The sequence below is a fragment of the Ptychodera flava genome, chromosome 10 (assembly GCF_041260155.1).
Source record: "Ptychodera flava strain L36383 chromosome 10, AS_Pfla_20210202, whole genome shotgun sequence".
Lineage (NCBI taxonomy): Eukaryota > Metazoa > Hemichordata > Enteropneusta > Ptychoderidae > Ptychodera > Ptychodera flava.
In genome coordinates, this window is record NC_091937.1 from 25,752,784 (window position 1) to 25,896,962 (window position 144,179).

At 38.4% G+C, this 144,179-nt stretch overlaps 1 protein-coding gene and 1 long non-coding RNA gene across 6 annotated transcripts; both read right to left on the reverse strand.

Annotated features, from left to right (window-relative positions):
- Positions 1–8,731: 8,731 nt before the first annotated feature.
- On the reverse strand, positions 8,732–88,550 carry LOC139142336 (D(2) dopamine receptor-like). 5 transcript variants are annotated; one of them, XM_070712247.1, is made up of 2 exons: positions 88,250–88,526; positions 8,732–12,545 (listed from the first exon to the last, which is right to left on the reverse strand). In XM_070712247.1, the coding sequence occupies exon 2, from the start codon at positions 12,279–12,281 to the stop codon at positions 10,746–10,748; it is 1,536 nt and encodes a 511-aa protein (XP_070568348.1). In that variant the 5' UTR covers positions 12,282–12,545; positions 88,250–88,526; the 3' UTR covers positions 8,732–10,745. The 5 variants fall into 5 exon arrangements, with proteins under 5 accessions (XP_070568348.1, XP_070568350.1, XP_070568349.1 ...); XM_070712249.1 differs by lacking the exon at positions 8,732–12,545 and adding an exon at positions 33,646–37,321 and having other exon boundaries at positions 88,250–88,550; XM_070712248.1 differs by lacking the exons at positions 8,732–12,545; positions 88,250–88,526 and adding exons at positions 33,646–37,321; positions 39,445–39,569.
- On the reverse strand, positions 65,556–69,673 carry LOC139142335 (uncharacterized). The gene is made up of 3 exons (XR_011554361.1): positions 69,337–69,673; positions 68,637–68,840; positions 65,556–67,395 (listed from the first exon to the last, which is right to left on the reverse strand). It is a non-coding gene; the product is annotated as an uncharacterized lncRNA (long non-coding RNA).
- Positions 88,551–144,179: the final 55,629 nt, after the last annotated feature.

Here is a 144,179-nt window from a genome sequence, read left to right on the forward strand (position 1 = left end):
AAAGTTGAAAAATTATTATCAGTTTTGAACGGTTGTAGCGGGTGGGACAGAATGATACACTCTAATAACGCTTCGAGTATGAATTTGCGAGGGCGACCTCAAACGACAAAAACAGACTGCCTTTTGTTTATTGCAGGGGGAGGGGTGTCTCTTTCGAAATTAGGTCAGTGACTTTACTGATATGGCTGAAGAACATTGGCCTATATTCAGAAGTTTCATATCAGTAAATTAAACTAGAACATTAAGCTAACTAGTTATCATCTATTGACATTCCAAGCGAAGTCGAGTCGCCGTGTTATGATGGGAACCGCTTTCATATCTTCCCAAGTGGCTCTTTCGACGATAAGGGTTGCCACTTCCGACTCTGGATAACTGGTCCCTGGACCGGCTCAGACATGGGATAGACAGCATGAACGTTCGCAGTACTATTGAATTATGTATAAACGAATCTCCTGAAATGAAAAAAAACCGCTATTTCTGCAAAGCGGAATTTCAATCTGCAATCCTGTGATTTGTTTTGAATTTTGTGTGATGATATGTATCAAAATATTGTTCTTTATATTTTCGAGGTAGACGCATATTTGTATATGTTTCGCATGTTATCTTTATTTCTCCTTGGCACTTTGTTGAACAATGAAATCTTTACAGTTTATATGGAATGGGGTCAGGGTGTTTGTTTGATAATATTTACATTACTCTCGGACTTTCATATGAAACAATATGCTGATCATTTTAATGAGAACTACTTCCATTCCCACAAAGCTTGTTGACACTGTTCACGATCATTTGACATCTCAATGGACCGATCGCGTATGTTGAGGAACTGTAGATTAAACCAATCGGCGCTCAGATGGCTAAAAAACAAATCACAAGGTATTTTACCGCGATATATCACGGTTAAATCGTTCTGGGCTGCCGGCACTGTTGTCTGTGAACCCCGGGTCGCCACACGTCTTCGCTCGCGTAATCTCCCAAACGACATGAAGAACTTCGTCAAAACAGTAAACAGATAAACCTGCTGTCATATTCTGTTCCTCTATACCTATTATGTAAAAAGTAAGAGACGAAAACACTTTGTTTTGATGTGCTTAGAGCCAGTATTGGAATACATGTCTGATTTAGCTGCAACAATCGTAGCTTGTGGGCCGTGCGTGGGTATTCACAAATGGCATATCCAGCGGGCCGGATAAAAACCACCGACGCACGGCCCACGAGCTAATTACTGCAGCAGGCAGATAAGGGTGCCTTTACAAACTATTGGCAAGCGACGGACATTTCCCTTAGCTGATAACATTATGAAGTGACCCTTTCGAACTTAAAAAATTCGAGCCCGCCCAGTTTTGTAACAGACAATGGAGGTGATGACGCTCACACGGCAAGTTGCCAGAAGAGAATTTTCATGAAATCAGACATTTTTGTGGCGTACACGTATTTACTTTGTCAGAATGTAAAACATTTTCATAGTAACAAACGGAATACGCGCTGCGGCTGAAACAAGTATGTTCACAGAATGGCAATTGCCACGGAATTGCTTGACAACACATTTAAGGTAGCACGAGTCTCAAAATTGAAAGACTTACTAAAGTTTGCGCAAACTCTCTGTAAGGAAACTTTAAACCATTCCACGACGAGATCAAGGATGGAAATTATGGATCATCGTGGAAAATTTGGTACTTAAGAAAAAAAATTACCCAGTATTTCTCGGCACTTGATGTTCAAGGTGGCCGCCATCGGCGTTATCCCTATGATGCACGTGGGAAATACAGTATTTTCGATTTTCACAAAACTGGAGCTTCAAATGAACCCCCATATGTGGTAGACAAAACAAAGTATTGTATGAATTTGAGAGTCCGAATATATGAGGCTGTCCTTAAGGTGCATTCTACCTTAAGGGGAATTTATCCTCACTTTTCAGGTCGTCGAATCCGGAGTTTCCCAAAATGTTATTCGTACGGACCTTAGTGGTTGTTGAGTTGAATAACTTAGATGCCGACAGGCGTGAGGAAAGTACATGCCAAAATAAAAAATACAAAACCTGTGGTCGAGCTAACTGGAAAAGTTGTAATTTGCTTTTTGCAAGTTAACCCTGAAAATTGTCAACAGATATTTAAGAAGTTTGCAAGAAGACATTAATAGTTTATATGGTAACAAAGACTTAAAGACACTCATAACTAGCATTGAAAAGTTTGAGGTTTTTTAAAGACGACGATGATGATGATGAAATGATGATGGTGGTGGTGGTGGTGGTGGTGGTTATATAATTGTTGTTGTTGCTGTTATTGTTGTTGTTGTGGTTGTTGTTGTTGTTGTTGTTGTTGTGTTAATGGATTTGTAATTTGAAGAGGCAAGCTCCTCCAGCAGTGGCTTCATATCAATATAAAATGATTAAGTGAGAGTCTGTCGGTGAATATTTTCTTCTAGAAATATGGCATTGTACGTCATGCAAAAATAGAGAAATGAAAATATTCACTTCACATTATAAGAATAGCAGGGCTGTAGAACCGATAAAAGGTGTGAAAAGCACAGCTTGCTCAAAGCATTTAGAGTGACATTATTCATAGTATCATGAATGCGGTCAATACTGATTCTATATTTCTGTAGAATATTCGCTAACATTGCAACTGTTGCACCGTTATGCCCGCCGCACACGAGAGAAATTAGCTGAGCAAAGTTTCATTCGAGGCTGTTTGCTCAGCTAGTTTACCCTCGTCTGCGGTCGATTTTTCGTGAGTTTTTGTCCTCGCGAGGCGTTGAGCAAAATATCCAACCTGTTTGATATTTTTTGCCTCGCGAGGCAAAGTGCTCACCGTGTGCGCCGCGCGCCGGACAACGTCATTTTACTCACGCCTTACACTTAAGCGCATGCGTTAAAATCACATGACCATACAAAAATGGCCGGTGGTGGCACTGAGTCTCGGAGCAGCCGGGTACGCACGCTCGTTAGAAATTTCGCGGAAAAGGGGGTGATTTTAGTCGGACATCACGGAGACATCTAGGTCCGTGAAATCGAGAAAAAAGGGTACTTTTCAGATCACCCTCCGAGAATAGGTCTGGTTCTTCTCCCAAGACGCTTTCTCACTCGAGAGAGTAAAACCCAGCAGCGGTCCCTCCAAGCCATCAAGCCATGATCCAGAACCGTCCCGGAGAACCGTACATCACATCGTGAAGGTGATTGTAACTACGTGCCCACCCCTCAAATCAGTTCGATGAAAATTTAGTATGTTCTGGCTGTTTAGAAATCTAGTGACCGTCCCTGTGATGGTTAACTTTGTTCTTGTGTTTTATGAATTGATACGCTGTATTACCGGGGGGGGGGGAGATAGCTAATCAACATCCAACAACAACTTCCTGTATGACTAGTAATATGGCGGTCGATGGTAGAGGTGTTCTTCGCGGGAGATGCAAAACCTGTGCAGAAATTGCATGGAATTGTCAGTGAAAATGACAGTTTGAGATGCGTTATTGTGGATGTGTACCTGGAGTACACACAGTGATTCCAGAAGTGATTCAAATGTTGGAAAGTGAGTTCTCCGAGTCAAGTAAGTCTTTTCAAAAACTTAGCGAAACGCATAAATTAATAAATGTACAGCTTGTTGCGGATCCGTAGCCCTACCACTCTCTTTGCTGGTTGTGTTGGGGGAATCCAGGACCGTCCCGGGAGAACCGTACATCACATCGTGAAGGTGATTGTAACTACTCTTTGCTGGTTGTAACTAACTCTTTGCTGGTTGTGTTGGGGGGACTCCCCCAACACAACCAGCAAAGGGTGGTAGGGCTACGGATCCGCAGCAAAAATGTAGCTAGCTGTGCTGTTTGGTCCATAGTGGCTGTGATATCGCAGCGGTGCTGTGGCGTCTATCGAATGCGCTCGGGCCAAGGTCTGTGGCGATGACCCTTGACCCGAGCGCGTTCGATAGACGCCACAACACCACTGCGATATCACAGCTTGGTCCATAGCTACTAGCTTACAAGTTGTAAGGCATCACTGGTCAACTCAAGTCAGCGAATCAACATGAGAATGCTACCGTTATTTCTAGTTGAATCAGTTGTCATTTTATAGATTGTACTAACACTGCTTGAGGTGTTTTGTAGTTGTAGTATTTCTCTTGGGTTGGTTGTCATTTATTTGGTAGATTATCCGTTCAGGTTATTGTACTTGGGCCTCAGCCCAAGTACATTTGTTTTCATTCCGTGGGAAAAAACTGTAAGGTATAACCATTTCTGGCTGAGACCAGGGAGGGCAAAATGTTTTGGCTTCATCTTTCTTGGCATAATAAATGGCGTAATGATGTTAACTGAATGGAAGTGCTGCTCTCAGCCAGTCTTGAATAAGTGAGATGTGAATATAAATGCTTCTCTATCTGAGTTTTTGCCACAAAATCTTCTGAATATAATCAAAATGTGCATCGAAATGCAACAATTAATGCACCCTCCGTTTCCTAGGCGATGGCACGACCCTTGCTACACCCACTGGACGAGCCAAAGTGGGAGGGGTAATTTCGGTTTGGTCGAACAGGAGGGCTCGAGACCAGAATTTAACATTTAAACTTGAAACATGTTTAATCACTGACAAGATGTGGATTAGTGTTAATCAAAGAGAAAGTTTGAAAAGGAAAGGTTTTATATCCCGGACACAATGAAAAACATTACGACTGGAAACTGTACCCCCGGTTGAGAATAGTAATGCCCACAGCGATGGAGAACACTTATCCTTGAGCTGAGAAAACCAGACCATCATTTCGAAATAGAGCTGCAGATTCGAGAAGCTCGTTAAAAATAGCTAGGTACACCCCAAAGGGGTGGTTTCGCGTCTTGAGGGCAAATTTCGCCTCCTTCATTTAGAAATCGTACGTTTGTTTTTCCAGGGGAACACATCATTTGACACAAAATTTGCATGAAAAGGGGTCGCCAGTAAGCACGTGGTCAAATCTGGCATAAGAAACAATATGAAATGTTGGGTAAAGCCAGTCCAAAATAAACTGATTTGAACTTTTGTGTTTTGTAATTTATACCACTGCAGTAACATGACTTTTTTTTGACAACATCACACAATGTAATACGTTTTGAAACTGAATACTCCGACGTATTCTGTGTCCCCTTTGCTAAAAAATACGGTATGCCGATTACCATGTAAGGAGATGATGACGTCAAGACAGATTTGTAGTGCGTTTGGTCTTGGATGGTGCACGAAGTTTTGTCGAGGTAGCTTGTGTATTTATTTCCTAAATGGGAGATATTAGGGTCGATCTAAAAGAAGGCCGAATAAATGTTATGATACTCTAAGCGAGCTGAACTCCAATGCGAATGGTTGGATAATTTGGAGGATGTCTAGACTGATCTCGTCTCATTAAGATTATTTGGCGGTCAGTATTGAATTTCAACTGCGTCACAAGTTTGCGTCGAACGGTCAACGAACGATATTTTAGAAATCTGGAGACATGGCACATCGCAGTTTTATTTTAGTATTTTATTTTACAAAAGATGTAAGAAGCAATGATTTTGTTGAAAATTCTGAAAAAAATATAGGAAGATTTGATCGCGAACACATTTTCACTTGGGGGTCAACTAGCCCTGCGTACGATGCTGTGTGTTCCGCTACAGCTAACCGCCCCGCTCACCACAGCCCTGCAAAGACCCGTACGTTGGGTCGGTGACTTCAAATCCATTTTGGAACTTGACGTAAAAAGCCAAATTACTGCCGAAATTCAGCGTTCTTGGGCCCAAGTCGTATCCCAGCCTACCTCAGCTACTCGATCGCTTCCAAAAATGACAGTCTTTTATTCACTTCTCGTAAATAACCGTCGATGTCGGCAGCTCTCTCGCTTATGGCCCTGCGTACGATGCTGTGTGTTAGCTGTAGCACATAGCATCGTACGCAGGGCTAGGGGTCAACATGGGGTCGCAGCCATGTTGCCTCAAAACTTATTTCTGTCTGCACTCAAAACTCAAAAATGTCGCATATGAACCTGAAAAATCGATGTAATTTTGTCAAACTTCGGCGAAATTTCAGCCTATAGACAAAATTTCATCTAGGTAAGGTAAATTTATTGAAATTTGATCGACAAAGTAATCCTGAGCTTGAACGTGACAGCTCGCCTTCTCCGGGAAGTCATGCATCCGGCCAGCTGCCCATATGGGCGGGTGCATGAGATTGTTTTCAAGCGACGGCGGCAGACCGTACGGGGCTCTGGATATGAACCTACCGCCGGTGTAGCTGTAATAACTGTTGCGTTGTTTTTAATCACCACGGACGAAGTCCGAGGGGACTTATAGGTTTGGTCATGTCCGTGCGTCCGTCCGTCCGTTCACGCCTAGTACCCAACCCCATACAGATGCACGTCGATTTGTTTCACAATGCTATCAAATTTGGCCGTGTTAGAGGACTTTTTAGTTTACACCTCCATAGACTCCCATGTATAAGGCAGTTCTCCATAGACTCGCATGTATGATGCCAAGAAAAATAAAAATTTAGTTTCTCATTGTATTCATATTGCCTAAAGGATGCAGTGACACAGTTGTTTTGTCCCCACGGATAAAGTCCAGGGGGCTTATAGATTGGCTCATATCCGTCCGTGAGTCCATCAGTGAGTCCATCGGTTCACGCAGATATCTCAGACATTTGACAAAATATCATGTGACCTTGGTGACCTTTGACCTGAAATATACATTATTGTCCATAACTCAGTAACCACAAGTGCTAAACCTTCATATTTGGTATGATGGGACACCTTATGACGCCACATATTGTACCTCATTAATTATGCGCATATCTTATTTTGAGCGAGCCAATAGAACTAGAGGTCTGATTTCTGGTACAAGTATATAGGCATAATTTAACAATATAATTTGTTTGACAAAACTTCACGTGACCTCAATGACCTTTGACCTCAAATATACATATTTGTCCACAACTCAGTAACCACAAGTGCTACACCCTTCATATTTGGTATGAAAGGACACCTTATGACACCATATATTGAACCTCATTAATTATGTGCATATCTTATTTTGAGCGAGCCAATAGAACTAGAGGTCTGATTTTTGGTATATAGGAATAACTTAGCAATACAATTATTATGACAAAATGTGACGTGACCTCAATGACCTTTGACCTCAAATATATATATTTGTCCACAACTCAGTAACCACAAGTGCTACATCCTTCATATTTGGTATGATAAGACACCTTATGACACCACATATTGTACCTCATTAATTATGCGCATATATAATTTTGAGCGCGCCAATAGAGCTGGAGGTCTGATTTTTGGTATATAGGAATAACTTAGCAATACAATTATTTTGACAAAATGTCACGTGACCTCGATGACCTTTGACCTCAAATATATATATTTGTCCACAACTCAGTAACCACAAGTGCTACACCCTTCATATTTGGTATGATGGGACCTTATGATGCCACATATTGTACCTCATTAATTATGCGCATATCTAATTCCGAGCAAGCCAATAGAGCTGGATGTCCGATTTTGGTATATAGGGATAACTATAGGGTAGAAATCTAAATATGCCCATCTAAATATTAGACATCTACCATCGAGAACAAAAGAAATTTGCTGTAATTTGAATATTTAAGGAGTTTAGCAATTCCCGCTATAAATAAAGAACCCCTGCCTCAACTCCACAAAAGTTGCTAGACATATTTTGCCGTTGTCATGCCATTGCTTCGTTTAATAACCAGTTAATCAAATGCCTCATTGACAGGAGGAAATTCAAGACCATATTTGAATAGTAGTATATATTGTCCTCAAAATTACTCTATCACGGCCCAAGTACTCATTGCCTTCAGCAATACTGCCTTGTTGTAATAAAAGTTGCATGTGGTGTTTTTGTACTAAGAAGTATTTCTAGTTGAATTAACTGTTATTCAGTAGATTGTACCCGGTTTATTGTACTGACATTTACATGTAGTGTTTTGTAGTACATATAGTTGTATTAACAGTTGAGATTGTAGTATTAGATAGATAGATACCTGAAAGCAGGAGAGTACTATTTATCCAATCTTTGCTGAAATTCAGTGAAAGAAATGGTTGTAGCTGGTAGGCAAAATTTCCCTTCAGCTACAAGTGATTTTTCTACAAAAGGATTTTTTTTTTGTTTTTGCAGCTACAGATGACGGATGATGTCTAATAACTCAAGAGCCATCAACTAATACAAGATCAAAATGGATCAGAAAAGTGATTGTATATGAGTGTGACTGATGAACATATGGTGAAGACAAAACATTGAACGATCACTGTTTAAATGCCAGCATTTGGATCTTTCTGTCAGATCAAGTGTGGACACTGATGAAGGACAAGAGATTTGTTCGAAACATGTCTGTTTTGCTAATTCACAGTGGAAGAAGAGAACTGTTCTGTGTTTCACTGTATTCTAGTTTTCATTATGTTACTAAGCATACATTGAACAAGGCAGTCTGTTACTGTGCACATCAAACACAAAGTCAACCCATGCTAAGCTAGTGTATTATGTGTTCCTTTTTCACCAAGAGTCAGCACACTTGCTTTGAAATTGGTAATAATGGTATTCAAATGTCTTGGCAAACATTTAGGTAAAATCTCCCAGATATCGGAAAAAAGGGGGTGTGTTTTCGCAGTGATTTTCTCCCAGATTTTCCCAAAAAGGGGGTGTTTTTTCTGGGAAAAGGGGTACATTTCAAACTCTGCTAACGAGCGTGGGTACCCACCGTCCAGAGACTGCCACCGCCGGGCGCGGCCGCCCCAGTGATATCGTCTAGTAGGACAAATTGGTGGAACTTTGGTGCATAATTATCCTGCGCTATATGATGTAAGGTCTGTTGACTTTAAAAACAGAGACATAAAGTTCTCATCGAAGTGAAGCACAGCAGATAATAAAGTTCCAGAGGACAGCAAGCAAAGGTCCGCTCAGAGAAAAAATCTTGCGACGGTACTGTCGACATTAGCTGTGGAAACGCAGCTATCAGTGGCGTGCGTTGCTATACGGGTCATCAAAAGGTCAACCCCGCCACGGAAACGGGATACGCATGCGCTTTAGTGTAAAGGCGTGAGTAAAATGGCTTTGTCCGGCGCACACACACGGTGGGCATTTTGCCTCGCGAGGCAAAAAATATCAAACAGGTTGGATATTTTGCTCAACGCCTCGCGAGGACAAAAACTCACGAAAAATCGACCGCACACGAGGGTAAACTAGCTGAGCAAACAGCCTCGAATGAAACTTTGCTCAGCTAATTTCTCTCGTGTGCGGCGGGCATTAGGATGAGTATATGGTCTGTAAAATGAAGTGCTTTCGAAACTGACCGTCTAGTGCTGTGTTTCACATTTTGCTGATAAAGAAAGGGCTTCTACAAATTGTACCACAAAAGTTTAACGGCAGGGCAGATTTACTCCAAGAGCAGTTGTGACTTACTATGGTGTAGCTGCCTGCAAGTTCTGCCCACGCGGACATGTAAAATGTTTGCAAGTCTAAAAGTCCCCGGATGGTATCTACAGTACCTTCGGACGATTGGGCTAAATGATTTATACCCTCCATGAATCAATAATGAGTTTCAGTGTCCGCAAACACACGGTTATTTTTCCAAGTCCCTTCCGTGAACTTGAATTGCCCCACAGCCAGTGTGCGAAATTAAGAGAAAATAGCTTCAGACATTTTGGAGTGCCAATTACAAATCCTATATGATCTGTTGTACTACCCTGTGACGTCCTACAGAAACTTTTTGTACAATAATGAAAACAAATTGCAACACATTTTTCCTGGATGTCACGTGTGCATACGGTTAGGCGCTTTGAATAAAATTCTTTATTTGCCGTCCTCGTGCTGGTAGGTTTTCAGAGAAAATTAGGAAAACAAACAAAATGCTAGCACTGTTACAGCTTATGTTAATACACTTGTGTTTAGGCCTACTGCCTGTTTTTTGTTTGTTTGTTTTTTGGTTTGTTTGTTTGTTTGTTTGTTTTTTGTCCCTGGCTGGCTGGTAGGTTTTTCAAAAATCCAAGGACGGCAAACAAATAATTTTCTTTAAGTGGCCGTACACACGTAATGAAAATCTAACTATGCTGGCAAAAATACGCAGGAAAGATTAGATACTGATAGTAAACAGTGATATTTGAAGTATATCATATCATATCAAATATCTGTTTTCGGTGGACCTTCCATGTCCTCGTTCAAATTTTCAGGCCGTCATTATTTTTCAGCATGCAAACCAAACTTTACGAAGTAGAGGGGGATTTGCCAATAAAACTCCCCCCGCCAATCTTTCCTATTACGTAGAAGCTTTATCACGGGAAACACGCTTTTTTTGCCGGAATTTCACGACAATTGTTATCCCGTTCAATCTCTACGTAACACATCCGCTTTCGATAAAGTGACATTTTGTGGCATTGTCACTTGTTCATCTTTTGCATGCTCTTCTGTTTGTATTTATTATGTCTGATAGAATAACAACTAAAATTATCTCAAAAAATCAGCCACCATTTAGAATCATTGCGTTTCCAATGCGTTAATCGAAAGTAGCTTCAATTCTAAATGCTGTCTTCAAAATTGATGTAACACATTTTCTTTTGGATTTCACCCCTCGCTTCGTTTATGCGAAGGGGCTGTGGAAGCATGGTTTCGTTCGGCCTGATAAATGCGTGCTGTTTACAACAAAACGTCTCTCCCACCTAGTCGTTCGAATATCGAACTGTACAAACCATAGTTCGTGACAGAGATTCCGGAATGTGCCTTCGGTCACCTTTAGTAGTTAGTTATTGTATTTTAGGGGGTGGCGTCAGTTTACGCAGGCAGTCGTTGCATCTGAAAGACTTCAAGACGGCCACCACATCGCGGCGAAATTTCTTGTTGACAAAGCTATAAATGAAAGGGTTCAGGAAATTATTGACGAAGTAGAGAAAAGTTAGATATTTGACCGGAGACGGGTAAGTGTCATAGTGACGCCAGTTCAGTTTGGGGATGAAACTGAACACGAAGAGGGGCATCCAAGAAAACACAAATACCACGGTGACGAGCATAAGCATCAGCACGGTTCGATCGATTCCGGTGCGTTTGGAGAGCATCGGCGTCTTTCGTTGGCGAGGCGCTCTCATAGTGGGTCCCAGTCTCCCTTGCCGCGACCCGCCGCTGGTTGTCGACGTCGATGTCAGAGAGCCCCTCCTCGCTAGCGATGGTACGCCCTCGTTCCCGGCGACAGTTTTACTTTGCTCGTTGTTTCCGTCCTTTTCCTGTGCAGAATCAAATTTCAGATTTCTCCTCTGTCCGTCACCGTTGGCAATGAAATTCGTTTCTCGCGCGACATGGTCGTCGATGTTTCCTCCACTGCTCATGCGATTTAGATTACCTATAGGTGTCGATACTTCAGATTCGTCAGCTCGGTTCATACTTGTGCTATCACTGCTGCCTGAGTCGTGACCTTGGACGCTGTTCACCTTGCTCGATGAACTTGCAAATGTGTGCCTCTCAAATCTTTGAGGTAAATCTTTTCTGTTGCTTAACACGCTCATATTCATGGTCGACAGCCCGCTCAATTTTTTATCGGTCCTCTGCAGTCCCAGGGTACGATTCCGTATTCTGATCTGTGTTCGCACAGTCATGATTATTTTAGAGTACAAAACCAGTGTACTCACAACGAGAACACAGTAGAGAGCGAAGAGCACGCGGTAAAAGACCAGGTCCAATTTCGGGTCGCAGACGTAACCGCACATGTAAACAAAGGCTCCGTGATGACGCTCACGATAACTTAATATCCCAAGCATGAAGAACACGGGTAAAGCAAAAATCAAGGAAAACACGTAACATGCAACGACTACGACTTTAGCTTTCTTCAGCATGTTCAGCGTGGAGGAGAAATAGAGCGGTCGGCATATAGCGTTGTAGCGGTCAACCGCGATGACCTCTGTGATCAGAAGAGAATTCCCTATGCTGACGAACCATGTGTACGTGAAAGTCTTACAGGCGGCGGCGTTCGTGAAATTGTCCACCATGTGGCTGTACAAGATATACGGAAAAATCACCGAGCAAATGAACAAATCGTTGGCAGCCAGAGTCATGATGAAATAGTGCGGGCACGTCTTCCGCCGCCTCTTGCCGTACACCACAAGCACGAGACCGTTCCCGACGATTCCGATCAAGGCCAAGGCGACCAATGGTATCACTTGTCTCACTCCGAGGGTAAAATTGTCGCCGACAGCACCGTTGAAATTACTGTAGTTCTCGGGACTCGGAGGCATATCGAGATCGGATGGCTCAGAGGTGTTAAAAATTGCAGGGTAAGTGTGCGACACCATAGTGTCCCCACCAGCATCAGTTTGAAGCCAGTATACAAAGCGATATTCTTTGCAGCAGCACTCTTCTGACAGTTGCGTCGAGTGATATTGCCAATCCTGCTGTCACGAGGGCGTTGTTTGATTAACGACCAGGCAGATCCTGTTCGAAGTTATTTCTAGACAGTGCAGGTGCACAATGCTGAAATGTGTCCATTAAATCGTAGAGCAGTTTGGTGAAACAAGATCCTTACATTTCCAAGAAAGGAATAGGTTACAGCGTCATGTCTGTAAAGTGAAATCGGAGAGAATATGTCGTGTTAATACCGGAACCACATCGCGCAACTTTGGCTCGAGCTCATTGGAAGTGCTACAGAGATGTGAAAGCCAAAATATATTAAAGGATATCCTTGTTCCAATAAACAGTCTGCCAACATGAACGTTCTTTAAACTCAGTATCCGTTTGGTGAGCCACTGTGAAATGCACGGTTTTGTTTGAAAAACGCTCGGCCCACAGAACACTAATAACAACATATCTACCACTAGACGTAGTGGTTCCAGAATGCAGGGGGATACCGGTGGGATTTAGTAATCTTATTTTGTTCACAAACAACCGTTGAAATCTTTGAACGTCCTTTTGAGAAAACTTAACGTTCTGGAGGGCTAAGAACAAGAAAAAAAAAACGTCTTAGAGTAGAGAAGTTATAGGAGTAAAGTAAGTTATAGGTATAAAGTAAGGTCGAAAGGTAAATAAATAAATAAATAAATTGTGCTGTTCCGACAACATGGTTTTCAAAAACAGGGTAGGTAGGTCGGCAGAAACTTTTTTCAAAAATATTTTTATTTTTAAATATGCATTTTTCAGGGATTCACGGCGATCAAACACTGGGCACCACATTTCCAGAAATGTATCATACATATAAAAGGGAAAAAAAACATAAAAGACATCCTCGTTCAATCAAAAACCAAATGCAAAGTAACGAACGAGTGATTGTTTTCTTTCTTTTTTTACTTCTGTGTTTACGTAGCTCTAAAAGATTTTATTTTATTTTATTTTATTTTATTAAACCTTGTTTAACGAGGGTAGCCTGGTAAGCTTCAGTAAAGATGCTTATCTTCCCCAGGGCCCTCAATGAACATACAAACTGCTACAAAGCAGAACAACATGAAACATGACTAACAAAGCTAGAACAATACAATGCACAGAAAAAAGTGACCAGGAGTCACCACCTGCACACAGGAGAAAAAAATGCACAGTCACACTAGATAACAAAAACAAATTTAACAAGAAAACTAAAACTCACAAACACAAAAAATTATACCCAATAAGCTTTCAGGTAAGCTGTTTTAAAACTGTCTAATGAGTTACTAGATCTTATATTTAAATCGACATTATTCCACTGATTAGCACTATTTACAGTAAAGCCTTTTCGATAAAAATCCTTATTTGTTGCAGGAACCATTAACAATTTTTGCATCCTGGATCTTGTAACTCTTTTATGATCAATTTCGGTAAAAAGACTTGTCATATATTGCGGTGCAAGATTATTTAAACATTTAAAAACCATACAAACATTCTTATAAACTATTCTATCTGGTAATGGCATTATATGCATTGTTTTAAATAAATGCTCGGTCGAAGCATTATACCTTGCATCACACATCACTCTTATAGCACGTTTCTGAATCTTATGCAACCTTTTCATAAACGGTGATGCTCCCCATAAATGACAATTTTGGGTCGACAGGTAAAAAAGGGTAAGTCGGGTTATCGAAACGGCACAATTTTTTTTTCGTTCGACCTAACCATAAAGAGCAATTCCATTTTTTTTCTGAGCCTCCCTCTCTGTCCAGTAAATGTGACGACGTCGCACATTTCCCGTGATCTTTGAAACTTTAGAACCATTTCACTTTGACGTTCACATGGATGAAATCAAACGTCAAAATTACGCCCACAATATCGCTGATGCTGGTAAAAAAGTAGGCGTGTTGTTTACCGTTACGTTCAAGGACGCATGGCCTCTGCGCAACGGTTGAGCTCAACACCGTGACCAGCGCAGAGCCTGCAGAGTCAAATCCCCTTCTAAGGGACCGTTCAGTTTTTACGGCCGGGGGGAGCGGCAAAATCCAGGGGGGGTCATCATAATTTTGGAATCCGAGAAGGGGGGGTCATCACTTTTTCTTTGGTAGGAAAGGGGGGTCACCACATTTTCAAAAACATAATACCTACAATAAAGTTCACTTTTATGCCATGGCTATGATCGACCCTCTTGACCCTCTTTAATAATGCTTTCACAGAAGGATCTCAAAGTATCAAATTACTAATTTTGTCATGATTGATTGAACAAATATTTGAGTGAGGTCGTTGATCCGTAAACGGTATCTGCATGTGAAAACAAACCTGTTGTAGCATTGATTAATGAAGAAAGATTAAAATTGACTGACATCGACATGGACTAAACCGATCTGAAAGTTCCTCCTCGCCGATTTTTGATGTCAGACAGGGCGTGAAATAGAGTAACCGACGGGAAGATACGATATTTCCACCACCGAATCCCCAAAACTTAAGACTCGGTCGTTGCCTATTCAGAATGAATTCAGACGCTAAATACGTTATAAAATATCAGACAGCATTAGATTTTAAGATCTTGTGTTATAATTCTACACAACGCACCTGTGACGCAATGTTTATTTCCGTATCTTCGACTCAAGCACAGGCCTACAGTCTATTATCTCTACAGCGAGATCTTTGTTTATTTTTATCGTGTTGTGTAAACTTCTACAGTAATCAACTGTGTCAACACTCGAGCAGTAATGGATGGTGTAAAACCTTTGGTATATTTTGCACTTGACACATCAATAAACAATATTTTATCTTTCTGGGATAAAATCACTTAAGATATCAACAAATTTGTTTTCATTTTCATTTGTTTGCTGTGGACGAGTATGTTGGTCAATATTCGTTGGCGTGATGCCATTTAGTTGGGGTGGTAACATTTCAAGCTATACAATGCATAATGTTAATGTCACTGTGAAAAACAAATATTGGAAATTAACATTACTTATTCAGTCCTATGCTATGGTAGATATTGGTGTGTAATATTTTCAGTGAAATGAACAGATGGAATGCCACGTTGAAGTTGATAGGGTCAAAGGTCAGGCTCTCTTGAGCATGGGCGTCTATCAATCTCTTCAAATGACAGATTCCGGACTTTTTCGTTTTCTCTACTTACGTGTAAGTTACCAACATTCCCGCCATCTAAGCTTCACAATCTACAGATAAACGATTAAACTGCTGGACCCCAATATTTACAAGACATGACTTTCTGACTTTGAAATGAACCGATACCCGAGAGGTTTCTCTCAAGTGGTGTCGTATTGACAGCCACGCCCTTCAGAAGTGTGCTACTGACCGTAAGTGGGGATCCAATCGGTATGTATTTTAATAAAGCCTGGTGGTTTCTTCCAAAGAAAACTGTGAGATATTTGTAAGCCGAACATATCAATTAAGGATGATTTAAATGGGGTCGGAGTACAGGGTGAATAAATGTTTGCCAAGGAAATATCGCTGTCTGCAACTTAGATAATTTCCAGATTAAAGTAGAGTGAGAGACACTGAAATGCATGATCGCACTCAAAGTCAAAGGAAAAAACGAACACTTAAGGTAGTACGGGCCCCATACTGAGAGACTTAAAATTTTCGTCAAGCCTTCTTTAAGGAAACTCAGATAATAAAACTCAGTTTAAAAACAGAACGATTTTCATCATCGAACGGCGCACTGATATATTCAAATGCAGTTTATCGAATTTAAAACACGTAATTTAATCATTTTGAAATTCCTAGTTGCCGAGGTGATAAATGCTAGTTCCTGGTCACTTTAACTGAAATGAGATGACTGTGCGGCCTGCCGCGTCGTTAACAAGTTACCATTGGGTGCGCGACGTTCTATATATATGGCTCGTAATAAAAATACATGCATACAACATGTCAAATACTTATGACCCACATGTTGACGAATTTGTTTCCGGGAACAGCAACGTGACGTACTACTTGCGGAGAAAACACTGTTGTAATTATTTCATATACCAATGTGTAGACCTTCCATTTTGAGGGTCTATGACCAATGGGAAAGTCCGCACGGTCATAAAATATCATCACAGAAATCGACCAAACATGTTAACCTCACTCCATAGCACCCTCGTTCCAGAACTCACTGCGGCATTTTAGCCAAGGGGAATTCTCTAGTCTTCGGTTGGAGCCGGGGATCGGACCATTTAAGGCCATCGTCTGGGCTAATGTCGGTCAAAATGCTCAAAAAATCAAATTTTATTTTTTTCCTTCATTGTCACCCTCGACATGTATACTTTCAAATAATGCTATATCATTCTTCAAAAAATATTAACTAAAATCGAGAAAAATCGCGTTTTTTTCCCACTGACCCCTGGTCAATTTTATTTAGTCTAATTATATATTCAAAACAGGTAAATCGCTATTTTTGGTTGCCTAAAAACTTTGTTGAGTTATGGCATCATGTATGAAGTAGTGACCATTTGCTTGCTTATTGAAGCAGCTTTTTCAGAGGTAAAAATATGGCGTTGTGGAAATTGTGAGTTTGAGACTAATTGCAGTCTAAAAAAGCCAGATCAATGAGTAATCGGGAAGAAATTTGCAACAAATGATTCTGTTTTATATTTTGTGTGGATATTACTGTAAGGCATATGAAGATTTTCATTCAGGTATAGCAATTAAACCAGAAAACAAACCATATTAGACGTTATGGTGTCCATATACATAACAAGTAAAGAATCTCACATGAATTTCATTATCATGCTGATTATAAAATCAATGTTTTTTTGATAATTAACAGTTCATTTTTCACTTAGAAGCAATTACAACCAGGCTTTTGTAAATAGAATTCTAACTGACAATTTAAACTTGTCGAATACCCTATTTTGAGGTCGTAAACTTTGCATGAAGTATGAGTATCACCTTTATGTTGTAAACATTTCAATCCAATAGTCCTAACAATTGTCTTTTGTACTGCATTCGTTTCTTGTGGCAGTAATAACTCTTGAAAGAATGGTTGGAATGCAATGAAAATCAGCCAACATATGTGAAATTAAATACTTTACAAAATAAACCTCAAAAAACAAGGTCATCCAATCATGTCATAGTAGAAACTTGACGGAAAGTTGTGAAATTTATTAATTTTTCAATCTTACCGAGATGACTATGATTTAATTTATATTGACGTCTTATACAGTCATAGATTTAGGTTCATATTGTAATACACATACATCTGAATGCTACAGAAAAAATTCGGTTGTTGTATGACTTTTCGTTCAATAGATATCTTTGCCACAAATTTCCTCATATTTTTAACCCTGAAATTGTCGCCATGCCAACCGAATATCCGGTTTTCCCCCTGCACTGCATTTTACCATCTACTGCAACAAAAAGATGACAAAATCTGAAAACAAGGTACTACACGGTTAGTGTTTAAAATAGCCCAGACAATAGCCTTAAGGAACTAGTAGACTCTGACAGAGAAGTGCGTTATCATCTCAACTGAAATTGAGGTTTACCGCCGTCGTTACGTCCACTGAATCGTGGAGAAGTGTTATCACAAATTTCAATGGCAGCCCGATCATAACCTCATTCCGCAAGGAACAAAACTGGGGCACAGAGACATCGATAACAATATCGAGAAATTGAAATGTTCATCGTGCAATTACCATTCCTTCAACACTTACTTTTAAAAAGTCAAACGGTCTTGTCTCTTTAATTGCCCATGACCAACTGTCTCTTATTTGCTCAGTCGTAACTATGGCGCTCCAAAAGTGTTGTGATACAGTCGTGTTCGGCTCTCGTCTTATCTGGGAAAGTCAGTAGGAGAAATTAATCGGTTTCCAACAGTAAAAAGTCGGGATTTACAAGATCGTAAATGATGATTTACGCGCGAGAGCAAAGAGCCATGAATGTTTCATGTTTGATGTGAAACACACATCCTAGTGAGAATATCTGCAGTACAGTAAGTACAGGGCGACAATATAATGATGCAATACGCGGCAATTTGTATGCCCCACCGAAACATAACTAAATATCACATCACATTACAACAATGAATGGCAGCGCAACATCCAAACAAACTGCACACCCCCAAAAAATACGGCAACACCTAGTAAGATGTTTTTATTCCTATTTTGAGTTGAAAAAGTAACAAAATTCTTCTATCAAAGGCAATACATACAAGAAATACAGTCATAATATTAATAGTACTCTCTCCTCGACCAATCATAAACCATATCGCATCATGTGACGAGAAAGACAATAGCCCTATATATAATTAACAAGGCAAGTCAAAATCGATATTTCATCTTTCCAATATATTACAGTGCCATCCATAATTGATGTAATTAGCTAATCGGAATTCAATCGGTACTGTTGCACTTGGCACAATGAATCTCATCGAGCACCAAAACAACTTCAATGCTGAACTGGAAGCTGTTCCATTTCAAATTCTATTATGAAGCTGTTAAAATCGAACATAAACGAGCCAGTTGCGTACGCACCGTGGAGAAGACGCCATTGAAGATCTCCTTCTTTTTTGGGAATTGGACTGAGATAACAAGAAGTGAATCAAGGTTTGATATTTTCAGAAAGTGAAATCAGATCTCTCCAAACTTTATCTTGACGTTTGTTGTTCCAATGAAAATTGGATATAATCAAGAATTCATATATGCTACCCTTTTCAAGTTTATAAAAGGGACAATTCAAAATAATATGGTCATCATTGCCTTTACAAATAAGTTCGAAAGAGTACGAAGGACGATGACAAGAATGAACGTCATCCAAATCAACTTCCTCTTCAAAATAACTGTGGATTTTGTTTTTCCAATCACAGGGAATAGAATCAACCAACGTCTTGACAGTATTTGTTAAAATTCTATCCGAATGAATAGAAACAATGTTTTTAAACTGGCTTGGGGAGCGCCAAGTTTTTTGGAAAGGGTCAAAAAGATCTCGAACTTTTGTAATGCCAGCACTGATAAAGTGATTAACAAGAGTACTATCAAGAGGGTTTGTAAAACTAACACAATCGTTGAAAAAAGGGCTTCATGGAAGATATCTTTGATTGAAAGGGGTCCACCTTTTCTCAGGAAAATACATGACTTCCAGACTCTCAAAAGCTAAAGATAAAAATTAGGAAGAAATTCTGGAACAGACTGAAAATTCACTGTAAATAGTTGAGAGGTGTACTTGAGATTGTCAACACTTCGAAAATAAAAATCAGCAAACAAAAATGAAGGATGATCCAGACCTGAATACAAGTATCTTTGAAGATAATTTAACCTGAAAGCTTTCACACGTGAAGAGAGATCGATAAGATTTTGCCCTCCTAACTTCAATGGAGCAAAAACTGTACGACTTGGCAACCAATGTTTTCCTTGCCAGAAGAAATTAAGAAATTTGTGCTGAATTTCATCAATGATAAAAGCAGGAGGACAGAGGCAAATTAAACGATGAAAGAGTTTAGTTGCAGCAAGTTCTATACGATAACACGGCCTCGGAATGACATAGCAAGAGCATATCTATTCCACCAAGATAACTTATTGTCAATCTTTGTAACACACTCACTCCAGTTTTTTGAAAAATACTCGTTACTGTTGCCCAAATAAGTACCAAGGAGTTTGAGACCAATACTATTCCAAGGAATTTCAAGCGGACGATCAGCACGCCCACGCCCCCGGCCCACGCCATGAGCCGACCCAAAGACCTTGGGACTTACGACAGTTAAGTTTTGCATTACTGGCATGCTCATAGACAGAAAACCAATATTTAAACCTCAAAAAATCAGTATCACAAGTTACAAGAGTATTAACGTCATCAGCATAAGCTGAAAGTTTACATTTACGATCACTTGAATTTGGAATCATAACACCTTGAATACTGTCATCTTGTCTTATTCTGTGTAAAAGAGGTTCAATAACAATTGCATACAGCTGCCCTGATAATGAGCAACCTTGCCTTATACCACGTGAAAACTGAACTGGAGCAGTTAGAGAACTGTTAACACGAACAAGACTATCAGTTTGTGTATACAGAAGTTTGATAAAATTGATGAAATTTTCACCAAACCCGAACGCATGCAGAGTTTGAAAAAGATAATGATGACTGACACGATCAAAAACCTTTTCCTGATCTAAAGAAAGAATACCAAGAGGAAGATTCATGTCATTATGAAAATGAATGCAATCTCTAATTAAATGAATATTGTCAAAAATCTGTCTGCCTGGAATAGTATAACTTTGATCTACACGAATGATATCTTGCAAAACTTGCTTCAAACGAAGTGATAAAGCTTTAGTGAAAATTTTATAATCAGAGCAAAGCAAACTGATAGGTCTCCAGTTCTTAAGGAGGGAGTTATCACCTTGTTTAGGAAGGAGTGTGATAACAGCTCTACGACAGGACATTGGAAGAAGGCCATCGGAGATTGACTTTTGAAAAACCTGGTGAAAATCGTTCCCCAATAGAGACCAGAATTTTTTATAAAATTCACAAGGAATGCCATCAACACCAGGTGTTTTACCATTCGCAATGTTCTTGAGTGCAAAGGTGTACTCGTCAAGACTAATGGGTTCATCAAGTTGCGTAACTTTGTCAGCAGGTAATTGAGGGAGATCATGAAGCAAAGTATTTTGTGCTTCAGGTGAAACAGGCTCAGCAGTAAACAGGTTTTGATAAAACTGGCGAGTGAGTTGACGAATTTCTCTCTGATTTTCAGTAATTGTATGATCTTCACGTTGGAGATGAGTAATGGATTTACGACAGCCTTTGTATTTTTCAAGAGAAAAAGACTGTGAATTAGTGTCAGAATCATTGAGCTGTTGAAAACGAGAACGAATAACTGCACCTCTGGTATCAAGTTTCTGAAAACTATCTAACAGGTCTTTTTGCTGATGGTATCTTGTTTTCAGAGAAGGGTGAGTATGAATCAATGTTTCCAAAGTACGAATTTCCTCAATAAGCTTTTGTTTTGATCGTTAAAGTGTTGAACTCGTTCAGCGCTGTACTGCTGACTTAATTCTTTAATCTTTTGTTTTCCTATATCCCACCAAGACTGAAGAGAAGAAAACCTATCCTTCTCATTACGCCAACGTTAACCTTTCCAGAATTCCTTAATTAAAGTACAGTAATTTTCATTATTAAGAAGACTAGTATTGAGACACCAAACTGGATTTTTGTTGACACTCGCATTCATAGTTAAAACAAGAGAAACAAGAGAGTGATCAGATAAATCAGTAGGAGAGTCAATAGACACAGATTTAATTTTCGAAGTCAACCTCTTGTTGATGAAGAAAGTATCAATGCGACTTTTTTGCTCTCCTCTCTGCCACGTAAAATTTTGAGCCTGCTTATGAAAATAACGCCAGGCATCAGAAAGCTTACAGCGATGAACAAGAGAAGAAAAAACTTGCGAAGACTTTAAGTGTGATTCAATATGAGACGACCTATCTAAATCAGGAATAAGTTAAAGTCGCCCCCTATGACAATACTTTCATTATCAAGATCAAAATCAAGGAGAAATTTACGAAGACTTTCAAAGAAAATACAACGATCATCTCCACTTGAAGGAGCATAAATATTGAGCAAATGAAAGGAAGTGTCATCCATTTTAATATGCAAATGAAGTAGACGACACTGGACGACACTTTTTACAGAAACAACATCAACATTTTTGTTTCGCGGAAACAGCAATGCAACCCCAGCAAAATTACTAGTACCATGTGAGAAATTAATAGGGCGCACGCCAAACTACTTGCCACTGAGCCTGATTAGCCACTGTAAAATGGGTTTCTTGTAAAAAATAAAAATCAGCATAATGATTGGACTTCAACGAAGACAAAATGTTATACCGTTTCAAAGAATCATGGCAACCATTTACGTTCCAAGAAATGAAACTTGCCATCACTAGACAAGCAAAAACAAGAACGATTTTACTTCCCATGTTTAGTAATAGCCAAGCTTTTACATTGACTAGTGACAATATCTGACCTGCGCAAGTTAGCAAATGACTTTATGAGAACTTTATAATCTGAGCAGTAATCTTTACATTTTCTATCATATTTTTAGAGCCTTTAATGTCTCCTAAAAACTCAAGCAAATAAGATAGCTTTTCTTGAAATTCTGATAAGTCAGAAATTTCAGACGCAACAGACTCATTGTCATGATCAGACATTTCGCTGAGAACATCAAAGGAGTTTGATGTTTTCACTCCTGACCAAATAAGCTGATTTTGAGAAACTTTTCTTGGAGACTCTGACTGAGATATAAACAAATCCTGAGACTCATTTACATTGATATCTGAAAAAGGAGTCTCAGGAAACTCAAGTGACTGGGACTGAATAAGTGAAGATGATGACGATGAAGGGGGTCGAATGATAAAACGGGAGTAGAGGGGAGCGGAGAATACGAAGGCGAAGCAGGGGTTCGTACCCTGTCTTCATCGGCATGGACGTTAACACCTTTTTCTTTCTCTTGAGCGTCAGTGGGTTGACTGTTTTTACTGGTGAGAGGTCTTTGATCAACATAATTTTCATCAACATCCATTAAACCTAAGTTTTCATCCACACAATTATTGTCTTTTTAAATATTTTCATTGTCATTATCGTTGTTTTCTGACGATCTATAATCATGATAGTTAGGACAACGTTTACGGATATGACCTTCTAGACCACAATGAAAACAACGCAGTTCATCAATAGATACGTGAACAGAATAAAAACGATTATCATATTTTATCTGAATTACACCAGTGATGTTCTCGTTGTGTAACAAAACATGAACTTGTCGTCTAAACGACTTCACATGCTTCAGTTAAGCATTTTTACAACCAAGAGGGATTGCTCTTAGGTGTCCAACAACTATACCAAGTTTCCATAAATGTTCCTCCAAAACTTCATCAGGAATGACAGAATTTGACAGAATTAATTTTGAGGCCAGTTTCACCATGTGTTCCACATCGACTAATTCATCAAACAAAGCAAACTTCGATTCAACAATGCTTTCAACATTACCGAGTGTTGCTAAGAACACAACAACGGACTTATTCATTCTAGATGCAGCAATAACATTTTCACTTCCGACTTTCTTTGCAATCTGTTCAACATAGCTTTCAACAGGAACACCTTCAATATTAGTACACCTGACAGCATACTTGTGTGTCAGATTCTGAAATGGCCATATTGCCGGCCACGGGTTAACAAATGACAAAAAATAAAATCGAAGAAAATCCACCAAGTCGAAGATGAAACCGGACCGGACACGAGACCAAAAAGAACAAAACACAAACGCAAACTGATGGCAATTGACAAAGGATGGCAATTCTCACTGGTAGAAAATCAAAACAAGTAGGAGCCCTTCTTCTGTACGTCTATCCAATATGGCGGAAGAAGAAGAAGAAAAAATAATAATGATAATAAAAAACAGAACGATTACTAGAGGGTTTCGGACCCATGGTCTCGAAACCCTAATTACGGAAGTAAACTTTAGCAGATGGTCTCACTAGTGGTTGGCCGTTGTGTAACTCGTGGGGTGAACGCGATGGCTTGGCCAGCCGGTATAAACAGCTGCCAAGACGAAAAGCCAAGCGACTGGGGCCAGTGTAGGCGTTCTCGTGAAATACATAATCCCCCATAGAGTGAAGTTCAATGACATTTTATTCCGCCTAGTTTTATTTCTCTTTCGAACCCGCAGATTTCTCTGACATCGTGCCTATCACTGCACATTTGAATAGTATCCACTTTCCTGCTTTTCCTGTTATGAGAGTGAACATGATATGGAAAACCTAATTTTCCTGAAAGATCACAGCATATCCATATCTCAATTGGGGAACAATATTTACGTTCATAAAATTACACTGTATTTTAGCAACTTAAAAAGTCCGTGGTGTGTTTTTCGAAAAGGGAAGGGGTTTCAAGGTTATAAAAATTTATTATGTAAATGAGTACTCCAATGAAACACATTGCTTGTAAGTCTTACAGATGTTTTAAGTAAAAGTCGTAAATTGCTAGCGTGCGAGGAATTGGTATCAGGAAGATAAGCATAAAAAATGTTAATAATTCCGCTGATATCATCCGACACGGTTCCCTCGCAGATAATATGTTACCCCCAGCGTCGACGTCCTGGTAAGTCTAGTTCTTACAAATCAGCTTGGCGTAATTGAATTCATCTGCCCTGCAATTTCATGCTTCTTGCTTTGATCGATAGCCAAGCTGTGTAGTTCCTCTGAGTGTTAAACACCTCTTTAAGGTAGAACGCGCCTGGGGGACAGATGTTAGGACTCTCAAACTTTTCCAATTCTTTTCTGATTTACCACTTGTGGGGGCTCATTTTGAAGCGCTGGGTGTAAGAAAACATTTCACCGTCTTAGTTTTGCGAAAAGCGAAATTCAATTTTTCCTCGTAGACTTAACACAGGATGGCGGCCATTTTGAATTTCAATATCGCTATTGCAGACTAGAACAAAGGCGGTTGGGATTGCCAAAAGGGCCTTTAAGTTTTCATTAAATTTGACATTTTCGTACCCAATAACATCTTCCTTAGTGTAAATGTATTCGATCATGAAAAGACGAATAAGTTCAATTATCCCTCTACGTTTTCTAACCAGAATATGAATATATTAAATTCTCTGTAGCATCTTTTACCTTTTCCGCGACGTGAAAATTTTGTTCCACATGAATGTTATTAATCCTATAGCAACAATTACTTTCATACTCTGTTACCTTTTCAAAGATACTTGCATTTGCTTTGTGTCTGTTTAACCAACTCAATCGATGACTTGTGTGCCTCGAGGACAGATATTCGGATATCAAACATTTACAATATTCTTTAAGCAATATTGATTAGGCATACACCTTGTAAGGGTTCATTTTGAACCTTATAGAAATCAGTAGAGTTTTCTCTGGCTTAGTTTTGTGAAAATCGGAAATTTTATTTCCTTCCCATAGAGGTAACCCAGGGATGGCGGCTGTTTTGAAATTCAAATATCGATAAATATAAGGAACCTAGTACCAAAATGTACAGGTGACTCCAAATTTTCAATCTATAGTTTGAAAGAGAATTTTCAACATTTGCTTGTTGAAAGTTTGAGCACGAGTTTCATGCTTTCATTTTCGAGCCGTAAACTACCTTAAAATCACTGAGTATAGAGACCATTGAAATTTTACATTTCACTCACTTGGTATATTTTGAACTAGGCACATTTTTTCGGCATCTCTTCGGGAGTGGCTTTAAATCTATAACAGCCTTTGTCAAAACCTGCTCCTGACGAAGGTCGATCGAGTTGCTGTATGTCACGTGATATACATTTTTGTTAAAAATATCTAATATCGAATGCGTCCGCAATACCAAGGGACCAACGTAAAAAATATCCTAAAGTTTCCATTATGTGCTCTTCTCTTATGCGGTTCATATCAGAGGTCGGTTTACTCTATGAAATTGCCCATCAATGATTTTGTAAGTGCCACTACATCTACAGCGTGCACGGCATCAAGTTCAAGGTGTCAACACCCAGCACAGACGCAGTTATTCTGTTGACAACACTATTGTTGGCTAATTGCTGGATGCAAGGTGATGATTTTGTCAGAGAATTATTCAATATTAAAGGTGAAATCCGTTAGATCCATCGCTTACTTCAAATGAGGGCGTCCCTTACACTCCTTGCGTCTGAAGCCTGCACATGCTCCATTTCAGGTTCTGCCTGAAAGCAAAATTTTGTAGTAATGATAAGATTTTGCCAACGAGTAAAAAGTGACCATCTTACAGCCTCCAACACTTCGCTACGAAGATTGCTACATTCACTACACCCCCTTCTCCAATTGGGCCGGCAAATTCTTCCTGCGCATCAGTCAAAATAAGTGAACCCCTATCCATTGTACAAAAAAATTGATGACCCCCCTTTCAAGATGACAAAAATTTCATGATCCCCCCCCCCCCATTGCTTGAGTAGAGCTTCATACACAAACACCTCGGGGGAGGGGGACATGGAGCGATAGAATCCAAAAAATAGAGCTTAGATGTTTTCAAATGACCTTCCTTACAAACTCACAAGGTGTTAATGCTCAGATTTCCCTTCTTGACTTGCTATAATTTTGAAATTACCCCTCAAAGGGGTTGGACAGAAAGTACTGGTGGATCGCAATATTTTTTGCGCAAGCGTGTGTGTACAAAATTTTAATATTTGGATTTCATTAAAATCAGCTGTTGATAATGTTGATTCACTATACACGGTATACATATATTTTCTCATACATGTATGAGAAAACTATGTAATACTTTTCAATGCAAAACTATATCTATGCAATTATAGATATTTGATAATTTACATAAATGTACTTAAATGAAATTGGGTTGTTACAGCTGGCATGTGGACAAAACGTTTGACCTTAGAATTTCACGAACAATGTTCATCCACTATACATGGGAGTCTATGATAAAATTGTGACAAGCCTCAGAGTTGTCAAGTCAAGATGTTCATGTGACAGATAATTATACTTTTGTTCAGATTTACAGTTGAATGACTTCAGAGAATGAAATCATACAAAGAATCATTTTTATCTCCCAAATATTTCTGAACACTGAAATTGCTTTTTGACGGACGGATACTTCTGAAAATTAAGTGACCCCCCTCTGAGCTGTATGAAAAATACATGACCCCCCCCCCTTGCAGTTTTCAAATTTGAGGTGTCCCCCCCCCTGGAATTTGCCGGCCCACCCCCGGCCATAATAACTGAACGCTCCCTAACTTACCCTGGATATAGCGTTTACATCGCCAGTAGGGGTCCCTGGCAACCTTTAAACAAAATTCCAGCGACCCTCTCCCTTTTACTTCTCTTCGACTTTCTTTCCCTTATTGTTTACGATACATCAATCGATGGAAAAATCACGTGGTTGCATACGATCGTAAAAGACGCTACACATAGAAATAGTCCCGACTTAAACACGCTGCGCATTGATATATTTCGTTGTAATTACACTTCTTTTCCCAGCCTTCGCTACACTCGCAACACTTCGATACGTAGCGAGGGGGTAGACTATAAAAAGTTTGCACCTCGGATCTTGCAGTGTATACAGTAGTCTGCACGTCAACAATGATATCGAAACTCTAGTTTCTAACATACGTCTGCAAGTTTATCCGTGCGACTGTGTTGGTTAAGCATCCTAAGTAATCAATATATGTGAGGTTTTCTGTTTTCGAAGAAAGAGGAATTTTAGGTATTTTACTAAATGTTGTTTACTTTAGAAGGATACGCGTATTGCGAAATGTGGCCATTTTTGTAACCACATGGTACTCGGTGATTGAAACGCGGGTGATATCTCTCGACCTTCACTGCGCTTTTGTATTTAGTTTAGTAAACTTGTTGCTCCCATACCATGCAAGTGGAACCTGGACTGTAGTGTGAATTATCAAAGGTGTACAGAGATGCAGCGGAAAAAAATCCTTAGATGAGCTTGAACAATTGGCCAATGGGGATTTGTTAAATCTCTGTGTCATGTCTTAAAATGCTCAATACAATAAGCAATGTACAAGAAAAGGTATTGACTGAAATAAGTTTTCAGTTTGCATACATGACTTGTGACACCAATGTATTGTTATGCTAGTTCCGCTAGTTAAAGGGAGGTGTTGTGACAGAAGATAAAAGGGCTTGGTAGTTCGGCTGAAAAGTCTTGGCAATATTATGATATAAGAATTACAGGCGTATCAAAACAAAAGTGATTTGCTCGTCCACCAGAGATGACGCTATACACGAAGTGGAGTGAGTGACCGTGCTGTGCATCAACGTGTCTCACTGTCACAGAGCCATTAAGCCGGAAAACATTCAATTACCTTTCCTACAAATATCTGCTCACATGCTATTATCCAAAGTGTTGTCATAGGATTGTAAGATACTAGGACCAATACTATTGTATTAAATCGAGATATAGTGAACATCGAAGTAAATTAATATTCTACCCGGAACTCTTTACCTTCTATATGCTACTGAATACACAATTGTTAGTAAATTTTGTATAAATGGGGAATAAACAGTGGTACTTCGAGCTTTAGTTGTATGGAATGACGACAGCAGACATTATTTCACCCTTAATTATAGTCAGACCGCAACCAATGTTCTATCTCCGACAAGATATATATATATATATATATAATATATATATATATATATATATATATATATATATATATATATATATATATCATATACTATATTTCATATACTATATATATATATATATATATATATATATATATATATATATATATATATATATATTTCATATACTATAGGCCACCGGCCCGTAAGTATACATATCACAAAATATAGTTACATCTCTTAAGATGCTGCAAATACAAATGTAGACTGTGCTCTACAAAAATTCATTTCAGGTATACAGAACTTGTTACATTTGAAATTGCACTAGAACGTTTCTTTGAGGCATAAAATATAAATTTTGATAGATTACGTATAATAAACACATTTTCAGATTGCAATAATTTCACTGTGCGCCTATGTTTGAACACAATGTACCCAATTTGTAGTATTCAGGACGGCGGTTATTGACACACCGCGCCGTACGCCACAACAATAACAAACATACGTGTAGGTCAGTGACTAAGGCCAAAGTTCACGTTTGCGGGATGAAACAAATGTCTGTTCTTACGAGGAACGCATACTGGTCTTCCTGAAAACATGCAGCGGCCCGGGAGCCTCCGAGTACATGGAGAAAGCATGCTCTTTTGTTTGTTTGTTTATTACTTATGCGTCAAGGACCTCGTTTTAAATCCAATATGGCCGCTACCTGATAAGGGCGAATTGTCTTCTATCCTTTAGTGAGCTCGAAACACGACGGAAAACATTTTCAAATTTCCGAAAAAGTTAGATTTCATGATAGTTTTACAGAAAAATTAATGTGTAACAGGTCTGACCTGAGAGCGAGCGCAGCGTAGGGTATATCGTCATTGATATTTTCAGGCAATAGCATGCTAATTTCTGTGTTTGATGCATGATGCATATCTTGGCCATTGTGACGTAAGAAAGTGCAAGAAATGTTTACCAACTTGAGAAGAAAGTAAATGACTAGTTAGTATTTGATTCCAGAGTACAGCTTAATTTCTCATAAATTGACACTTTATAGAGTGGAAAAAAGAAGAGAATCTAAAGTTCTTTCACATTTTGCACACTGACCTTCAGTTTTCAATTAATGAAAACAAGAATAGCCATTGAGCACTAGTTTTGTCATGTATAAAAAAAATAAGTCACAATACTGGTTGCATGTTGTATTTGACTGCAATTTTCCCAAATTGCAAGTCAGTAATTATGCTAATTTTGATTGCTTTATCACTTCCTTGTACACTGTACCCTAGTACAAATAAGAGAGATTGTTGCATGTTTTAAAAGGCAAAAATTAATCATTTTATTACACACAAAAACAAATGCAATAATTGTTTTCAAAGATGTATGACAGATTAAGTAGATATTAAATTTTCAGGAAAATATAATTAGCAAGCATTTTTACTTAGAGACAATCTTTAATGGTTGGAAATATTTCATTGTTTGCCGCATTTTCTGTCACTCAATGTAACCCAGCCAGCTGTGCTGTAAAGTTTATTCTCAATGACAGACATTGCTAATGTAACGAAGTAACCCGCATATCAACGGGGTTGTATCTCAAAATGCCGTTGGTTTACTTATAATTACGGCGTGCATACTGTTTTACAAACTTGAGTTAGGTCTCAAAATTAATATTTTATGTGAAATTGTCAATGAAAATTAAAATCACGTCGCATAATTTTGGCTGCGTGCAGAATGGTTACGCCAATTCATCGCCTGATCTGCTATTGTGAAGTTCAGATGAGTGAAAACATACCGGGGCATTCGAAGTTTTGTTGGTTTTTTTTTTGGGGGGGGGCATAAAAAGGGCTTTGAGTCATGTAATATTCTTCAAACTGGAGAAGTAATATGAAAATTTGATTTGGGATCAGGAAATCGTAAAAACTAAGGGCATGTAAAGAAGAGAACTTAAAGGGTGTGAAACGGAGGGACGAAAGTAACTGTACGAATTTTTGATAAACAGTGATAAAAATTTTAGCAAAAGTGACTTAAATAAATCTTTAAGCCACCATTGAATGCACCATATACTTTTTATCGAGGAAAAAATGTGATTTTATTCCATATGATGACTCTTAATTTTGATTGTCAACGGTAATTCGTACAGATTGACCACCCCTACTATTACAATCGACGAACCATTGTCCAAGAAGGCGCACAACTTTGCGCAGTGGATTTGTGCAGCGTCTGACTCAGATTACGCTTCGAGTATGAATTTGCAACAGCGACCTCAAACGACTAAAACTGACAGCCTTTTGTTTATTGCGAGGTGTCTCTTTCGAAATTAGGTCAGCGACTTTACTGATATGGCTGAAGAACATTGGCCTATATTCTGAAGTTTCATATCAGTAAATTAAACTAGAACATTAAGCTAACTAGTTATCATCTATTGACATTCCAAGCGAAGTCGAGTCGCCGTGTTATGATGGGAACCGCTTTCATATCTTCCCAAGTGGCTCTTTCGACGATAAGGGTTGCCACTTCCGACTCTGGATAACTGGTCCCTGGACCGGCTCAGACATGGGATAGACAGCAGGAACGTTCACAGTACTATTGCATTATGTATAAACGAATCTCCTGAAATGAAAAAACCGCTATTTCTGCAAAGCGGAATTTCAATCTGCAATCCTGTGATTTGTTTTGAATTTTGTGTGATGATATGTATCAAAATATTGTTCTTTATATTTGCGAGGTAGACACATATTTGTATATGTTTTGCATGTTATCTTTATTTCTCCTTGGCACTTTGTTGAACAATGAAATCTTTACAGTCTATATGGAATGGGGTCAGGGTGTTTGTTTGATAACATTTACATTACTCTCGGACTTTCATATGAGACAATATGCTGATCATTTTAATGAGAACTACTTCCATTCCCACAAAGCTTGTTGACACTGTTCACGATCATTTGACATCTCAATGGACCGATCGCGTATGTTGAGGAACTGTAGATTAAACCAATCGGCGCTCAGATGGCTAAAAAACAAATAACAAGGTATTTTACCGCGATATATCACGGTTAAATCGTTCTGGGCTGCCGGCACTGTTGTCTGTGAACCCCGGGTCGCCACACGTCTTCGCTCGCGTAATCTCCCAAACGACATGAAGAACTTCGTCAAAACAGTAAACAGATAAACCTGCTGTCATATTCTGTTCCTCTATACCTATTATGTAAAAAGTAAGAGACGAAAACACTTTGTTTTGATGTGCTTAGAGCCAGTATTGGAATACATGTCTGATTTAGCTGCAACAATCGTAGCCTGTGGGCCGTGCGTGGGTATTCACAAATGGCATATCCAGCAGGCCAGATAAAAACCACCGACGCACGGCCCACGAGCTAATTACTGCAGCAGGCAGATAAGGGTGCCTTGACAAACTATTGGCAAGCGACGGACGTTTCCCTTAGCTGATAACATTATGTAGTGACCATTTCGAAATTAAAAAAATTCGAGCCCGCCCAGTTTTGTAACAGACAATGGAGGTGATGACGTTCACATGGCTAGTTAGCAAAAGAGAATTATCATGAAATCAGACACTTTTGTGGCGTACACGTATTTACTTTGTCAGAATGTAAAATATTTTCATAGTAACAAACGGAATACGCGCTGCGGCTGAAACAAGTATGTTCACAGAATGGCAATTGCCACGGAATTGCTTGACAACACATTTAAGGTAGCACGAGTCTCAAAATTGAAAGATTTACTAAAGTTTGCGCAAACTCTCTATAAGGAAACTTTAAACCATTCCACGACGAGATCAAGGATGAAAATTATGGATCATCGTGGAAAATTTGGTACTTAAGAAAAAGAATTACCCAGTATTCCTCGGCATTTGATATTCAAGGTGGCCGACATCGGTGTTATCCCTATGATGCATGTGGGAAATACAGTATTTTCGATTTTTACAAAAAAATAGCCGGTTGAAACTTCATTTACTCCACCGAGCTTCAACTGAACACTCATATATGTTGTAGACAAAACAAAGTATTGTATGAATTTGAGAGTCCGAATATATGAGGCTGTCCCTACGGCGCATTCTACCTTAAGGGAAGTTATTTTAATTTTCAGGTCGTCGAATCCGGAGTTTCCAAAAATGTTATTCGTACTGCCCCAAGTGGTTGTTGAGTTGAATGACTTAGATGCCGACAAACGTGGGAAACTACATGCCAAAATAAAAAAATACAAAACCAGTGGTCGAGCTAACTGGAAAAGTTATGATTTGCTTTTTGCAAGTTAACCCTGAAAATTGTCAACAAATATTTAAGAAGTTTGCAAGAAGACATTAATAGTTTATATGGTAATAAAGACTTAAAGACACTCATAACTAGCATTGAAAAGTTTGAGGTTTTTTTAAGATGATGATGATGGTGATGATGATGATGATGATGATGATGATGGTGGTGGTGGTGGTGGTGGTGGTTATATAATTGTTGTTGTTGATGTTATTGTTGTTGTTGATGTTGTTGTTGTTGTTGTTGTTGTTGTTGTTGTTGTTGTTGTGTTTATGGGTTTGTAATTTGAAGAGACAAGCTCCTCCAGTAGTGGCTTCATATCAATATAAAATGATTAAGTGAGAGTCTGTCGGTGAATATTTTCTTCTAGAAATATGGCATTGTACGTCATGCAAAAATAGAGAAATGAAAATATTCACTTCACATTATAAGAATATCAGGGCGGTAGAACCGATAAAAGTTGTGAAAAGCACAGCTTGCTCAAAGCATTTAGAGTGACATTATTCATAGTATCATGAATGCGGTCAATACTGATTCTATATTTCTGTAGAATATACGCTAACATTGCAACTGTTGCACCGTTATGCCCGCCGCACACGAGAGAAATTAGCTGAGCAAAGTTTCATTCGAGGCTGTTTGCTCAGCTAGTTTACCCTCGTCTGCGGTCGATTTTTCGTGAGTTTTTGTCCTCGCGAGGCGTTGAGCAAAATATCCAACCTGTTTTATATTTTTTGCCTCGCGAGGCAAAATGCTCACCGTGTGCGCCGGACAACGTCATTTTACTCACGCCTTTACACTAAAGCGCATGCGTTAAAATCACATGACGATACAAAAATGGCCGGCCGGCCGGCCGCGGCCGCCCCAGTGATGTCGTCTAATAGTACAAATTGGTGGAACTTTGGTGCAATTATCCTGCGCTATATGATGTAAGGTCTGTTGACTTTAAAAACAGAGACATAAAGTTCTCATCGAAATGAAGCACAGCAGATAATAAAGTTCCAGAGGACAGCAAGCCAAGGTCCGCTCAGAGAAAAAATCTTGCGACGGTACTGTCGACATTAGCTGTGGAAACGCAGCTATCAGTAGCGTGCGTTGCTATACGGGTCATCAAAAGGTCAACCCCGCCACGGAAACTGGATACGCATGCGCTTTAGTGTAAAGGCGTGAGTAAAATGACTTTGTCCGGCGCACACACACGGTGAGCATTTTGCCTCACGAGGCAAAAAATATCAAACAGGTTGGATATTTTGCTCAACGCCTCGCGAGGACAAAAACTCACGAAAAATCGACCGCAGACGAGGGTAAACTAGCTGAGCAAACAGCCTCGAATGAAACTTTGCTCAGCTAATTTCTCTCATGTGCGGCGGGCATTAGGATGAGTATATATGGTCTTTAAAATGAAGTGCTTTCGAAACTGACCGTCTGGTGCTGTGTTTCACATTTTGCTGATAAAGAAATGGCTTCTACAAATTGTACCACAAAAGTTTAACGGCAGGGCAGATTTACTCCAAGAGCAGTTGTGACTTACTATGGTGTAGCTGCCTGCAAGTTCTGCCCACGCGGACATGTAAAATGTTTGCAAGTCTAAAAATCCCCGGATGGTATCTACAGTACCTTCGGACGATTGGGCTAAATGATTTATACCCTCCATGAATCAATAATGAGTTTCAGTGTCCGCAAACACACGGTTATTTTTCAAAGTCCCTTCCGTGAACTTGAATTGCCCCCACAGCCAGTGTGCGAAATTAGCTTCAGACATTTTGGAGTGCCAATTACAAATCCTATATGATCTGGTGTACTACCCGGTGACGTCCTACAGAAACGTTTTGTACAATAATGAAAACAGATTGCAACACATTTTCCTGGATGTCACGTGTGCATACGGTTAGGCGCTTTAACTAAAATTCTTTATTTGCCGTCCTCGTGCTGGTAGGTTTTAAGAGAAAATTAGGAAAACAAACACAATGTTAGCACTGTTACAGCTTATGTTCATACACTTGTGTTTAGGCCTACTGCCTGTTTTTTGTTTGTTTTTTTTGGTTTGTTTGTTTGTTTGTTTGTTTGTTTTTTTGGTCCCTGGCTGGCTGGTAGGTTTTTCAAAAATCCAAGGACGGCAAACAAATAATTTTCTTTAAGTGGCCTTACACACGTAATGAAAATCTAACTATGCTGGCAAAAATACGCAGGAAAGATTAGATACTGATAGTAAACAGTGGTATTTGAAGTATATCATATCATATCAAATATCTGTTTTCGGTGGACCTTCCATGTCCTCGTTCAAATTTTCAGGCCGTCATTATTTTTCAGCATGCAAACCAAACTTTACGAAGTAGAGGGGGATTTGCCAATAAAACTCCCCCCGCCAATCTTTCCTATTACGTAGAAGCTTTATCACGGGAAACACGCTTTTTTTGCCGGAATTTCACGACAATTGTTATCCCGTTCAATCTCTACGTAACACATCCGCTTTCGATAAAGCGGCGTTTTGTGGCATTGTCACTTGTTCATCTTTTGCATGCTCTTCTGTTTGTATTTAATATGTCTGATAGAATAACAACTAAAATTATCTCAAAAAATCAGCCACCATTTAGAATCATTGCGTTTCCAATGCGTTAATCGAAAGTAGCTTCAATTCTAAATGCTGTCTTCAAAATTGATGTAACACATTTTCTTTTGGATTTCACCCCTCGCTTCGTTTATGCGAAGGGGCTGTGGAAGCATGGTTTCGTTCGGCCTGATAAATGCGTGCTGTTTACAACAAAACGTCTCTCCCACCTAGTCGTTCGAATATCGAACTGTACAAACCATAGTTCGTGACAGAGATTCCGGAATGTGCCTTCGGTCACCTTTATAGAGTTAGTTATTGTATTTGAGGGGGTGGCGTCAGTTTACGCAGGCAGTCGTTGCATCTGAAAGACTTCAAGACGGCCACCACATCGCGACGAAATTTCTTGTTGACAAAGCTATAAATGAAAGGGTTCAGGAAATTATTGACGAAGTAGAGAAAAGTTAGATATTTGACCGGAGACGGGTAAGTGTCATAGTGACGCCAGTTCAGTTTGGGGATAAAACTGAACACGAAGAGGGGCATCCAAGAAAACACAAATACCACGGTGACGAGCATAAGCATCAGCACGGTTCGATCGATTCCGGTGCGTTTGGAGAGCATCGGCGTCTTTCGTTGGCGAGGCGCTCTCATAGTGGGTCCCAGTCTCCCTTGCCGCGACCCGCCGCTGGTTGTCGACGTCGATGTCAGAGAGCCCCTCCTCGCTAGCGATGGTACGCCCTCGTTCCCGGCGACAGTTTTACTTTGCTCGTTGTTTCCGTCCTTTTCCTGTGCAGAATCAAATTTCAGATTTCTCCTCTGTCCGTCACTGTTGGCAATGAAATTCGTTTCTCGCGCGACATGGTCGTCGATGTTTCCTCCACTGCTCATGCGATTCAGATTACCTATAGGTGTCGATACTTCAGATTCGTCAGCTCGGTTCATACTTGTGCTATCACTGCTGCCTGAGTCGTGACCTTGGACGCTGTTCACCTTGCTCGATGAACTTGCAAATGTGTGCCTCTCAAATCTTTGAGGTAAATCTTTTCTGTTGCTTAACACGCTCATATTCATGGTAGACAGCCCGCTCAATTTTTTATCGGTCCTCTGCAGTCCCAGGGTACGATTCCGTATTCTGATCTGTGTTCGCACAGTCATGATTATTTTAGAGTACAAAACCAGTGTACTCACAACGAGAACACAGTAGAGAGCGAAGAGCACGCGGTAAAAGACCAGGTCCAATTTAGGGTCGCAGACGTAACCGCACATGTAAACAAAGGCTCCGTGATGACGCTCACGATAACTTAATATCCCAAGCATGAAGAACACGGGTAAAGCAAAAATCAAGGAAAACACGTAACATGCAACGACTACGACTTTAGCTTTCTTCAGCATGTTCAGCGTGGAGGAGAAATAGAGCGGTCGGCATATAGCGTTGTAGCGGTCAACGGCGATGACCTCTGTGATCAGAAGAGAATTCCCTATGCTGACGAACCATGTGTACGTGAAAGTCTTACAGGCGGCGGCGTTCGTGAAATTGTCCACCATGTGGCTGTACAAGATATACGGAAAAATCACCGAGCAAATGAACAAATCGTTGGCAGCCAAAGTCATGATGAAATAGTGCGGGCACGTCTTCCGCCGCCTCTTGCCGTACACCACAAGCACGAGACCGTTCCCGACGATTCCGATCAAGGCCAAGGCGACCAATGGTATCACTTGTCTCACTCCGAGGGTAAAATTGTCGCCGACAGCGCCGGTGAAATTACTGTAGTTCTCGGGACTCGGAGGCATATCGAGATCGGATGGCTCAGAGGTGTTAAAAATTGCAGGGTAAGTGTGCGACACCATAGTGTCCCCACTAGCATCAGTTTGAAGCCAGTATACAAAGCGATATTCTTTGCAGCAGCACTCTTCTGACAGTTGCGTCGAGTGATATTGCCAATCCTGCTGTCACGAGGGCGTTGTTTGATTAACGACCAGGCAGATCCTGTTCGAAGTTATTTCTAGACAGTGCAGGTGAACAATTCTGAAATGTGTCCACTAAAACGTAGAGCAGTTTGGTGAAACAAGATCCTTACATTTCCAAGAAAGGAATAGGTTACAGCGTCACGTCTGTAAAGTGAAATCGGAGAGAATATGTCGTGTTAATACCGGAACCACATCGCGCAACTTTGGCTCGAGCTCATTGGAAGTGCTACAGAGATGTGAAAGCCAAAATATATTAAAGGATGTCCTTGTTCCAATAAACAGTCTGCCAACATGAACGTTCTTTAAACTCAGTATCCGTTTGGTGAGCCACTGTGAAATGCACGGTTTTGTTTGAAAAACGCTCGGCCCACAGAACACTAATAACAACATATCTACCACTAGACGTAGTGGTGCCAGAATGCAGGGGGATACCGGTGGGATTTTGTTCACAAACAACCGTTGAAATCTTTGAACGTCCTTTTGAGAAAACTTGACGTTCTGGAGGGCTAAGAACAAGAAAAAAAACGTCTTAGAGTAGAGAAGTTATAGGAGTAAAGTAAGTTATAGGTATAAAGTAAGGTCGAAAGGTAAATAAATAAATAAATAAATAAATTGTGCTGTTCCGACAACATGGTTTTCAAAAACAGGGTAGGTAGGTCGGCAGAAACTTTTTTCAAAAATATTTTTATTTTTAAATATGCATTTTTCAGGGATTCACGGCGATCAAACACTGGGCACCACATTTCCAGAAATGTATCATACATATAAAAGGGAAAAAAAACATAAAAGACATCTTCGTTCAATCAAAAACCAAATGCAAAGTAACGAACGAGTGATTGTTTTCTTTCTTTTTTTACTTCTGTGTTTACGTAGCTCTAAAAGATTTTATTTTATTTTATTTTATTTTATTAAACCTTGTTTAACGAGGGTAGCCTGGTAAGCTTCAGTAAAGATGCTTATCTTCCCCAGGGCCCTCAGATGAACATACAAACTGCTACAAAGCAGAACAACATGAAACATGACTAACAAAGCTAGAACAATACAATGCACAGAAAAAAGTGGCCAGGAGTCACCACCTGCACACAGGAGAAAAAAATGCACAGTCACACTAGATAACAAAAACAAATTTAACAAGAAAACTAAAACTCACAAACACAAAAAATTATACCCAATAAGCTTTCAGGTAAGCTGTTTTAAAACTGTCTAATGAGTTACTAGATCTTATATTTAAATCGACATTATTCCACTGATTAGCACTATTTACAGTAAAGCCTTTTCGATAAAAATCCTTATTTGTTGCAGGAACCATTAACAATTTTTGCATCCTGGATCTTGTAACTCTTTTATGATCAATTTCGGTAAAAAGACTTGTCATATATTGCGGTGCAAGATTATTTAAACATTTAAAAACCATACAAACATTCTTATAAACTATTCTATCTGGTAATGGCATTATATGCATTGTTTTAAATAAATGCTCGGTCGAAGCATTATACCTTGCATCACACATCACTCTTATAGCACGTTTCTGAATCTTATGCAACCTTTTCATAAACGGTGATGCTCCCCATAAATGACAATTTTGGGTCGACAGGTAAAAAAGGGTAAGTCGGGTTATCGAAACGGCACAATTTTTTTTTTCGTTCGACCTAACCATAAAGAGCAATTCCATTTTTTTTCTGAGCCTCCCTCTCTGTCCAGTAAATGTGACGACGTCGCACATTTCCCGTGATCTTTGAAACTTTAGAACCATTTCACTTTGACGTTCACATGGATGAAATCAAATGGCAAAATTACGCCCACAAATCGCTATTATAGGTTAAAAAAAGGTAGATGTGTTGTTTACCAGAACGTTCAAGGACGCGTGGCCTCTGCGCAACTGCTGAGCTCAACACCGTGGCCAGCGCAGAGCCTGCAGTGAGTCAAGGCCCCTTCTAAGTACGACTGCAAATCACGACAGCGTCGTTCGTTGTAAGCTTCAACTCACGATCGATAAAGAAATTGAACATTAAAGAAACTGCTTTTGTGTCAACTTCATCACCAGTACGACGTGTAATATTTTTGTGGCATCAAAACGATCTAGTACTTCCTCGTGGCAGTGGCGGGGACGGTGTACGTTTTCAGGTTGACCGCCTTTCGATGAATACTGTAAAAATCTCAGATATAATCACAAAGCGGCGAGATGATCTCCGAATGAATGGCGTTCGTCAGCCGTGCCCTTCAGTCAGACATGCGAGTATCTAAAGCGATATAAAATGTACACTTACACTTGCGGAACTGTTGTAAAATCTTGGCGATTTCTTCGCCAGGTAAATTCACTTCGTTCAAGGTTTGATGCTAAAGTCCCTCTTGATCATTCAGTAAACACTTGAGAGATTACGCGAGAATATTTAGTCGGGTCGGAAGGTAGGGTTCCCATGCACCCAATGGATGTATTTTTAACCTACATTTTTTGTAATCCTTAGGGTCTATATTTAATGAATTTTGATGTTCCCAAAATCAAATCGTGTCCCATGGGGTTCATTTGGCGCCATCTTTGCCGCCATCTTGGCCGCCATCTTGGATTTCAACAATGGGGTAGGGGTCACGTATTTACCGCTCGACGGAAACAGAAACAATAAAATACTATAAACATTACATTTGTAGAAAGCCAAGATCATGGCCTTTCCATTGATATATAACTTAATAGGGATAAGTTAATATTCAAACCTCGATTAGACTTTATATCGGTCATTGACCTTAAATCGTAAAATTTGCTAAATTTCACATCCAATAATTAAGTTTCCGTTCCTCCAAACAATTTTTCATAAGGTATTTATATATTTTTTGAAAGAACTCAGTGCAATAAACAAGAAAAACAACATTAAAAGTATGTGTCTTGAGATTTAGTGGGTGCATGAGCTTGTTTTCTTATTACGCGGTATGCCATATATCCGTGTGTAACATAAGGGGTAGGGGTAATGTTTCCCTTTCTGTTTCGAATCATGAATGATGAAACCATAAAAATGTTACATTTTTTGAAAGTGCAGCATCAGACCTTTTTTAAAATATAGATTTATGGGAAAAAATTGCATATGTAAAAGTTACAAAGCTTAAACCTTTCAGTTTGTGTCGATTTTAAGTGACTTTTTAAGAACGAAATTACAACATATGGGGTAGGGGTAATGTTTCCCTTTCTGCCTCGAACCATGAATTATGAAACCATAAAGATGTTATACTGTTTGAAAGCTCTGAAAAAGGCCTTGCCAAACATGTATAGTTTTATTGGGAAAAGTCGCAAATTTAAAAGTTACAAAGCTTATGCCTTTCAGTTTGTGTCAATTTTAAGTGATATCTTTAAACAAAATTATAATATAAGGGGTAGGGGTAATGTTTCCCGTTCTGCCTTGAACCATGAATTATGAAACCACATAAATGTTATACTTTTTAAAAGCTCTGAAATAGGCCTTTCCAAACATGTATAGTTTTATTGGGAAAAATTGCATATTTGAAAGTTACAAAGCTTAAGCCTTTCAGTTTGTGTCAATTTTAAGTGATTTTTTTGAACAATATGCACAAAACAGTTAGTCCTTTGTCCAGGTATCGAAATCATCCCCTCTAAGTCATTTTACCCACTATGATTTTCTGTTAGCTAGTATTTTCAGCTGTCATAATCTGCTTATTTGCCATTTAACTGATGGTGTGTAAGAGTGTAACGACTTGTTTGTGAAGGGCTGTCACGCCCTCAGTAGTAAAGTAGGAATGGGTTAGGGGTAACATATTTACCGCTGGTCGGAAACAAAAACAAAAAAGTACCATAAACAATACATTCTTAGAAAGCCCAGATAATTTTCTTACTTTTGGTATACAACTTAATGGGGATAAATCGTTATTCAAACATCGATTAGATTTTATATCGGACATGAAATGTAAATTGTAAAATTTGCTTAATTTCAAACCCAATAATTAAGTTCATGTTCCTGCAAACAATTTTACAAGGTATTTATATATTATTTGAAAGAACTTAATGCAATAGAGAAGTAAAAAAACCATTAAAAGTGTGTATCTTGAGATTTATGGGGTGCGTCCATTGTTTCCCAAATATATGGTATGCCGTACATCCCTCTTTAATATACATTTAAGGGACAGGGGTATGGGTAATGTTTCCTCTCCTACCAAACGCAGCGAATAAGGAAGCCACATAAATATCATATCTCTGAAAAACTAACGCAGTTGTTTTTCCAACAGCTATGGCTTGATGGGGTAAACTCAAAAATTATGCAGTGACAATGCCTAAACTCAAAAGTTTGTGTTACTTAACTGACATTTACTTGTTAAGAGGAACATAGAAAAATACTCTATAGGGCATTAAATAGCACTAAAAAGTTTGCTCATTTCAATAATTAAATTAGGGAAAGAAAGTTAACAGCTATAATATGTCAAAAATTATATATTTCAAACCCACAAACACTAAGTTGGATGTCATAGTCGTCATGCTAAGTTGATATGACAGCAGCAACAATCAATCCCTTTTCTTTAATTGTATCGCGAGAGATATATAAGCAATAAAGCACCACTTGGAAAGGATACCACACGGTTTAGACCGGTAAACAACATATACGCACGAACTTCACTCGTATGTATAAGGAGTGAAATGGTCAAAACCGAGCTAGAGTGGTGTACCCAACTTATAGGGGTTGTTTATCGCTATATTATATCAGTATATTGAAACTTGTGATGAAAATAAAAACAATGTGAAAGAAACCCACTTTGGAGATAGGAATGGCCAACTTTATAGTATATCGTAAATATATGCACAGTCAAGTGACCGTCTGGGCAAATCAGAGCTCACTATTAATAGTGTTACTTTTAATACCACTCGGGAACACGAGAGAATCTTTTATCGCTCAAAACCAATCACCATTAATCCACAATATAGCTTCTCCATACTAAGATAAGATGGATCGACAACACTTTACCTTCGTTACCAGAAAACAAGAGATCACAACCAATTTTTCGAAATTATTCACAACGCAGAACACTATATACTCACAATGAGGATTACATTTTCGACTGGGTACTAAAATTTAAAAGCAAAATAATTCTGGAACTAAAACCCGAAAAGCCAAATGTCACAGAACGCATTCAAATTACACAACTAAATAGTAAACAGAAGGCGAACAAACACTCTCTACACCAAGAAATAAGAAGGCGAGGCAAACCTCAGAAAATGACTAAAAAGGCTTATATTCCCATTGACACTTCAATGTTTAAAATGCCTTGTGAGTGAATCTATCTCCAAAGCTGCCATTTTAAAGTGTAGACCATTTTGGAGATATTTTCATTCGAAAGACACCGAATATCTGTCAACTGCGGTTAAAAAACCAGCCGAAAGTTGCCAATGGGTTCGTTCCCGCAAAATCGTACGTTCACTTCCGCTTTTACAAATTTAAATATTCATGAGAAATTCCCTTCTGCCATTGGCCAATACAAAAGGTCATGACTTCAGCAAATGTCTCCTATTTTAGAGTGTACACGAACTGTAAAACTTGCCTCAATCGTTGGTAAAATGACACATACATACAACTATGATTGTATAAATATTTTGTCCTCATAAGAATCTCTCTACTGATAAACCGCGATTGTGTAAAGTATACTATTTCTCTTGCGATCGTTGACTCGGAGAAGCCTACGTGCAAATCGAACCGAACTAACCATGTGGTCTCAAAGGGATTTTCAGTCCCAAAATATCAAATCCACATTAAAATATATGCATGTAAAATCGTATGAATTCTTAAGTTGAACCAGTGAAAGAGATATGTATGTATGTATGTATGTATGTATGTATGTATGTATGTATGTATGTATGTAGGTAGGTAGGTAGGTAGGTAGGTAGGTAGGTAGGTAGGTAGGTATAAGTGCGTATCTATCAATCTGCCTGTCTGCGCATACATCAAAGTCGTTTAAAGTTAAAAAAATAGCGATTTTTGACAATATATAAAGTGTCTCTTATGGAACACAATGGTGACAATGGGTGGCGATAAAAATGTGACCTATTGTCGAAACTCTAGTATTTAACAATGGTTGGGAAATACAGGCGGGACAGTTATTGTGTTTGTTTTTTTCCTTTTAGGAATAAACGCACTGTCATTTGTATAAAAATTTCCGTCTTAAGTCACGATTTACCGGAATTATGCGAAATGATCAGGCAAAGGGCAGAAGTCATATAAAGACCAGAAATTAACACCCGGATCAGAGCGCCGTGTCTTTATTACTAACATTGCGACCGCTCTTGTTTTTAGTCCGAATAATGCTTTCACAGAAGGATCTCAAAGTATCAAATTACTAATTTTGTCATGATTGATTGAACAAATATTTGAGTGAGGTCGTTGATCCGTAAACGGTATCTGCATGTGAAAACAAACCTGTTGTAGCATTGATTAATGAAGAAAGATTAGATCTTGGGAGGGGGTGGTCAAAAACAGAAAAAAAATTTTCAGAGCAGAAAGTTAGGGAAAAAAAAATCTTCAAACTAGTCTGCAAAATAAAAAAAAAATAAACAAGAAGACAAAGGCGTAAAAAAAAATCTGCAAAAGTCTTTAAAATTTTGAATTTTTTTAGATTTTACCGACAGAAAGCAACTTTCTGTATTTTTAGTACATCCTCCCGGCACATTTTTAATTTTAATTCATACATTTAGAGTGACTGTATCCCTTATACTGGAAGTTGTGATTATCTTATCTTTTCAGGACTTTTGTATTCTGATCACTTGAAAATTATGAAATTATAGAACCTGTTTTCTATTTGTTTCCTGCGTACAAACCAAGCAGGTACACTAGGTAAAACATTGAAACTATGGTATGGTTGTCAAGACAGAAAGTTGTATTTGCCTTTTAAGATCAAGGTAAACAGATGCAGGCCACATCAGGTCCATTTTTTTCACAGCATTTTATTGCAATGAACTCCCTTTCACAGATTTTTTGACCATGAATGGCATAAATTGCCCTAAAAAGACAAATATTGAAATTTCAACACATCTATACACATCCAATCAATTTGGACATGCTGCTACAGAGAAATAGATGTTTTGATCAAAAAAGGGCAACAATTGCTCTAAAAACACAAATATGCAAATTTAACTATATTATTTAGCTTATTTTAGCTTCTCAGCTTGTCAAATCAATTGTGAATCATGAGATGCATGATGTTTGGTGAGGTGCATGTAGCCATTTCACCACGCAGTAGAAAGGGAAGCCAGGAAACAAAAATAGTCAATTTTCAAAACTATAGGAAGCTACTGAGGAGCAAGAAGACCATGTTTCAGAGGAAGATGTGTAATCCGAAAAAAATGCTCCCAAAGTGCCACAAATAACACCATTTTTATCTCTATTTTTCAAAAGCTCCAACAGCAGGAGGGGGGACACCCCCCTCCTGACCTCCCCCGCAAAAATACTCCCAAAGTGCCACCAAATAACACCATTTTAATCTCTATTTTTCAAAAGCTCCAACGGCACACCCCCCTCCTGACCTCCCCCCGCAAAAATACTCCCCAAGTGCCACCAAATAACACCATTTTAATCTCTATTTTTCAAAAGCTCCAACGGCAGGAGGGGGGACACCCCCTCCTGACCTCCCCCCGCAAAAATACTCCCAAGTGCCACCAAATAACACCATTTTAATCTCTATTTTTCAAAAGCTCCAACGGCAGGAGGGGGACACCCCTCCTGACCAACACCCCCTCCTGACCACCCCCCGCAAAAATACTCCCAAAGTGCCATCAAATAACACCATTTTTATCTCTATTTTTCAAAAGCTCCAATGGCACACCCCCTCCTGACCTTCCCCCCGCAAAAATACTCCCCAAGTGCCACCAACCCCCCTCCTGACCTCCCCCCGCAAAAATACTCCCCAAGTGCCACCAAATAACACCATTTTAATCTCCATTTTTCAAAAGCTCCAACAGCAGCAGGGGGACACCCCTCTCCTGACCTCCTCCCCCCCCCCCCGTGACCGCTTGCGTGGCCGCTTGTGGTGCTTGGCACCACATCTTTGCCCTCTTTATCTTCAGACAGCGACGAACTAAAAAAAAATTATAAATCTGAAAATTTACTCTGAAAAAAAAAAAATTTGCACAGCTAATCTCAATTGGAAAAAAAAAATTCAGAAATTTACAATAGTAAAAAAAAAATTTTCACAATTTCATTGTGACCACCCCCCCCTCCCAAGGTCTAATGGTCCATCCCTAATGAAGAAAGATTAAAATTTACTGACATCGACATGGACTAAACCGATCTGAAAGTTCCTCCTCGCCGATTTTTGATGTCAGACAGGGCGTGAAATAGAGTAACCGACGGGAAGATACGATATTTCCACCACCGAATCCCAAAAACTTAAGACTCGGTCGTTGCCTATTCAGAATGAATTCAGACGCTAAATACGTTATAAAATATCAGACAGCATTAGATTTTAAGATCTTGTGTTATAATTCTACACAACGCACCTGTGACGCAATGTTTATTTCCGTATCTTCGACTCAAGCACAGGCCTACAGTCTATTATCTCTACAGCGAGATCTTTGTTTATTTTTATCGTGTTGTGTAAACTTCTACAGTAATCAACTGTGTCAACACTCGAGCAGTAATGGATGGTGTAAAACCTTTGGTATATTTTGCACTTGACACATCAATAAACAATATTTTATCTTTCTGGGATAAAATCACTTAAGATATCAACAAAATTTGTTTTCATTTTCATTTGTTTGCTGTGGACGAGTATGTAGGTCAATATTCGTTGGCGTGATGCCATTTAGTTGGGGTGGTAACATTTCAAGCTATACAATGCATAATGTTAATGTCACTGTGAAAAACAAATATTGGAAATTAACATTACTTATTCAGTCCTATGCTATGGTAGATATTGGTGTGTAATATTTTCAGTGAAATGAACAGATGGAATGCCACGTTGAAGTTGATAGGGTCAAAGGTCAGGCTCTCTTGAGCATGGGCGTCTATCAATCTCTTCAAATGACAGATTCCGGACTTTTTCGTTTTCTCTACTTACGTGTAAGTTACCAACATTCCCGCCATCTAAGCTTCACAATCTACAGATAAACGATTAAACTGCTGGACCCCAATATTTACAAGACATGACTTTCTGACTTTGAAATGAACCGATACCCGAGAGGTTTCTCTCAAGTGGTGTCGTATTGACAGCCACGCCCTTCAGAAGTGTGCTACTGACCGTAAGTGGGGATCCAATCGGTATGTATTTTAATAAAGCCTGGTGGTTTCTTCCAAAGAAAACTGTGAGACATTTTTAAGCCGAACATATCAATTAAGGATGATTTAAATGGGGTCGGAGTACAGGGTGAATAAATGTTTGCCAAGGAAATATCGCTGTCTGCAACTTTTTGCAGATTTGCAGATTAAAGTAGAGTGAGAGACACTGAAATGCATGATCGTACTCAAAGTCAAAGGAAAAAACGAACACTTAAGGTAGTACGGGCCCCCATACTGAGAGACTTAAAATTTTCGTCAAGCCTTCTTTAAGGAAACTCAGATAATAAAACTCAGTTTAAAAACAGAACGATTTTCATCATCGAACGGCGCACTGATATATATATTTAAATGAAGTTTATCGAATTTAAAACACGCAATTTAATCATTTTGAAATTCCAAGTTGCCGAGATGATAAAAATGCTAGTTCCTGGTCACTTTAACTGAAATGAGATGACTGTGCGGCCTGCCGCGTCGTTAACAAGTTACCATTGGGTGCGCGACGTTCTATATATATGGCTCGTAATAAAAATACATGCATACAACATGTCAAATACTTATGACCCACATGTTGACGAATTCGTTTCCGGGAACAGCAACGTGACGTACTACTTGCAGAGAAAACACTGTTGTAATTATTTCATATACCAATGTGTAGACCTTCCATTTTGAGGGTCTATGACCAATGGGAAAGTCCGCAAGGTCATAAAATATCATCACAGAAATCGACCAAACATGTTAACCTCACTCCATAGCACCCTCGTTCCAGAACTCACTGCGGCATTTTAGCCAAGGGGAATTCTCTAGTCTTCGGTTGGAGCCGGGGATCGGACCATTTAAGGAGCTAGTAGACTCTGACAGAGAAGTGCGTTATCATCTCAACTGAAATTGAGGTTTACCGCCGTCGTTACGTCCACTGAATCGTGGAGAAGTGTTATCACAAATTTCAATGGCAGCCCGATCATAACCTCATTCCGCAAGGAACAAAACTGGGGCACAGAGACATCGATAACAATATCGAGAAATTGAAATGTTCATCGTGCAATTACCATTCCTTCAACACTTAGTTTAAAAAGTCAAACGGTCTTGTCTCTTTAATTGCCCATGACCAACTGTCTCTTATTTGCTCAGTCGTAACTATGGCGCTCCAAAAGTGTTGTGATACAGTCGTGTTCGGCTCTCGTCTTATCTGGGAAAGTCAGTAGGAGAAATTATAATCGGTTTCCAACAGTAAAAAGTCGGGATTTACAAGATCGTAAATGATGATTTACGCGCGAGAGCAAAGAGCCATGAATGTTTCATGTTTGATGTGAAACACAATCCGTGGCACAATTCGGCCAACCAATAAACCAATTTGCATTTTCAAAAAAGAAAATCGAAGTGGAGCTAATTTTCAATTTTCAAATGGTTTTATCATCTTGATTATTAACTTTTAGGCCTATTTCTAAATGTAAATTCTTTGGGCTGAGATTGAAATATAGGAAACAGGTTGTATACTGCTGTGAGGATGGCACTTTACGGCCATTCAAATTTCCTCTGACAAACTCTATTTCCCACAATTCGTATTTCCGTTTTTTTCAATTTCCAGTATACCAAATGTCCGATTTTCCCATTTCATTTGGGGCGTGGCCCAGTATCTGTTCATACTATGGCGGAAATAATTGTATCGAATTTGAATTAAGGTGTAACATTTATCTCAGTGTGACCAAATGTACTGGGGCGGGGCTTACGATAATTAGAACAAGATACTTTTAAAAATTAGCGGGAATGAGGGACTGGTCAGTTTCTTCGGCCTTGGAGGCCGGTGGATTCATGGGGGTCACCCTGTTTTTCACTTTGGTGATGGGGTCACCTATTTTGTAATGCCCAATTAGGGGGTCAGTGTGTTTTTAAATTTCGGGCTCATACTTGCCTAGTATGCATCGTGCTAGCCATGGATATCATCATTCAGTTTAATTTTTCGGCGCGTCTTTCGGGCGCGTAACTTTACTAATATGACGTTATTACGAAAATACCGCAAAGGATGCACGAGGACATTAGCGTAGCGTATCGCTCGACGCGAAGCGGAGGGTGATGCACGGCGCCGATGTCATAGTGCATTCTTTGCGGTATTTCGTGATAATCTTATTATTATACATCTTAGGGACCGTTCAGTTTTTACGGCCGGGGGCCCGGCAAAATCCAGGGGGGGGGTCATCATAATTTTGGAATCCGTGAAGGGGGGTCATCACTTTTTCACTGGTAGGAAAGGGGGGTCACCACATTTTCAAAAACATAATACCTACAATAAAGTTCACTTTATGCCATGGCCATGATCGACCCTCTTTACTGGCGGGCCGCCTTCGGCGGCCCACTACAATAAATATACTTTAAGTATTACCCATGACCCTCTTAACGGGCAGACGCCTTTGGCAGCCAACTCCAATTAGGTTTACTTCATGCAATGGCCATGGTCGACCCTCTTTACCGGCGGGCCGCCTGCGGCGGCCCACTACAATAAATTGACTTTATTGTAATACCCCATGACCATCTTTACGGCCGGACGCCTTCAGCGGCCCTGTTCAGTAAAGTTTACTTCGTGCAATGGCCATGATCGACCCTCTTTTTACCAGCGGGCCACCTTTGGTTACCCACTAGAATAAAGTTGACATTACGTAATGGCCCATGACCCTCTTAACCGAGGGCTGCCTATGGCGAACCACTCCAATAAAGTTTACTTTTACAATGTCCATGGACATAAGTTGTCTATGGAAATGAAGTTAAAAATTGCCTTACAGTCGTCCTAATTAAAAGACGTTTGCATGGATGTGGCTGAGAAGTTTGTGCACTGGCATCTCTGCTACATGAATAAAGTGCGCCGCGTACCGGAGTTCAAATGCAAACCGTACAGGTAAATTGACATATGGGTTTTGGTTATTTTTCGCGGGGGAGGGGGGGGGTCATCAAATTTTTTCGTCTGACAAAGGGGGGGGTCATCATTTTTTCGCGAAAAATGCAGGGGGGTCTATATTTTTTTGAACACCGGTGACAAGATTTTGCCGGCCCCCCCCCCCCCGGCCGTAAAAACTGAACGGTCCCTTACATGCTTCACTGGGACATCAAATTGTCAGCTGTGCAGCTATCTGTTGGTGGGATAGGGTGCGTGGCTATGCAGGTCATCAAAAGGTCAACCCCGCCTTTTGATGACCCGCATAGCTGCGCACGCTACCATGCCAACAATAACTGCTTTTCCACAGCTACAAATTGTCAGAGTAGTGACCGTTTTAGTGCAATATCAACATTTTTCTTCCGATTTATAGTGCAAATATAGAACGCTATCTCAGACGGCTTCTGCAAGCTCTGGAGTGTGTGTACTACACACGTACGTACAGAGCGCGCGAGGCTGAACAAACTGGCCAGTCCCTAACATCGTCTCACATACTGGAAGACAAGAAAAAAACTGTTCTTTGGATGGTAGACTGCGCGTGCACTTCAGCCGCAAGAAATTCAAGAAATGGGTGAAAAAGGAAGAAGTCACCGCGAAATAGGTGTTCATCTCCAAAATGTTTTGCCCAGGGCAAGTGGTATCTCTGAACGAACTGTTAGACGATGATGTCTCAAACATGATATCAAACGCCTTTAAGGTCAAGATTTTGATCGGGTTGGAACAGGTGCAATTTATAAAGTGAGCCGGCATACGGATTAAAACTATGATTGGTTACTTAGATCATTATGAGGAGAACATCATTGCGTACAAAGATTGACAGCTGAATAAGTTGATCAGATAAAATCAAATGTGGATGCCGCGCTCTGATTGGGCTGATGACTGTCACAATTTACACAATGTTCCAGTTTGCAATGTTGACGGGAAGCGCGCAGAACTTCAGCAGGTCAGGTCAAACTGATTATACTAGTGTCGGACTTTCCTTTCCGGCGGCCGCAACACTATTGTTCTTTGTATGTTCGTTACTATATCAGTTGAACGACTTGCCCGCGCAAACAATTGTCACAATTTGATGCATTCCTAGACCAAAGATAGATACTATCAGCTGCCACGCCCCAAATGAAATTGAAAAATCGGACATTTGGTATATTGGAAATTTAAAAAAACGGAAATACGAATTGTGGGAAATAGAGTTTGTCAGAGGGAAATTTGAATGGCCGTAAAGTACCATCCTCACAGCAGTCTACACCTGTTTCCTATATTTCAATCTCAGCCCAAAGAGTTTAAATTTAGAAATAGGCCTAAAAGTTAATAATCAAGATGATAAAACCATTTGAAAATTGAAAATTAGCTCCATTTCGATTTTCTTTTTTGAAAATGCAAATTGGTTTATTGGTTGGCCGAATTGTGCCACGGATTGAAACACACATCCTAGTGAGAATATCTGCAGTACAGTAAGTACAGGGCGACAATATAATGATGCAATACGCGGCAATTTGTATGCCCCACCGAAACATAACTAAATATCACATCACATTACAACAATGAATGGCAGCGCAACATCCAAACAAACTGCACACCCCCAAAAAATACGGCAACACCTAGTAAGATGTTTTTATTCCTATTTTGAGTTGAAAAAGTAACAAAATTCTTCTATCAAAGGCAATACATACAAGAAATACAGTCATAATATTAATAGTACTCTCTCCTCGACCAATCATAAACCATATCGCAGCATGTGACGAGAAAGACAATAGCCCTATATATAATTAACAAGGCAAGTCAAAATCGATATTTCATCTTTCCAATATATTACAGTGCCATCCATAATTGATGTAATTAGCTAATCGGAATTCAATCGGTACTGTTGCACTTGGCACAATGAATCTCATCGAGCACCAAAACAACTTCAATGCTGAACTGGAAGCTGTTCCATTTCAAATTCTATTATGAAGCTGTTAAAATCGAACATAAACGAACATAAACGAGCCAGTTGCGTACGCACCGTGGAGAAGACGCCATTGAAGATCTCCTTCTTTTTTGGGAATTGGACTGAGGTAACAAGAAGTGAACAAAGGTTTGATATTTTCAGGAAGTGAAAGCAGATCTCTCCAAACTGTATCTTCACGTTTATTGTTCCCATGAAAATTTGACATAATCAAGAATTCATATATGCTACCCTTTTCAAGTTTATAAAAGGGAAAATTCAAAATAATATGGTCATCATTGCCTTTACAAATAAGTTCGAAAGAGTACGAAGGACGATGACAAGAATGAACGTCATCCAAATCAACTTCATCTTCAAAATAACTTTGGATTTTCTTTTTCCAATCACAGAGAATAGAATCAACCATCGTCTTGACAGTATTTGTTAAAATTCTATCCGAATGAATAGAAACAATGTTTTTAAACTGGCTTAGGGAGCGCCAAGTTTTTTGGAAAGGGTCAAAAAGATCTCCAACTTTTGTAATGCCAGCACTGATAAAGAGATTAACAAGAGTACTATCAAGAGGGTTTGTAAAACTAACACAATCGTTGAAAAAAGGGATTGATTGAAAGGGGTCCACCTTTTCTCAGGAAAATACATGACTTCCAGACTCTCAAAAGCTAAAGATAAAATGTAGGAAAAAATTCTGGAACAGACTGAAAATTCACTGTAAATAGTTGAGAGGTGTACTTGAGATTGTCAACACTTCGAAAATAAAAATCAGCAAACAAAAATGAAGGATGATCCAGACCTGAATACAAGTATCTTTGAAGATAATTTAACCTGAAAGGTTTCACACGTGAAGAGAGATCGATAAGATTTTGCCCTCCTAACTTCAATGGAGCAAAAACTGTACGACTTAGCAACCAATGTTTTCCTTGCCAGAAGAAATTAAGAAATTTGTGCTGAATTTCATCAATGATAAAAGCAGGAGGACAGAGGCAAATTAAACGATGAAAGAGTTAGTTGCAGCAAGTTCTATACGATAACACGGCCTTGGAATGACATAGCAAGAGCATATCTATTCCACTAAGATAACTTATTGTCAATCTTTGTAACACACTCACTCCAGTTTTTTGAAAAATACTCGTTACTGTTGCCACCAAGGAGTTTGAGACCAATACTGTTCCAAGGAATTTCAAGCGGGCGATCAGCACGCCCACGCCATGAGCCGACCCAAAGACCTTGGGACTTACGATAGTTAATTTTTGCATTACTGGCATGCTCATAGACAGAAAACCAATATTTAAACCTCAAAAAATCAGTATCACAAGTTACAAGAGTATTAACGTCATCAGCACAAGCTGAAAGTTTACATTTACGATCACTTGAATTTGGAATCATAACACCTTGAATACTGTCATCTTGTCTTATTCTGTGTAAAGGAGGTTCAATAACATTATTGCAAACAGCTGCCCTGATAATGAGCAACCTTGCCTTATACCACGTGAAAACTGAACTGGAGCAGTTAGAGAACTGTTAACACGAACAAGACTATCAGTTTGTGTATACAGAAGTTTGATAAAATTGATGAAATTTTCACCAAACCCGAACGCATGCAGAGTTTGAAAAAGATAATGATGACTGACACGATCAAAAACTTTTTCCTGATCTAAAGAAAGAATACCAAGAGGAAGATTCATGTCATTATGAAAATGAATGCAATCTCTAATTAAATGAATATTATCAAAAATCTGTCTGCCTGGAATAGTATAACTTTGATCTACACGAATGATATCTTGCAAAACTTGCTTTAAGCGAAGCGATAAAGCTTTAGTGAAAATTTTATAATCAGAGCAAAGCAAACTGATAGGTCTCCAGTTCTTAAGGAGGGAGTTATCACCTTGTTTAGGAAGGAGTGTGATAACAGCTCTATACGACAGGACGTTGGAAGAAGGCCATCGGAGATTGACTTTTGAAAAACCTGGTGAAAATCGTTCCCCAATAGAGACCAGAATTTTTTATAAAATTCACAAGGAATGCCATCAACACCAGGTGTTTTACCATTCGCAATGTTCTTGAGTGCAAAGGTGTACTCGTCAAGACTAATGGGTTCATCAAGTTGCGTAACTTTGTCAGCAGGTAATTGAGGGAGATCATAAAGCAAAGTATTTTGTGCTTCAGGTGAAACAGGCTCAGCAGTAAACAGGTTTTGATAAAACCGGCGAGAGAGTTGACGAATTTCTCTCTGATTTTCAGTAATTGTATGATCTTCACGTTGGAGATGAGTAATGGATTTACGACAGCCTTTGTATTTTTCAAGAGAAAAGAAAAACTGTGAATTATTTAGTATCAGAATCATTGAACTGTTGAAAACGAGAACGAATAACTGCACCTCTGGTATCAAGTTTCTGAAAACTGTCTAACAGGTCTTTTTGCTGATGGTATCTTGTTTTCAGAGAAGGGTGAGTATGAATCAATATTTCCAAAGTACGAATTTCCTCAATAAGCTTTTGTTTTGATCGTTAAAGTGTTGAACTTGTTCAGCGCTGTACTGCTGACTTAATTCTTTAATCTTTTGTTTTCCTATATCCCTCCAAGACTGAAGAGAAGAAAACCTATCCTTCTCATTACGCCAACGTTAACCTTTCCAGAATTCCTTAATTAAAGTACAGTAATTTTCATCATTAAAAAGACTAGTATTGAGACACCAAACTGGATTTTTGTTGACACTCGCATTCATAGTTAAAACAAGAGAAACAAGAGAGTGATCAGATAAATCAGTAGGAGAGTCAATAGACACAGATTTAATTTTCGAAGTCAACCACTTGTCGATGAAGAAAGTATCAATGCGACGTTTTTGCTCTCCTCTCTGCCACGTAAAATTTTGAGCCTGCTTATGGAAATAACGCCAGGCATCAGAAAGCTTACAGCGATGAACAAGAGAAGAAAAACTTGAGAAGACTTTAAGTGTGGTTCAATATGAGACGACCTATCTAAATCAGTACAATTAAAGTACAATTAAAGTCGCCTCCTATGACAATATTTTCATTATCAAGATCAAAATCAAGGAGAAATTTACGAAGACTTTCAAAGAAAATACAACGATCATCTCCACTTGAAGGAGCATAAATATTGAGCAAATGAAAGGAAGTGTCATCCATTTTAATATGCAAATGAAGTAGACGACCCTGGACGACACTTTTTACAGAAACAACAGCAGAATTACTAGTACCATGTGAGAAATAAATGGGCGACACGCCAAACTACTTGCCACTGAGCCTGATTAGCCACTGTAGAATGGGTTTCTTGTAAAAAATAAAAATCAGCATAGTGATTGGACTTCAACGAAGACAAAATGTTATACCGTTTCAAAGAATCATGGCAACCATTTACGTTCCAAGAAATGAAACTTGCCATCACTAGACAAGCAAAAACAAGAACGATTTTACTTCCCATGTTTAGTAATAGCCAAGCTTTTACATTGTCTAACATGTTGTTGTAACTTTGCCACAAGTTTATAGATACGAACTTTTTGTTGACTAGTGACAATATCTGACCTGCGTAAGTTAGCAAATGACTTTATGAGAACTTTAAAATCTGAGCAGTAATCTTTACATTTTTCTATCATATTTTTAGAGCCTTTAATGTCTTCTAAAAACTCAAGCAAATTAGATGGCTTGATTTGTAGCTTTTCTTGAAATTCTGATAAGTCAGAAATTTCAGACGCAACAGACTCATTGTCATGATCAGACATTTCGCTGAGAACATCAAAGGAGTTTGATGTTTTCACTCCTGACCAAATAAGCTGATTTTGAAAAACTTTTCTTGGAGACTCTGACTGAGATATAAACAAATTCTGAGACTCATTTACATTGATATCTGAAAAAGGAGTCTCAGGAAACTCAAGTGACTGGGACTGAATAAGTGAAGATGATGACGATGAAGGGGGGTCGAATGATAAAACGGGAGTAGAGGGGAGCGGAGAATACGAAGGCGAAGCAGGGGTTCGTACCCTGTCTTCATCGGCATGGACGTTAACACCTTTTTCTTTCTCTTGAGCGTCAGTGGGTTAACTGTTTTTACTGGTGAGAGGTCTTTGATCAACATAATTTTCATCAACATCCATTAAACCTAAGTTTTCATCCACACAATTATTGTCTTTTTGAACATTTCCAGTGTCATTATCGTTGTTTTCTGACGATCTATAATCATGATAGTTAGGACAACGTTTACGGATATGACCTTTTAGTCCACAATGAAAACAACGCAGTTCATCAATAGATACATAAACGGAATAAAAACGGTCATCATATTTGATCTGAATTACACCACTGATGTTCTCGTTGTGTAACAAAACATGAACTTGTCGTCTAAACGACTTCACATGCTTCAGTGAAGCATTTTTACAACCAAGAGGGATTGCTCTTAGGTATCCAACAACTATACCAAGTTTCCATAAATGTTCCTCCAAAACTTCATCAGGAATGAAACGAGGAACATTTGACAGAATTAATTTAGAGGCCGGTTTCACCATGTGTTCCACATCGACTAATTCATCAAACAAAGCAAACTTGGCTTCAACAATACTTTCAACATTACCAAGTGTTGCTAAAAACACAACAACGGACTTGTTCATTCTAGATGCAGCAATAACATTTTCACTTCCGACTTTCTTTGCAATCTCTTCAACATAGCTTTGAACCGGAACATCTTCAATATTAGTACACCTGACAGCATGCTTGCGTGTCAGATTCCGAAATGGCTTGTCCTCCCGGGCGGCCATATTGCCGACCACGGTTTAACAAATGACCAAAAATAAAATTGAAGGAAATCCACCAAGTCGAAGATGAAACCGGACCGGACACAAGACCAAAAAGAACTAAACACTACTCACAACGCAAACTGATGGTAATTGAAGAAGGATGGCACTTCTCACTGGTAGAAAATCAAAACAAGTAGGAGCCCTTCTTCTGTACGTCTATCCAGTATGGCGGAAGAAGAAGAAGAAAATAATAATAATGATAATAAAAAACAGAACGATTACTAGAGGGTTTCGGACCCATGGTCTCGAAACCCTAATTACGGAAGTAAACTTAAGTAGATGGTCTCACTAGTGGTTGGCTGTTGTGAAACTCGTGGGGTTAACACGATGGCTTGGCCAGCCGGTATAAACAGCTGCCAAGACGAAAAGCCAAGTGACTGGGGCCAGTGTAGGCGTTCTCGTGAAATGCATAATCCCCCATAGAGTGAAGTTCAATGACATTTTATTCCGCCTAGTTTTATTTCTCTTTCGAACCCGCAGATTTCTCTGACATCGTGCCTATCACTGCACATTTGAATAGTATCCACTTTCCTGCTATTCCTGTTATGAGTGTGAACATGATATGGAAAACCTAATTTTCCTGAAAGATCACAGCATATCCATATCTCAATTGGGGAACAATATTTACGTTCATAAAATTACACTGTATTTTAGCAACTTAAAAAGTCCGTGGTGTGTTTTTCGAAAAGGGAAGGGGTTTCAAGGTTATAAAAATTTATTATGTAAATGAGTACTCCAATGAAACACATTGCTTGTAACTCTTGTAGATGTTTTAAGTAAAAGTCGTAAATTGCTAGCGTGCGAGGAATTGGCATCAGGAAGATAAGCATAAAAAATGTTGATAATTCTGCTGATATCATCCGACACGGTTCCCTCGCAAATAATATGTTACCCCCAGCGTCGACGTCCTTGTAAGACTAGTTCTTACAAATCAGCTTGGCGTAATTGAATTCATCTGCCCTGCAATTTTATGCTTCTTACTTTGATCGATAGCCAAGCTGTGTAGTTCCTCTGAGTGTTAAACACCTCTTTAAGGTAGAACGCGCCTTGGGGACAGATGTTAGGACTCTCAAACTTTTCCAATTCTTTTCTGATTTACCACTTGTGGGGGCTCATTTTGAAGCGCTGGGTGTAAGAAAACATTTCACCGTCTTAGTTTTGCGAAAAGCGAAATTTAATTTTTCCTCGTAGACTTAACACAGGATGGCAGCCATTTTGAATTTCAATATCACTATCACCATGATCACATCTCCATATTCCTCTTACAGACTAGAACAAAGGCGGTCCCAGGGATTGCCAAAAGGGCCTTTAAGTTTTCATTAAATTTGACATTTTCGTACCCAATAACATCTTCCTTGGTGTAAATGTATTCGATCATGAAAAGACAAATAAGTTCAATTATCCCTCTACGTTTTCTAACCAGAATATGAATATATTAAATTCTCTGTAGCATCTTTTACCTTTTCCGCGACGTGAAAATTTTGTTCCACATGAATGTTATTAATCCTAAAGCAACAATTACTTTCATACTCTGTTACCTTTTCAAAGATACTTGCATTTGCTTTGTGTCTGTTTAACCAATTCAATCGATGACTTGTGTGCCTCGAGGACAGATATTCGGACATCAAACATTTACAATATTCTTTAAGCAATATTGATTTGGCATACACCTTGTAAGGGTTCATTTTGAACCTTATAGAAATCAGTAGAGTTTTCTCTGGCTTAGTTTTGTGAAAATCGGAAATTTTATTTCCTTCCCATAGAGGTAACCCAGGGATGGCGGCTGTTTTGAAATTCAAATATCGATAAATATAAGGAACCTAGTACCAAAATGTACAGGTGACTCCAAATTTTCAATCTATAGTTTGAAAGAGAATTTTCAACATTTGCTTGTTGAAAGTTTGAGCACGAGTTTCATGCTTTCATTTTCGAGCCGTGAACTACCTTAAAATCACTGAGTATAGAGACCATTGAAATTTTACATTTCACTCACTTGGTATATTTTGAACTAGGCACATTTTTTCGGCATCTCTTCGGGAGTGGCTTTAAATCTATAACAGCCTTTGTCAAAACCTGCTCCTGACGAAGGTCGATCGAGTTGCTGTATGTCACGTGATATACATTTTTGTTCAAAATATCTAATATCGAATGCGTCCGCAATACCAAGGGACCAACGTAAAAAATATCCTAAAGTTTCCATTATGTGCTCTTCTCTTATGCGGTTCATATCAGAGGTCGGTTTACTCTATGAAATTGCCCATCAATGATTTCGTAAGTGCCACTACATCTACAGCGTGCACGGCATCAAGTTCAAGGTGTCAACACCCAGCACAGACGCAGTTATTCTGTTGACAACACTATTGTTGGCTAATTGCTGGATGCAAGGTGATGATTTTGTCAGAGAATTATTCAATATTAAAGGTGAAATCCGTTAGATCCATCGCTTACTTCAAATGAGGGCGTCCCTTACACTCCTTGCGTCTGAAGCCTGCACATGCTCCATTTCAGGTTCTGCCTGAAAGCAAAATTTTGTAGTAATGATAAGATTTTGCCAACGAGTAAAAAGTGACCATCTTACAGCCTCCAACACTTCGCTACGAAGATTGCTACATTCACTACACCCCCTTCTCCAATTGGGCCGGCAAATTCTTCCTGCGCATCAGTCAAAATAAGTGAACCCCCTATCCATTGTACCAAAAAATTGATGACCCCCCTTTCAAGATGACAAAAATTTCATGATCCCCCCCCCCATTGCTTGAGTAGAGCTTCATACACAAACACCTCGGGGGAGGGGGACATGGAGCGATAGAATCCAAAAAATAGAGCTTAGATGTTTTCAAATGACCTTCCTTACAAACTCACAAGGTGTTAATGCTCAGATTTCCCCTTCTGACTTGCTATAATTTTGAAATTACCCCTCAAAGGGGTTGGACAGAAAGTACTGGTGGATCGCAATATTTTTTGCGCAAGCGTGTGTGTACAAAATTTTAATATTTGGATTTCATTAAAAATCAGCTGTTGATAATGTTGATTCACTATACATGGTATACATATATTTTCTCATACATGTATGAGAAAACTATGTAATACTTTTTCAATGCAAAACTATATCTATGCAATTATAGATATTTGATAATTTACATAAATGTACTTAAATGAAATTGGGTTGTTACAGCTGGCATGTGGACAAAACGTTTGACCTTAGAATTTCACGAACAATGTTCATCCACTATACATGGGAGTCTATGATAAAATTGTGACAAGCCTCAGAGTTGTCAAGTCAAGATGTTCATGTGACAGATAATTATACTTTTGTTCAGATTTACAGTTGAATGACTTCAGAGAATGAAATCATACAAAGAATCATTTTTATCTCCCAAAATATTTCTGAACACTGAAATTGCTTTTTGACGGGACGGATACTTCTGAAAATTAAGTGACCCCCCTCTGAGCTGTATGAAAAATACATGACCCCCCCCCCTGCAGTTTTCAAATTTAAGGTGTCCCCCCCTGGATTTTGCCGGCCCACCCCCGGCCATAATAACTGAACGCTCCCTAACTTACCCTGGATATAGCGTTTACATCGCCAGTAGGGATCCCTGGCAACCTTTAAGCAAAATTCCAGCGACCCTCTCCCTTTTACTTCTCTTCGACTTTCTTTCCCTTATTGTTTACGATACATCAATCGATGGAAAAATCGCATGGTTGCATACGATCGTAAAGGACGCTATACGTAAAAATAGTCCCGACTTAAACACGCTGCGCATTGATATATTTCGTTGTAATTACACTTCTTTTCCCAGCCTTCGCTACACTCGCAACACTTCGATACGTAGCGAGGGGGTAGACTATAAAAAGTTTGCACCTCGGATCTTGCAGTGTATACAGTAGTCTGCACGTCAATAATGATATCGAAACTCTAGTTTCTAACATACGTCTGCAAGTTTATCCGTCAGATTGTGTTGGTTAAGCATCCTAAGTAACCAATATATGTGAGGTTTTCGGTTTTCGACGAAAGAGGAATTTTAGGTATTTTACTTAATGTTGTTTATTTTAGAAGGATACGCGTATTGCGAAATGTGGCCATTTTTGTAACCACATGGTACTCGGTGATTGAAACGCGGGTGATATCTCTCGACCTTCACTGCGCTTTTGTATTTAGTTTAGTAAACTTGTTGCTCCCATACCATGCAAGTGGAACCTGGACTGTAGTGTGAATTATCAAAGGTGTACAGAGATGTAGCGGAAAAAATCCTTAGATGAGCTTGAATAATTGGCCAACGGTGATTTGTTAAATCTCTGTGTCATGTCTTAAAATGCTCAATACAATAAGCAATGTACAAGAAAAGGTATTGACTGAAATAAGTTTTCAGTTTGCGTACATGACTTGTGACACCAATGTATTGTTATGTTAGTTCCGCTAGGTAAAGCGAGATGTTGTGACAGAAGATAAAAGGGCTTGGTAGTTCGGCTGATTTGCATACGTTAAGCCAGCCAAAAGTCTTGGCAATATTATGATATAAGAATTACAGGCGTATCAAAACAAAACTGTTTTGCTCGTCCACCAGAGATGACGCTATACACGAAGTGGAGTGAGTGACCGTGCTGTGCATCAACGTGTCTCACTGTCACAGAGCCATTAAACCGGAAAACATTCAATTACCTTTCCTACAAATATCTGCTCACATGCTATTATCCAAAGTGTTGTCATAGGATTGTAAGATACTAGGACCAATACTATGATATTAAATCGAGATATAGTGCACACCGAGGTAAGTTTATATTCTGCTCCGAACTCTTTACCTCCTATATGCTACTGAATACTCACTTGTTAGTAAATTTTGTATAAATGGGGAATAAACAGTGGTACTTCGAGCTTTAGTTGTATGGTATGACGAGAGCAGATATTTATGAGATAAATGTTTTCTAGAATTTAAATGATATCGTGCATAGTAATGGAACATAACTTAAACACGTCGTTCAGGTCTGCTTTGTACAGCATGATGTTATTTTGTTATTGCTCAAAATTCTATTCTACTGACTTTGTCGTTTGCACAGTTCTATGGCCAAGTACAAGAAGGGCGTAACTCATGTGTTGGTCAAAATTGAGTTTTTGATATATTTTGCTCAGGAATGTTAAATTCATCTTTTGTGAAAATTTTGAGTAAAGAAAGTCAATGTAACACATGTTGCCATAGAGACGCAAGTTGAGTTACGCCCCCTGAACAACATCAAAATGTAAAAGCATCTTATAATGAGGATGCTATTTATGAATATTTCATCAAAAACAGAAAATCGACCTGTGCATAAAGGAAGTAACATATGATGGGGTACGAGTGCATGTACTGTATGTATGCATGAATGCATGTATACGTGCATGCATGCATGCATGTATGTATGTATGTATGCATGAATGCATACATGCATGCATGCATGCATGTATGTATGTATATATGTATATGATGACCAGGCCAGAATTAAATAGACATCTTTAAATATCTTGATCACCACAAAGGCTATCATTTAATAGTCGCGCCAGCGGCTTACTGACTACGTATGCGCGTATTCATAATATACTATGCGAGTAACCGGAAGTGTACCCTTTTTTCGTGGGCGCCGCCATGTTCTTTTGAGTGCTCGTAAATAAACAAATTCGAAACGTGCTCTCTATTATTTTATAACATGCCATTAATAAAATATATCTTTTCTATTAGCGAGTAATTATTATTATCCACCCTGTCGCTTATACAAAATTTCTTATCACGCCTAAAAATTAAAAGAAGAGAGAAAACTGTCGTGCATATGAACGAGAACATTCACAAAGAATGCTGGGATTGAATCTTAGAAAGGCGCCCTCTGTGTCAATAACTATATGCAAAATTTACCCGTTTTTAGAAGTAACGCTGGTTTTCTGCTTACAGTATCCGAAGTTTGGCGGTACAGTTACTATTGCAAAGTTAATGATGGCACATAACGTCCCTTGTTAAACACAATAGATAGTAATCATGGTAAAAATTGCAAATTTATGTCAAACTTTTTTACACATGACAGAAAATCTATAGGCCTACCTACAGGGTCTGACATCGTGTGCGTGAACTGTCATCAGAGGGTAAACCGGTCATACTTGTACAAACGTATATAGAAAGTAACTATTAATTCTATTTTATCCTTTATGATTACTAATCATGAATTGATACAAATAACATTTTTAATCTCAACGCCTATCGCGACACCAAGGGCTGAGCCCTATATAATATTAAATTTGACTATTATCGCCACAGACATTGTCCCAAAAAGGTGACCACATTACATAATGCTATTTGTATATTTTGGCGTAAATTGGAATATGTCAACGCCATTTGGCTTTCGTAGGAATCTGACTTATTGTATGTTCTGTATATTGGGGTTATCAATACGGAACAGGGTCACGTAAATCGCGTATTAATTGATATTTCTGATCCTCACAGTTGGTACGTGATTCGCCGTTATCAGGTAGCGGCCATATTGGATTTAAAACGAGGTCCTTGACGCATAAGTAATAAACAAACAAACAAAAGAGCATTCAAAATAATGGGAATTTGGACTCGCTGCTTGTTTCGACTTACAGAATTGTCGTACGGAGAAGTTGAAACATTTGTAAAACGTGAGGCAAAAACACCAAGACGGACACTCCAAAGGGCTCATAAATTCTTCTTTGAAGAATATATCCACAAATGCGAAGGTAAGTACACAACGTCTGCATCCGCGTGAAAATCGCAATCAAGCTACATTCTGTTTACGGGGACTACAAATCACTAGAATGCTTTCGGATTTCTGAAGGAGGTCTACGTCGGACACAGTCGACATGAATTTTTAGCACCCGTCCATGCCCCGATGGTCTTCTGTTCTTTGTTTACATCTCTCAAGGTTCATGTGAGGACAAGTACCGGAGACCGCCGTCAAAATTGCCTACAATGTTTCCGAATTTTTTTTATGCGACGGCGTCTATTTTTAGACTAACAGATGTATATGACCCCTTTCATGACTCAAAATTTGTACATAGTGTTTCTTCTTTGCAGTGTACGTGTTCCTAAATGTAGTATGAGGAAACCACAAACATTGGCGGTTTTGAAATTTGTACAAAATATATATATATCTCTGTGATGATTTTTTTTCAGGTTCGGGAATAGAATTGGCCACATAGTTTGAAAGTATGGTTGGATCTGATAAATAGATTACACAGTTTGGAATAATATATACCAAAACAAACTCATGCTGGTGAAATACAACTTCACATATAAAAGCAATAGTAAAATAATTTCAATTCTACCCTTTTTGCACCATTACAAGTATTTCATAAATTTAATTTGTTTATTACTTTTCTTTTATATTAATATAGTTCAAGTATTTGATAATGGTGTGAAGATTCGCGCCAAATGCTATAGGTCACTGAAGAAAAATGAAAGTCCTCATTCTATTTTGGTAGGTAGACATAAAACATTAGTTAAATAATGGATATACGTTATTAATTATCCTTTTTAAATGTTATACTAGCCATGCAATTATCCTGACATTATACAAAATTCATTGATTATAAGTTGACAATTCTGCCTTGATTGAAATGTGCAGCTTCAAATTTCAAATTGTGTTGTTTCAAGTTATAATTTGTGACCACTCTATTTACTGGGATACACTGATTTGTCAACATCTGGCCAAATAACAAAACTACAAGTAGTAAACTCCTGAATGAAATATAAAACTATGTACTAAATAACAAGATACCAGTATTTGTCAATATATTACACATTTTATTACTGGTGCAGTAAAGTTAATGGCAAATGGGCTACCAGTGTCTTAGGAAGTCTTTAATTATATTTGTATAAACTGATAGCAAATTAAATTATCAAGAACAAAACTACTGGTACATGAAGTTTAGTGAGCCTATACACAGTCGCTGCGAAACTTGCTTGTAAAGTCTATGGTGTCCCATATCATATAAGTTTCAGTATCTACTGGTATTTAATATTATAATAACTTCTGTTTCATATCAAAGTTTAATTGCTAAAACGTTGTATACCAAAATGTTATGAGATTGCCCATGGCTGTGCAAATGAAATAGACTATCAACACTTATGCTCCAGTAAACAGATGTGGAGGCATTGACAATATTTTTATTTCCTATGCTTTCCCTGCATGTGACTCTGTCTGGTACATCATCATGTGCCATATCTCATTGGCAGTGTTCTTGTGCAGCTTGTATGGGCCTGTGCAATCATGTGGTCGCAATTTTGCTACAAACTGCACAGTTCAAGGCAAGGAAACTGAAGTACGTTCCACCACCAGTGTCCAAGACTTTTTATCCTCAGAAATGGCATATTCCATCACGCCGTTTTGGGATATCAGCAAGGCCAATCCACAAAGTTGTAGTGAAGAAGTCAGAACACGCACAGTCAAGGAAAAATAGTCAGAAGAGAACTGTTGGTGCTGTGTATAGTAAACTGTACAATCCCATCAGAAATTACCCAGATTATGACGGACTTGTAGCCCTGCATCATTCTTTTTCTAATTCCGATGTATTGATTTCTAAAGCTCTCCTCCCCAACTATGATAACATTGATAAAGTAGATACTCAATTAGGCCACGCCCGTGTTGGAAGTGTTTTATCTTATCAGCATTGCCCCAGCAGATACTATGCTAAAAATTGAAAATGCACCCGAGTTGCCCTGTTACCCCTTGAAAATTATATAATCCCTTCCCAGTATTCATTTGTGTTTTCTGAAAACGAATTAGAATATTACAATGGAATAGCCATCAACAGAGAAGAGAGTATAATTATTGAACAGAGCTCCAGAAAATAAAGTGAATGTAACGAGTGGTTCCAATTTAGACAACCAAGATTGACTGCATCCATATTTAAAAATATTTGTTCGAGAAAGGGTAATTTTGAAACTTTGGCCCACCGTTTGAAGAATGCCAAACCAATCCAAACACCAGCTATGAAATATGGTTTAGATCATGAGAACGATGTAGTCAATGCGTATGTGAACGAGAGAAATGTTAATGTTTACAAATGTGGCCTAATAATAAATCCAAGCTGCCCTCATCTTGGTGCGACACCTGATGAAAGAGTCTAAGACCCTGATGAAGATCCACCATTTGGCCTTATTGAACAGAAATGCCCTGTGGCTGAATCGGTTCACAATTGTCAATATCTCAAAATGAATAATGGGGCTCTGAAGTTAAAAACAAGCCACCAATACTACTATCAAATTATGGGTCAAATGGGCATCAGCGGTCTCTCATGGTGTGACTTTGTCGTGTGGACTCCAAATGACATGCATATTGAAAGAATCAGATTCAATCCACAGGAGTTCTCAGAGATGGAAATGAAACTTGATAAATTTTACTTTGAGAATTATCTTCCTTTATTTTTGATAAAAAATTAATATTAATGATCACATTTCAACAGATTTTTGAAGCAAATATAATTTATTGTAATAAAACAGGTTCTACCAAAGACTATACAGTTTTCTGTGTTTATATGTGTAATTTAAAGAAAGTTGTTGAATGATGATGTCAAATAGCCAACTGTGAAGAGCAAAACAGACTCACAAATTGAAGAAGACATGTCTTTACATATAGCGTTTTGGCAAGTATTGTAAATATACTCCTGGCATGGATTTAGAATAAAACTGATATCAGAACAGAAGTGAAAGATTCAGTTCTATGTGAATACCACAACTTAGATGGTTACAATGTGAATCCAAATAAACACACTAACAGGTAACGCCATGGTAACAAGGCGTATCAGGCAAAACCAAGAAGCATCATAATACCAATGAAAGAGTTGTAGTGCATGTATTTGGCTAGAGACAACAGCACACAGTAGAATTTGGTGTGGCCAAGTATTTGGAGCATGAAATATACTGAACTTTCATTCGGTAATATATAAAGAATGCAATTTGGTTGAATTTCTATCTCAGAACTCTTGAGTCTATTATGAATATACATATCAAATTATATTTGAACTTCTCTAAAAAACAAGAAATTTCTGATCATAATTTGACATTGCACTAGCAAAGTGAGTGACGGCTTTCGATAACACTAAAAATCATGTAGAAAGCCTTTGCAGGTGCAGTTTGAATTTTAATTTCAGATGTTTCTTGGTATATCATCTAAAAACTATTTTTCTTTAAATGCTAGAACAAAGGTCCCCTAAAATTAGAAAGTAATGCACAAACAGTCCATATTTGATTAATTGTTCCTGATAAAGAAAGAGGTATACTTGAATCAAAGATATGATATTCCCTAACCCACCTTATTGCCCGTTCAATGTGAATTCTTAAATGTGCAATTTGTTGTGTTTCCTCCACTTCTTCTTTTGTGAATTGCCCCCTACTATATCTGAATGGTGGAATATTAACCCAACCCCATGTTTAGTAAGAATACCTGATATAATGAAACCCTTGTTAGCCATAACAGAATCCCCCCTTCCAAGATTTGGAATTAAGCCAGATTGAATAACAATTTCTTTATCAGAGATACTGCCAGAAAAGAGAGAAGAAACAAAAGACACTAACCCACATGGAGTGATTCCCAACAAACCATTTAATGTAGTAGTACCCTTATAATGAGAATAAAATTCAGAGTGTAAGACAAGAGATGACGGAGTTTGGATTTTGAGTTCAGTACAGTCAAGAATTACCCTGGTTGATGGATAAGCCTGCTAAAAGCATTCTGGCATGTCTCTATGAATGATATCCCTTGAAACCCACACTTTAATTGAACCAAGGAAAAAACAAAGGTAATTTGCCCAGGTAATAATAATCCTGCTAACGGTTGAAACTGAAACATTAAATCTGCAGGCAAGATCTTGTTCAAACAAACGTAATCTAAATTTACACATGAACAAAAATAACTGATCTATCAAACATAAAGATGACTGACGAAAAACCTTCTGATTAACTGAAATTATCTGCCCTCCCTGCTGTTCTACAATACTGCCAATAACGGTTTGCACTTTTGACCACCTCACCATATTTACAGCAGTTGGCTGAACTGAATTAAAATACATAACAAAATTAGTATAAGAACAAAAAACCAGTGTGAAAATTTATCATACTATCATCATTGGAAAAACGATCTAAACCAAATCTCTGATTTCTAAGTGATTGATTAATAAATTCTAACTTATAAATATAAGATTGTGCTTCCTCTAATTGCTCCTGGACTGTAAACTTGGCTGGACGTGCAACATAGTCATGGTTTTGATATGGAGGTGGAGTGGTCACTGTCTGCTTTGCATCTGACCTATAATTTGCATAAAAACAAAACAAATTCAAAATAATGCAGCTTTTTCAATCTGCTATATATGTTAAGAAGTATTTATCAAAACATTTAAATGGACTCAAAATTTTCAGTTTAGGGCAGTTGACAGTTGATGATTAAATATAGCAAATGTCTACCACTTTCAACAACAAAAGTTTCAATCGAAAGTATAATACACCTCTTATGTAATGAGGACAATTATCACTAAACAGGGCTTACTAGAAAAGCTGAATCAACCCTCGACAAGTTTCTGACAACCTGAACCCCTAGGTCAACATTTGGAAATCTAATTTCGACACATGATGCCATGCCACTCCCTGTTAATAGAGCAAGGGTAATGTCAGAGTACAGCAGAAGACATTCTCAGCAAAATATAGAACAACTTAATATTGCTACATGAAGAAAGTTGTTGAACATTTCTTTTGGTGGTATTCAGAGTTCCTGTTGTACTTGTCTCCTAGCATTATCTCAATAACATTATCTTTCTTGACACTGACCACATTGTGAAGGGTCTTTAACACTATTTTTGTGGGGATGTCTATGTCGCCTACTTTTGCTGAAACCCCAACAACTTTTTCTGAGCTAAACTTGGCGGAATTTATACACCTTAGCATCTATACTAGCTGGTAGTCCCTTTTGCTTGCAATTTCATGTGAACCAAAGAAAATATAACTCAAGCACAGTCTACTGCTAAACAAGAGCCAAAATTTACCATCCACTTCTACGATTCAAACCTAATCAGACACACACAGCTCAATCTCTATGCAATAAACACACCACAGACTGAGAGTACAATGCATTACTCAACATATGCAAGTAGTTTCTTGCTAAGCTCTTCAAGATGCACCATTCGTTTGATACAATCTCTTGAACATGTTATGTCATATTGATAGTGCAATGGACTAAATGCCTTTTCTGCATGTTTTCTGAATGTGGCACTAGAGGGAGCAAAGGTCAATTTTCAGATCATTAGCATTCAGTTGTCTCGCCGCAGACTAAACAAACAGAGAGTACTGAAACAAGAATGATGCAATATTCATGTGTTACGTTCATACTTAAAAATATTTAAAATTCTATTTTGTTTTGGATGGAAAATAAAAGTATTTTTGTAATATCCATTATCCTATGATACTCAATTTCATGTCTCCAATGCAAGGACAGATTTCAAGAGATATGTTTTGATAGAGGGCCATTAGAAATTTTAAATATATTGATATACTTACTTGAAACTGTACACATTGGTAGAGGTTGGGTCACTCTCACTTTAGCATATTGATTTCCTCGGTGTTGGAGGCTTCCTTGGTTGAGTTATTTTCATCAATGGAAATACTGAGGGTACTGCATTTTTCTTGAGAATGATCCCTGTCAGTGACTTCACATAATCATCTTTTTTAAAGTGTGCCTCACATACTTTAGTTGAAGGTGATCTGTAAATATACATCAATAAATCTCAAAACTGATTGACATCATCAATTCGCCCTTTAGTATCAACACATAATTTTTTATTTTTTTTTTCATTTTACGCCCCACCCCCTTATGCTATGCGGCTCTATGTAATTATTTATACTAGCAGTGGTGACATTACTATAATTTCCTTCAAATGTGTTTACGTATGTGGTACATTCTGCAGTGTTGCAGAGAGTATAAATGATAAATCCCATGACTTAACTTACAGTGAAATTTGGACCCTCATCACGGCGTATCTTGATAAGCCATTCTGTCTGCAGTCGCGGGTCTACCGGAAACTATGGAATGAAAGCTTTTTGTACCTCCTGTCGTTTTTGCAAAGCGGAACACAGCAGTGGTGAGCAGCCATTTTACAGAAATTTGGGGGTTCAAATATTTGGCGCAAATAGTTACGGTACATTACATTTTGAACCAATGAAGACTTGAACTAGGAGGAAAGAAAATGTAACAACTTACCTTTCGCGCTAGCTTCGACCATTCACTGTGCACCTATATTTGAACACAATGTACCCAATTTGTAGTATTCAAAACAGCGGTTATTGACACACCGCGCCGTACGCCACAACAATAACAAACATACGTGTAGGTCAGTGACTAAGGCCAAAGTTCACGTTTGCGGGATGAAACAAATGTCTGTTCTTACGAGGAACGCATACTGGTCTTCCTAAAAACATGCAGCGGCCCGGGAGCCTCCGAGTACATGGAGAAAGCATGCTCTTTTGTTTGTTTGTTTATTACTTATGCGTCAAGGACCTCGTTTTAAATCCAATATGGCCGCTACCTGATAAGGGCGAATTGTCTTCTATCCTTTAGTGAGCTCGAAACACGACGGAAAACATTTTCAAATTTCCGAAAAAGTTAGATTTCATGATAGTTTTACAGAAAAATTAATATGTAACGGGTCTGACATGAGAGCGAGCGCAGCGTAGGGTACATCGTCATTGATGTTTTCAGGCAATAGCATGCTAATTTCTGTGTTTGATGCATGATGCATATCTTGGCCATTGTGACGTAAGAAAGTGCAAGAAATGTTTACCAACTTGTGAGAAGAAAGTAAATGACTCCAGACTTCAGATGTTTTTCTAGTTAGTATTTGATTCCAGAGTACAACTCAATTTCTCATAAATTGATACTTTATACAGTGGAAAAAAAGAAGAGAATCTAAAGTTCTTTCACATTTTGCACACTGACCTTCAGTTTTCAATGAAAACAAGAATAGCCATTGAGCACTAGTTTTGTCATGTATAAGTCACAATACTGGTTTCATGTTGTATTTGACTGCAATTTTCCCAAATTGCAAGTCAGTAATTATGCTAATTTTGATTGCTTTATCACTTCCTTGTACACTTTACCTTAGTACAAATAAGAGAGATTATTGCATGTTTTAAAAGGCAAAAATTAATCATTTTATTACACACAAAAACAAATGCAATAATTGTTTTCAAAGATGTTGCAACACTGGAAAATCATCACAGCTATTTTTTAACACTGGAAAAGTTATCAAGAGGCAATCTCCATGACATAATGCTGTACTCCAGCATATACTTGTGTAACTCAATAAAATTACACTTTTGTTAATACAGTGTCATGAAAATAAATTTTCATGACAGATTAAGTAGATATTAAATTTTCAGGAAAATATAATTAGCAAGCATTTTTACTTAGAGACAATCTTTAATGGTTGGAAATATTTCATTGTTTGCCGCATTTTCTGTCACTCAATGTAACCCAGCCAGCTGTGCTGTAAAGTTTATTCTCAATGACAGACATTGCTAATGATACTGTAGCTCTGCATGGCAGGGCTGTGTGTTACCGGCGTTACAGGCCTCTTTTTCCTGTGGTGGGAGGCCGTACAACGCCGGTAACACACTCAGGCTGCCCTGCCATGCAGAGCTAATGATACTGATATTGATACTGACAGTGGATGCATTGCCTTCATAAGTGATCTTGCTCTTATGGTACTTGCTGAATCATTGAAAGTTCAAACATGATGAGAGAGAGAGAGAGAGAGAGAGAGAGAGAGAGAGAGAGAGAGAGAGAGAGAGAGAGAGAGAGAGAGAGAGAGGGGGGGGAGGGAGGGACCCGCCGCGCCGTTGCTAATGACGCCGATGGTTTTTTAGATTTCGCGCCGTTAACCTCACTAATTGTTATGTAAATTACTGCAGCAAACGTGCCCGGCAAACGTGGTACTTTCGCGGACGAGAAACTTCCCCCAACTGTATTTACCCGATGATGCCCTATTGAAATTTCTACGGTTATACTGTGTCATATGCATTGAAAATGTATCCATTTGTGGACGTTTCCATCTAAAAAACAATGCATATTCAATGCACATTCGCCCCTTGAAATAGGGTTTAAAGGGGTATGGAGCTCCTAATTAAAGTTATTTGCCGTCTCGTAAGCTGTTTGAAATATGTGATTAGAGATAGCGATTAAAGGTATGAAAATCGATCCCAGGGCCTAGGAGTGGCACATGTAAAACAGTGTGTATCTTTGCGTCAGAGGCGGAATAAACGATGAGTGTATCTATTTATCCAGGAAATCTTAATCCCGACTGCTATGTTTGTACGCACATAGAGCCAGTCGACGTTGGGGACACAAAAAACAACACGAGGAACAAACAGGCGGTGGTTTTGAACAAAATCAGTGTACCCGGTACTTCACCAATGTCTATAACTCCATACATGAAAACATTTGTAGCTTGACGCACTTTGAACATAGCTCGTAAAAAAGGGACAGTGGAAAGCTCATGGAACTACGTGTACAACTATAACAGCCACTAATGTAGTTGGTGTACAGTGAAGATTTATCCGATCAAAAACTTTGACGGATGGTGGACTGACCTTTCCTACCGCATTTGTTATCTCCCTCGATTCAACACAAAATTTTCGAATGGACTGTTGATGCGGTGTTTACAGTTGTTACGTGGTGGTAAATCCACAGGGGACTGTCTAAATGTCCGTCCCCAGGGGTGGGTAGGTGTTTCGTTGTATCGCTAATAAAGATATATTCTACCAACCCTTGGTGTTTCGTTCTTAACTTAGCACTGCCCTTGACAATCTTGCGTATACGTTTTATCAACATGCTGCGTCTATTATTTGATGAGTTTGAGTGCCTAATTAGCCAAAGTAATCAAGGGTAAATTACTAATCTGTAGACGCTCTCACCAGATTATCACCGGATTAAATATGACAAAGTCAATAACGAACGCACCAGCAAGGTATAACTGAAGAATATATCTTTATTAGCGATACAACGAAACACCTACCCACCCCTGGGGACGGACATTTAGACAGTCCCCTGTGGTAAATCCTAGTCGTATTTAAAACTGCTGCGTAAGTAGTCACTGAATAAACTTTGCACGCATTTACGAACACTGGATATTTTTCCCGTTTTTAATCGAAAACCGTCCGTATACGCGTATGACGGTGACAAAAACAACACATACTTTGTTACTGAATTACTTTGACCCCCAAAAAAATTCCCCCAATTGCCGAACGGTGATCATAGAGAACTCTGCAGATTTCTGGTCTAAACGACCCCAAACCGACCAGATCTCAGTCAACTGTGCCGGGCTTGACGGCTACTCTATCAGCGTCAACTCAAACTTTCACTCCAGACAACTTTACCCCACAAACTGGGAATATACTAAATTTACCTTGAAAAAATTCAAACTGTGTATCGTATTAAGAAAATCTTACCGAGGCCACGGGGCAAATTAAAAAAACCCAACAAACCCTAACATAAACAGTGGAATGATCATTAGTGTGCAAGGTCGCTGTATTATATGTCATGGTAAAAATTCTAGCTTTGAAATTTCTGGACGGTACAAAAGGCGGGGCAGAATTAGACAAGATTACGACCAATGTGTTATCGCCGATGGTACATAACGTACTGTTGATAGCAGGTAGTTTGGTGTCCAGTGAGAACACGATTCCCAATATACCACGGCCGTTGATTTGAGCTGCCTCCAATTGAATTTTTTCAATACAAAGACATGATATCAATAATTTCGCGAGATTATAAGTACTCGCTGTCTTCTCGCCAAATAGCTGCGACCATGATCATTATGGTAGAAGCAATTGACCGCCGAACACCTGCTTGCTCTTCTTATACACAACGTGTAAAAATTTATTATTCCTGCTGAGAAATACGACAGCAAATATTGCAACGTGAATTTCTTACTATCTTCCTCGCAATGGTTTTACATCTGTGTCTATTTTATCACGGTCACTCGACCATTTCTGACGATTTTTACAAACAAAGAATCAGTTCACACTCATCGTGGGAACACATTGCAAAGACGTTCGCAAAATTTTCATCACAGGAAAGATTACCGTAATCCCCGTTTCAAAGATGTAGGAAATGTATAATGGGTTGTTCATCTTGAAAAATCCCGAACTGCAGCCTCTAAATACAAAATGATTTTTCTTCTGAACAACTTCCCGACAACTTTACAATTACACTCCTGTCATCATGTGACGGTTGTAACAGTATGTACTGCCGCCAATGGAGAGTCAAAAGACTTCTAATCAAAAGTCAAAAAGTGTAGAAAAAATATCAATATCCGAGCAATGTAAGAACAGAGTAATTTTGAAAGGGTCAATTTATTGTATATTATATAAAATCTCCAGGCCACTCGGAACAGCGTAAGATTATGATCTCACTCGTTCGAATACTGCACTCACACGGTAAGATAAAAATGGAACTCAGATCGTTATATACTGCTTCCGCCAAGCGAGTCCGCTTAGCTAAAGACGGTAAATGACCATAATTATTATTGCTAGTCTCTGTAAATTTTGCCGACTACTCGTTAGTATAGTTGTCGAATTTCTTGCGTTCGTCCGAAAACTATTTCAGTGAATAACGTGAGTTTCAAGTCACCTGAGTGCGAACGCAATATCGATATTGGTATAGCAAAATCAGTCACAGATCATCAAGGAAGAACATAAGCGTATATTAATCTGCGAATTAATGAATCCTAGGTTACTATGAAAGTAAAAAAGGTAATGTTTTGCCCTGGTTGGGAAAGAAAGGTTGATTAAGATTTCAAAAAAATTCAGATAATATTAGAGCAATTTAGAAAAAGAACAAGCTCAGAAAACGCATAGAGAAGAACGACATCACGGCGCGATCTTCAGACCTTTCATCATTTTGCAGTCTGAGCGGTCAACATTTGATGCTATAATCTATATCAAGTGTCTCTTTTTGGTCAAATCCGACAGAGACGAATCAATCGCGACTTAGTTTAATCGCCCCGACCCGACAGGAAATAATGCAGCTCATGGATACCTGTATGATCGTGGCGTGAATGTATCCAATGGCCGTCCACTGCATGGGCCATTGACCATGCATCGCCAGCAAACAACGGTTTTGGACGTCACGAGAGCATTTTTCGCAGTCTGTGAGCGGTTCAGTGATTTGGGTAGTTGCATAGATCGGAATCGAGTTGATTTCGGCCGAAAACAGTTAGAAAAGTAGTTTTTCGTGCTCCATCCAATTTAATCCGCATGTTGCCGGTTTTGTCCATGGCAATCAGCAGAGCAGTGGTGGGAGGTCATACAACGCCGGGAACACATGACATCGTACGCAGGGCTAGGCCACAACATACTTCCAAAAGAGATCTATCGTAAAATATCGTACTGCAGGTCCAACATACACATAAGACACATCACTCATTCATAGGCCTACAGGTACACAGATCAACAAACAAGAGGCAATCTGCTTGGAACCATGAAGTAGTCCGTTTGTGTCTGAACTCATCTCAGACTCGTGTTCAGTAACCGTTGCTCAAGTATTTTGCTAAGCAGTAAGAATCGTTTATTCATTGTTGACATCGTAATCGATCCAATATACACAACAAATGTTTGATCGTTTGCACCTTTGCGCGTCCCGTCGTGATTGGCAGCTGTTTGAATGCTTTCATCTATTGTTTGTTGGACGCTTCGAACACAGCATCGAAGCAGTTTTGGCATAAAAAATCAACTTAAAATGGCAAAAATGAGAGAATTTCGCCACAAGGTGATGCGACAAGTATTCACAAAACGTAATATATTGTAACAGTGCTTTAATTTACACCATGGTTGTTGAAAGCTCCAGATTTTCGGGAGCATTCGTTGACGCTGTTACCATGTGGCACTCATGTTTGGATTATGAATGCCCAGGGAGATAGGGGGTATTTATAGGCTCCCCCTGCCTTTAAGTGGGTGTACAGGGAAGACATATCTGCCTTACACACTTCACTCGTACAGATAATCGTTCGCCTAGAACTTCTTTGAACATTGTACCCTAATTTTCACAGAATAGGACCTATAAATATACTACAAGCCATATGTTAGTTCAAATTAATAAAAGTAGGAACAAATTCCGATGTCCTGAAATGATAATACTGTTGTCAAGGTTTACACGAGACTGAGTTTGTGCCGCTTCACTGTACAATACCTTGGCATAAAGTAGTACCGGCCAAGCTATTGGTATCTGAAGTTGTTGACTAAGCGTTATGTAATGTCTGATTATATCTGATATAACTACTTTAGATTGCATATTATCAGTGCAGAAAGAGCCCAAAAAAGTGCACTGTTTTTTAGATGCAAGCATCCCGTCATGCATATTTTGGAATAACCTTCCCGCATAGGCAACTACGTTCATGACCTTCAGTGTTTATCGAACGTAGGCTGATGCGACAACCCGCAATGTGACCCCGATAATCTGAGGTCAGCCCATACCAACGAAGTAACCCGCATATCAACGGGGTTGTATCTCAAAATGCCGTTGGTGTACTTATAATTACGGCGTGCATGCTGTTTTAAAAACTTGAGTTAGGTCTCAAAATTAATATTTTATGTGAAATTGTCAATGAAAATTAAAATCACGTCGCATAATTTTGGCTGCGTGCAGAATGGTTACGCCAAATCATCGCCTGATCTGCTATTGTGAAGTTCAGATGAGTGAAAACATACCGGGGCATTCGAAGTTTTAGGGGGCATAAAAAGGGGCTTTGAGTCATGTAATATTCTTCAAATTGAAGAAGTAATATGATCAGGACATTTGATTTGGGATCAGGAAATCGTAAAAACTAAGGGCATGTAAAGAAGAGAACATTAGGGTGTAAAAAGGAGGGACGAAAGTAACTGTACGAATTTTTGATAAACAGTGATAGAAATTTTAGCAAAAATGACTTAAATAAATCTTTAAGCCACCATTGAATGCACCATATACTTTTTATCGAGGAAAAAATGTGATTTATTCCATATGATGACTCTTAATTTTGATTGTCAACGGTAATTCGTACAGATTGACCACCCCTACTATTACAATCGACGAACCATTGTCCAAGAAGGCGCACAACTTTGCGCAGTGGATTTGTGCAGCGTCTGACTCAGATTACGCTTCGAGTATGAATTTGCAATAGCGACCGCAAACGACAAAAACAGACTGCTATTTGTTTATTGTAGGGGATGTCTCTTTCGAAATTAGGTCAGCGACTTTACTGATATGGCTGAAGAACATTGGCCTATATTCTGAAGTTTCATATCAGTAAATTAAACTAGAACATTAAGCTAACTAGTTATCATCTCTTGACACTCCAAGCGAAGTCGAGTCGCTGTGTTATGATGGGAACCGCTTTCATATCTTTCGACGATAAGGGTTGCCACTTCCGACTCTGGATAACTGGTACCTGGACGGCTCAGAAATGGGATAGACATCAGGAACGTTCTCAGTACTATTGAATTATATATAAACGAATCTCCTGAAATGAAAAAAAAAAACGCTATTTCTGCAAAGCGGAATTTCAATCTGCAATCCTGTGATTTGTTTTGAATTTTGTGTGATGATATGTATCAAAATATTGTTCTTTATATTTTCGAGGTAGACGCATATTTGTATATGTTTCGCATGTTATCTTTATTTCTCCTTGGCACTTTGTTGAACAATGAAATCTTTACAGTTTATATGGAATGGGGTCAGGGTGTTTGTTTGATAATATTTACATTACTCTCGGACTTTCATATGAGACAATATGCTGATCATTTTAATGAGAACTACTTCCATTCCCACAAAGCTTGTTGACACTGTTCACGATCATTTGACATCTCAATGGACCGATCGCGTATGTTGAGGAACTGTAGATTAAACCAATCGGCGCTCAGATGGCTAAAAAACACATCACAAGGTATTTTACCGCGATATATCACGGTTAAATCGTTCTGCGCTGCCGGCACGGTTGTCTGTGAACCCCGGGTCGCCACACGTCTTCGCTCGCGTAATCTCCCAAACGATGAAGAACCGTCAAAACAGTGAACAGATAAACCTGCTGTCAATATTCTGTTCCTCCATACCTATTATGTAAAAAGTAAGAGACGAAAACACTTTGTTTTGATGTGCTTAGAGCCAGTATTGGAATACATGTCTGATTTAGCTGCAACAATCGTAGCATGTGGGCCGTGCGTGGGTATTACAAATGGCATATCCAGCGGGCCGGATAAAACCACCGACGCACGGCCCACGAGCTAATTACTGCAGCAGGCAGATAAGGGTGCCTTCACAAACTATTGGCAAGCGACGGACGTTTCCCTTAGCAGATAACATTATGTAGTGACCCATTCGGACTTTTAAAAAATCGAGCCCGCCCAGTTTTGTAACAGACAATGGAGGTGATGACGCTCACACGGCAAGTTACCAGAAGAGAATTTTCATGAAATCAGACATTTTTGTGGCGTACACGTATTTACTTTGTCAGAATGTAAAACATTTTCATACGCGTTGCGGCTGAAACAAGTATGTTCACTTAGATTGGCAATTGCCTGGTTATTGCTTGACATCGCACTTAAGGTAGTACGCGCCTCAAAATTAAAAGACTTACTAAAGTTTGCGCAAACTCACTAAAACGAAAATATAAACTATTGCCTGACGAAATCAAGGATGAAAATTATGGATCATAGTGCAAAATTTGGTACTTAAGAAAAAAATTAACCCATTTGATATTCAAGGTGGCCGCCATGCGTGTTATCTCTATAATGGGAAATATAATATTTTCGATTTTCAAAAAAAATAAGCCGGTTGAAACTTCATTTACTCCATCGAGCTTCAAATGAACCCTATATTTGGTAGACAAAATATTGTATGAGTTTTAGAGTCCGAATATATGAGGCTGTCCCTACGGCGCACTCTACCTGTCGGGGAATTTATCCTCATTTTCATTTAATCATGCCGTCAACTCCAGAGTTTACCAAAATGTTATTCCTATCGACCGTAATGGTTGTAGAGTTAAATGAATAAAACCTACAAACGTGAGGAAAGTACACGCGAAAATAACAAATAGAAAACCTGTGGTCGAGCTAACTGGAAAAGTTATGATTTGCTTTTTGCGATTTAACCCTGAAAATTGTCAACAAATCTTTAAGAAGTTTGCCAGAATTAAAGACATTAATAGTTAATATTTAATAAAGACTTTAAGATGCTCATAACTAGAATTGAAAAGTTTGCGGTTTTCTAATGACGATGATGATGATGATGATGATGCTGATGATCATGATAATCACGACGACGATGATGATGATGATGGTTGTATAATTGTTGTTGTTTTGTTGCTCTTGTTGTTGTTGTTGTTGTTGTTGTTGTTGTTGTTGTTGTTGTGTTAATGGGTTTGTAATTTGAAGAGGCAAGCTCCTCCAGCAGTGGCTTCATATCAATATAAAATGATTAAGTGAGAGTCTGTCGGTGAATATTTTCATCTAGAAATCTGGCATTGTACGTCATGCAAAAATAGAGAAATGAAAATATTCACTTCACATTTATAAGAATAGCAAGGCTGTAGAACCGATAAAAGGTGTGAAAAGCACAGCTTGCTCAAAGCATTTAGAGTGACATTATTCTCAGTATCATGAATGCGGTCAATACTGATTCTATATTTCTGTAGAATATACGCCAACATTGCAACTGTTGCACCGTTAGGATGAGTATATGGTCTGTAAAATGAAGTGCTTTCGAAACTGACCGTCTAGTGCTGTTTCACATTTTGCCGATAAAGAATGGGCTTCTGCAAATTGTACCATAAAAGTTTAACAGCAGGGCAGACTTGCTCCAAGAGCAGTTGTGACTTACTAAGGTGTAGCTGCCTGCAAGTTCTGCCCACGCGGAGAAGTAAAATGTTTGCAAGTCTAAAAGTCCCCGGATGGTATCTAAAGTACTTTCGGACGAGTGGCCAGCATTGGGTTAAATGATTCATACCCTCCATGAATCAATAATAAGTTTCAGTGTCCGCAAACACACGGTTATTTTTCCAAGTCCCTTCCGTGAACTTGAATTGCCCCTTCCTGTGGTTAAACAACTGACAAAGGCGCTAACCAAACCTGACAGAACATATAAACATAGAATTGTCTCTTAGTACAGTGTTGATCAAAATGGTGACAATATATTTATGTGGTCGAGACACCCATGGGTCGGTAAATGACTGTCACTGGACGGATAAAACGACAATGAAAGTGGCAGTAACACTGCCAATTTTGTCAGAAATATCAGTATAATATACTCTCAGTTGGTCTAGATTTTCACTGTCGAAGAGACAACGTCCGCCAGATTAGTTAAAGGTCCAAGGGTCATGTTGACATTGATAAGTGCTGAAGTAATCCTTTCCAGTTGGTTGGGTGTAGTCAACTTCGGACTGTTGTTCGCATAGCTTTTTATTGCGAAGGGATCTTTCCAACACTCTGTGTTTATTACGCCCACATATTTCACTTGTATTGAAGGGTTTGTTGGTGAGTTCGGTTGCACGTGTTGAGCTGGGGTTTTTTCCACGAATACAGGAAACATACGAGAAACTCGCTTTCTTCGTGAGTAGTCACGAGAACACCGGAAATGTTAAATGGATTTTACGGAAGGATGACAGTAAAACGCGAAATCGTGCCCGTGTGCGTCGGCTGTACGGCAAAACATTCCATAAAAAAATTGATAAGAAATATGGTGGAAATCTAACAAGACCGAAATACCGTGATGATAATGGGCTGAGGCCATTACATTTCGATATGTGGCTGAGAAACTAAAAGCCTTTTTATCTAAAACACTGACGCCAGATGATGGCCGGGTCGAATGGGAAAGAAAGCTTTCTGATAGATTACCGGCTCATGAAAAAATGTAGCTACTCTTCTGTTCGGCCACAAACACGACTGTGGGGGTGTGCGTTGATCCGTGGCTCGCGTGTTAACCAGCGGTTGTTATTCTAAGGCAGTCGACGCTGATCACCATTGACCTTGGCACTGTCCCTCCATAAACCGTGACCCGGGTCAGGGGGCGATGTTGTATCACCATTAGTTCTGGTTCATAAGCTGCAACCTCTTGCACTGCTTTCACGATTTCATTTTAAAACTAAAACCACCGCAGTTCTCGTAAAATTCACTGACTGTATAAGATGTGTATATAAAAGTATTTTAACCATTGACTGGGACTGTATTTGTAGATTTGGACAAGAAAATTTGACAAAAGTTTTCTTGATTTTCCATCAGAGAAAATACTTCACTTTCACGTGCATAGAGAGTGGATATCAAATGGTTGTTACAAATACTTTATATGGTATGCTTAGAAATAAGATTTGATCCTGGCGAAAGTCAATCCCTTTCAAATTCATTTTCCTGTCGTTTCTCCAAAGTTATGTCATCAAATAACACAGACAATTTACTAACTTGCGATAGTCATGTATCTTGACCTTCATTTATTGACAAATGGGAAAAACTTAGGCAAGGAAAATGATATGCAAAACAAAGAAAGGTCGTATATGATATGGAACAACCGCGCTGCAGCATGTAAAACAACAACTTTAATCAAGGTAGGTGACTACACAAAATCAAGAATAGTCATTTTCTTTTGCAGATATTCAAGTTGTAGATAGCGGTGAGTGGAAAAGATAAACGGAGGGAAAAATAGTGTTCCCGCCTTACTGTTTGAGATAAATCGTATAGTACATCGTAACATTTAATTATACTGCTTAATTGCTCTGCCTACCACTGCCCATTTGTAGTCACCTACCTTAACTACAATTTTAAAAAAAATTACATTTTACCCGTCATTTCGAACGTTCCCTGTACCAAGAATTTCATTCATGCTCGATCACTAATACATTAGGTTCAGGTACCCGCCTGGCCGAATATTTCCTTGACCGTGACCGAGCATGTTACCCAAATTCACTGCAATTCACATTTCTGCAGTGGAAGGTTTAACCCATAAAATTGAAAATAATGTATAGTTTGTGCATTTTCTCAAAGCTCTCTATAAATATTCCAAATTAGCGGCGACGTCACGTGACCGATTACACAGGAAGTGAAAGCGCCAATTTTAATTAAAATTTGATATACCACTTTTGCACTTAATCTGTAATCCATATTTGATATTTTTTAAAATTTTGTTTGTTTGTTTGCTTGTAGATAATTTTAAATTATATAAATGTCTGCTTGAATGAAGTCGATGCCCTTTAAACGTCTATTTCAAACGTTTTGGAGTGCCAATTACAAATCCTATATGATCTGTTGTACTACTCTGTGACGTCGTACAGAAACTGTTTTCGTGCAACAATGAAAACAAATTGCAACATATTTTTCCTGGATGTCACGTGTGCATACGGTTAGGCGCTTTAAATAAAATTCTTTATTTGCCGTCCTCGTGCTGGTAGGTTTTCAGAGAAAATTAGGAAAACAAACACAATGTTAGCACTGTTACAAATGAAAATGTTATTTTCCCCAAGAAACCGAATGAAAAATGAGCTTATGTATATACACTTGTGTTTAGGCCTACTGCCCGTTTTTGTTGTTTTTGTTGTTGGTGTTGTTGTTTTTTATCCCTGGCTGGCTGGCTGGCTGGTAGGTTTTTCAAAAATCCAAGGACGGCAAACAAGTAATTTCCTTTAAGTGGCCTTACACATGTAATCAAAATCTAACTATGCTGGCAAAATACGCAGGAAAGATTATATGCTAATAGTAGACATTGATATCACATCATATCAAATATCTGTTTTCGGTGGGCCTTCCATGTCCTCGTTCAAATTTTCAGGCCGTCATTATTTTTCAGCATGCAAACCAAGCTTTACGAAGTAGAGGAAGATTTGCCAATGAAACTCCCCCGCCAATCTCTCCTATTACGTAGAAGCTTTATCACGGGAAACACACTTTTTTTGCCGGAATTTCACGACAATTGTTATCCCGTTCAATCTCTACGTAACACACCCGCTTTCGATAAAGTGGGTTTTGTGGCATTGTCACTTGTTCATCTTTTGAATTGCATGCTCTTCTGTTTGTATTCATTATGTCTGATGAGCATAACAACTAAAATTATCTCAAAAAATCAGCCACCATTTAGTATAATTGCGTTTCCAATGCATTAATCGAAAGTAGCTTCAATTCTAAAATGCTGTCTTCAAAATTGATATAACACATTTTTTGGATTTCACGCCTCGCTTCGTTTACGCAAAGGGACTGTGGAGGTATGGTTTCGTTCGGCCTGATAAATGCGTGCTGTTACAACAAACCGTCTCTCCCACCAAGTCGTTCGAAAATCGAACCATACAAACCATAGTTCGTGACAGAGATTCCGGAATGTGCCTTCGATCACCTTTATAGAGTTAGTTATTGTATTTAGGGCGTGGCGTCAGTTTACGCAGGCAGTCGTTGCATCTGAAAGACTTCAAGACGGCCACCACATCGCGGCGAAATTTCTTGTTGACAAAGCTGTAAATGAAAGGGTTCAGGAAATTATTGACGAAGTAGAGAAAAACTAGATGTTTGACCGGAGACGGGTAAGTGTCATAGTGACGCCAGTTCAGTTTGGGGATGAAACTGAACACGAAGAGGGGCATCCAAGAAATCACAAATACCACGGTGACGAGCATGAGCATCAGTACGGTTCGATCGATTCCGGTGCGTTTGGAGAGCATCGGCGTCTTCCGTTGGCGAGGCGCTCTCATAGTTGGTCCCAGTCTCCCTTGCCGCGACCCGCCGCTGGTTGTCGACGTCGATGTCGGAGAGCCCCTCCTCGCTAGCGATGCTACGCCCTCGTTCCCGACGACAGTTTTACTTTGCTCGTTGTTTCCGTCCTTTTCCTGTGCAGAATCAAATTTCAGATTTCTCCTCTGTCCGTCATTGTTGGCAATGAATTTCGTTTCTCGCGCGACATGGTCGTCGATGTTTCCTCCACTGCTCATGCGATTTAGAGAACCTGTAGGTGTCGATACTTCAGATTCGTCAGCTCGGTTCATATTTGTGCTACCACTGCTGCCTGAGTCGTGACCTTGCACGCTACTCACCTTGCTCGATGAACTTGCAAATGTGTGCCTCTCAAATCTTTGAGGTAAATCTTTTCCGTTGCTTAACACGGTCATATTCATGCTCGACAGCCCACTCAGTTTTCTTTCGGTCTTCTGCAGTCCCAGGGTACGATTCCGTACTCTGATCTGTGTTCGCACCGTCATGATTATTTTAGAGTACAAAACCAGTGTACTCGCAACTAGGACACAGTAGAGAGCGAAGAACACGCGGAAAAAGACCAGGTCCACTTTCGGGTTGCACACGTAGTCACACATGTAAACAAAGGCTCCCTGACGCTCACGATAACTTATCCCATACATGAAGAACACGGGTAAAGCCAAAATCAAGGAAACCAAGAAACACGCAACGACTACGACTTTAGCTTTCTTCAGCGTGAAGGAGAAATTGAGCGGTCGGCATATAGCGTTGTAGCGGTCAACCGCGATGGCCCCCGTGATCAGAAGAGAATTCCCTATGCTGACGAACCATGTGTATGTGAAAGTCTTACAGGCGGCGGCGTTCGTGAACTTGTCCACCGTGTGGCTGTACACGAAATACGGCAAAATCACCGAGCAAATGAACAAATCGTTGGCAGCCAGGGTCATGATGAAATAGTGCGGGCACGTCTTCCGCCGCCTCTTGCCGTACACCACAAGCACGAGACCGTTCCCGACAATTCCGATCAAGGCCAAGGCGACCATTGGTATCACTTGTTTCACTCCGAAGGTAAAATTGTCGCCGACAGCGCCAGTGAAATTACTGTAGTTCTGGGGATTCAGAGGCATTTCGAGAGCGGATGGCTCAGAGGTGTTGAAAATTGCAGTGTGAGTGTGTGACATCATTGTGTCCCCACCAGTATCAATTTGAAGTCTGTATGCAAAGCGACATTCTTTGCAGCAGCACTATTCTGACAGTTCGGTCGAGTGTAAATCCTGTTGTCATGCGAGGGGCGTTGTTTGATTAACGACCAGGCACATCCTGCTTGAAGTTATTTCTAGACAGTGGAGGTGTACAATTCTGAAAGGTGTCCATTAAAACGTAGAGCAGTTTGGTGAAACAAGATCCTTACATTTCCAAGAAAGGAACAGGTTATAGCGTCATGTCTGTAAAGGGAAATCGGAGAGAATATGTCGTGTTAATACCGGAACCACATCGCGCAACTTGGGCTCGAGCTTATTGGAAGTGTTACAGAGATGTGAAAGCCAAAAAGGATATCCTTGTTCCAATAAACAGTCTGCCAACATGAACGTTCTTTAAAATCAGTATCCGTTTGGTGAGCCACCGTGAACACAGGGGACACGTGCTCCTTGTTTATTTGTGTCTGTGTTTGTTTGTGTGTATGTGTTTGTGTTTATTTGTCATTTTTAATAAAATAACAACGAAAAGCCGTTTTGTTAATATTTGTCAATAAAGAGAAGTTTATTTATTTATTTATTTATTTGTTTGTTTGTTTGTTTGTTTGTTGATATGTATTTCCGATGGTTAGGGTTAGGGTTAGGCTTAAGTTAGGCTTAGGCTTAGGCTTAGGCTTAGGGTTAGGGTTAGACTCAGTTACCTAAACCTAACCCTAACCCTAACTTAAGCCTAACCCTAACCCTAACCATCGGAAATACACATCAACAAACAAACAAACAAACAAACAAACAAACAAACAAACAAATAAATAAATTAATAAACTGCTCTTTATTGACAAATATTAACAAAACAGCTTTTCGCTGCTATTTTATTAAAAATAACAAACAAACACAACCACATACACACAAACAATTCATGCTTGATTCATGCTTTTGTGACATCACGCATTGATTCATGTAATTCGCTTCTTTATGGTCTTCCGAAATATTAATTTGATCGCCTTCAACGTATCCAGAATGTAGCTGCCAGAATTGTAACTCGCTCAAGAGTCACTGAGCATATCACCCCGATTTTGTTTCAGTTGCATTGGCTGCCTGTGTCTCAACGTATTGTTTTTAAGATTCTTATATTCACCTTTAAATGTATCCATTCACTCGGTCCAACTTATCTTTCTAGCATGGTTAATTTGTACGTCCCAACCCGTAATCTAAGGTCCGCTGACCAATTTAAACTGTGTCAAAGCAGGTCGCGCACAAGAAATATGGGGATCGTGCGTTCAGTATTGCCGCCCCTTTTATGGAACAATCTTCCAATTGAGGTTCGTCGCTCCCCAAGCCTGACAAGTTTTAAATCAAGTCTTAAAACATTTCTTTTTAATTCTGCTTTTAACTGAACTCATTCATTGTATTTTTTTGTTTTTGTTTTGTTTTTAATTCTTGTACCTTTTTAAAATTGATTGTATTTTACCCAGCGTCTCTGATCACACTATTTGTGTGGATTTAGTCGCTTTATAAATGAATAAATTATTAATATATTAATTATTAAACAAACAAACACAGACACAAATAAACAAGGAGAACGTGTCCCCTGTGCTGTGAAATGCACGGTTTTGTTTGAAAAACGCTCGGTCCACAGAACACTAATAATAACAACATATCTACCACTAGACGTAGTGGATCCAGAGTGCAGGGGGATACCGGTAGCATTCAGTAATCTTATTTTGTTCACAAACAACCGTTGAAATCTTTGAACGTCCTTTTGAGAAAACTCAACGTTCCGGAGGGCTAAGAACAAGTCTTAGAGTAGAGGAGTTATAGGAGTAAAGTAAGTTAGGGACTGGTCAGTTTCTTCGGCCTGGGGGCCGGTGGATTACTTTTTCAACTTGCCGACGTCAAAAAGTGGCTGACCCCCCTATTCCAAATTTTGAAAACACGGTGACCCCCCTATCCCAAATTTCGAAAACAGGGTGACCCCCCCCCCCGCACGCGAGTACTGTAAAACAAAAGGTGGACATAATATATATATATATATATATATATATATATATATATATATATATATATATATATATATATATATATATATTTATATATATATATATATATATATGTATATATATATTTATATATTAATATATTTTATATTTTACATACAGTTATATTTTAACAGTCATTCTATGTTTTAATGAAATTGTTGACATGTCAGTTGTAAGATAGGAATTTCAAAGTGTCAATCTTGAAGTTTGAATACAGTACATTTTGAATGTGTTGTGAATGTATTTCACATTTTCTATGCTTAACCAGATGTCCTGAACAGAAATGGATGTCAATCATTAATATCAAAGAGGAAAAAGCAGTAAATCAAAAATTTTGATGGGTGTTAACACTTACCAGCCATCCAATTAAATCTCCTGAGGAGCCATAGAGAGGCATTTTAGCTAAATCTGATGTGTGCAGTGTCTGAGATGACCTTTTCTTGTAACATTGAAACTATAAAAGCATAGCAAATAATGACAAAAACTGCCTTTTTAACTGTTATTTTGGTCATAAAAAGCATCATTCTACAGAAAACCTGAGACACAAAGGAAAACAGTTGCATCAATGACAACAAAAGATATCTTGACATTTTTCTATCTCTAAAATAAGTCACTTTATCAAATATATATTGTGAAATATTTGTGCATGTTGCTTTCTCATACTGAATTCTCATAGAACAGAAAAGTATCAGGAATTTGTCTTGCTTATCATATGAAATGCAGATTTCATAACGGTACACTTTCACTTAGCAAACATCAAGATATCTCTGGCATATATCTCTGATTTATTAAAGTATGGCGCCCTAAGGGCGCGGAGAAAAATATGAAACATCCTGATACCTCTGATATATATTTCTTGTATATTAAAGTCATACACAGGAAGGGCGTGCTGGAAAATGTCTGAAATATTAAAGTAATGTGCTCGAAGAGCACGCTGAAAAATATTGAACATACAGATATCTCTGATATATGTATGCCTGATATGTTAAAGTTGGGCGTGCTGAAAATATGTCTGATTACTAAAGTTACGCGCCCGAAGGGCGCGCCCAAAAAATGCAACTGAATGATGAAATTTGTGGCTGAGGCAATGATGAGCATGTGTCGAAATTCAAAAACACACTGACCCCCCCCCCCCTATTGGGCATTTCAAAAACATGGTGACCCCCTATCACCAAAGTCAAAAGCAGGGTGACCCGCCATGAATCCACCGCCCCCCCCCCGGCCGAAGAAACTGACCAGTCCCTTATAGGTGTAAAGTAAGGCCGAAAGGTAAATAAATAAATAAATAAATAAATTGTGCTGTTCCGACAACTTGAACATGGTTTTCAAAAACAGGGTAGGTAGGTCGGCAGGAACTTTTTTCAAAAATATTTTTATTTTTAAAAATGCATTTCTCAGGGATTCACGGCGATCAAACACTGGCCATCACATTTCAAGAAATGTATCATACATATAAAAGGGAAAAAACACATAAAAGACATCCTCGTTCAATCAAAAACCAAATGCAAAGTAACGAACGAGTGTTTTACGGGTTTTTTCTTTCTTTTTTTTACTTCCGTGTTTACGTAGCTCTAAAAGGTTTTGGGTCGGCAGGTAAAAAAAGGGTAAGTCGGGTTATCGGAACAGCACAATTTTTTTGTTCGACCTAACCATAAAGAGCAATTCCATTTTTTCTGAGCCTCCCTCCGTTCAGTAAATGTGACGTTGTCGCATATTTCCCGTGATCTTTGAAACCTTAGAACCATTTCACTTTGATGCTCACATGGATGAAATCAAACGGCAAAATTACGCTCACAATATCGCTGTTACTGGTAAAAAAAGTACGCGTGTTGTTTACCATAACGTTCAAGGACGCGTGGCCTCTGCGCAACTGCTGAGCTCAACACCGTGACCAGCGCAGAGCCTGAGTCGATAAAGAAATTGCACATTACCGAAATTTCTTTTGTGTCAACCTCATCACCAGTACGACGTGTAATATTTTTGTGGCATCAAAACGATCTAGTGCTTCCTCGTGGCAGTGGCGGGGACAGTGTCAATTTACGTTGTCAGGTTGACCGCCTTTCGATGAACACTGTAAATATCTCAGATATAATCACAAGCGGCGAGATGATCTCCGAATGAATAGCGTCCGTCAGCCGTGCCCTTCAGTCAGACATGCGAGTATCTATAGTGATATAAAATGTACACTTACACTTGCGGAACGGTTGTAAAATCTTGGCGATTTCTTCGCAAGGTAAATTCACTTCGTTCAAGGGTTGATGCTAAAGTCCCTCTTGATCATTCAGTAAACACTTGAGAGATAACGCGAGAATATTTGTCTTGCTCTTGAAACATTTCGGGCGAAGTGATCGACAGTGCAACCCGAGCTGCGAATTTTATCGGGGAAACTAGTTGAAACCGTGTCACTCTGTGACAGGCCGTCTCACGTACCACTGGGCGTGACACCCCCGTGCAGTGCCCATATGAATTTAGAAGTCACGAGACGCAGAGGCAAGGCAAGGCAAATCAAATTCACGTCAGAAGCAATGTACGGGACTTAACGCAAGTACAATGTAAGAATTCCACGACCTGGTGAACGATCGTATTACCGTGGACCAATATTTATGGCGGGGAAAGAGAAAAAGTAGTTCCCTTCGATAACCTTTGACCGCAGGAGATAAATTTTCAGAAATAACAGACTGCACAATGGCACAAAACGGGAGGAAAACTGGTCATAAAACTTGTCTCAATCTTTGGTAAAATGACACCTACATACAACTATGATTGTATAAATGTTTTGCCAACATAAGAATCTCTCTACTGATAAACCGCGATTGTAAAGTATACTATTTCTCTTGCGATCGTTGACTCGGAGAAGCCTACGTGCAAATCAATCCGAACTTACCATGTGGTCTCAAAGGGTTTTTCAGTCCCAAAATATCAAATCCACATTAAAATATATGCATGTAAAATCGTATGAATTCTTAAACTGAATCAGTGAAAGGGGTATGTATGTATGTATGTATGTATGTATGTATGTATGTATGTATGTATGTATGTATGTGTGTATGTGTGTGTGTGCGTGCGTGCGTGCGTGCGTGCGTGCGTGCGTGCGTGCGTGCGTGCATGCATGCATGCATGTATGTATGTATGTATGTATGTATGTATGTATGTATGTATGTATGTATGTATGTATGTATGCATGCATGCATATGTATGTATGTGTGTATGTATGTATGTATGTATGTATGTATGTATGTATGTATGTATAAGTGCGTATCTATCAATCTACCTGTCTGTGCATACATCAAAGTTCGTTTAAGGTAAAAAATTGCGATTTTTGACAATATGTAAAGTGTGTCTCTTATGGAACACAATATATAATGGTGACAATGTGTGCCGATAAAAATGTGACCTGTATTGTCGAAACTCTAGTTTTTAACAATGATTGGCAACATTCACGCGGGACTGTTATTGTGTTTGTTTGTTTTTTTCTTTTTTGAAGAATCGCACTATCATTTGTAAAAAAACTTCCGTCTTAAGTCACGATTTACTGGAATTATGCGAAATGAGGGCAAAGGGCAGAGGTCAAATAAAGACCAGCAATTGACACCGATAGATCACAGCGCCGTGCCTTTATTACTAATATTGCGACCGCCCTTGTTTTGAGTGCTAATAATGCTTTCACAGAAAGATCTCAAAGATATTAAATTACTAATTTTGTCATGATTGATTGAACAAGTATTTGAGTGAGGTCGTTGATCCGTAAAGGGGGTCTGCATGTATTACGTAAACAACCTTGTTGTAGCATTGATTATGAAGAAATATTGAAATTGACTGACATCGACATGGACTCAACCGATCTGAAAGTTCCTTCTCGCTGATTTTTGATGTCAGACAGGGCGTGAAATAGAGTAACCCACGGGAAGATATCTGATATTTCCACCATCGAATCCCCAAAACTTAAGACTCGGTCGTTGTCTAACCAGAATGAGTTCAGACGCTAAATACGTTATAAAATATCAGACAGCCTTACATTTTAAGATCTTGTGTTATAATTCTACACAACGCACCCGTGACGCAATGTTTATTCCCGTATCATCGACTCAAGCACAGGGCCTATGTGTTTTTTACAGTCTATTATCTCTACAACGAGATCTTTGTTTATTTTCATCGTGTTGTGTAAACTTCTAAAGTAATCAACTGTGTCAACACTCGAGCAATAACAAATGGTGCAAAACCTTAGGTATATTTTGCACTTGACACAACAAACAATATTTTATCTTTTTGGGATAAAATCACTTAAGACATCAAGAAATTTGTTTTTGTTTTCATTTGTTTGCTGTGGACGAGTATGTAGGTCAATATTCGTTGGCGTGATGCCATTTAGTTGGGGTGGTAACATTTCAAGCTATACAATGCATAATGTTAATGTCACTGTGAAAAATAAATATTGGAAATTAACATTCATCATTCAGTCCTATGCTATGGTAGATATTGGTGTGTAATATTTTCAATGAAATGAACAGATGGAATGCCACGTTGAAGTTGATAGGGTCAAAGGTCAGGCTCTCTTGAGCATGGGCGTCTATCAATCTCTTCAAATGACAGATTCCGGACTTTTTCGTTTTCTCTACTTACGTGTAAGTTACCAACATTCCCGCCATCTAAGCTTCATAATCTACAGATAAACGATTAAACTGCTGGACCCCAAGATTTACAAGACATGACTTTCTGACTTTGAAATGAACCGGGACCCGAGAGGTTTCTCTCAAGTGGTGTCGTATTGACAGCCACGCCCTTCAGAAGTGTGCTACTGACGGTAAGTGGGGGTCCACTCGGTATGTATTTTAATAAAGCCTGGTGGTTTCTTCCAAAGAAAACTGTGAGATATTTGTAAGCCGAACATATCAATTAAGGATGATTTAAATGGGGTCGGAGTACAGGGTGAATAAATGTTTGCCAAGGAAATATCGCTGTCTGCAACTTAGATAATTTCCAGATTAAAGTAGAGTGAGAGACACTGAAATGCATGATCGCACTCAAAGTCAAAGGAAAAAAACCAACACTTAAGGTAGTACGGGCCTCCATACTGAGAGACTTAAAATTTTCGTCAAGCCTTCTTTAAGGAAACTCAGATAATAAAACTCAGTTTAAAAACAGAACGATTTTCATCATCGAACGGCGCACTGATATATTCAAATGCAGTTTATCGAATTTTCTGCATAATTTTCTAGAAACCGACTCTCCTATTTAAAACACGTAATTTAATCATTTTGAAATTCCGAAGTTGCCGAGGTGATAAATGCTAGTTCCTGGTCACTTTAACTGAAATGATGACTGTGCGGCCTGCCGCGTCGTCAACAAGTTACCATTGGGTGCGCGACGTTCTATATATATGGCTCGTAATAAAAATACATGTATACAACACGTCAAATACTTATGACCCACATGTTGACGAATTCGTTTCCGGGAACAGAAACGTGACGTACTACTAGCTGAGAAAACACTGTTGTAATTATTTTATATACCAATGCTTAGACCTTCTATTTTGAGGGTCTATGACCAATGGTAAAAGTCCGCAAGGTCATAAAATATCATCACAGAAATCGACCAAACATATTAACCTCACTCCATAGCACCCTCGTTCCAGAACTCACTGCGGCATTTTAGCCAAGGGGAATTCTCTAGTCTTCGGTTGGAGCCGGGGTTCGGACCATTTAAGGAGCTAGTAGACTCTGACAGAGAAGTGCGTTATCATCTTGACTGAAGTTGAGGTTTACCGCCGTCGTTACGTCCACTGAATCGTGGAGAAGTGTTATCGCAAATTTCAGTTGCAGCCGGACAATTACTTCATTCTGCGAGGGACAAAACTGGGGCGCAGAGACATCGATAACAATATCGAGAAATTGAAATGTTCATCGTGTAATTACCATTCCTTCAACACTTTGTTTGAAAAAGTCAAACGGTCTTGTCTCTTTAATTGCCCATGACCAACAGTCTCTTATTTGCTCAGTCGTAAGTGTGGCGCTCCAAAAGTGTTGTGATATAATCGTGTTCGGCTCTCGTCTTATCTGGGAAAGTCAGTAGGAGAAATTAATCGGTTTCCCAACAGTAAAAAGTCAGGATTTACAAGGCCATAAATGATGATTTACGCGCGAGAGCAAAGAGTCATGTATGTTTCATGTTTGATGTGAAACACACATTCGAGTGAGAATATCTGCAGTACAGACAGTGCAGGGCGACAACATGATGCAATGCAATACGCGGCACGTTGCAGCAACGCAGAACAGAAGTATGCCACACCAAAACATAACGAAACATTACACCACATTACAACAATGAACGGCAGCGCAACATCCAAACAAACTGCACATCTCCAAAAAATACGGCCACACCTAGTTAGATTTTTTTTATTTCTATTTTGAGTTGAAAAAGTGACAAAATTCTTCTATCAAAGGCAATACATACAAGAAATACAATCATCGTATTAATCGTACTCTCTCCTCGACCAATCATAAACCATATCGCAGCATGTGACGAGGAAGACAATAGCCCTATATATAATTAACAAGGCAAGTCAAAATTGATATTTCATCTTTCCAATAAATTACAGTGCCATCCATAATTGATGTAATGAGCTAATCGGAAATTCTCTTCAATCGGTACCGTTGCACTTGGCACAATGAATCTCATCGAGCACCAAAACAACTTCAATGCTGAAGCTGTTCCATTTCAAATTCTATTATGAAGCTGTTAAAGTCGATCGCCATGTGACAATGACCCACAATGGATTGATTTAAGACTTCCGGCTCTTCACAGAGTTCCAATCTTCGCTCCTAGGGCAACAATTTTCTATTTGTCGGGTCTCGAAAATGAATAGTCACGACCGGAAAACAATTTTGATTTCACTCGCAACTGTTGATAATCCTCGCTCAAGTCATGACGTCATCATCTATTTTCTGCCTCTGCATCGCAGGGTATACTTCCGTAAACATCGTCACCTAACATTAGTTGTTTACAATCGACTTGTCGTGGACAAAATATCACCAATCGAACGTCTACCTAAAGGGAGAATTAAAAATTACAATTTAAACATGTAAGTTTTCTTTCAGACTGAGACTCCATAGACACAGCAAGTCAAAATTGATATGTCATCTTTCCAATATATTACAGTGCCATCCATAATTGATGTAATGAGCTAATCACTAATCAACGCAAAGGTTGGTTGATGATTTTTGCCACCAATTATTAAGTCATAAATAACATGCTTGCTTAAGACCTCATTGACAGCTATTTCAATATCGTCTTACACAGACCCCACTCATCATCATAATCTTTATTACAATTAATCCATCACACACAATAGGCGAAGGATAAAGTTACGGATGAGGTGCCAATTTTCCTTTTTAATACCGACTGATGCTACACACATGCAATAAAGTCTAAGTGCTTTCCTCAATGTCACAGCGTTTTGTTCGACTCTCCATCTTGCCACCTTTCGGTCGAGTCCGCGTTCTGTGCCACGATGGCCTTTCCCTAGTTGTATGCCAGATTAACACCCTTACCATCGTCATGATTCACCACCGAATGTTGTAGAGCAATTAATCCCACGACTTTAAATTATATGATACAACTTAAATGATTTTTCCACTACTTTCATTGTCTATGTCAAATGCAAGCCCTCGGTCTACACCAAAACCAGGTTAAACGCCTACTACAGTAACGTGCCAACCCATCGTTTATTCATGTAGGATGCACTGTTGTTGTTTACATTTGAATTCAGGTCCGGACTAGAATTTATTTGCCAAAGATAACAATGCAGTCTACACAGTATTCCGGCTTAGTTGTCAATCTTAATTCTGCAAAGAAAAGTGGTCAAAAAATCATCAAAAGTTAGAGTCACTTGCCCTCTAAACTCCACCGTCGTTACATACAATGTCTCTCAGAATATCATACGTGGCTTTCTTGCTACGGGAAAACCAAAAAAACGAAAGAATACGACCTAATTCAGCAATTTTCCCTGTGATTTTAACAGAAGCGGAGATGATCAGATCAAGGTCAGAATCATGAAAAGCTACAGTTTAAATGCAAAAATGGAGATTAATGATCCAAAATGTATCTACCAAAAATTAAATTACGTTGTTTATCCGCTCTGTGTCAAAACAAAGTAACTTGTTCGAACTTTCAAATGAAATTTTAAAAAAAAACTGGCAACTGGTAAACAGTTAATGTAAACTACAACAATTGAGAGAACCGGGGATTTAGGTATGTTACTTAAAGTGTACATTATTTCTGTTATTCCATAACAACGATAACCGCAATACGACATCGATGACATCGTAATATGTCATTTTAAGACAGTTCCTCTGTGTAGAAGAACTACTGCCATTTCAACTGCAGCCTCAAACCCAAAGCAAGCTGAATACCATGTCTATAGGCGTCCTCTAGACTTGTGTGTAGAGGAACTGTGCTTGCTCCAAGACTGTCTGCATATAAACATCAAAATTGAAGGAATTGCGGAAGTAAACTTTAGCAGATGGTCTCACTAGTGGTTGGCCGTTGTGTAACTCGTGGGGTACGGTGAACGCGATGGCTTGGCCAGCCGGTACATATAAACTGCTGCCAAGACGAAAAGCCAAGCGACTGGGGCCATAGAGCGACGTTCAATGACATTTTATTCCGCCTAGTTTTATTTTTCCTTTCGAACCCGCAGATTTTCTAACCCGCAGATTTCTCTGACATCGTGCCTATCACTGCACATTTGAATAGTGTCCACTTTCCCGCTTTTCCTGTTATGAGAGTGAACATGATATGGAAAACCTAATTTTCCTGAAAGATCACAGCATATCCATATCTCAATTGGGGAACAATATTTACGTTCATAAAATTACACTGGATTTTAGCAACTTAACAGTCCGTGGTGTGTTTTTCGAAAAGGAAAGGGGTTTCAAGGTTATAAAATTTATTATGTAAATGAGTACTCCAATGAAACACATTGCTTGTAACTCTTGCAGATGTTTTAAGTAAAAGTCGTAAATTGTTAGCGTGCGAGGAATTGGTATCAGGAAGATAAGCATAAAAAATGTTGATAATTCCGCTGATATCAGCCGACACGGTTCCCGCGCAGATAATATGTTACCCCCAGCGTCGACGTCCTTGTAAGACTAGTTCTTACAAATCAGCGTGGAGTAATTGAATTCATCTGCCCTGCAATTTGATGCTTCTTGCTTTGAGCGATAGCCAAGCTGTAGTTCCTCTAAGTGTTAAAAACACCTCTTTAAGGTAGAACGCGCCTTGGGGACAGAAATATGGACTCTCAAACTTTTCCAATTTTTTTTCTGATTTACCACTCCTGGGGGCTCATTTTAAAGCTCTTGGTGTAAGAAAACATTTCACCGTCTTAGTTTTGCGAAAAGCGAAATTTAATTTTTCCTCGTAGACTTAACACAGGATGGCGGCCATTTTGAATTTCAATATCGCTATCACCATGATCACATCTCCATATTCCTCTTACAGACTAGAACAAAGGCGGTCCCAGGGATTGCCAAAAGGGCCTTTAAGTTTTCATTAAATTTGACATTTTCGTACCCAATAACATCTTCCTTAGTGTAAATGTATTCGATCATGAAAAGACGAATAAGTTCAATTATCCCTCTACGTTTTCTAACCAGAATATGAATATATTAAATTCTCTGTAGCATCTTTTACCTTTTCCGCGACGTGAAAATTTTCTTCCACAAGAATGTTAGCAACAAATATGAGAGCAACAAATACTTTTTTGAACCGATTGACATACTCTGTTACCTTTTCAAAGATACTTGCATTTGCTTTGTGTCTGTTTAACCAACTCAATGATGACTTGTGTGCCTCGAGGACAGATATTCGGATATCAAACATTTACAATATTCTTTAAGCAATATTGATTTGGCATACACCCTGTAAGTGTTCATTTTGAACCTTATAGAAATCAGTTTTCTCTGGCTTAGTTTTGTGAAAATCGGAAATTTTATTTCCTTCACATAGAGGTAACCCAGGGATGGCGGCTGTTTTGAAATTCAAATATCGATAAATATAAGGAACCTACTACCAAAATTTACAGGTGACTCCAAATTTTCAATCCATAGTTTGAAAGAGAATGGTTGAACATTTGCTTATTGAAAGTTTGAGCATGAGTTTCATGCTTTCATTTTCGAGCGTTGAGCTACCTTAAAAATTACCGAGTATAGGGATCATTGAAATTTTACATTTCACCCACTGAATATATTTTGAACTTTCGCTTGAATAGGCACATTTTTTCGGTGTCTCTTCTGGAGTGGCTTTAAATTTATAACAGCCTTTGTCAAAATCTGCTCCTCACGAATGTCGAGCTAGCAATTGCTGTACGCAAGGGACCAACAGAAAAAAATCCTAAAGTGTTCATGATATGCTCTACTCTTATGCGATTCATATCAGAGGTCGGTTTACTTTATGAAAGTCCCAATCAATGATTTTGTAACAGTCACTACGTCTCCAGCGTGCACGGCGTCAAGTTCAAGGTGTCAACACCCAGCACAGATGCAGTTATTCTGTTGACAACACTATTGCTGGCTAATTGCTGGATGCAAGGTGATGATTTTGTTAGAGAATTATTCGATATTAAAGGTGAAATCCGTTAGATCCATCGCTTACTTCAAATGAGGGCGTCCCTTACACTCCTTGCGTCTGAAGCCTGCACTTGCTCCATTTCAGGTTCTGCCTGAAAGCATAAGATTTTGCCATCGAGTCCAAAGTGACCATCTTACAGCCTCTAACACTTCGCTACGAAGATTGCTACATTCACTACACCCCCTTCTCCAATTTTCACAAAATTTTACTTCTAGTCTCGGTTACACTTCGCTACACGTTGTTAACTACGCTACACCAAAGCTGTCTAACTAGCGAGTAAAAATTGATTGTGACCAATTTACTTATTTAAATTTAACTTCGATACATGTTGTGAAAACGAAGGGTTCGACGGAAATGCGCGTGTGAAACTTTACTGTTTCCAAATAATGTATTCCATGCATAATATCTAGATGCATCACGTCAACGTATCTTGAAAATTTACATGTTTTAACTTTCATCAATCGCTAACGTACCCTGGATATAGCGTTTATATCGCCAGTAGGGGTCCCTGGCAACCTTTAAACAAAATTCCGGCGACCCTCTCCCTTTTACTTCTCTTCAAATTCTTTCCCTTTATTGTTTACGATACATCAATCGATGGAAAAATCGCATGGTTGCATGCGATCGTACCAGACGCTATACGTAAAAATAGTCCCGACTTAAACACGCTGCGCATTGATATATTTCACTGTAATTAGACTTCTTTTCCTAGCCTTCGCTACACTCGCAACACTTCGATACGTAGCGAGGGGGTAGTCTATAAAAGTTTGCACCTCGGATCTTGCAGTGTATACAGTAGTCTGCACGTCAACAATGATATCGAAACTCTACTTTATAATGTACGTCTGCAAGTTTATCCGTGCGACTGTGTTGGTTATCCGTGCGACTGTGTTGGTAGTAAGTATCCTAACAAAACAATATATGTGAGGTTTTCGGTTTTCGAAGATAGAGAATTTTAGATATTTTACTTAATGTTGTTTATTTTAGAAGGATACGCGTATTGCGAAATGTGGCCATTTTTGTAACCACGTGGTACTCGGTGATTGAAACGCGGACGATATCTCTCGACCTTCACAGAGCTTTTGTGTTTAGTTTAGTAAACTTGTTGCTACCATACCATGCAAGTGGAACCTGGACTGTAGTGTGAATTATCAAGGGTGTACAGAGATGCAGTGGAAAAAAAAATCTTTAGATGAGCTTGAACAATTGGCCAATGGTGATTTGTTAAATCTCTGTGTCATGTCTTAAGTTTTCAATACAGAAAGCAATGTACAAGAAAAGGTATTGACTGAAATAAGTGTTCAGTGACCATTGTTTGTATTTTTGCGTACATGACTTGTGACACCAATGTAGTGTATATACATGACTTGTGGCACCAATGTATTGTTATGCTAGTTCCGCCAGGTAAAGGGAGATGTTGTGACAGAACTTGAGATGAAAGGGCTTGGTAGTTCGGCTGATTTGTATACGTTGAGCCAGCCAAAAGTCTTGGCAATATTATGATATAAGAATTACAGTCGTATCAAAACAAAAGTGTTTTGCTCGTCCACCAGAGATGACGCTATACACGAAGTGGAGTGAATGACCATGCTGTGCATCCACGTGTCTCACTGTCACAGAGCCATTAAGCCGGGGAACATTCAATTAACTTTCCTACAAATATCTGCTCACATGCTATTATCCAAAGTGTTGCCATAGGATTGTACGATACTAGGACCAATACTATCGTATTAAATCGAGATATAGTGCACACAATCCGAGGTAAATTAATATTCTACTCGGAACTCCTTACCTCCTATATGCTGCTGACTATACACTCGTTAGTAAATTTTGTATAAGTAGGGAATAAACAGTGGCACTTTGAGCATTAGATGTATGGTATGACGATAGTAGACATGTTTCACCCTTAATTATAGTCAAACCGCGACCAATGTTCTATCTCCGACAAGATATTTATAGCGAGGTTGTTCTCACGTTCCCTGTGTATCAGCGCATGAATAATTACTATTAATTTCAGTGAAACGTGACACGAACTAACTAGAATAGTCTCATCAATATTTCATGTTCTTTGTCGTTTTCAGAAGCCAAGATCTGTACAAATATTTCTAGGATTGTCATTACTTGATACTTAAAGTCATGTTTTCCTCAAGCAAGACGAAAATGACGGCACAGTAAAAAGTATTTAGAGATGTGAGTGAATCATGTGATGCTGTGCATTTGTCATTCATTATGCGCGACATAATTTATCATTTATGAATAAAATTTACAATAGATGATAGAATGTGTCTCGGTGAGATGAAAACTTGTTTAACATTAACAAATAAATTGAACAAGTAAATGATGTATATTTCAACGATTTTAATAACATTTTAACATGGCGAGAACGATATATATGCAAAAAAACCGACTGATTGTCCCACATTTTCGGTCAATGTCAAAGTGTCAATTGAAGGTTGATCCACCCCTCTTCAATCTGCTTGAAATTGCCGCCACTACCACCATAGCATGTTCAAGTACTATGTGCTTGTTCAGGGTTCAAGCAGTTTTGTTACTGTGCAGTCACTTTGCCGCTACGGTGGTCATACCCCCTAATTCACAAATCCAAGCTACGCTTTTTCCGCCATGGCAGTTAATCAAGAAATATGGACGTTGATGATTTATCTAATATGAAGGAAGGGCGGATCGTGGTCAAATCTCCGTTATTAAACACCATTTAAGTTGCTCTGTGCGCACGAATTTCTGATTTCTTTACTAGGTCTGTAGGAACTGTTGTTTACAGTCAAGTTCGAGTCCGATAGAAAAGTCACTAACATACCACCGCTAAGCTGAGGGAAAATTAAGAGGCTTAAATACATGAAAAACAGAAACGCCAAGGAAAAATGGTAAAATAATCGCACATAATGAATTCGGCAAATCTCAAGCAATAAAAAAGCTTAATACTCTCAAAGTTACATAAAAACGATCCAATTATACAAGTAGTAAAATAACCAATAATAAAAATGTTAAGCAAACATATGGGAAGGGGCCTATATCTGCCGTAAGGACGAATCCATTCCGTACCGACTATCACATAATTCAAATTTGATCCTTAAATTCACATTTAGAAGAGTTTAGAATTCGTCTGAGAATACATCAATTTTGGTGAATCGACAAGCAGAACCGTCTCCCATGCAGTGGACTGAATGAATATTGCTGGCTGATAATAAAAGCTTAACAACCGGCCCGAACAATATCGATGCCTACATGTAATTCTGGCCGTTGAAAATAAGGTGTGAATAGCCCGTCCTTCGAACGTCATACCAAACATATGCAATTATAGTAGTCTTCTTTCTCTACTTCGTGGTTTTTTAAACGATAGTCGGTCTATCACAAATTTATCATGACATGTTCCAACAATCTACACGACATTTTGCTCATATTTGTGTTGAGGCACCGTAGACCAGTGGTTATTGTACACGTCTCACTTTCCGAGCATTGAGATTTCGAGACCGATAAGTTCAAAGTTACGAACTCCCTGTCAGAGAATGGTGAGTTCGGAACTGAAAAAGTTGATAGTTCAAGTTTAGCGACACTTAAATATTATCATATAAACTTCATAAGTGATAACAAACATGTGTAAATTGCCAACCTTCATCTCAAATTTTCGTTTTATGGTAGTGTGCGCCTCGAAAGTGAAAGACTTAAAACTGTTGCTCAAACTATCCTTAAGGAATCTTTCAACCATTCTCTTTCAAAATAAAGAATAAAACTTGGGGTCTCCATGCAAATTTTGGTACTAGAGAAATAAATAACCCAAGATTTGCCGATATTTAAAATTCAAAATGGTCGCCATCCCTGTGTTAACTGTATGGAGAAAAATAAAATTTTCGAATTTCGAAAAGCTAAGCCGGTGAAAAATATTCTTACACCAAGAGCTTTAAAATGAACCTCCCACAAGTGGTGGATCAGAAAAGAATTGTAAAAGTTTGAGAGTCCGAATATCTGTCCCCGAGGCGCGTTCTACTTTGATACAAATGTCACGGTCCACAGAGACACTGTTGAGGTGACTGTTGTCAATTAAGGAAGACAAACAACAAGACGGATGACTAATTACCATGTCCTCTGCCATCCGTGGGCTCCATTTGGAATAATAGGCGGTGCTAAATAGTGAAGTGGAAGCAATCACCGTGTTTGATAAACACACACCGCCGATAAACTCTGCGTGTAGCTATAAAACTATTATTAGCATTTCAGGTAAACGTTTACGGTATGACGAAGTCGCCTTCATTATCCTAGCTGCCAGCGCCAGGTATCAATGACTTCTTTATGTCAGACGGGAATCGACAAATCGTGTTTTCATAAGTTGTTAATAATCCATGGATCTTGGCTCCTTTTGGTGACAGAGTTTTGCCATTTGTCTTAACTCCGTGAAGTTGAACCTGTGGAGTAAATTATCACTATGAGAATCCCGTCGCTTTGGATATTGGTAAGTGACATCGATATCTTTGCTACTAAGCCTTCCTCTGCTGTCGCTATGGTGAATATTCTTACTTTTTTCTTGGAGTCGAGTGGAATACATACGTCCAAGACTTCATGAAGTTATGGGAGGTCCCCATGATAAGTACATTTACACACAACGCCCTTCTATAATGTCTCAATAGCATAAAATAGTGGACACAAGCGAAAATTCTCTTTGCAACGATCGCCCCAGCTTGAGAAAGCCGTCTTGAACGTAAATTGACATATAGAACTCTGATATATATCGTATTTTGAGATGAGGCACACAGAGGACGGTACGCAGTATAAGAAAATGTGTGCAATGGACATGTCTCCCCAAGTTCATCCATCCTGAAATACTCGTTCACTTTAAGGACATGATGTATTTTTGAACTGAAGTTCAGCTTTACGCAAAGTGTACGTAAAAACATTTTTAAGGACCGAAATAGCCGCAAAATTTCAACAGCATTGGACGGTCTGAAGCTAAATTAGTCTGTAACATTTTGAAACTCTCGGAAAAAAGAACTTTTTGCTTCTTGCGAACTTTCTTTCCATGACACGTGATAAGATTAAGAAAATGTTTTGAATAGATTGTCCTGCCTGCATGGTTATTGCAATCCCATCGAAATACCTGAGTTCTTCCTATACGGAAGCTATCATGAATTTTTTTATGGTGCGGTTCTTGATATAGATTGAAACTTCATATCCTGTATTCTGATTCACTGGCCGTATATTTTGTGAACAGTGGTCAGCATTGATGCAAGCGCACGTATAAATACATGTATGGACTGTTAGACACACAATGTATTGTGCTGGTCTTAAGCGCCTACCATGCAAATGGTGGTGAATGAGTTGAATTTCCCATAGGCATTTCAATGGTTAAAACCAAATCTGTAAATACCATTTTTTAATACTAATTTACCAGGACTAGTCTACAGCGAAGTTAGACATAATTAGCCCCGGTGACCGAAGTTCGGCACGGAGACGAATGCATTAGATTCCGTTCGTGTCGTGCGTGCATCCATTCGTCCGTTCGGAGTTATTCCTCAAACATGACTTGACCGATTTGTCTCAAGTATAATAAACAGAAAATATACTATGACATACATAATATTATGCAACTTTACTTTATTTCACCAGCCGATCCAATTAGGCGGCCATTTTTATTCGAAGAGCTAAAATTTACTCGCGCCATTCATCACTTGAAAACTGTTAGCCAGAATGTAATGTTGTAGATTTGATCTGATTTGATTGTAGTGGGTTTGCTTCGACTAAGATTTAAATACTGATATTTTACTAAATATTATAGACCCATTTTAGCTCATTGGCATATTTATTGACTTTCTGTAGTTAGGTCATAATCATTAAAAGTGAAGGTACTGACTTTGATCAAAATTCTGACGTACATTGGTTCTATCTCGATCAGACAATCATCCTTTATTCAGTATTGCATGCCTCCAGCCTCCAGCCTTTTATACAATAAGTGAAAATAACAGACAGTGGGGCTTACTACTAATGGTTACATTGTGAAGAATTCAGAAAATCCATGTGTAATATCAAGTTGTCTGTATATTAGAGTATTCCGTAGCTTGAAATAAACTCTGACAAATTAGAGTATGGGGTTCTGGGAATGTAATAGGCTGATACATTTAATCACTGATGGTTGATCATAAAATAATAGCGAGAGGAAGTTTTCCCTTAAATAATCATTTACGGGACAAATATAGCAAATTACATAACTGGCATATTTTATTCTCAGTCTCTGGCTGAACCGTCAAAACGTCCACCTTCAATAAGCAGGTTATAATTTGAAATCCTCAACCTGCAAGGAGCTGTTCTAAATATTTCAACATTTACACAACTCAAATACTTTTCGAAAGTCAAAATACTTTTTAAAAGACGATATGATTCCATCTTTGAAGAATTGGCCAGGTCACTTATCCATAGTTGGCTACCGGTATCGACGCATCTTTGTTTAAAAGTAGAAATGCTGAATTAATATTTATATTTCTAAATTTACTTGGATATATGGCCTTTATGCCGTGTTTAGCGAAGTTTTCCAGTGCCTTTGTCCAAATTCCAAAACATGACAAGGTCGATCAAAGGTAGTTTAAAGACCGGACGACACAGTTTCAACGTGTACCCCATCAATGCCAGTTTCCATTTTTCATAATTTCTTTACCTCCCTCCATTCCTAAAGACAGCAACTTTAGTCTTAGATACGTTGACTCTCGACTCATACAATAAAGGTTAAGTTTGTCGAGCTGTCTTTGTAGACAGAAATACTTGTGATGGATAAAATCGTTAGCAAAAGAGAGATACATGAACTTCAACATTCCTTCATAGATACCGTTGTACATTCTATTCTTATGAGCCTCACCTATGTCATCAATAAAAAGTATGAGCAATAGAGGGGATAACACTGTGCCTTTTTGTACGTGACAAGTACACTGGGAAATTTTGTAATTCCACGTTCGAACACATGGTTTGCGTTTTGCACATTGATTTTAACACTTTTAAAATATTATTTTTCATACCAAGATTTAAGAGCTTGTAAAACAAGGAGTTATGATCTATCCTATCGAATGCCCTTTCGAAGTCGATAAAAGCACAGTAAAGACGTGATATATGTAAACACAAATATTTCCAGATTATAGCAGAGTCTAAGGTGTACAATACATTCACTACGTCCGGAAACGGTTACTTCAAAGATGCTAAAAGTGAACAAAAAGAGATCAGTCTGACGATGCATCACGTGTAGAGTCACTGTCAGTCAATATCATTGTCTGTCGTTAAAACTAAATTCAAAAGACTAAAATTCAAACCTATTGTCGGGCTATATCACAATTCATTGCATTTAAACTTGGCACAAAGACAAGGTGCAATGACATATCAGTCAAACATTCTGAGTGCTACATTATTTTGACTTAAGTCCAATCTAAAAATAAAACGAAAAAGTACAATTAAACCAACTAAATTATAGGCTGGGACTTTGTCATTTACCTGACGTGTTATTGAAATTTTCTTCTCACGCGAACTCATAGCGTTGGTGGAAGAACCTTGGCAACTTCGAAAAAGTGTTTATCCATATTGTCCCAAAGGGATTCTCAAAGGATATGTCGAAGGCGTGTCGTGGCAACCACTTTGTGCGATTATACATGATATAATATATCAATGGTACTTTGAAACATTCCATGTGGCTTGAAAGATCAGTGTAATCATACAGTGATTATATTTTCGGGGGCTATCCATCGAAAAATAAAGACCAGGGCAACGTGATACTTTCATGTCACTAGTAATTGCAGTTTAGTTTTAAGAAACACATTTTTCTGTCCATGGTGAGGAGTACTTGCGTGGCATGCAATGCTGACAATATAACAAGCATTCCAGTTGTTTGATCTTACAGAACATTATTGAGCGCTAAAATAAAAAGAGCGGACTAATTGATGAAAATGAGGTATGACGTCATAGTGTAGTCACTTGAACATGTTGCTACCATACCAACCGACTAGATAATAATGTGACATTTCTAACAAAGTGCCCTGTGTAAATAGCGCCGACAAAAATACACAGTACATATGTACATAATTTTTGCAGCTCTCCACTTAGACGTCTGCGACGTTCAACGGTTTTAAAATGAACTGGAAATTGCTAACATCTTCTTAAAATTGCAACAGCTATCAGAGCTTTTAAGCTTGTTCTGGGCTCACAACCGTCAATTCACTCACACTCCACTAGCGCCCGCATTCTCTGCTACCTTCGAATTCACTCCTGGTAGTCCGATGATTTCAAGTTCACTGGTGCATGTAGCTACTACTTTTAGTCAGATTATGAGTCACAGCTATTGGAAAATGCAAATTTATGAGATAAATGTTTATTAGAATTTAGGTGATATCGTGCATAGTCATGGAACATGACTGAAACACATCGTTAAGGTCTGATTTGTACAGCATGAAAGTAGTGTTATTTTGTTCTTGCTCGAATATATTCTATTCTACTCTAACTTTGTCGTTTGTACAGTTCTATGGCCCAGTGCAAGAGGGGCGTGACTCATGTGTTGGTCAAAATTGAGTTTTTGATACATTTTGTTCAGGAATGTTAAATTCATCTTTTGTGAAAATTTTGAGTAAAAAAGTCAATGTCACTCATGTTGCCATGGGGACGCTGGTTGAGTTACGCCCCTTAACAACATCAAAATGTAAAAGCATCTTATAATGAGGATGCTATTTATGAATATTTCATCAAAAACAGAAAATCGACCTGTGCATAAAGGAAGTACCATGTGATGGGGTACTTCCGTTTTTGTTCAAAATGCTATGGTGCAAGACAGGCGCAACTCCACATTTTTTAGTTACAAAATGATTTGTTTCATAATTATAACATTCATTTATGACATTTTATACATCTATGACATTACCCTTTACCAATAAAACCATTCACTGCGAACAAGTTGAATTTTAGAGTTAAAGGATTTTAAAACCTTTATTCCCCTCTAACTTAGTTTTTCGAAAAAGTGAGTTACGTCCCTCTTGCACTGAGCCATACTGGTCTTTGTTTTACTTCCTGACTGTAGAGTGGATGCTGCACAAAACGGCTGTGTTTTCATTTTCAAATGGACACAGATCACAGATTGATAACGACCTGTGTTTGCAGCACGCGTTTTAAAATCATTGATATTATCGCAGTGACGCATATCGAGAGGTAGAGCATTCCATAAAACTTGGGAAATATCAGTGGAAGCCTTATCTACACGTATTTTAGTTTGTCCCAGCTGTTATGACAGTAATGATGAACATAATCAGCGGAATCTAGACTACTCTTCGGGACATAGAAAAAGATGCATTGTGTGAATAACAAGAAGAAACAGTCAATTGAACTACTGGTTCAGTGGCACTTTACGCACGGTAGCAATGCCGCGAAGAATGACAAATCTGACTAGTGTGCGGCTTCACATTGAGACGAGCATTAACCCTTTGAGCGCCAAAGTCAATTTTTGTCACTTTTATAAAATGTACCTCAGTCAAATCTTTTGAGATTTTTACCAAAATTTTGGTGAAAAACTGTAGCCAATGAAATGTGATGTCCATTTGATCTAAAATTATCAAAAAAATTACAGAAATATTCATGAAAATTGGTAAAATATTGCACTAAAATTTTGGTGGGAAAAATTACAGCACTCAAAGGGTTAATGATGGCCGAAAGGTTCTGGGGAGGTTTCATTAGCGATATGAATTTTCGTTGGCCGTTGCAAATGGCGATGAAAGCAGTGACTAGCAAGTATCTCTTTGTAAAGATTTACAAAGAGATCTGTAAATATTGAACGATACCTGACAGCGGACCGAACATTTAATTTCACCTGTACCAAGCGTATATTAGGGTGATTAAGCAGACTGTATGATTACAAATTTACTGCAATCAGCAGGCAATGAATCAACAATGAGGTGATCACGTGACCGCATTAACGAAAACATGAGTGAAGGTGACAATATCAAAAGCTGACAAAGGATCTAACAAAGCTAGTGACTACCAAGGGCACGTAGAATGTCATTGTGTAATGTAGACTGTAAATGGTGAAAAGGTACATTTTAGGAAACGGCATATTACTAGTGGAGGAAGGACCAATGTGATGAAAGAATTTCAAAGAATTATTATCATTTCTCGCCAGCGTTCTCTGTTGCTGTTGGTGTTTGGGGGTTTATTGGCTAACTTGGACGAATTTTCGATGCGACCTATGAAAAAAATTATATCATATGGTATACTGTAGTGTCTTGTTACAGTATAATAAATAGCAAAAATAGCCATTTGTACGTGAGATAAAACTAGTTGATTATTGGAAATGAAATATTCCACCAAAATAGGATTTGGAGCCAAAATAAAACGCGTTTCCCTATAAAAGCTTTAAATTCATTAATTGATTTAATTATCAGGAAATTGTTCGGTGAATCTCGTTGGTAATTTTTTCGGCCAGCTGTCAAAGATGGCAAAAAATATAATATGCTATAAAATGATTTCTTAATTTTCTATATTGTTGCAAAATTGGACGTGATAAGCATATTGGCGCTATCGATAGGGGTAATTTAGCATTTTCCGAAGATGCTTTCCAGCTACCTCGTTGGCTTCATGAATTATACTTATAGATAATTTCTCATTCTCCGCATAAAAGAAGCACGTACTGCTATTTTAGTTCTAATTCTACTCACCGATAGCTCCTTTATCGTGTAATTTGACGTTGCCACATAAACTGGCCCAGATCGCCACCTGTGTGACGTAGACCAGCATAGATAAGAAGTCCATTACCCCTGTTGTACGTCACCAACCAGAACCTTTCTTGCCTCAGTACCGTTCATGCATGCACCTTCCGTGACGCTTGCGTACACAGACCGATCAGTCGTAATTGATGCCCTGCTGTCATGACATTTTTACGAAAATGTGACCCGATAAATTCAAACACGGAAACATAGAAGGCATGTTTAAGGAAATTTCGAGCCGCTAAAGTTTTAGTTATTCCCAAGAATCGAATGGGGGATGCCGCCAATAAATCGTTTTGATGGCTCAGTGACGTCATGGCTCCAGTCGAGTCGTAAGGTACAATATGGACGTCGTCCCTGGCGATCATGATAATATAAACCCGAAAGCCACATCTCAAAGTAAGTTAAACTGAATAAATAAGTTCCATATGATCTTCGGGAAAGCTGCATAGAAGGCACAAATATCAAGTCATTCGACGATAAATTTCCTTCATCACATAAAAAAAATCCACAAATTCTCGATGGGAATCGGACCTGCAGCGTAATGCTGTAGCTATACAAACTGCAGCGAAGGCATAAGCTGTAGAGCTGCAGCGCGGCTGAACTCTAGGGTGCAGCGCTGTGGATGTTGACTCGGACAACAGAACAGAGTTTCCGTCAAGTAACAAAAATTTAGAGGTATCTACCGGCGAGATATGTTTCACTGTAAACAGTTAAGTCCGTAAGACGTAAACATCAACGACCGAGATCAGGATTGACGAGTAGACACCGGCGGAGACTGGTGACAGTAGCGTTGTGCCCGCAAGCATGAAAGATCATGATGGTACACTCTCTGTCTCTGTGTGTCATCGAACGGAATCTTTCGGGTTTGCCAAGGTCGTAAGCCTGTGATGTTTTGAAAGCCACGGCATCTCTAAGAATGAGAACTACTGTTTCGATCGTGTCGTTGCATTTACTTCATAAGTATATTTGTAAATATTGTAAATGACTCTAAATACCACGAATATCCGTCGATAGCTCGATGAAAGCTATATATGTCCGCCCATGGCCGACTTGCCATGGCGTCGGGAAAGCGCGAGAAATGATAAACTCGTTCACGCGACCAAATCCGTATGTCTGATTGTAGAGGTATCATTTGGTGTATCAAAATTTCAACTTGATCGTATTTATGAATAAAAAATACTCATTTACATATCTGCTATGTGACGGGCTGTAAATAAAACACAAATTGCGACGAAATTCGTGCACTTTTTGACAATAATTACGATCCACCCACATCAAAAGAAAAATAAAAAGATGCCATGTGATAAATATGTAATCGCATGGAATTTTTCTTTGTTTGACGTCATCGTATACACGTGTATTTCGCGGAGTCGCACTACTTTTCCCCTGTGGCAGGATATTTTACAGCTCCGGAAAAAAAACACACGTAAACGATGACGTCAGATAAAGGAAAATACCATGGGGTTAAATATAAATACAGGCCTCGATATTTATTTAATTCATTCACTCAATTCAACTTCTGTTACGTTTTTGAAGTCTGTCATCTAAGAGAGCTTTCAATCATTGCTTTTGGCTTTTCAAATTATATGGTGAAAACATTGAAAGGGTCACTGATCGTTGCATTATGGTAGTCATTATTTTTTAGGGGAGAGTATATTCGTGTAGATAGCTACATGTATTGTATATTGACTTGCTCTCTTTTAGCAGCATGGTGGGTAATACAAGTAAAATAACAAAATCACGCTCTCTTTACAGGCTACCGCGATCATATTGATATTAGCAGAAAGAAGTAAGTACGGGACGCACTTTTTTAACTGCTAAGAATTCTTGTCATGTAGGCGTTTAATGCTGATGCAAATACACTGTATGAGTGCATGTACTGTATGTATGTATGTATGTATGTATGTATGTATGTATGTATGTATGTATGTATGTATGTATGTATGTATGTATGTATGTATGTATGTATGCATGCATGCATGCATGCATGCATGCATGCATGCATGCATGCATGTATGTATGTATGTATGTATGTATGTATGTATGTATGCATGCATGCATGCATGCATGCATGCATGTATGCATGCATGTATGTATGTATGTATGTATGTATGTATGTATGTATGTATGTATGTATGTATGTATGTATGTATGTATGTATGTATGTATGTATGTATGTATGTATGTATGTATGTATGTATGTATGTATGTATACATGCATGCATGTATTTATGTATGCATGCATGCATGCATGAATGCATGGATGTATGTATATGATGACCAACCCAGAATTTAATAGACATATTTAAGTATCTTGATCACCTAAAAGGCTAACATTTAATATTATTTGACTACTGTCGCCACAGATATTGTCCTAAAAAGGTGACCACATTATATAATGCTTTGTGTATATTTTGGCGTAAATTGGATATGTCAACACAATTTGGCTTTTTTAGGAATCTGAGTTACTGTATGTTTTGTATATTGGGGTTATCAATACGGAACAGGGTCACGTAGACCGCGTATTAATTGTTGATATTTCTGATACTCCAGTTAGTACTTTATTGTCTTCTATCCTAAGGGAGCTCGAGTGGCAAAGGATATGAAGTTAGTATTGAATCAACGTCTGGAAAAACTATTAAGTACAGTGTTCCGACGACAGAGCGAACAGATTTTGACTCAGCTAAGACGCTTTGCAAAAATGATGGTCGGCATCTGGCAATGTTTTACTCAGAGGGTGACTTGAATGAAATGTTCAAAGAAGTCTGTAATCGTACTGATGTGAACAACGGGTCATGGTGGATTGGCGCTGAATGGAAGAACAGTACATGGCACTGGGTGAAGGATGATTCTGCTATCAAATGGAACAATTTTCCAAATATCACGCGTCCGACAGGCAATCCATCTAAAAGCTTACAGTTCAAGACTGGTGGTTGTCCTAGGTATACATTGGAAGGAAGGAATAACACCGAAGAGAAAAATTCGATTTGTATGCAAGGTAGAGCCAAAGACTCATTATTTTTTATCTTTGCGGGGAACCTTGTTAAAACTGAATAAAGTAGAAAATCACACGGTTTCAGACATCCGGCGATGTTAGTACTCATATCCTATTGCGGCTAACAACAGTCCCTTAATGTCAATTTCAAACTTTTTATTTGTAAGAGGACTTAAAAAATTTGCCTATTAATACATTTGAAATACAGGCAGTCAATGCCTTTGTGAAGTCGACAGCAATACCGTTTTAATATTGTGCTCCAATGAGTGTCGCAAACAATGACTTTGACCGTTATCTTGCTACCTCTTCGATATGACAAAGTTTGACTTTGAGAATAGACGAGATATGTTTTGAGAAACATTCACAAGAATATTTACTTACGACTCTAAAAATATATTTCTACCAGTAGAGTAAATCCCTTCCTTTTAGTTATCTATTCTCATCTCTGCATCTGACGAAAATTTGCGTTATTCTAAGTTGTATTTGAGTGATAAAGTATTTTATAAGAAGAAACTGCGAGTTATCCTTACATGTATGTGAAGCTAGTTTCATCAGAAGGCACATTTTGTAAATTTATGGAAATGCTTTATCTTAGCAATAAAACTTTACATTTGTGTTACCTTGACATGAACGATTTCTACAAGGTTTACTAAGATCTTTGTAGGATTTTTTTTCGTCACGATGATTTCTCATGCATCGGCTAAAATCGAGAATTGTAAATTACATGATATCACATTACTTTAAATACGAAGGCATAAATTGTGTCTGGTTCTCGCATTCGTAAGGTCTTCTCCCCTTCCAATATTATGCAAATCTTATTGTTTCAGTTATCGGGTTATAGCTGACTGACACTCTCATTTGTCACTTGACCTAATTTCACATAATCCTTCAATTTGTTAAAGGTGTACAGTCACCTGTAATCTAAATATGCCCATACATGGTCAAAGGGCTTTCCTTGGTATTCAAAATGACCATATGAGGGCGCTGTTTTTAAAAAGCGGCCGCCCGCTTAAAATCTGTGATTGTTAGATTTTCTCTTTCCATGGTTAAATGTGGCAAAATTGGAACAGGTGACGGTATACCTTTAAGAAATATGTCAACACACCAGGACCATTTCAAGATGTAGGCGGTGGCTGAACTAGCATTTGTTGAGTAAACTTTGTGCATAACATTTTGTTCCTAGGTAAGAAACTTAAACTAATGTAGCGGTTGTTTCCGAAAATTTATGCGTCTCTGGCTGTTATTGAGAATGTGGAAAATAAGACGCGGTCACATGCCTCGACCCTTATTCGGTAGGAAATACAAGTCGAGCTTTTTCTGTTGATGAATAATACAGACATCGATATTATTATTTGTTCAAACTGGGGTTGTTTACTTAAGTTGTCCTCCTACATTAGTTGCTCTTCTTTATTCACTGTCACACCACAGTGTGACTCCTTTTAACCCAACCCTTGGGCAAGTAAGCAAGCCTTCAATAATTACAGTCAAAGATCGAAGAAATCTTGCTTATTTCTATGTTGAAAGAGGTGATTTCTCGTCAGGTAATGAATCACTCTGCTCCATTACTATTGATTTGAAATTTAACGCGGTGGTTTTCGACTGAGTAATAGCAGTTTCTCGCCTAGCTTGCCTACCGACCACAGAAAATGCTCTAAAATCATTCGTAATCTATGTTCACTTCTGAAGACAAAGCTATCGTTAGTTCTTTAGCGTATTCAAACTGTGCAAAAATGTCAACAAGGACCTATCGGAAAGTTTTTTCGATCGAATGCTCAAGTAAGTTAATGCATGGGTGTTTGTACCCATCAAGCCCAAAAGTAGGAAAATGATCATTATCTTTAAAAACCACCAGATTTGATTGATATTTGGCCTAATTATTGGAATTATTAAATTCTTTAAAAAAATGTCTGCCTTAATCTTGACGAGTTGAGTCACGTGACCAAATCTGATATTTTCCCGCCAAAATTTACGTCTTTATTATTTTAATATTCCAACCGTAAACCGTTAATTTTCTTGATTTTCTTTGCACTTTTGGAAACGACATTTATCATATTCTTTCAAAAATACATGGCACTCTTGAAACTCTATCTATACTTCTTTCTGATATTCAAAATATTCATGTAAAACGTCAAAAATATGTATTTGTTGTTTTTTGTGAAGAAATAATATTCAAAATTCAATAATTTTGCATCTGCCACTAGTTCTAACACAAGTTCCAATCCCATTTTACATTAATTGGTCATAATATTTTAAATATTTTAGTGTTTAACGGTTGGAATATTCAGTTATTTGCAATATATAATTTTGGCGGGAAAATACAGATTATGGTCACGTGACCTGACTTGGGTAATATATTATGATAAATTTCAGCTTAATCAAATGCGAAACATATTTTTGGCAATTTTCACAATTTTCTGACCAGGTCTGATTAAAAAGTATCTTCAAACTGATTTTACATGTATGCAAGCCTATGCCATGCTTAACATACCTGAGTGGGCAAGTAAAACCCGTGTTTTGGAAGAGTATCTCTGACTCTCATGCCGTCAGATGTCTTTTGCCTCCCTGAGCATCGCGAGTAGTCATTACAATTCTCCCATTTAAACTTTGAATCAGCTTTTAAAAGCATGTGAAATAATTTTCTTATCGTTAGTTCGGCATTGTAACTATACCGGTTTACTTCAGAAAGTGTGTTCATTTCTTTTAAAGAGCTGACCCCGTCGAGTACAGCACAGGCGACCACTTCACAAGTTCCACTAACATCTAAAACTACAACTAAGGCAAGCAAATCATCGGACTCCACACTGAGCAAGTACATCAGATTATTCAACTGCAAGAGATACCACACCTCACAATTTGATCACAACACTCATAAAAGACCCTTACACTGCACAGGAAGAGATCTCAACAGGTAGAAGACGTACTTCATTCAAATCAACATCTGCATCAACAACACCTATATCTTCACTTTCCATTGACAAAATATCTACAACAGGTATGTATGTATGTATGTATGTATGTATGTATGTATGTATGTATGTATGTATGTATGTATGTATGTATGTATGTATGTATGTATGGATGGATGGATGGATGGATGGATGGATGGATGGATGGATGGATGGATGGATGGATGGATGGAGGGAGGGAGGGAGGGAGGGAGGGAGGGAGGGAGGGGAGGGAGGGAGGGAGGGAGGGAGGGAGGGACGGACGGACGGACGGACGGAGGGACGGACGGAGGGACGGACGGAGGGACGGAGGGACGGACGGACGGACGGACGGACGGACGGACGGACGGAGGGACGGGGGGACGGACGGACGGACGGACGGACGGACGGACGGATGGATGGATGGATTTTTCAGATAATAATAAAATAGCTATAGATTTGGAAAATACAAACATCATTTATTGATATGCATCCCAAAATCTTCTACAGCTATTAGTAAGCATTACTTGGAAGAGAGCGCACAGCATTTCCGTAAACTTGAAGTCCATCTTTATCATGAATTCATAAGCAGTTCCCAGTTCTGATAGTAGCTTGTAAATGTACATTTTTAGATATCAATGAATGTCTATTAAGTACCCACAACTGTAGTTTGAGCAGAGATAATACGATGTGTACAAACACCGATGGTGGATTCACTTGTGAGTGTGTTATTGGGACAGAGAGGTCAACTCAAGGCATGTGTGAACTCGTACCCGTCAATCAACAGGGCTGGTGTCAACAAACAGGTTTGTCATCTTAAGCATTCCACACTGGTTAGCTAATTCTTGACAAATCATAGCCAAACGTGTGCTTCTTGTAAACGCACTTTGTCACACCTTTTCATTACAATAACGCATCTGCACGTGGCCCTCTAATTTCTAAGACCGATGTGGTTCGTTTTCATACGATCTGCAGATCTATAAATTTAAGACGATGTCAAGAGAGACGCTTCTCACATCAGGAAAACTCAGATGTTGCGATGTAATCTACAGAACCGTTTTATTGGCAAGCGTTAACTGATGAGGTGCACGTGCTTCCATTTTAAAACATTCTATTGTCATAATTAATGCTAAATTCATTAAATACACAATGTAAGTAACCAAAATTATTTTAAACACTATACATGTATTATATTACAGCTTGTATAATATCAAAACCCATGTTTAAAATTATTGAATTTTCAAATTACCCATTTATCGAGGATCGGGCTGTATCTTTTGAGACTTTAACCTTAGAGTTTCTTAGTGTTTTTTGATTAAAACTTCTAAAATTCAAATTGATCGCTTTCTTTTCAGGTACAATCACATGTCCACCCATCGATGCCAGTGGAAATATTGACGGTGACTCACCAGTATGGCCAAGGACTAATACCAATTGTTCAACAGACTTGATCGACTGTGGTGGCCAGCTATTTGGTAAATACACTAGTAAATTTCTAATTCGACTCGACTGCTTTCATTCAATCGTTGAAAAAGTCTCTATATATGTCACCATGATAATTTTTGTGTCTACAGTTTCTGCGTTCGAGTCACGCATCGTTCGACTTCTCTAGTCATCTGATCGCCTCAGACTTCCTAGTATCTTCAAATAATGACCTCGTCAGCATAAAATAGTAGACACTTAAGTAAGACTTACAGTGAATGTCAAACTAAGTGGCGTCGGTATTGATCGCGAAACATTCTTTATCTATTCCTTCGCAAGGGTGGACTGTTATGTGTAAGCAAAAAACACCCCAATCGACGGGTATACTACGAGATTTAGACCAGCTCACGACATATACACACATGTATGCAGGGAGCGTCATATAGAGTGAACTGGTCAAAATCTCGTCGTATACCCGGTAACCCATTCACGGCTCGGTTTATGGCAATCATATTTCAAGCATATAGGAATTTTTGCATGAAAGATTTAAAATTGTTTTTCTCCAACTTGAAATCCGAATGGTGATTGTGTATTATTATACAGGCTGCACAATATAAATACTATACATGTAACTGACATTCCTTGCAAGTGATCTGTGTTTCTATGCAAGCGCACCAATGGCAGTAGACCCTGCCCTGCAGGCGACTTTAACGAGCAACTGAATTGAAACAAATTGAAACAAATTGAAATGAATAAAGCTCTATCTATTATTATTTTACCTTAATTTATATTATTTTAGTAGATAAAGTCGAAGTTTCCTTTCTGAAAACGCAAAGCACTGATCACGTATTTACGCTGTAGAAGCCTTATTTATATTCAGGGTCACTTGGTCGGGTTCCGAGAACATATCGCTGTTATTTTCGAGTCTCAACCTATGATCGCTTTATTTTCACCATCAATATAATAATAATAATAATAATAATAATAATAATAATAATAATAATAATAATAATAATAATAATTTATTTATAAAGCGTCAATATCCACAACAAAGTGATCAAGGACGCTGTGAGAAAATTTACATATCACAAAAAGCAATTAAAACAGTAATAAAAAAAAGAAAAAAAACTACAATAAAACCATCTAAAACCAAAGTCTAAAAAGCAAATTTAAAAAGGAAAGTTTTAACATTAGTTTTAAAAATTGACAGGCTAGGAGAACGCCGAATATCTAATGGAAGACTGTTCCAGAGTATGGGAGCTGCCACACTAAACGAACGATCTCCATACTTCTTTGTGCGCGATCGAACCGGACGAAGTCTGAACTGGTCAGCTGACCTCAAGTTACGACATGGAACATAGAGTGATATCATATTTGAAAGATAACTGGGAGCAAGCCGTGAATACACTTAAAAGTCAGGACTAACATCTTAAATACAATGCGCTGTGTCACCGGTAACCAATGCAACTGGTACAGAACAGGGGTGATATGAAGAGAGATTTTTGAACGAGTTACAATTCTTGCAGCCATGTTTTGAATACGTTGAATCTGAATGATTAAATTATTCGGAAGTCCATACAGCAGAGAGTTACAGAAATCAATACGAGATGTGATAAAAGCATGGACAAGTTGTTCTGTGGCAGACCTTGATAAATATTTACGAATACGAGCAATGCGTCGTAGATGAAAGGTTGCCGTACGGCAGATCTCTGAAACATGAGGTCTCAGTGTGAGATGAGAATCAAGGATGACGCCTGGCTTTTGGCCTGATAGCAAACAGGAATTTTAGCATCTCCAACACAAATTTCTGTGATATTTCTATCAGATGGACAATCCGAGGAGAAAATTACAAATTCTGTTTTATCATCGTTTAAAGTGAGAAAATTTGTAGACATCCAGAGTCTGACATCTGAAATGCAATTTTCAAGATTTGAAATCATTCTAATGGCATTATCCCTGGTGAAAGACATATACAATGTTGAATCATCAGCGTAAAAACTATAAAGACATCCATGACTAGCGACTAATTTACCGAGCGGAGAGGTATAAACATTGAAAAGAATTGGACCAACACTGATCCCTGAGGTACCCCGGTATCAAGTGGATGAAATGATGATTGAGTGGAATTTATAAGAACACACTGACTTCGATTTGAAAGATATGACTCAAACCACTTAAGTGCATAACCAGAAAGACCAAATTGGTCTCTTAAACGATAAAAATATGCTGATATAAAACACTAAGTTAGAACCTTCGAAGCATGGTTGTTTAACAAGGATGGCATCATGTAACCAAATAGATCATAAGATTCATACGGTACCAAACGAAACAATCAATATACACACGTGCAAATGAGCGTTGTCGAATGCATTTATGTAATCTGAAATACTTTCAGCAAAAAATCAGCACTGAAGGTTAAGTTAGTGTATATTAAACATCACCACAAATCCACGGAGTCATCTACAATCCCATGTAGTTGAATGTAACGGTGCGGTTGCAATGTACTTGCATTGTTACAGGAAAACGACGACGGTTGTGCGGCGCTGACGGTAACTGGAGTGCCATCGATGACACATTTTGCGTATCAAGAAACATCACTGATGTCCTTGAAGAGGTAGGAAGTTCACGTTTTTTGAAAATCTCAATCACGACTGAACACGATGTCCTTTCGGTAGATTTTACCAGTTTGAGTTTGATTTAGCACTGAAATACAAAGGCATTCCTAAAATTCTAGACCAGGAAAGTGAAGTTTACAATCTGGCGTCGCATAATGTAATGATCAATTTGAAATTTTTTTGTATTGTGATTGCATTTGTTTTACATGCGCCTAAAGGAACAGATATTTGGACTGCCAAATTTTTACAATTCATTTCGAATCTACCACTTATGGGAGCTCATTTTAACACTTTGAGTGCTTTAATAACACTTTGAGTGCTTTAATTTTTCCCACCAAAATTTTACTGCTACATTATACCAATCTTTTAAGAGTTTTTCTGAAATATTTTGATGATTTTAGACCAAATGAACATCATATTTTATTGGCTACAGTTTTTATCAAACTTTTGGCAAAAATCTGAGAGAAATTGACTGTGGTATACTTTATAAAGGTGAGAAAAATTGACGTTGTCGCTCAAAGGGTTACAGCTCGGGGAGTGAGCAAAATTTCGACGTCATAATTTTTTTTTTTTTTTTTTTTTTTTTTTTTTTTATCTTTTATTAAGGATACTCCATTGAAATTAACAGATTAGTTGAAAGCAAACAACAGTACGTTTGACTTTTTACATTAAAGATTACATACACTAATTATTTTACGCATTTCATCCAGATGTACAGATCCTGGCCTTAACTCTTTTTCGACTTTATATCTGAGAATCATTTCGTTCTTTAAAATAACATTTACAGGGATTTTGGAATCTGTCACCCAATATTTGTGGATTGACCACTTGCCAAGCAAAATTAAGAGATTGACCACAAAAGATACATCATTCGATCTGCTTTGACTCAAATCACAATTAAAATTATTTCATCATTTGATAATTTCACACAGTGTTGAAGGTAACCACTTAAAATTCTCGGGGAGTGAGCAAAATTTCGACGTCATAATTTTTTTAAAATCGATGATGTTCCAACAGAGATAAGTGCACAGGGAAAGTGGCCATTAGGAATTTCGAATATCGATAAATATTAAAAATAATTTGTTTCTCTATAGTGCCAAACTTTGCACTCTGACCCCTAATTTTATTAATGATTTACTGAGACAATGGTCGAAAGATTTATTCAGTGTTTGAGCAAAAGTTTAAGTCTGATACTTTCGAGGTGCGAACTACATTAAACGGTTGATGATTTTTGTAGGGGGATATTAATGAGACTGAAAGATAAATAATCATAATTATAAACGATCCTCTATAAATAGCTACACGTCTCTGGAGAGAATGTATACGTACTAAAATGTGGTTATTATAAGAAAAAGTACAAAGAACACGATTGAAACTAATTTAGGATAATTGGATGGTGAAGTAATGTCGGTTTAACCTGCAAATGTTAGCTCATCTGCTTTTCTTTTTAAGTTGTACACTTGTTTTATGAGTTAATTTTAGTATTTAAACATTTAGCTATACGACATCTATCACTTTTGAGAAATTTGAAAAATATGAAGATCCAATTATCCCAAATTAGTTCCATGCGTGTTAAAGCAATAGTAGAATTCATTTAATGCAGTAAATCCAGAGAAAAGACTGATCCGATAAGCTTCACTGAGCGAAAGACATGTTAAAAAGAAAATTAAAACAATTAAAAGTTAAAAAGTTATCCATTGATCTTATGATCTACCTAAAAGCATACATGTAGGCGGTTACTTGTAGCCTGCCAAACCTTGTGACCCTTGACGTCAGAAATAGGGTATTACATTTAATTAAAACTCTTACGTTTTCGAAAACACTGACGGAAGTCAAGATATGATGCCCACTCAAGTTTAATGTAATTTGAATACATCTAATCGTACATCAACGCCTTTAGGTAAATCCAGTGTTCGATTATTTACAGTTACAAAACATAACAGACTTGTTCAGTCTGAGGATGACGATGTACCATCTGAATCAAGTGATATTTCCAGGAAGGACAGCCAGCAGTGGCGACCTCATTGTGGCAACGGAAATATTTGGTGAATTAATCGATTTCGATTACTTGCATAGTGAGAATGAAACTGTCGAAGATAAACGACTGCTTGTTATGGTATGCTAATATAACCGACAGTCAAAATTTCACATTTAAAGACAAATTCGGCAGTTTTCGTATTTCGTTTTGTCGCGAATATTCCCCAATCCCTTTCACTTAGGATACGTTCATGGGAGGCACATTCTGTCTTAAGTTGGCAGGTACCTGGATAGAAGGCGGTGTTTAATATTTCAAAACGTACGACATGGGGTTTCAACCCCCTTTCCCAGGATTCAACAAACTAAATGCCTTTGACGATTAACTTGTAAAGGTGAAAGGGCAACAAAGACTTATTTTGCAGCTAACTTGAGCGCCAAACTCAATTTTTGTCGCTTTATAGAATGTACCCTGGTCAATTGTTTTTTCAAATTTTTGCCAAAATGTAGACGAAAAACTGTAGCAAATGAAATGTGGTGTCTGTTTGGTCAAATTGGTAAAAATGTTGCACTAAAATTTTGGTGGGAAAAATTACAACACTCAAAGGGTTAAGCTGGAGACAAGTGCAAGTGTAGAATAAGTAGCAGTTCAGATTTCATTATAGTTCCCTACTTCGCTAAGACATATTACTTATTCCACACCCTATAGGCAACTATTCATACGGCCAGTGCCTTACTTGACTCCAAAAGTGCTCATCATTGGAAGACTGTGATAAATGTAAGTTTTTTTGAAACATGCTTTCTGCTTCAATTGTTCATTCCACCCTTGCATCTGATGAAGGATACTACGCGTCTTTGAAAGCTTCTCCTCAGGGAACATTTAGTTGGTCATAACGTGCTATACCAAAGCTTAGATTAATCCAGTACAAATTATACAGACTCAGAAAATTATCAAAATACGGTTACTGACCCTTCAAAGTAAATAACTACATGAGAGATGAACAGAGATGCTGAAGCTTGTTTCCAGACAGCTACCTATGCACTCATCTTATCAAATTCCAGTACCATCAGCTTCTGAAACAACTCTTCGATTTCTAAAATCCAACTTTTCACATCTAGAAAATAATACAATAATAGGTAATATGGCGAGATGAGACGTTTAAATGAAAGACAAGGTGTCCTGGTTAGGATAAGGAAAAGGGGTTACTCTGATATTAAGTGCCTCTTTTAAAAAAGCCAACTCTCATATGCTGAAACAATACGGTGTATACTCTGCGATGTTCAACTGATGTTTACATGCGATTGTGCCCACTAAAAGACATTGCTGAGTTAGCTGCGATTACGCTGCAGTGGTGTGGCGTATCGATCGCGCGGGTCAAGGGTCATCGGCACAGTTCTCTGGGGATGACCCTTGACCCGAGTGCAATCGATACGCCAAAGCACGCCTGCGTATTAACAGCTTATGTTGAGTATGGCAGCCATTGAAAGTAAAAAGATTTCTTCACGTATTGAGCTATTCCAAACTATTATACAATTAATTTTGAAGGATGATAATACAGATGCTTCAAAATTTAACACATTTTACTCGTTTGGAGAGAAAATTTACCCTTTCTGGTCTTGCTTCCGCACGATGACGACCGCAGCGTGCGTTTACAAGAAAAACGTCGCAACTTCCGTTTTGATGCATGATGTGTTAACAAAAGACACCAAACTTAAACACCAAGATTTTAGGAGTAGAACGCCTCTTGCACGCCGATTTTAAAATGAAAACGTTCATTGTGATTTCTGATTTTCTTTTCAATTTTCAAAATTTCAACCCATACTTAATGTGTGAAAATATTTTGTGTACTTCCTTTTTTTAGTAAAAAAACATGCTCTCAGCAATTGTAGACCGGGGATATTTTTCACATAGCGAGAAATTCCTTTTATCAACATCCGTGTACGTTTGCCGGACAGGAAGCCAGTGATAAATTTAATATAACCGTAGTAAAGTAAAAAAAAAACTAAAGATTGTCAATTGTTTCACAGATATTGTGAAACTTCTGTATTGTTCTGTTTTTGAACACTTGAAGGAGATGGCTGTTAACACACGTTGTTAAGGTTTAGAACATAAGTGTTTAAAATATTTAACATGGTGTTAACAATATGAACACTAGGTGTTCAAATTTGAATACCGACATTAACATTTTGAATGCGTGATTACGCGTCTAGCGTCACGGTCCGCTATTTTTATAGTGTATGAACGTTCAAAAAATGTTACAAAAAGGCGTGTAATTTCTGCTCTATCCTTGAACATTTAACTTTACAGTGTGGCAAGATGCTTAATTATGATCTCCCATTTAATTTCATAATGAGTTTTCCCGAAACGTCATTTGTATTGCTATTCATTTTTCTGCATTGTACATAGATCTTAGATAAAGTTGGAAATTCACAAAATGAGGAGCTATTTTTGAATTCTTACATCTGAAAATACAAAGTCGTCACATCATAAAAAACGAAGCTGACAATTTGACGATCTTTATCACCAAGAATACCCATGACCTCATGTTAAAATTCTTCGTCACTTGACAGTTCCGGGGACCGATTGGAGCAGCAGATATGGTAATCTTGCACTTTGACCGATTCGCGACCAAGGTGGGCGATTTCATGAAATCGTATGACGTCAGCAGTATTGAATTAATACAATCCCCTAACATTGGTAAGTTTACAATTTGACAATAATTCATCTCGTAGTAGGATGCTTATCTCTCTTTCCATTCCTTTCTCACTCGGTCTCAGCGTGCGTTTCTTTCGCTGGCTGTCTCTCTCTCTGTATTCCTGTCTGTCTGTCTGTCTGTCTTCTGTTATAATTGTTTATTTTGTTTATCTAGCCAGATAAAGGTACAAATACAGGAGAAAAGTGACAAGGGATGTATTACAGTGAAAATATAACTTTGTCTAGTTTGGACCATAGTCCTCAATGACTACTAGTCGAGTCCATGGCCCACTATCAACTCATAACAGTAAACGATGATGCAATAAAGGGCTTGAGTAAGGACCAAATAAACATGTCTGAAATATAATGAAATGATGAAAAATGCAGTAATATAGATAAACAAATCAAGCTTGTTCTGGGAATACAATAATTGCAATGATCGATTAAACGTGTAGATTATCCATGGAGGGGAAGTTGAGAACAAAAGGCAACAACAGTCTCTCTCTCTCTCTCTCTCTCTCTCTCTCTCTCTCTCTCTCTCTCTCTCTTTACCAAAATGCAATATTTAAATGAACTTAAAGAACATACCTTTTTTCACAACACTATCTGTACTTAGTTATCAAACGTATGTTACATGATTCTATTCGATACGGAAACTGAATTATTATGTCTTGTGAAATTGAATAAACCGTATTTGTAATCCTTAGTTGCCATAGAATAAAGTTAAACATTGTATTCTTATCGATGTGAACGCAATGCTTTGCATTCCATATGGCAGGAGACAGGAGAGGTCGGCGTAAGTTGAGTAGATAGTTGGCCCTAAATTCTTAGTGTGCGTATGCTACCACCCGGACAGCCTAAACGTAGAGCATGACCATAATGCTTACATTTTCTTGCAGATTTTGAGGCTATTATCTTTCATTCATCGTGGTACAGGAGTTTCCGGTTCCCACCATTGTACTTAAATGATTCCAACATTTACCATAATGCAACATTTGAAATGGTCGACCGTGAAAACGACAGTTTTATCTTTATTCCAGCGAGGACCATTGCAACGGCAGTGGATAACGGTATCAACAAATACTAGTTTCACTTTGAAAATCAATAATGGTTGGTGAGAATTGAACCCACTCAAAAGTTTCGTTATACTAGTAGAAGTCACTTTTACGCAAAAAAACGCCCCTCCGACGGGTGCAAGAATTTAAAGAGTGGCACATCCGTTGTTTAGGTGGTTGATTGTTATGGCATTTAACGTCACGTTGACATCTCGTTTGAAACGTTAAAAATTGTTTTTCTCTGACTGAAAGCTCCCGCGAGTTTCAACCGTGCTTTATCACAAGCATTGAACTGTTGTTTTCACATCTCCAGGTCACATTATTCAGTGAGAATCAATGTTCTCATCCTGACCTTCTTTGGTGTGTGCACAGCACATTCTGGCCCAAGCACGTACGGGACGGCTAATCTCTGAATTTGTATGCTTTTGTTATTGCAGCGCCAGAGAAGAAACTCGCCATTATCAGTGCACTTTATCGTAATCTCAGTGAAGTTGTTTCGGCATCAGAGAGACCTAAGGAAGTGTAAGTTGAATTGGGTTTTTTGTTTGTTTTTTTTTTTGCAATTCGGCCTAAACGAAAACTTCTCACTGTCATAAAAAATCTTGTATAAGTCTCTACAAGATACTTTAACAAATGGGTCAACATAGCTCACTCCCTTTAAACTATTCCTAGCTATTGATCAAATATCGACGTTATCATTCTTCTCAAACTACATGTATTATCCATCTTACGATTGATATATTAAGGTTAAAACTGATTTAGCGTTAGGAAGCATCTCGGACATAAACTTTGGCACAATTGGGAAAAAGGGAAATGAGCCGCACTACCACATCTTTGCATACCTATGATGGCAGTCCCGTCATGGGTTTCACGAAGGAATGAGGGAAGCTCGCTGGCATAGCGTACTTAGCCAGGCAATCTAATGACGAGTGGACCGAATGCATCCACTGAAGACAGGGGAAAGGCCGCACCCCAAGCTCTTGTCATTTTTTCAAATGAAAACGAATGCAATACAACCCCCAAGCTGGCCTAAAGGGAAGTTAAGCTTGTTGCTCAGGCCTGAAACCTGTGTATTCAGCGTAGAGTAGGTGGCACGATTTAACGTGAACTTTATGCTTGCTGCCGACGAAATACATATTATATGCTTTACAATTTCTGTGGAATTTTAAGGCACGTACAGTATGCAAATGGAAGGTTCCATAGATAGGATGACGTGTCTTATTCAAGGGTTAACAATGATCTTATAACTTTGTCCCAAAATTGTGCAAATTCACAGAACACTTACTAAAGCAAACTTGTGTAATATCACTCTATATCATTCGCACTAGTACAAATAAGATCGAATATATTCAAAGGTTCAATATGATAGCAGTACAAAATATTACTGCACACTTGAACAGAAGTCCCTAGGCCTATATGTTATATTTCTGAAATTTAAACGGCAATCTAAAGTGCTCATATACCTTAACTCACAGAGAAATGCGAGAATGGGTGACAGCAATAACTGCACGAAAAGACGTGGAAGCTGTGAACTCAGATGTGTTTTCGGTGGTTTACACCCGAGCAAACTCCCTGAAACCTTGCCAGAGCCAATCATAATGAAGTACTATCATAAGAAGGTAAGAATTTTGAACAGACAATCTAGTGAGGTGCATACGGTGTAGTGTGTTTATACAGACTACATGCATCTCTTTTTCTGTCATGCATTCATATCAGATTAAATCGGACTGTTTGTCTGTCAGACGATAGGTTTGTCTCCCGCCAAGTCTTCATATTTGTGCTATTTATTAATTTAATTTAAACTAAATCATTATCTTCATAGATATTACACCATAACTACACAAAGTCAAATGAAGCTAACGTTTCTTTTCATTTTTCATGATCAACGAGTCATATTTCATTATCAGAACAGTTGTTTTGCCATCATAATACTGCAGGCGTGCTTAGCATATACAACAATTCTTTCTCCCTTTATAGGAAGCGTGGGACCCAAAGTGTTCTTTCATCGACTTTTATGGAGACACCAGGTAAGTCACATCAAACATTTGGCGGTTCTCCCTATTATTATCACTTCTTGATGCCGCGATTTTGTCAAATCGTGCAATAGTCTGTTCGCTATCTTCAAATGCTAGAATGAGACAAAGTAGAGCCTCCTTCGTCGGTCTGTCCTCCATATAAATTTAACTTGCCAATCGGCCGGACTTATATGAGGGAAGAGTGAGCGGTTCTCTTATTCTGCATTTTACAGTTTGTGGAGTACGGAAGATTGCTTGTTATCGACGATCGATCCAGGGATGGAAGGTCTTACTATTTGCGAATGCGGACACACGACGAACTTTGGCTTGGTGATGAAACTAGGACCAGAACCAGTGGTAACGTAACTGATACTTGTGTAATTAAGGAGATCGTTTTAGCCTTGATGAAAATGAGTCTTCCCAGGTGTTATAATATATATATATATATTATATATATATATATTATATATATATATATATATATATATTATATAGATATATATATATATATATATATATATATATATGTATGTATATATGTATATATGTATATATATGTGTGTGTGTGTGTGTGTGTGTGTGTGTGTGTGTGTGTGTGTGTGTGTGTGTGTGTGTTTTGAATAGACTAGACACTGGAAAAAATAAACAAGTGCATAATAGCTAAAACAGAATGCAAAAACATTCCGAGTAAATACTCCCTTCGCAATAATCTCTGATACAAAAAAATTCCTTGTTGCAGTTTTTCCTCCTGGAAGGTATGAATATTGCAGTGATGGTTTCTTATGCTCATGCTGTGGCGTTCCTCTGCCTCGCGTTGGTGTCAGTGCTGTTATCAAGGTGAGCAAGGCCTTAATGCAACATACCTGCATGTCTCTGAAACGTTTTGTAATGGTAAATTGTCGCCACTGAGAATGTGTTACTGTCGATGGGACGGTTTGTAAAGTTTTGAAAGCTTTTTTATCGGTGTCAATGTGCAATTGATGTAATTGATGTTAACCATCTAACTAACTAATTTATATACAATGTAAATATAGAAAGAACCACACTAACCAATCATAAATGCATAAATAAATGCACAAATAAATAAGTAAATAAATACATAAATATTACCACTGATTATATAAGGCTGTGTCATCAATGAAAAAGCTATTGCCGATTCTATGTAATATACCAGCGTTTCAAGTAAATCAGCCAAACCAATCTTATTGACTTAATTAGATTATGCTCAATGTACGGTGACAAGTTTTCTCACACGTTAATGTTGGTATTTATAGAGTTTGAAAGCTTAAACTTATTGATCTCTTATTCTTTCATTATTTTTTTAATTAGAATCCGGACCGACCAATACTTTATCATCATCAATTGCCTTACTGCCGAACTCTTGACAAACGTGTCAATGGTGATTGCATCCCGACAGAATATGTCAACCGTAAGTAGAAAATATTTTGTTATGCTACACCCTGGACGAAATGTAATTTCGGATCATATGTTACATATTACGAATTTTGGTGGCATATCACCTGCAATAGATTCAGTGCTAAAGAAATACGCTTCAGTCAGACATGGAGACTGACATGTTTTTGAATATGCAAAACGACTTTACAAAAAAAATAGTTGTTTATATTTTATCAGCGGCGCAACAAATTTAAATATACATCGATGTTTCCTAAAAAATACAGAGTTTAGGTCGCCCTGACTTTAAAAAGATTGGAACGTGCTGTGTTGGCCCTGGGCCGGGCCAAATTTAGTCGGGTCTGAGATTGGGTTAAGAGGCAACCCAAATATTAGACCACGACCAAATTGTGTGTTTGAATGGTGTAGGTCAATTGGCTCTGGGACCAGCTGACCCCCTAACATGAGGTAACCAGAGCGAGGTCGATAAGTGACTTAGACTTAGGTGGTTCAAATTCTATATCTTGTTACAATCTTGGGCAAGGTCCAGAGGCAAGCCTTTGCCTAAGTCTTAATCTAGCCACAGTATTTTCAAGTTATTCAGTTGTCGAGAAGGTAATCCGAAAACCTTCATAATGCGTAACGACATTTACGCTATGTTTACTCTTTGTATTATATAGAAGAAGATACTGAAACAGAGTGACTTCGACTCATATGGTGAAAGTCCGTTGTCTAAATATGCATTTCCTAAAAGACAAATTATAACATCATTTTCTATCGCAATTCTCCAGAAACATTTCAATAATACGTATTAATGTTCATATATTGCAGAACATATGTGCAACTATGGCGGCAATAATTCACGGCTGCTTTTTTTCATGCTTCATCTGGACAATGATCAAATGTCTACAATTGTATAGGAGGGTTCGGCATTGTGAATATGACAGCAGCACATATCGACGGTAAGAATGTTTCTTCAATTACGATAATATTACTTTAAATTGTCAACTGACTGCATTGAGCTTGGATTTTACAGTTTAAGCAATGCATAAAGGCTTTAACCAATTTTGTAGCAGTATAGCTCGAAGCTGTATTAACGGGCCATCGTGGAAAGGCTGGTAACATTAAACAAATTTTAAAAGAGAAATGAACGTGGCAAACGAATGCCAATGCCTGGGTGCCTTGTCAACACGGTGCTGAAAGGGGTTGAATAGTTGATTGAAAGGAAAATAAGTTGTTGGTGGTGCATATGTAGAAGTGAGAACGGTGATTGTTTTGCGTGTAAATCACCGTTTACGTAAATAAAATGGTATGAAATATTTTGGCTGTAAATTTACCTTTGTCGCATGCAGTATTTCAAAACATTTCATCACATGTTTAAGCAATAAAGTATTGGCCAGTTCACGACATATATTCACGAGCGATAGAAAGTGTCATAAATGAAGTGAACTGGTCAAAACCAAGTGTTCAAAACCATCGCTGGGTGTTATTTATTGCTATTATATCGTAATAGTATATTCGAATTCTAGCATAGAATGTCAAAAAAGGAGTTTTGCTCTTGCTGAGAGCTCGCGTTCTTATTGATATACAACCGATGAAATTCCTGTACGATGGATATTAAATTGCTAAAGCGATATCATGGGAATTAGGTCGCAACGTAAATGCTACAAATTCCATGTGTCGGCAGATACTGGGTAATTTCTTTCTCTTGTACCAAACTTGAGTAGGTGCCACTTATCTTTATTCTTGATTTCAAAAAGGAATATTTTAAAGCTTCATCGAATGAAGTTCGGGCAAAATTTAAAGTTTAATTTTGAGGCGTGAATTACCTTAATTCGATGTTGCTGTAAGAAGTATTCGCTTTACAGGAGGCGATAAATAACACGGCGTTCTTTGAAGTTCGAAAGCTGAATTATTCCTGACACCGGAAATTCCCCTTGTCGCATCAATTTTATCCCAGTAAACGCGCTTACTGCCCTGACTGCATTTCTGATTTCAGACTGACGTACCTCATTGCTGGGTGGCTGATTCCTGTCATCATCGTCGCTAGTGCAGCCGTGACCCGTTTGCACATGTACAGACAAAGCAAACAGTAAGTCAATTTGATTGATTAGTGACAACCAGTCAACAAGATGTAAACTAATGAAGGCCAATAAATTGTATCCTTCCAAAAGTTTAGTGCTTTGAAATTAAATCATTTCATTTGCAACAAATGCGAAATTTTACAACCAAGGGGGAACGCATTTTTTCGAAATACTGTATTATAAGAACGCCATTTTCAAAACATTCTGCAAAGAAACAAAAACTCTAAAGAATTGAAATAAAAATGGTTAAGGCTTTTAAAGTTTCTTTTCACTGATATCGTTCTGTTGGTTACAGTTGGCATGAATAATCCATTTGTTGCCTTATTGAGTAAAACCAAAATCAAAGTTTAACGGTTACTAATATTTCAAATTAGTCTTTATGGTCTTCTATAAATGTTCATACGTCTACCAACGGATTAATAAAATTTGATCTAAAATCTCATTTTAATGTCCTGTTTCAGGTGCTGGGCTCTCGTTGACACAATGCTGAGAACGTTGACTCTGTATCTGCCCATTGGCATCACGTTGACGGTAAGGGAGCCAGAAATTCTTTGCTTTTCCTGTTCTCATTTTAAAAGTAAAAGCTCTGAAATGAAATGAAATGCACTGTCGTGTGTTTTAAGAAATATATCCCATTTTCACGAGTTGCACCATGCATAGTAAATTCAAAATCGTCGCTTGTTGCATCTCGCTTATCAAATTTTAGGACTTTTTGTATGACAACGATATTCCACAGGAATAAATAGTTCTTTTATCGCCATTTGTGATTAGTAAAATTGACATATTCATTGACTCCATGAGTCACTTCTCGTACATTTTCTTTGCGCATAATGGTCTTGTTATCGGTTTTATTGTGCATTAAATTGGCATAACTTGACTTCTGACAATGTACAACGTGTGTAATGCTCCACTGATGTTGTTTTAATTGCACCGTAGTCCTCAGGCTCTTTCGCCTGACGAACATTGAACAGTATTGCTTTACGACAGATTGATTGCTATACTCAAGGAATCGCAAGCTATTTAGATACAACAAATGTTTTAGCTACCTTTTCCGTCTAAATCATAATATTTCCTTTGCGTTTTACGCCCAGGTGTCGATTGGTATTAGTTGCTTGACTTATTTACGATTTGACCCAATGACGAGCGTGAGTGTCAAGTACGACAACGAAAGAACCTTGTAAGTCCATAATATCTGCACTAAAATTTCAAGAACATGTTTGAACACATCCGTTTTCTGAGTTACCATTGTTGAAGATGATGTTTGATAGCTCTTAAATGCGAACAATTGTTGAAGATGATGTTTGATAGCTCTTAAATGCGAAACTTTAACTTTAACGCCAAAGTCTTTTTGTCGCCTTATAAAATATACCTCAGTCATTTTTCTAGATGTTTGCGAACTTTTTTGATGAAAAACTGTAGTAGATAAAATGTAGGGTACAATTCGTCCAAATTATCCAAATAATTAAAGAAAAATTTCTAAAAAATTGGTAAAATTTTGCAATAAAATTTGGTGGGAAAATTACAGCACTCAAAGGGTTAAGCTACATCCGAGGTCACCATCGATGCAGTGTTACGATGCGATCATCCTTGAACACTACCTTTCAGTATGTCCTCCAGACGTGAATAAGAGCATGGCACGAGAACATTCTGTTTTATATTACTTCAGTACATAACTGTACTGAAGCTACGAAAAGTGGTCAAAATTAGTCACTTCTCCAAAACTATCTTTTCACTCGTGGGTAAGGATTTCAATGCCAAACTGGAGTTTTAAAAATCTGTCCTTTCTGTTTCTGTAGGTTGGACGCGCAGGCAACTTTCGTTTACCTTGCCCTTCTACCGACGTCATGGTGTACCGGTATCGCTGTCGCATTCGCCGACGTGACCTACGTAATTCTTCGATACATTTATGCTGGACTGATATTCATAAAGGTGAAAAATTCTCACCGTACCAAATATTAAAGACAGATTTATTTATAGATGAAGTTATTGTTAGTAAAATTATAAACGATCGCACTATGAACATTGCTATTCTAAAAGATCGCATAATGAACATGATTTCATGCATATTTAATGCAACATCATCAAGGTGACTGAAATGTTCAAAAATTCATGGATATGGATATATATCTTTTGATGTCAAACCTTTGAGAAACATATGCAATAGCTAAAGGCCTAACGAATCTACGTGTACGCCCCCATGTTTATACCTGCTAACAAGTTCCTTTTGAACATTTCCAGGGCTCGGCGCTTCTTCTTGGTTTTGTTGGTACCAACCCCGAGGCAAGTAGAAGGCGTTTGTAATAACCATTCTTTAAAACGACAATAGTTTTTTTTTCAACCATAACACTGGACGACAAGGCAAACGAACCTTTTGGTGTTTTGCGATTGGTTTTATTTAGTCGTGAGATAACTGTATACTCCATGGATGGTACTCACATCAATACAAATGGTATCATTAAGGAGAATTATACACTATAGGCCCAAGCCAGTAAAATTTGTATCTTTCCTTATACCTATGGGTGAAGTAAGATCATAGTCCACATGATGATAAGTAAATTGTTTACTTTTTGTTCCAAAAATCAATACCAAGCGCTTTTCACAACTTCCTGCAACGCGTTTACCACCGAGAACCGATGTCGCTAACTTTGGACAAATTGAGCGAAACAAGTTTTTGTAAAATGAAAGTTTGTCCCGCTTTCCATCAGGTTCTTCAAGGAATACGATACACGAAATTCTCGGACAAGGATTACGAAGAAGCATGGTATGAGCTGCGAGACTTGGAGAAGACGAGATTGGAGATGATGGATGAGTATGAACAAGATTTGGTTGACAGGATGAGAGAGCGTGGAATTTCGGTTCGAAGACGGAGCAATGCAGTGCGTCCTGAGAGTTCAAAGGTTAGATTACTATTCACATGGTTCACGGCTGACAGAAAAGAGAATCTATTATTCATCCTTCTTTCTGTGGTGACTTCATGACAGAGACAATGTGACTACATACTTCTTTTCCTCAATACTTAAAATCCTTTGAATACTTTACATGTTACTGAGAATTAACAATTCAGAGATAAACACAAATAATCGTGCCAAACGAAAAGTCTAAATTGTACCTATAAAATCAAAGAAAATGTTGTAACTATTTTCTTCCCATGTCGGTTTGGTTGACATGACATTTTGCATGTCAATCGCTGTTGGTAAAAGAAAACATTTTATATCTTTCAGAAAAAGCAATCGACGTCCAAGAGCATGAATGCCGAGGAGGACCTAGAATTGGAATCGCTGGAATAGTAATATTGCACTGCATATGTAATTACCATCTTTGTTTAAAATTTATGTATTATGTGTTTTTCAATTCATTCATTCATTCAATCAATCAATCATTCATTCATTCATTTTATAGTTATTTCTTTATTGATATCTGGCGTCAATTGAACTTTATAAGAAGTGCATTAGACCGATCACCATAAGGTCATAATTAAATCTAATTTAAGATTCGACTTTGCATTTCAATATAAGGTCAAATTCTCTTGTTTGCTTTTTAATATATTCACCTTTTCATTTCCACAATTAATTGTGTATTTTAGAAACTGATACCATCAAAGACAACTCCATTCATTTTAATCGATCAAAGCGAGGGATTAGCGTTGTGAAATTATTTTGGAAGTTTTCCTTTTAAATGGATCAATGATCTGACTAGAAAGATTTTTTTACTTTCTTTGGCAGAGTCCGTAAGTCCAATGACGATGTTTCATTTATTGAAATTCACTAAAGCTCATCCATTGATTCAACTAATTCATTTTAGAATTTTAACAGTGTGTTATACTTACATGGTAAATTATAACAATATTTAAGTAGCAGTGTACGTAAAATATATAATATTTCATATATATAAAGTTTCAAGCATTTTAAAATTGCTGATTTCGATTCTTTACACTTGACACAGGACGCAAAATAATTGCATGTGATTGAAGTATCGATGTTTTGAAAATACAAAAAAACCCACACAATGTGATATTAGACTTTGAAGTCTACAGAATTAACAGTCAGTCATCTAATTCACTGATGAGGTAGTTTTTTAACACGAGTAGGAAGTGCTGTATGTCATTTATAAATTAACACATGGAAATATATTGAATGTTATTATATTTACTCACAACATATGTATATTTTACATTAAAAATGGCCATAGCACTTGTAATTTGTTCATGAAGTGAAGAGTTCTAATCAAAGTCATACTACGTTGATATCCTTTCCACTCGCTAAAATTACAACATTTGGTTGTCGTGATGTGCTATGCACTAGATTTTTGACACCTTTATTCTACACATATTACGGCTTTGTCAATACTGCTTCGAATTCATTCATTTCTATTAATAGCACGGTAATACTTACAGAAAACATACTTTTACGGTTTTAAATCGAAACGAAAGAGTATTATTCACAGGCGGTAAGAGTGTCAGGCAATATGCCTCATATAGCAAATGTTACGTGCCCTTAGGATTTCATTAAATATATTGATTATGCAGCTTACCAAATTATCACCATGCGACTGAACCTGACCCGTAATTATTTCCAATTTGACGACAACATCTTGAGTTTAAGATAATCAATGGGTAAGGCTTGGGTAATGACTGTCACAGAGAATCCATTTTTTCCAAAATAATGCAAGAAATTGATGAATTGCATCAAAGTAACGCAAATAACATATTCGTGCAAAGTTTGATGACAGAATTGCTTCTTGTTTATTGATTTTTGTGTATTATGAAAATCAATTATCGTCTTATTGTCACTTAAAATCAGTGTACGAAATTCAGACAAAACAGCTTCAGGTCATCAGGACCTGCATCAAGCCAAAGCTTCATGACCTTTCAGAAAATTGCCGGGCCTTACTAAATGCTGTTGTTAACGACCTGTAATATTATTAAAGTCAACACTCTCGCCCTCAATACTATGCCTTTGAATGTTGTATGAAAATACATAATTCTTTTCAACATACAGCAATAAAAGAGACTGCAATTAATCTTAAATGGTCCATGTCATTTTATCAATAGAGTCAGCAAGTATTCACTCCAAAAGAATAGTGTTTACATAGCTGACAGATAGTTATGCCGAGTTTAGAAAGTCTGTTCAGAGGTATCCTGTGATCGATTGTGTCAAATGCTGCCGACAGGTCCAGTAAAATGAGAAGAACGTACTTATTAGCATCTATTGATAGAAGAATGTCATTGTGAATTTTAAATAGGGCTGTTTCAGTACTATGGTGTTTCCTGTATGCTGACTGTAATGGTTCTAAAAGATTGTTGGTGACTAAATGGTTATTAACCCGCGCTGCAACAATCTTCTCCAGGATTTTGGCGAGAAAAGGCAAATTTGAAACTGGGCGGTAGTTCTTGAGTGGGTTACAGTCTCAGGATAGTTTCTTGAGAATAGGGGTAAGTTCGATCAATTTTCAAAGCATGCTTCCGTTATTGCTATGCGTCGCCATTTTGAACAAGCCAGCTCTCGCGAGACTTACATATATTGATACATACAAATAGTCTGGTCCCCTGACCTATTTCCATTGCTAGCTGCGCTGCTAACGAAAATAGGGTAGGGCATGGACTACGCGTGTGCCATCATTTTAGTCAGAATTTTAACTGCTTATTAATGAGTACAGTCACCTGACAAGATCATGTGATCAGCACATCTTATCTGAAAGTAGAAGATCTGAATATAGAAGACAAAACATGGAATTCTTAGTGTTCAGCTTACACGTTTCCATACAAACGTCTTCAAAATGTTTAGACTCGATTAAAAATAAGTAGATCGGGTAACTGGAACCACATTTACTTTCTCGGCGTGATCACCATTCTCACACTCAGGTCAATAAGTGGCTTTAATCAACCTGCGTGAGTTAAACCGACGATTCAGGATTGTTTGAGCTCAACATTAATTTTAGTCAAATTTGTATCACAATAGCAGGCCCTGGTAATTCATCACACAAGCTGTTTTATGCATCTCCCACATTGTCGCTTGATGCGTGTTACATTTCCTTTGCTTCTTGATCAGATATCTAAAAATACACCATTTAAGCTAATTGCGTTTAGGATCATCACGACAGGCAGTAATATGGTTTAAATTTAGATATATTCGTAACCGAGACGATGGCACGCATTTCATTAGTTCTGAGTAGCTGTATGTCTTCAGAGTTTCAACTCAATAAATAACTACTTAACCACTCTGGCTTTGAATGTATGAAATATCATAAAGAAAAATAAACTTAAAGTTTGCATACTATTACCCTCTCAAACGTCCGGCTAGTGTAGAAAATGTTTTTCAGCAAGCGCAGCGAGAACGACAAAGGTCACCCGTAAAACGAGCATTAAGACTAATGTATATGAACATGTATTTTGTATGGAATGGAATCTCTATATACCATACGAGTTTGAATTCTAAGGAGAGCACTTCCGGTCTTTCTACGGAGGCGGCCATTTTGACTAGACGTCATCTACCTCTGACAATTCCTACCGAAAAATTAGAATTTTGACAAGAGAAGCTCTTTGTTTCGAAAACAGTAGAAAATTCGGTTCAAAATCATTATTTTCGATCAATTTTAAAAAGCCGGCTTCTGTTATAGCTGTGCGCAGTCATATTGAAACAAGCCTAGCTCTCGCGAGACTTACATAAGTGGATACATGCAAATAGTCTGGTCCCCAGCCCCATTTCTCCCGCTGGCTGCACTGATGGTAAGGCATGGATCTATGCCTGGACCGCGCGTGGGCCACCATTTTTGTAAGAATATTGAGTGCACATTAATGAGCACAGTAACCTGACAATATCATGTGATCAGCACATCTGTACATTGGCAAGCGTGGAAATTAGACGACGAAACATGGGATTCTTTTAATTCAACTAACGTGTCTCCATACAATACGGCTTCAAAATGTTTAGAGTCCATAAAAAATAAGTAGATCGGGTAACTGGAACCACATTTACTTTCTCGGCGTGATCACCATTCTCACGCTCAGGTCAATAAGTGACTTTAATTAACCTGCGTGAGTTACACCGATGATTCAGGATTGTTTGCTGTCAACATTAATTGTAGTCTAATTCGTTTCACCAATAGCAGGTCTCGCTTATTCATCACACAAGCGATTTTATTCATCTCCAACATTGTCGCTTGATGCGTGTTCCATTTTGTCCTTTACTTCTTGATTAGAGATCTATTAATACACTATTCAAGCCATCCAATTGCGATTAAAATCATCACGACAGGCTGCAATATGGTTTTAATTTGGATATATTCATAACCGAGACGATGCTATGCATTTCATTAGTTCTAAGTAACTGTATGTCTTCAGAGTGTCAACACAGCAAATTACTACTTAACCACTCTGGCTTTGAATGTATGAAATATAATGAAGTAAAAACTATTGCTTATTACTCATTTCTACCGCTTGCTGCGCTGCCAACGAAAATAGGGTAACGCATTGGCTACGCATGGGCCACTATTTTAGTCAGAATTTTGACTGCATATTAATGAGTACAATCACCTGACAAGACATGTGATCAGCACATCTGTACAGTGGCAAGATTGGAAAGTACACGAAGAAACATCGAACGTTGAAGCTATTTGCACGGCTTCACTTTTAAGTCTCCGACTTTGTACTTCTAAGATGGCATTTAGTGGTGAAATGACGACTATGGTGTATGGTTTGTTTCCTCAGATGTTACGTGAGACTGTCCCTCCTTTCGCTTGTATCGCGTTGACTAAAAACTAAGTGATTTTTCGTTTTTCATTCAATGTGGATATAGGATGCTTGGTTCGGTAAACCATAGAGGTAAACTTACTCCATGGGCAAACGAAATCAAAATTCAAAATTTCTACAATGTAACAAAGGAAATCAAAATTCGAAAGCCTTCGTGACATTGTAGAAACGCAGATACATATTTTTTGGGATTGCCTGAGACTTGCACGCTTCTGGCAGAGAGTTAACGATTTAATTTACTATTGTGAAATGTTTCAACCGATTTGTCTTTTACAGACCTGATCGTTGGAAATTACAATGTTGATAATTGTATCAACCGTGTCATTTCAATTGTAATGTTTTCAATTTACAAATCACGGTTAATTTCTCAAAGCAAGGATCTTTCTACTTTTGCGAATTTATGTATATTTTCTCTTTTCAAAGAAGAATTAATATGTTAAAAACTATTTTAATTTCGAAGAAAAAAAATTGAAATTCAACTCGGAATGAGAATGAATTTTATTTTCAAACCGGAAATTGATTCTCACTTTAAAACGAAAATCCAAACGTAAATGAAATCTTAAATATAAAGTCAAATCGCCATTGAAATAACAGTAAAAACATTGAAAGGTGGAAACACAAAGGAATGTGAATTTGGTTTTAAAGCGAACAATAAAATCGAAACGCAAGAAAAAGTAAAAATCTAAGCGAAAATCAAAACAAGAGTAAATTTAATTTTCGAAACAAAAATAAAAGTGAAATCAGACAGAGATCAAAATGAAAATTAAAACCGGAAATGAGTTTAATTTTAAAAAATCAACGCAAATTAAAAATGAAAAAAGAAACGAAAATAAATTCATTTTGCAATTGCAAATTAAGATCAAACTTAAAACTAACGCGAAATTTACTTTAATTTCGAGAAAAAATCATTAAGGAAGTTAAACTCGGAATCATAATGAATTCCATTCTAACTCAAAACAAAAATCAACATCTAAGGGAATCCAAAGTCAAAATCGCAATTGAAATAAAAGTGAATTTACTTATAAAACGGATTATGTTATAATGGAAATGCAATTTAATATTAAATTAAAAATGACAGCTAGAAGATTCGTCAATGCTACAATTTTGGCAGTGAGTAAACTGTTAAAAGTGATTTAATAACCCCCTCGGTTGCGGTGGTCCTGGCTGATCAACGAAGGATTTCAATGCAGAGTGGTTGAGGGCGCCCTGTGGCTAAAATCCAACAGAACCGCATCTTTGAAAATTCATCAACCGTTGAACTTTTCTCGGTTCTCTATGTGCTACAGTTTAAAATAGAATTCAACAATTGTCGCATGATATCGCAAACTTATTCTAGGCGTGAACTCATAAAACTATTTCCCAATCTTGAAACGATATAACTTGATTATGCAGTGGTTTAAGTTCAAATTAACGGGTACGTTTAATAGACATTGTCTTTATTAAGTTGTCTGTAAAAATCCCGAGTTAGGAATATATCTTTAAGGAAATGTATGCAACTGAAAATTATTTACCGCAGTCATTGTTAAGGGTAAAATGTGCAATATTTGCGCTATTTAGAGTTGATTTTGGTAGATATCGACAATTGTCTTAGAAAAGAGATCTTCTGATTTTCGTCCCGATTCGTAAAATCGAAGAAAGGAAACATTCTTTTTTTATAGTTTCCTGTACAGATCAATCAGGGATATATTATTTTAGAAGATATGTGCTACATCTAGTATTTAGTATTCTTTATGTCAATTACAAGATTGACTTTCCAAAAGGTTCAACCTCTTGTCACTTTGCCAAGTCTTACTTTCGACGCTCATATTAAGAAAAAGAAGACTATGTATGAAATGTAACCACCTTATATGTCTACTGTTGTTTATTTGCTTGTTTGTTCCGTAATAATGTGCATTTGTATCTTGTATGTCCAAGGGGATGTCTTCGATATATTTACTATTTGCAAACTCTGAGTCTGCGTTGGACACGTTGATGAATAAACTACAACAACAACGATTGTGTTTATATAAAATAGACTTCATATTTTGTACGGAAAATAGGATGATGATACAATACAAATATACAATATAAAATAAACCACTTTGAAAGTATGAAATGACTATACAGTAATGAACAAATCGTACTACTTGTCGACAACAAGTATACAAAACACGATTGGAACTAATTTGGGATAATTGGATCTTTATATTTTTCAAATTTCTCAAAAGTATTAGGTGCCCTATAGCTGAATGTTGCGATATTACAAATAACTCATAAAAACAAGTGTATAACTTGAAAAGAAAACCAGATGAGGTAACATTTGCAGCCTGAATCGACATAAATTCACCATCCAATTATCCCAAATTAGTTCCAATCGTGTTACAAGTTAAAGAATAAGACCAATATTAAATAGCAATGTTGATTTATTGTATCCATTCAAGTTTTACGCTGGCCCGTCTTTGCCACACGATGCAAAGGCAGAGGAAAGTCGGGAACATTGATTAATGCAAGCTCCAATTCATCTGACCAAAGAATGAATGGGGTAAGGCCCTCTTTTTCTCTCGTCTTCACACTAAAACTGCAGTCAAGCACGTATCTGTAAAGGCTTTTATTAACTGTCGAAAATTGCTTGTCGCATAATTTGCTTGCAATAAATATTGCTGCAGGCTTGCAGATTGATGCCGAGAAAATGAATTATAATGCGTAAGGGTATTTAGGAACCATTTACAAGATGCAAATCCAATGCCTGGAAAATATGTTGATATGATAAATACAGATAACATGTTGATATGATAATGATATGTTGATTGTGCCGAATTCTGGAATGACCAAAATCATGCTAATGGTGTTAGGAGGCTCCTCAGTATCGATGCCGTAAGTTGTCAACATGTATTTTTTCAACTGCTGGCGAAGATTCGGGTGTTGTAAAGTTTTTTAGCCTATAACAAGCCGTCATTCGATAAAGCTTTCCATTTGACTCAGAAGTTCCTAATGGCAAATTAAGTTTATGCGACTCTCAGGAAGAGCAGAACCACTTTTACGGTAGTGATCAGATTGTCAGAGCACGGAGCCTCGATTAAAAAATGTGTGAACACGTTGAATGTGTCATTAAAATCAGGTGCTTTCAAAATCACCCGTTCGATCATTGCAGTTGGGATGGCATATTTCAAGTGACTCATAATCTTGTTGCCCTACGATACACGTGTTCTGTGATATTTAAAGATCCATTAGCTGTAACTTTGGTCATTTTTTGAAATTTGTTTGTTCTGTGTATCATCTGCAGTTTCTGGTTTGAATCCCTGAAGATTGAGAAATTCCTAATATTTAGCTCATAAATAAACCCTATATGAGTATAATCTGCATTGTTATTGTTTAAATTTTGTATTCAGGTGCGGACTAGAATACATTTATCAACAATCACGATGGTCATTTCACATACACAGGAAGTGCTAGCAAGCAGGACACTGGGCATTGGTCATGATGATCGGATTATAGTAAAATTCTGTAGTTGATACATTGAAACAAAGTAGTGAAAAATTAGTCAAAAGTTACAGCTAATGTCCCTTTAAGTAATCTTATGGTAAACATGGAGAAAACACTATTTATATCCGATGACATTGCAGGCGCTATCACAGGCGTTCTGTCTGTCCTATGAAATGTCTGTGAAATGTATGTTTGTACGCTAAACCACGGTCCCTCCACAAACGTAGCGCGGCTCCTCGCCCTGACATAGTGATGCATGTGGTTCGTTCTTCGGTTTGTTCCTTCTGCTTTGTTCATGGTGATCGTAGGAGCACAAGTCTGATGAGTTACTGTCCCGCGTTTTCGTACGCGTTTCGGTCTCAACAATGTCCTGATACATGTTGTTATGTTCGTTGTCAAAACTGCCGGAGGCGATGGTCTGAGAGATTGTCTGACAGGGCCTAGTACTGTTTGGTGTGAAATTAAGCCAAACTTTAAAAATGGAAATCGAAAGTCCTACTCCCATGAAAACCCCGACAATAGGACATGCGCACGATGACAAGACAATCGCGATGATGAATTTCCATGTGTCGCTGTGAAGTGTCGATGGTGAAGTATTGGCAACGCTAGGTACTGTCGGCGTTACTGGCGCCTCTTGGGTTGGTACCATGACTGGTGATACACTTACGATTAGCCGAGCTACGAAAGAGCTATATCCGCGACTATTCTGCACGATGCAAGACACAAAATGATCGCCATTTTCTTGCTCGTACATGTTCGAAACCGTCAAGGTCCATCCGCTTCCGCCTATCTTATAACTGACGCCGTCCTTTACGATTGCGCCATCGAAAGTCCAGATGGGTGAGTCTAAGACTGGTGGGTTAGCATCGGCATAGCAGTAGAACGCAACGTTGTCATCTCTATCTGTAATACTGTAGCCAGCAGGCTGTATATTGACTGTCGGTTCGTACAGGACATTGAACTTGAGCGTACATTTTCTGTCTGTCGGGCTCTCTGAGTCGGGGTACACCATCATGCAAACGAACTCGGCATCGATGTCATCTTTGCTTACCGTAAACTCACAAGAATGTATCACCTTACCATCGTTGGTGAGCCTTGACGAACAGTCCCTCAGTTCTTTGCCGTTTCGAAAATATTTCAATCCCACCACCGGCACACCCTGGTCACTCCAGCAGATCATGTTTACCGTTTCACCCTCTATTACCGTAGCCTGGCTGGCCGTTATATTACCTATTTCACATACGGGGTGACCTGCTCTCGGTAAACGCCGAATAGTCACAGTCGCAATTCTGGAGATCAGTAATATGGAGTTATTTTCTTCGTCGAAGACCCAGCATTGGTAGCTACCTTCGTCATTCCACGCGGTGTACTCATGAATCGAGCGGATCAAGAGGTCGTAATTTGTGCCGTTTGACTGAGGAATATACCTCAAATCATCAACCAACCGATCGGTGTTCTGCCCTTGCAGAATTAAGCCATTGCTGCTGATCCTTTCGCCGTTTTTCCACCACTCGACAGTGTGAGTGGCCTGCACGCCATTTATCCGACAGGCCAACCTTACGCTGACAGTTTCGCCAGAGCCGTGTTCAATATCTTTCACAATACTCACCGGTTCCTCTTCAAATTTCGGTGAGCTCGTCTGCGCTCGCAGACAGCGGGTATCAATCAGCCAAATAAGCCAAACAATAGAGTATAGGAAGTTCATGTTGTGAAGACGAGACAGAAAATCTGCACGATGCGAATAGATTACAACCCTACTGATAGTATGGGCGTACACTAAGTTATTACACCGCACGCCTTGCATACCTGCGTTGTGCTGGGATTCCCCCAACAAAAATAGAAGTTGTGTACAGTGTTCGTGGGTAATAACCTTTTATTTGTACAGAGGGGCGTGCTCCAAAAGTGTAGAGGCTCAAGAAGTCGAAAAAGAAAGAAGTCAATATGTTCCTTTGAATTTTATTCTTTCCTTATTCGGCCACATCATTGTGGACGTACAGTAGATATGTAGATATTGATCTTCAAATACGTCACTGAATTGTCTGCACTCGTACACGTACTTATCGACAGAAAGACGCCCCGATGTATATTCGTGGCAAATTTCTACCCTATAACCACTGTCAAACATGCATTCAAGGTTTACAATTAAAAGACAATAAAGATTAAAAATATGTCCGTTATGCAAATTAATGATGGTTAGTTATCGTGTTAAGACGCCGATGACATCACTTCTTACCAATTGACGTTAGAGTTCTCACGAAATCTAGTGTTCTTGCCCAAACAGAACAGCTGTCAGTGAGCAATATGACGAAATAGTTTAATTTACTTTTTTCAAAATAACAAAAGTATAAAAGGCTACAAAATATAGAGCAGTGAATGAAAACTGGCAATCAGCAGATGCATGGAGCGTTCGCTAAACGGTAAACATGCATGAAGATGTATAACCGAACGGTAACATGCGTGCTAACCCGTAACGCACAACATACGGCCGTACTGTCTTCTTAATCAGACTGGAATTGTTCGTAAATGTGATGAGTGTTTAATCACTCCACATATGTCTGTCTTTTTTTTGAAATGGTCAAAATTTTGAAAAAAATCGACCCGGCTTTTCAGTTTCGAAAACTCATACTCACCTTGATAGAGGGCGCTATGCATGCAGGAGGCAAGACCACACCGCTCCACTGCAACAGAATACTGGTACGACACGGCAGGTCATGCTGCACGTTGGGTGTGGAGGAACCGTGATTGCTCGTACGTCAATGGACGTGAAAATATTTCATACGGTCATACTACTTGACCTCTGTTACCAAGCACGTACCTACATACACACTGTTCTTTGTTATAGCGACAAAACAGAAACATGCAGAGATTTAAAATACAGATAAATGGACATTGAAACCAAAAAAAAGAATCACTTTATTGCAAATGTCATGGCAGTTGGAGTTAAATTGACGGATGCTATAACTCTTGCACAGCAAGCTTGCTCTCAATGTCCATCACAATGCATTAAACAACACTTTCTTATTCTAAACTCTTTAACCCAGAATAAATAATGTCCAAAACGTGATTCAGCTTTTTTACCGTGACGCATGGCAACCCAGCTGTGAATATTATGCATTGTGAGTGTGGATAGGTGGGTTGAGTCCAGGCTGTAAATTCACTTTTGACTCTTTGTTCATTCTTACAACATACTCACGATACGTCATAAGGTGCGCAGAGTTCAGACATTATGTATGCTGGTCACATGACGCGTTATCACACAGAATCAGGGCAGGTGTGATGGAATGTCAGAAATAAGTGCACTGAAAAAAAATCACGTGACAGTTGTAGCTACTGTACTTAACAGTCAAAGCTACTGTCCTTTCACAACATATACTGCCTCTCTTGCGACACACAAAAAACTAACTATACACTATTCGGATCACTTTCCCCGAATTTTGTTGAAGTTTTGCCGACACAAGAAACGCGTACCAGCCCGTGACAGGGTTATCGCTAGCAGCAGAAATGACCCCATTAGACTTACGCATACCTGTGTTCTCTACTTCCAAGTATGACAAATGAGGGAGAACGGGGGCGATGACTAAGGCTTGTCGTATGACAGTTGTCTTTTGTGTGGTGCAAAAGACAGAGTGGCTTAAGATGGCAACTCTCTGAATCAGAATACTCGCTCTTGTGGGGCCTGGATGGTCATATTGTTAGAATCCTGTTGGAAAGACCCGTGCTTAGATTGCCCGCTTTGCACTTGTCAAAATGGCTATCTACTGAAAGAAAGTCTCTTTAAAAGCTTTGGGTTACCACTTCTTATAAGAGATGATATGTGTATTTGTAAAGTCTATAGCCCTTGAAATTTTACTACAAGCTGAAAGATATGCAAACTTGATCACGTTAAAGGCAGACCTTATTTGATTCGCTCGAGTACATTTGAAACCTCTAAATACGCGAGTTTTGCGACATTTTAGAGAATGTCTCATTTGTAAAGGCTATGATGTGCCTGTGTTTGTGACGGTAAAACCCCCAAAACAAATTCCCTCCTTACTTGTGAAAAAGCATGGTTACATGAAGCACATGGACACTAAACTGACGGTCGACAGTCCCTTGTGCCTTCTTTGCCAAAAAATATCGACCTAGCAAGTTTAGCGAGTGTACGAATTATGTGGGTTTCATCAAGTACCGAGTGAAACGTTCGTGATCTCCGCCTTCTCACAGTTGGAACAAGAGCAATAAAAAGGCCGGAACGGCACAAGCGACTCTCAACAGATATTCAATGAAACCCTTCTTGAATGCCATAACATGATATTTCAACGGAAAGGCTCACTTTGCCGTGTTGTCACATTAATCTAAAATGAAACTAAAAAATAAACTTACTTTTCTTGAGTAGTTATCGCCACGAA

Bases quoted from the DNA above. Each gene is read 5' to 3' on its own strand.
- LOC139142336 (XM_070712247.1), bottom strand. From the start codon at position 12,281: ATGGTGTCGCACACTTACCCTGCAATTTTTAACACCTCTGAGCCATCC.